Raw genomic sequence first — 129,455 nt, 5'->3', positions numbered from 1 at the left:
ATAACTAGACCATATGTATTACTACTGTATCTCTGATGCTCGAGTGGATATTCCAAATATCCTCCAGTATTGTTTCAGAGGAAAAGACATTCCTCACATTCCTGCACATACCACCGATACCCAACTACTCCACTGAGAATTGTCTTCAATTCATGTGTCTCACTTCCTATCTCATCCTCAACTTACCTTCTTTTCTAAGCATTCTGCAAATTTCAACTGCTTCAACAGCTTCTTCTGCTTGTTGCTGAAGCGATTGTCCTGTTCTGCACTTGTTCCCTAAAACACAGGAAATAAAGATTTTTTTTTTTAGTCTGCATGACATCCAGACATCTCCACGTGTTAGTTACCCCCATGTCTGCACTGGCCAGTGCACAGCGACACCAACCACACCACTCCACACAAACTCCTCAGAAGGAACACACTCTTTTTCCTCCGTCCAAGAACAAAAACATCGTATTGGTTTACAGTGACATGGATGAAAACTTTGGGTAAATTTCTGTAAAGCAAATCAGCCAACAGGGAGCCAGCAAGAGTACAAAGAAAACTATTTTATTGATCATGCCCTGTTAAAAGTTCACCGACTCGTTCCACTTTCATGAACAGAAACTATAGGTTAATTCATTTGGAACTGAAAGGCTTGAAAGTCCAGTTCTGGACAATTTATTTGCACAGAAGTAAACAGAACCACACATGAACAAGAGTATGTGCAGAACTGCATCCCAACACCAATGGCCTGATAATGATTCAAAAGAAACCCAGCATTCACATCTGAAGGGAAGTTTATTCAGGAAACCCACCTGACTGACGGAAAACATGAGAATTTAATACCATTTCCTACACACAGAAGGTGCTGAGAACCAGCAACAACACAAGCTGCTAAGAAGTAACAAAAGCTCAAATTCAAACGTAGCCCAACCACTTCATATGATCAGAAAACACCTTGAATTAGCAACATTAACAGCCTACAAAGCCATCAGATATTGTCAGGGAATTGAAACTATTAACATTGCCCTTTGCTGTTCTGGAATACAGGAATCTTAAAAGGCTGATTGTGACACCAGTGCCTACCAGGATTAAGTCTGTTTAAAACCCTTTATAACATTTGCCATTCACCGTGTGGTTTACACAAGACCAACAACAGCAACACTTGTCAGATTACTCAATAATTTAATGTTCTATATTTTTTTTTAATTCTGTCTTTCACAACACAGAAGCAAAATGGAAAGGAATAAAAATTTTCTTTGCCTGTTTATAACACACAGCAAGCAGTGATTTTTTTTCTTTTTTAAACAGCCACCTTTCACAGGCCACTATAATGAATACTAGATTTCTAATTCCGTGTTTTCAGTCCCAGTAATTCAGCTATCAATTAGAACTACTTGATTTGTAAACTTTTTAACTATTGCATTAGAGAGGACAAGTGTAGATCTAACATGTCATTTTTCTTCTCAGAGGAGTACATTAACACAAACCTGAATAAAGTGAAGGGTTATGTGTGCCCTCACGTAGTAAGAGCATTCTAGTTGCAGAAATGCAAAATAATTGGGCTGAAGAGGCAAATTAATCTTGAAAAACTTAACTGCATGTAAATTTAAGTACTCTCAGACACACAGGTTTTCAAAACTGTCACAGAACCTGAATAAAATAGGTTTGTTCCAACTAACATGAGAAAAGGCTGAAAATAAATACACCCCAGGTATGTTACGGTTCAATAGTCTCTGCAGAAAATACAGCACAGCTGTAATAAAAACTCAATAATTTAAAAAAAATTTAAAATACCTATTAAAAAACCTAGCATAACTTCTTTTTATTTTGAATATAGTTAATAGCCTCCGTGCCACAATTTACAAGTTTCTTTCCAAAAAAACAGGCAGTTTTATTTGCTTTGAATGTGGGCACCAAAGCGCATTTCCCTGCGAAAGCCGGTTCGCCTCCCGCCGGCCTTTCCTCCCGCACTTCCTCGCGTTCCAGGGCCGCCAGCACAGCGCAGACCCGGCGCGGCGGGACGTCCCTTCCCCCGCCGGGGACAGCGGCCCGGCCGCCCCGAGGCCCCGCGCAGGAACCGGCGCTCACAGGCCGCACCGGGCGCGGGGCCGGGTCGGGGGAGCGCGGCCCTCGGGGGCGGCGGCGGAGCCGCGGACACGCGTGTCACAGAGCGCGGCTCCCTCCGGCCAGCCCGGGCCTGGAGCAGCGAACCCCGTCCCGGCCGCTCCGCTCCCTCTCCCGCCCTCTCCCGGCGCCGCGGCCTGGCGGGTGGGCCGGGCCGCACCGGCCTCCTTCCCGCCGCCATTTTCTTCGCGGCGGCTCCTCACAGGAGCCTGCGCAGGGCGGGGGCGGGGAGAGGTGGGGGGGGGGGGGGCGCGGCGCCAGCGGCTTCGCCCGCGGCGACGGGGCCTACAGCGGCCCGGCTCGGCCGCGCGTTCCCCGCCGGGGCTGTCCCGCCGCCTCCTCCGCCCGCCCGGCCCGCCGGGGTCGGCACTTACGCGGAAGAACCCCGCGTCCATCTTGGCTCCTCCGCCTCCTCCTGGTCGCGGCGCGCTGCCGTCCCGGCGTGCACCGCGCGCCCGCAAGCCCCCTCGCACGCTCGCCGCGCTGGGGGAGGACGGGGGGGCGGAGCCGGACGCTCCGCAAAGCCTCTCCGGCGCTTGCCGATTGGTGGCGGCGCCCGGGGAGGGTCGGTGCGCGCGCGGGAGCCGGCCAATCAGGAAGCGCGGCGTTCCGCCGGGGCGAGGCGGGTGGTGGCGGTGGATCCTCCTCTCGCGAGACGTTGACGTTCGGCGCGGCGGCCGGATGCGCGCGCGGGGCGCAGGTCAGGTGACCTCGGCGGCGCGTGCGCGGCCGTTAACGGCCGTGAGCGGTCCCGCCATGGCGGCGGCGGCCCTGTCAGCCCCCTCAGCCCCCTGGGCGGGCACGGCGGCTCCTTCACAGAATCCCAGAATGTCAGGGGTTGGAAGGGACCTCGAAAGCTCATCCAGTGCAATCCCCCCGCCGGAGCAGGAACACCCAGCTGAGGTTACACAGGGAGGTGTCCAGGCGGGTTGGAATGTCTGCAGAGAAGGAGACTCCACAACCTCCCTGGGCAGCCTGGGCCAGGCTCCGGCACCCTCACCAGGAAGAAGTTTCTTCTCATCTTTAAGTGGAACTTCCTGTGTTCCAGTTTGCACCCATTGCCCCTTGTCCTATCATGGTTGTCACCCAGAAGAGCCTGGCTCCATCCTCCTGACACTCCCCCTTTCCATATTGATCACCATGAACGAGTCACCCCTCAGTCTCCTCTTCTCCAGCTCAGAGCCCCAGCTCCTCAGCCTTTCCTCACACGGGAGATGCTCCACTCCCTTCAGCATCTTCGTGGCTGTGCTGGACTCTCTCCAGCAGTTCCCTGTCCTTCTGGAACTGAGGGGCCCACAACTGGACACAATATTCCAGATGAGGTCTCCCCAGGGCAGAGCAGAGGGGCAGGAGAACCTCTCTGACCTACTGACCACCCCCTTCCAATCCCCCCCCAGGTCCCATTGCCCTTCCTGGCCACAAGGGCACAGTGCTGGCTCATGGTCACCCTGCTGTCCCCAGGACCCCCAGCTCCCTTTCCCCTACACTGCTCTCCAGCAGGTCATTCCCCAAATTATACTGGAATCTGGAGTTCAGTGGGGTTAATACAAATTGATCCAAAGTAACAGCCCTGGGGTTTTATCCGAAAGAAACTTGAATATCCTTTAAAAAGGAAACACTAGGTTCCTTTAAACAAAGTTATACTTAAAGCATAACAGCTGCTTCCTGCTTTATCAGCAATCATTGGTATCTGTCACATGTCAGAGACACGTGAGTTTACAGATGTTGTTTTGGGAAATAAATTCATTATGGGACTCGGGAAAAGACCCAAAGAACATTATTGGATTTTAACTGCTTAGACTTGCAATGATCATACCCCTGCATTTTGCACAGTGTTCAACTCGGCTACTGAATGTTTCTGGCACTGGGAAGGGAAGTGGGGGGGGAGGCTGCAGGTAGATTCGGAAATTTAGTAAAGTTGGCAACTAAACTTGGAATTACTTCATGGTTTTATCTGTTGAGAAATAGGAGTTGCAAGCTGGGAGGAGGACACTAGGTGGGGCTGCGTGCTCCCTCCTGAAATAACATGGTGACAGTTTCCCAAGGAGTGAAAGCGGCTGTGCAGTTTTGGAAACCAAGATTCGCCCAGCAGTCGAAATTCAAACATTTCACTCCTGTGCTGGCATCAGTGAAGTGCCAGTCAGAATAACGGATCCAACCTGTTGCAGCCATAAATTCTAGAGGCCTTTTAGAACCAAGAAAAAATAGTAATTCTTGCAAGACCCACTGCGGATAATTATTGAGTATGGCCTTAAAAACCATTTTTAGTGGTATTTCATTCTATGACCAAATGTTCTCGTTGTCACTGCTGAATACAGCCCCGATGGTGTTTTGTGAAGAAACTTTAACCAAAGAACAGAGTAAGGAACTGGAAAGGTCGCTCTTATCACATTGCTAAGCAAAAAGGCGCTCAGAGGCTCCGTGTTGCTGAGAGTTCAAGTCTGTGTTAACGTGCCACTTTGAATTAATTTGCAGAGCTTCATGGGTAATCTCTAATGAGTTTGTGTGAATCAGTTAATACATTACACTTATATTGCCTGTTCTCTCCAAAATCTGGGATTTCTTTAACAGACCAAATTGCAATATCCCCTTTCGCTTGTGGTTTTTTTTAACCAGTAGGTTCACCTGATGGCAAGTCTGCACGCAAAGGGGAACTTTTTTCCAAAACCAGGAGGTTTGAAAGTGGAAGCCGGGTGCCAGGACAGGGCAGGTTGAATCAGCTGCTATTGCTGGACAAGGACAGCGCAGGATTGTTCCTGGAAAACTGTTCAATCCACAGCAAATGACACAAGTGTTACAGTGGTAGTGCAGTGGAAATACCGTGATTTTTGTTTCTCAATAAGGTGATTTTGCTTGGTCAGCACAAGCTCTGGATTTTGCTGACAGGAGGCAGAATGGACCATGGGGGCCTCCCAGGCTGTGCCAACATACAGCAGATTTTACTGGTAAAACAGCACGCTTTGAATTTTTCAGATTGAGCAATGCCAGTGTGGCCAAGGCTGTAATTCTCCTGCCAACAACAGTAATTCTACTGATATAGAATTGCTTATAGAAGTATTGCTTGTTCTGCTTCAGTGAAGCAAAGTCAACTTCATTATTCTGAAATTCTGTAAACATAATTTGCTAGAAGTAGGTCTGGCTGGGTATGTTAAAAATAACAGTAAGATGGGGCTTATCTTTTCTAATGATCTTGATTTTGATACAGTGGGACATGCTCAGAAAACATCCTTAACTGTCCAGAGGTAGGAACAGGAAGCCAACTCCTTTACATTTTTAGAAAAAAATTAAATTGGCACCTGCAGTCCCTTCTGAATGATGACAGCAATCATTCCTGCCACAAAAAATAAGTTAGAGAACTAGGACAAGTAAAATATTTACAAGATTTAGAAACTTCACAAACAGCTGTCTTAATATTTAGTTTGGAATTCAAACCGTGCTCCAGTTTCATACAAAAAAAAAAAAAATCACGAAGTAATCGCATTTCGTTTCTGCACAAAACTACCAGTCAGGAAAAATATTCAAGAGATGTGTTCGCATCTTGGAAAACATATATCAACTTATCACCCCAGCCCCTCATTATTTTATGCTGAGAACTGGTCAGCTTTTCTTTGGCACTGCTGATTTAAGGCTCTGACTGTTGGTGACGTGTGACAGTATCAAGAAGAACAGCAAGTGAACTGCTATGGGACAAGATGCTTTAGAGCTGGAGGCTCTCTGTGATAATTCAGTTAGACACGAGTAATTTCTCTCTCTCCAGGTCCCCAAGAGGAGTTGAAATCCCTACTAACAGTTTTACTAAGCTCTACAAACAGGCTGGAGCCCTCTAATGGCCACAGCAACCTGGAGCAAACCCCTGGCAGTGGCTGCGTGCAAGGCACACAAAATAAAATAAATTACAACGGTACCGATTTGCTTCACACCCTGCCCTGCCGTTCAAGTGGGTGATTCCCTAAAATATAAGATGTTTGTGTCAAAGAATGTAGCTGTATTTCAGAGCCTCACCTACTTTATTTAAAACAGAGTTTGACTCCTCAATTTCTTCCTAATTCCATCTGTTCCATCAGCCAGTGTTTCAGGGCTGCTTTGATCCGCACGCTCGAGACAATCAGCCACTGAACATCTGACAATGCTGCTGTGTGTTTGCGCTCAGTGGGCTGTGAATATCCTCGGGAATTTCTTTGTTGCATTACTGTACACCCACACTTGCAAACCAACATCATTTCTGGTTACTTTCTAGAATAAAAAAATTCTAAAAATAGTTCGAGCCCAGTCTGTATTAGAGAACAAAGCATTTCAGGATGCGAGTTGTACAAAAGTAGCTGTATAAAGCTTTGCTTGCTTTATGCTGCCTTTCCATGCTTACTTTTTCAATTAAAGAGTTTCTCAGATTTTTTGTAAGACAAAATATTCTAATGTGACTCCAATAATGAACCTAAAGCCATTATTGACAGGAGAGTGAAAACCCTTAGACGCTGAGTTCATTTGGAAACAGACAGGTTACCAAGTTTATAGAAATATTGTAAAAATACTTGAAAATAAAAAGTAACTTTTGTCTAAACCCATACATATGTGGCATTAGAAACACAAAAGATGAGTAAAGATAAATACGATGTTGATACTTCCTGTACTATCCATCATGTATAAAATTACAAACCTGTTTCACATAAATGGTGACAAACCCGAGTTCAACCTGAGTTGTAGCTTGCGTGTCCAAATTTTTCTTCCTGTTTATCATCCGTCATTGCTGAACAGGAAAAGCTCAAACTCTCCGAGTAAGCAAAAGCTCCACGAAATAGGAGTGTGCACCTTTTCTTCCCACGAACGGGCTCGGCTGACTCGGTCTCTCCATACCCAGAGCTCCGTAAGACGGTCACTGCGTTTCTGATGATTCCTGTGCCTCCACCAGCTGATTCCAATCATATGAAAAGTATCCAGACCTTTTACTTTTCATCCCAAAGAGGATAAATTACAATCTATAGAGAAAACACCAGCTTGTTGCTGTTCCAAACGCAGCGTCACTTTGCTGAGAAGTCCCGGGTCCGTGTAAATAAGAATTTCATCTCTTTTCTCTCCCAGGGAGGACCAGTGTTCCCAGTTACCTGCTCTGCATGTGGATGTCTATCGGGATGAAAGTCACTGCAGGGTGCTGAGATGCGCTGGTGCTGCTCTGCCCTAACGCGGGTGGCATCGCTGGTTTGGTGGCTTTGGGTTCCAGCTCCCGCTTCACTCTCATGCGTCTGTAAAAGTAAAAATGAACATTTTGTTGTGGTGTCTCCCATGGTAAGTACTGGGAAGGTTCCTGCAGAAGCAGGTTACCTCAAACAGCTACTGAAAAGTCAATACAAGCCAGGATTTCATCCCAAGGATACCAAATGGCCAGTAAGTGCTTACAGAGTGTCTAAGTCTAACCCAATGCCCTGAAAAGAGAAATCCAGCTCCTCTCTGGCAGCCTCGGTGCGCACAGCATCTTTCCTATGTCAACAGGAATCCCAAAAAAGAGCTTCCCTCGAGCATCCTCAATCAATAACCTCTTTCTGCTTCCTAACAATTCAGTCACAGAACCCTGATGGTGAGATTCAGGACACTTCAATCAAGCACATTATAGTTTGGTTTCTCCCAGAAATTCTCAGCAGGAAATACTGAAATGTTCTGGTAGATGAGAGCACACATAACAGTGATTTTGGTTCATCTTGTCTTGCCTTAGTGAAGTCCAGAACTTGGCCACATACCTGTTATACGTTTTCAATATGAGCAGAACCACTGTAAATATAATAATCACTCCTACTACGATGGCAGCAACTATTGCTCCAGAACCTAATAGGGAAGCAGAAAGGGAAAAAAGTCTTATTTACAAAGTTGGCATTGTACTGTTTGAAGTTTGCTAAGTTCAAGGTCCATTTAAAAAAAAAAAAGCCACCACCCTGCTAATTTTCTTACTTTGATAGAGACTTTGTTCTCGAGATTTTGCAGTCACATTTACTGAGAACTGAGTATAATTGACCAGCGGTGCGGCTGTCGTCATCTTGAATCGGCTACGGAAGGAAAAAAAGAAGAGTGATTTTATAAGAGATTAACTAAAATTTGACAGTGATAATTAGGCACCTACCCATTAAAGACTCAGAGCCTACGAAGTGCAGGCTCACTGAACTGGGGTTCTTATCCCACAATGGAAAAAAATAAAATAGTGCAATGTGACTATGACGGGAAGTTGACGTGAGTTCGAACGGGCACCTCGCTCATCCCAGTGTCATCCCAGGCCTGTTCCTGGAACACGACAAGCCTGCAAGCGCACGGCTGAAAATACACCTGCTCTTGCAGTTTGTCAGGGTAAAATTGTAGCTCTAGAAAGAGCAGCCTGTATGTTTACTGATTTTATAAGTGTTTTCCAAACGTTTTCTAAATGTAACTTGCAACCTTAGCCATTAAAAGCCTCCTTCAGCCTGAGAAGGGTGTGGATACCACTTCAAACCAACCTCTGAGACCTTTTCAGCTCCCAGCTTCAGAGAGCTAATACCCTCAAACTATCCATCGAAAATTAAATTATTCTTCACCACTTGATACTGGAATTGAGTTTCCCGAATTTGAAAGGAGCCTCCCTCTCCTTCCCTTCCCTTCCCTCTTGTTGATGCTTTCCTAAAAGCTTCTGCCAAGGAGCATCTATCAAATAAAACACCTGTAGTGGTGGGGTCAAGTTTTGGGAGGCAAGGAGGATGCAGCTCTGACGGCTCTTGACAGGTTTTGGGGTTGTTTCCATGTTGTTTTGGGGTTGTTTCGGTGTCGTTTCAGGTTGTTTCGGTGTCGTTTCGGGGTGGGGAGGCCAGTAGCTGAGTCAACACCCGATGTGAAGTTGGGAGGCGCCACGAATGGATGTGTGAGGAATGAGAAACACCAGTAACGTCAGGAAGGGAAATCATCACAGTCTGCCTGGGTGTGAGGGTTCAGAACTGCAAGGTCAATTCATCAAATACTTGAGTTAAAAAGGTTGGGAGGTTTTTCTTTAAAAAAAAAAAAACAACAACAAAAATAACTCGGTCTCGAGTCTGTAACTGGGTCATTCTCCTCTGACTGAATGATTCCTTTGTTTAGCCAAGGCCAAGTTAATTCAGCAACGTGACCATCGACTGTAGTCGTAGATCTTTCCACGCTGAAAGAAACACTTTGCGTTTAGAGTTTGCCCAGGACTATTGTACAGCACGGCCGCGGAGGAACCCGTGAGAGGCACCAGCAGTGCCGGCCCTCCCGGCTTCCCCAGCCACCCGTCCCAAACCGCGTCGCTGGAGGTTTGACCACTGATGAGACCGAAGAGGCTGGGGAAAGCTGAGCAAGTGTTTTGGCTACAGACCTAATTCAGAAAAAGCCACGTCCAACTTTCACCTTGTTGCTCCTGACTAGGAGAGCACAAATTCCAGATTTACAGAAGTGTTTTTCTCCTCCTCTGGCTACTCAAATAAAAATCCCAAATACAGTAGGCCAAATATTTCAATATTAAGCCATGTAATATTCATACTTACTAACCTCCACCTGGTTCAAGCCACCTTGGTAATGGTGAGCTATTTCTGCATGAGTCACCTATAACCAAAGAATTTTTATGGTTGTCAGTGAAACCGCCTGTTTACAAGAAGGATTATTTTATCCCACAGGGTGTAGCAACCTCTGATGCAATTTGAAAAATGCATGATTTTTTTTTTGTTTCTGTATTGTGTAGCAAGTAAAGAGGTGCAAGGTGTGTGTGTGAGGTGAGGGTGGGAGGTGCCGACGCTGCAGGTGAAGCGGAGCGGTCTCGGCTCCATTCCTGCCCTCTGAATCACAGGGTCACTCCTGACCAAGCCTGTGCTGCCAAACTCAAAGACCCAGCAAAGCCCAGTGAAACCCGTGGGAACCGACCAGGGGGTATTACGGGCTGGACCCTCCTCTGTTTAGAAAAAAAAAAAAAAACAACATTTGGAAAATCAAGAGTGCTCCAGAAAAGCTGTATAACAGGGGAGAAGAAATGGACTTTGACACAGCAATCGCAGGACATTCTTTCTTCATGACACAGGGCAAGCACTTCCCCCTCTGCACACACACCTGCCTGGGGTTTCGAGAGCCACTAATTCACCCGCAGTTCTTGAGACTGGGGGTGGAGGCACACGCCGCTGGTTATTTTTGCATCCTTATATTATGGAGCTGGAAATGTTTCCATAAAGCCAAGCTTTGGGCACGTTTCCATGCAAAACACCTTTGCAGATACAGCCTGAAGGTTGGTTTTGGCGAGCGGCAGCAATGCCCCCATTTATACAACCTTCCTGCCTCCCCCTGTCCCCATTTCGAGCTGAATGGCCTCATTTCCAGCGGTTTGGGGATCAGAATTCATCTGCGGAGCGGCTCCTGCAGCACCTGGCAGTGACAGGAGAGGGGTGACGGGGAACAAGGGGGTTCGTTTGGGTTTTTTCAGGAGAACTGGATTTCGAGAACCAACTCCCTGCCAGGGCAGGCAGGTGCTGGTTAAGGAAGACACACAAATTCAGTGCTTTGCCACCCAGAAAAAGGTGGGGTTTGCATCAAGCTGCGTTGCAGGCTTTAAACGAGACACCAAGTCAGCTATTGTTCCTCCAGCAGTAATATATACTGGTTATGACCCAGAAGCTCAATTACGGAATTAATTCATCCTTTCAACTGCACTGCTGCACAGATTGTATTTTCATCTTACATTGTGGCCAAACACGGGCTGAAAAACTGGTAGTTTTCCCTCCTTACTTATCCAGGTCTAAAGAAAAGCACTGGCTCACCCTCCAGCATCATGAGCCACCCGAACCAGGAACATCACCGGGGGGGCTGAGACAAACTGTAATTTCAGAAAGTAATAAAAACACAATGTGCTCCAGTGAGACCTGAATGTGCCCGAATTTACCTTGCGAGGCTCTAAGAGGGAGGAAGGGGGTGGAAAAAACCCCCTGAGTTCAAACTGGCTCGCAGGAGCTGAGGCATAAACGTGGCCTTGGGCAAACAGCCGCGCTCTCTATGGAGCCTGTGTATTCGAACGTGTCCTGATGGCAGACCAGCACCTTTATATAAGCATTTGTCTCAGGTTCTGGCATGAGCTCTCCAGGTTTAGCTGTTGTTAAAACACATATTAAAAGCCTTTCATTTCCTTGCCAAGACAAAGTTACACAAAACTGCAGGCAACTCTGCTGTGCAGCAGCAGCACCAAGAAAAAAAAAAACAAACACCAAAACGAAACGGTAATTCTACCTGCATGGTTTATAACCTGAGAGGGGCTAAAAATCCTCGGCTCACACAGATGACAAGAACTGAGAAGTGAAGACAGGTCCCCAGCAAGGAACGCCGTTGTTTGGAAAGCCGTGCCTGGAAATACGAACCGGGCAGATTTTGGCGTTGACTTGCGCTGGTCGGCGTCTAAACCGGAGTATGAACTGCAGATTTCCCAATTCTCATTTTCTGCCTTAAAACATTAGGCCGTACACATTTCTCCTCTTCCTCTGCGCGAATGCACTAATTCATGGGAACGACGGAAACTCCACCGTGTTCAGCGAATTGCGTTCACATCATAAAAACACCCTCGATCCTTCAGGGTAGGACTGTCCCTGCAGACAAGCCAGGAGGTGGAAGCCAAACAAGCCAGAGGTTATTTTCCCACCGGTTACAGGCCAGGATCTAGGGCATGGTCGGATTAGAAGAGTTGCTTAGACACTTGTGAAATGTATGTCAGAACCAGGAATTGAACTTAAAATGGAAAAACCCCACGCAAGCCACCACCACACCAGTGATGTCCCAGCAGCTCAAAACTTGCGCTGCTCAAACGTCAGCTCCAGCCCGGTTACAGAACTATTCCGTGGTGTCTGTCGGGTTGAGCTCAGGTGCCTCTTGTTGAATTCTTTATTTTTTTTTTAACGCTCTAACTCCCCCTCTTTCACTGACAAATATCGTATATGTCACCTAGAGCTTTCCCCTAACTCTGGCTGGTTATCCAGGATTTCCCATCCTGGACCCAGGCACACTTCACTACTTTTTAAAGTTTCCAGGCAGACCTGTGGAAGTCAGGATGCATAAAACCCCCTTCCATTCAGAAACACTAAACAAAACGGAAATTTTAAACTAATACATCATCCAAAATAAAATGGCCTGTTTAATGTGCTGTGATTATACAGCAAGGCTCTTAAAAATATATTGATAATAAATCACTTGGTCCAACAGTTGCATTTGGAGGAGAGTGAGTTATTTCATTGTTTACATCTGAAGTGATACATCTAAGAGGAAATGGAACAACATTTTAAAATAAAACTACCGTTTAAATGCAATGCACAGATGATATATCAGATGTCAAGAGACCTGGGAGCAATTCTGCAGCTTATTCTTGAAAGGTTTTACTTTGTAATCGCCGCAGCAATGGGAGAAGAAAATCCACTTGTGCTCAAGCACTTTAAAAGCGGCGACTGTTGCAGAAGGTGCAAAGTATCGCAGGAGCCCCAAGCCCCCATGGGCTCCCCAAACGCGACACGGTCGGGAGCCTTTGCTTGCAATCTGGTGGCTTTGCCCACTGATAAGGTCCCGTGTATTGCTGGGAGCACTCAGGAGGGGGGCGCAGGAGGGGAGGATGTGTAATTAGCAGTTAAATATTACCCAGAAAAAAATGATTCAGAAAGAAGAAAAATGCCTCCAGGCACCTCTGTGAATCTCAAGGCAGGAGTGACTCATGGGAGAGGGCGAATGAGAGTCAAGGTGACAAATTTTAGAAAGCATCACTGTGAGCACTCAGATGGAAAGCAAGAAAATGAATCTGGGCTGAACCCTCCGTCAGGATCTGCATGTGTCACTGGCATCGTGTCACGCGTCCTTCAAATCACACCACCCAACGATTTGTCTCTGCTGTTCAAAGAAGTCCCAGCAAACTGCTCGTTGGTGACGAATTCCGTGGATCTGGACAAATAAACCACAGAAGAGCAGCTCGCTCTTGAGGCCGGTCGGCTGCTGTTCTTGCAGGGGAACGTCCGCCCTCCTTTGTGCGCGTAGTGCTCCAGAAAATGCGCCGTTGCTGCAGGACCCGCTCCAGCTGTTGAGCAGCACCTGCTCTGGGCAGACACCAGCACCCCGTGAGGTGTTCGGCACCGATGGATTCACCCCCTGCGCGCGGCAGCTGCTGGTCTGAGCCCACCGATACTCGCTGCATCACTCCCGGGCTTCTCCACCTCCTTTGTGTGCTGAATCCTGCCTGATTCACTCTTTTATTGCCATCAGTAAGAAGAAGAATTTAGTGTAACTAATAAAAGTCACGGTTTCGGTAGCAGCGGGCAGATAGGAGCAGGGCCGGACAGGAAACCCTCATGAATTACTGGCAACCAGGTGTCCTGTCCTGGGGACAAGGGGTTGAGGACTCAGCCTCTGCCTGTGCACAACGTGCTCCCCAGCGCTGCATCTTCTGCAATTCCAGCTGCTCAGCTACCAGCAAAACCCAAAGCTCAATACTGTTGTAAGAACCTCTACAAGTTTCACATCCTTAAGTTTTTTTCTGTATTAAAAAACGCAGAGAGAATTCTGTATGCAATATAGAAACGCCAACTCCTTCACTTCGCAACCAGCAGGACAAAGGAAGGCGGTCACAAGATTCCTTCAAGTACTGCACATGCCAGCTTGTTGGATTGATAAGGCACGTTCCCCTCTTCCAAGAACACCATGCAGACAAACACGTAGGCAGCGCGATACTTGACGCTTACACCTGATCCTCCATCAGAACGGCTCCAAGCTCTTGGCGAGCCCCCCGTGTCTGACCCGGCACCCCCAGCCCCCTGCCCGACAATAACTCACCCATCACTGCACTGCCTTTGTCTGCTGCTTTCTAATCACTAAATCAAACCCTCCTGCCCAAACACTCCATCCAGCACAATGTATCGCATCTGGGAAAATGGTTTACAAAATACTATGCTTGCTTTAGCAAGGGCTCCCTGGGGCATAAAGGACATTAACTACCATGAGAAACCAGAAACTGCAGTTCAAACCTATCAGCAACTTCAGCTTATTCCCAAATAATGGAAGCAGTATAGTTTTGTTCTGTGCTGGAGACACTTGGCGAACTGTAACACAATGCTCCAAGCTTTCTAGTTCTTGTTGGGTTAAATATTAGTCTGCCAGCCCTTTCTAACATGCTGCTAAGCAGATATAAAATTTTAAAAAAAGAAAAACCCAAACCACCAACAAAACCTTATTTATGTTGCTGCGGTTGAATAAGTCAGGATAAGAGATTTAGCCCATCCACAGTGATGAAAGGACGCTGCTACCGAGAGAATAACCTTCCAAGCAGACGCGCAAACTCCTGTCTGGGGAGGAAGCGATATGCCCGATCAGTTCCAGTCCCTGTACCTCGGAGGTTTCCAATTAATGAAAGAACTGCTAAAGCAGCCGATCAGCAGAAAATCGTCCGATGACATCTGCTCTGTATTTCTTTTTGGTTTAGAGCTACCGATAAAGAACCTGGCTGCACGTAGAAACATTGAGTATAACATACACAACCACTTGCACGCAAAGTGACCCCCCCTCAACGCCCATTTCCAGCCATTCCGCCGGCAGCAGAAAGTAACCTGCAGCAGCGAAGTCCCGTTTCCCCCGATTCCCGGCACAGATCCGAACATCCCGCCCTCCGCCAGCTCACCCGAGGCCGCTCCGCTCCGGGGCTGCGGGGCTGCGGGGCTGCGGGGCTCCGGGGCTGCGGAGCTCCGGGGCTCCGGGGCTGCGGGGCTGCGGGGCTGCGGGGCTGCGGGGCTCCGGGGCTGCGGGGCTGCGGGGCTGCGGGGCTGCGGGGCTGCGGTGCCACCCCCGCCCCGCGCTCCCCCCGCCGGGGCCGCCTCAGCCCCCGGGACCGCGGGGAGCGCGGGCGGTGCCGCTGCCGCTGCCGCTGCCGGTACCGGGGGGACCCAGCGCGGCCCCGCCGCTGCAGGTGGTTCCCCCGGGGCCGCCCAGCCCGGCCCGGCCCCCGGCGCCGCCTCCCCGGTCCGGGGGGGGCAGAGCCCCGGCTGGAACCCGCCGGCAGCGGCGGGGCTGCAGCGGGGGAGAGGAGGGGAAAGGTGCTCCCGGTGCACGGGTTTCTACACCGAACCCCCAGCTGAACCCCACCGCACAAAACCACGGAGCTTTTCTCACCGGAGTTTGAGATTTAAGAGTTTCAAGATCCAATTATTTAGCCTTTTTTTTTTTTTTTTTTTCTGTACCCACGTTAGTCACTTCCAGCTAAATCCAATCACACTAACCCCCTGTGCAGATATTGCAGCTCCTTAAAACCACAGATTGAAATCTCAGTTAACCATTACTCACCATTCATCTTTTCAAAGGGAATAAATTTAGTTTCATTGGTTTCTTTACAATTACTGCCTCATCCTGCATAAACAAGAAGGGACACGAGGCTCATTCTGGGAAGAGGGGCGGTATTCCAGCCGCAGACATCCCTGGGCTGGATCTCTCTCCAGAGTAGCAGGGGCTGCTTTCAACAGTGCACACTCAGAATTTGGAAGAGGTACAAACAGTTACCGGCAAGTTAATAATTAAAAATAACAGTCCTAACTCAATTTAAACAGTACAAGAAAGGAGACCCCAGCGGCTGTGGCTGTCAGGCAGCCCGCGCTGACGTGCAAACAGGAAAAAGTTCTGTAGATTCACCCACTTCGCTTCTTGTTGTCTGTGTGAATGGGTATGAAAAGCGGTGCATTGAGGAACATGTCAAGCTGTTCTTCAGACCCCGTTCTTCCCTCCACCATGAAACCAGAGCAGATCTTCTCAGTGTGGATCTGGTTGAAGACACAACTGGACCCTGAAGGATCCCAAAGCCAAGGAGCTGCTGGCCGATCCCCAGCCATGCCCCGAGCCCACCACTAAAACCTCCCCAGTCCCTCCTTCAGCCCAGCTCTTCTTTTCTGTTGAAACCCCCGACTTCTTCAGCGCTATTTTTCCAATAACTTGCTTATGAAAAACCGTAAATTACCTCACCTGTTCGCTCAACTACACAAGAGTACGATACTGTTAGAAAACTTATATATCAAACCAGAGCTAATATGAAATACAGTTAAAAAAACACGTGAATGGCACTGTGTTGGTTTTATTTTAAGTGTCTTTACACCGTGAAAGATGTCGGAATGCAAGTTGTTATACATTATACACAAAATACGCTGACAACACTGCTCGCTTGATTTGCCTTAGAAAACTGTTTCTGAAGGTTTTTCACTTATTCCTACTTACAGCAACTTCTACAATGCGCTGGAAATGAAACCGTTAACAAAATACAAACACCACAGAAAATCCAAACCAGACTTCTGGATTTTTTAAAACACACAAGCCTGATGGACAGTACAAGTTTGGTTTTGTTTTTTTAATAACATGGATCAGTGAGACAGAGAAGTCAGACTTTGAGTGAGTTTAATTCCTGAAGAGATAGATAAATATCATACCTGTGGAGGCAAGATGAAAAAAATCCATTTTCCTTCTATTTTAATATATATTATTCCTGCCTCTGAACAAGGACCTGCCTGCAGGATCCCATTTTGCAACTCAAAGCTGTTGGCAGGAAGGGATCACGAGCTGACACGATACGGAGATGAAAACGACCGTGCTCACGCAAATTCATGACCATTACTTTTTCTGTCCACCATCAAACAAGTGAAAACACTTTTGAAAATTCAATAAGCACGTCACGTAGAACTGAAACACACTAAAATGAATTTGAAAACGGCCAATTTCTGAATGATTTTTATATATATATGAACATCAGCAGCCTGGTTTGCTCACAAATAATTTTATTTTTTTAAATAGAAAAAAGATGAATCTGTCTAGACTAAAAAAGGTTGGTTATAAAATAGCATAAAAGCATAGAAGCATGTGTCATTATACCCAGGCATATTTCCCCCCTACTAAAACACTTAAATCACAAAATCAAAGATCCGTATTTCGAAAGATGCATCCTGGTCTCCAAAGTAGCTGATGCTTCATCAGTCAGACAGGACGCCACACAGAAAAAATCTGAATGAAAAACAGCAAACAAGGGCTGAAACTGCATAGAAACTAAGCCAGGCAACTGATTGTCTTAAAAAAATACAAAATAGACTGGAGAAGTTTAAGACCACGAGTTAAAAATTAACCCTAGATGTTTTATCTCCTAACATAATTGAGTCATAACGTAACAGTCACTGATTTGTGATGTAGGCCACCTCCAGGACTGTCAAGGAATAAACGTTACCGTATTTTCAGAAAGGATCAGAGACAACACATGAAATAGCTGAATCCCTATTTCCCTCTGCGTATTGTAATTCGCTCCTAATGAGGTGTGGTGCAAACCCCTGTACCCATCGTGTACCATCGCGGACAGCAGCAGCAGCACGAGTGTCGGCGACAGACTCAGCGTCCGTCTTCTCCGTGGTCTGTGGTTCTTCCTCCCGTATTCTTCTCTGTGTCGTTAGCAAAACTACTTGAATTTCATTCCTTACCTGTATTTGTACCTCATGTCAAATAAAAATCACATACTTGGCATTTCTGAGAAAAGAAAGATTAATCTTCACCTCAGAAGATTAGTAGCTGGGAAGGAATTTTAGCATATAGAGTACGGTTCGCTTGCATTTAACACTATATTAACTGGAAGTTGCTGTACCAGTACAGATCAGCTTTTAATTGCTATACAATGAACCTTCTTGAATCCAATTGCGACAGTAAGATATTATTTCAGCACTTGGTACACCACACTGTACAGTATAAGGAAAAGGGTAACACCTTAAACAAAACAAAACCAAACCCACAACCAGATCTCCTATTTTTCACTATTTCAAGTCAGGTGGATTTGCTACACTTGGGGGACTAGTCCCTAAAATTAAAGTGCTTTTCAGAGCATTGGCATCCAAAATCTTGAACATGAGAGACAACTACAAGTAAAATCTGTTGTCGCTATACATAACATATAGCAGCAGTACAGACATCAACACGTGTACTCATTAAGTGTCTGATTTTTGATACTACCTTGAGCATCACACGATTTAACAGTGCATCGTACTCCCGACCTCCAGTGTACAATCAAACGCTTTAGATTCATTCAGTATCGTTGCAGGTGGTTCTGGACGCCTTGTCTGCATGATCTTCTGTTTGGGATTTTTTATTTCATCTTCCTCTTCTGTCTCGCTTTCACAAACATGGACAACGACACTAGGAGTTGATTCTGTTCCTGCATGAAGCTCATACTTCTCCCCTGAAGGGCAGCAAACAAAATTCATGCTAAGAACATCCCCACAGAGAAGTGTTAGGCCACTTTATCTCACAACTCCTTAATATCTGCAGTAACACAACCAAATATTCATTTATTCGTATCTCATCTTTAATTTGCTCAACTTCCACATTTCACCAGACCCATTAAACGTTTTACAATATTCCCTGTTGTCTGTTACATTGTACTTTGATTCCAATCAATCTTTCTATTCAAGTAAGAATCGGCACATAAAAGAGGCTCAATTTCTCCTCACAGAAAGAAAGAGAAGTGGATAAATTCCCTTGATAACTATTTTTGAAGTTAAGTAACACAACAAAAGCAGGTAAATATTCCTACCTGGTCCCAACTTGGAGACGGCACAAAGCAAGTCGTAGTTTATCAGGGGAGTTGCGTCTTCGCTCTGTTTCCATCCGACCGGTGGAGAAGCAGGAGGTGAGATCAGGAACTGTTTAACGGGTTGTGGAGGCAGCAGGTAGGACTTGTCACCTATTTCACTGGACACCTGAACACAAAAAGCCAGGAGCTACTGAACAAGGTGACAAATATCAATTCTCTCAGGTATTTATCACAAATTAAACTCACGGGCAAAAGTGGGACAAAGAAGAACCAGGGACGCGTGCACAACGTCTTAGTGTTCCACAGTACCTGTGCAAAGTACAGCTTGAGCTTTTTCCCACCGAAGTCCGTTTCATGCAGCTCTATCCGCGCTCTGGCTGCTGCCTCTGGATTGCTGAAGTTTATCCTCACTCTTCTGAAGCTTTTGAACAACTGGAATGTAACTTGGTTATCGTAGACTGTGAAGAGTGCTTCAAATCTTTCCTAGAGATTAAATACAAAGATTCTCCAAACACAAAATGAACATTTTCACTCAATGAAAACACATTTTCCTTTCACTTTCCTAAATCCCAATGATTTCCTTAATCACTTTCTAAACCTGCACGTTCCAAACTTCTCTTGGTTACTTGCAAACCTCCATTCTGTGTAGTTCTGCTTTGTATTGCTACTTGAATCTGAATTTCAAGAGCACATGAATGTGCACAAGCCTCTGAAACTCTTAATACATAAACTGCCACCTAGCGACACTTATCAAAAGAGCAGATGTCAACAAAAATACTGGTACTTGCACGTGACACCCAAACATCTCCAAAAACACTATGCAAATCAGTTCATTTTTATATTAGATGAACTGAAGTACTGAGTGCTTAAGGACAATGTCAAAATTCTCAGGATGAATGCATAAGATTACTTTGGAAGAGATAAAAATCTATTATTACTAAACAACACTTGTTCCCCTCAAAAAAACCCTGAAACCATGTTTTATTGAATATGGAATTTTATCGTCAAGTTCTTTAAAAAACAACAACTGCATTGTTATGAAATTCAATCTCTTTTAATTTACTAGCTCTCTGATCTACAAGAAACCTAATTTGCAGATATTTTTTCCCTTGTGTAAATGTACTAGGAAATTTTACAGTGAATGAAAATTTACGCCAGGAAAAGTCAGATTAAAACCAACAAATTAGAATTATGTAAGCAATCTCTTTTCAATTTTATTTATTATGTTCTGATAATATTCAGTTATTCAGAGAGATCCGCATCTGCAAATAAGAGGAAAAGGAACACTTTTTCATTAAGAATTCTTTCCAATGACCATAGTTAATTTGTTTGATTCCAACAGACATTGATCTCTTAACAAAAATCCTGTTGAAGCCTTCATTCCTGTAAAAATAATTACAGGATGAAGGGATTTCATTTGAAACAGGACTGAAGAAGTTCTTCAGATATTGCCCGTGTTAGTTTTAAGAAAATATTTTTTTGGTGTAATTCTCTCCAATCTGCACAACGTCAAGGTCTTTGATAAATCAGAAAACCTGTTCTATCTTACCTTTTCTTCCTGTACCTCAAACACAGCTTCAGGAACACCGCAAGCAAAGAGTGAGGTAGGTAAGTCACTTAAATCCATCATCTCTTCCAAATCGTCTTCATTTTCTCCAAAAATCATCTGTTCTTCCTCCTCTTGGTCACTGCTGTAGAGGTCTGACTGGCTGTCGCTCCAGGACCTCATGGTATCTCTGAGCATCGTTCACCCAGCACAACTCTTCTTTGCGTTCCAGTTTCTAGGGTCTGCCATTCCGAAAAACAAAACCAGAACAGTGTCAAGATACCGCACCTTCTTGCTTTGTTCTTTAAGGCAAATAAGTTTACAAAAAGGAATAGAAATCAACACGAAACTTGTTCTCTTGTCCACGAAACAGAAGCGCTGTATCCCATTTCTGTAAATGGAATAAAGACACTGCTGTTCCAGCTACAAAAGGAAGATAAAGTCACTCAGTGAAGTAAATGAAATTTCTGTTCCCTTCACCCTGTAATGACAGCGATGGGATTATCAGTGCAACAGCCAAACTGCTCTGCCTCAGTTTCCTCTGCTCCAAAAGGGAAGGACTTCACTTCCCTCCTGGGAAAGGTGAGAAGTACCTGTCTACAATACAAATGTCTATGATACAAATGGAAACACACAAGTGCCAGTTATTTGTTACAACTGGCCAAAACTTACAGCAATTAACTGCCATAAACAATTCAAAATTATAAGCAAATTCACTGCGTAGACAATGGACAACACTCGTTAGGAAGCTATTTGATCACTCGCTCCCTCTTAGATTTTAGATTAAATGGCTTTACACAGCAGGACTAAAAGGATCCCTAGAACTAAAGCCACTTGGACAAGACCTTTTGCTAAGTCCTTTGTTCTCCTGAGAATTAATATCTGCTTATCATTTAAATACCAGGTGATAGGTACCTCTAAAACACTTAAAACCAAACTCTTCAACTTCATACAAAGCCTAAGATCTTCTGAAATTGTGGAAATGCAGCTTCATGGCTTTAGTTCTTCACCAGAGCACCAGTACAGACGGCGGTGCAGATTTGCATCGCCTGGACGTCGCTGAAATACAGGCAGCTCGTTTACTTTATCGCATCCTATCGCTTCGGAGGGCGATAATCAGCTCTCTCCCCGAAACCCCTGAAAACAGGGACTAAAAAGCGACACGGCAATTTCCATACGAGCGGCCAAATCTGCTCCGAGTTGATAAACTCGGGCTCAAGGCTGCGAACCCGCGGAGGACAGGTCTACCCACGGCCAGCCCGGCTGGGGGACCGACACCCCAGCTCAGTTAACAGCGCATGTGATAAACACGAGGGGGGAGGCAGGTGATGATTATTTAAAAAAAAATAACCCCAAACCTCTCTATCTGCCCTAACGAGCAACAGCCAAAGGAGAAAACAACTTCCCCGCAGCCGCGGAGGGCTCGGCCAGGCCTCGCCGCTCCCTCCCCGACCCTGCCGGGAGGCGGCGGCCGGCGCTCGGCGATGCTCAGCGACCGGGCACGGAGCCGGGCCGCCTCGGCTCGGGAAGGGGCTCCCGGCCAAGGGACGGCGGAGCAACAGATGGCCGGCGGCGGAGGGGAAGCGGGGGGCGCTCACCGTCTCCTCGGCGGGGATCCCCTCGGCGGCGATGAGGAGGAGTCGCCGCGCAGGGGGCGGCAGCGGGAGCGCGCACCGGCCGCCGTGCGGACCGAGCGGCTGCGGGAGAGGAGCGGCGGGAACGCGCCTGCGCGCCCCCCCGCGCCTCCGCATCGCCTGAGGGAGCTGCGGGAGGGTCGGTGACCCGGATGGACGGGGCGGGGGGCGACTCTGCGCATGCGCCAGTGCTGGTCCCGCGCTGAGGGGAGGCGGCCATGTCACCCCCGCGCTGTGAGGGGCTGAGGGGCAGCGGCCGTGTCAGCGTCAGGCTGTGAGGGGCTGAGGGGCAGCCGCTATGTCACCCAACGCTGTGAGGGGTTCTTGTCCCACTGAGGGGCAGCAGGCGTGTCACCCCCACGCCGTGAGGGGTTCTTGTCCCACTGAGGGGCAGCAGCCGTGTCACCCCCGTGCTGTGAGGGGCCGAGGGGCAGTGGCAGTGTCACCCTCAGGCTGTGAGGGGCTGAGGGGGATTCTTGTCCCCCCGCTGAGGGCAGCAGCTGTGTCAGTCTCAGGCTGTGAGGGGCTGAGGGGCAGCGGCCATGTCACCCCCGTGCTGTAAGGGGCTGAGGGGGGTCCCGCGCTGAGGGGCAGCGGCCGTGTCGCCCTCAGGCTGTGAGGGGCTGAGGGGGGTTCCCGTTCCCACGCTGAGGGGCAGCCGCTATGTCACCCAACGCTGTGAGGCGTTCTTGTCCCACTGAGGGGCAGCAGCCATGTCACCCCCATGCTGTGAGGGGTTCTTGTCCCACTGAGGGGCAGCAGCCGTGTCACCCCCACGCCGTGAGGGGCTGAGGGGGGATCCTGTCCCTCTGCTGAGGGGCAACGGCCGTGTCACCCCCACACTGTGAGGGGGTTCCCGTGCTGAGGGGCAGCGGTCGTGTCACCCCCACACTGTGAGGGGCTGAGGGGGGTTCTTGTCCCCCAGCTGAGGGCAGCAGCTGTGTCAGCCTCAGGCTGTGAGGGGCAGATGGGGGTTCCTGTTCCCGCCGCCTGCCTCGCCTCACGCAGCCGCCCCTCGGGCTCTGTGGCGGGTTTGGGTGTATTCAGCCCCCCATGGCGCCCAGGGGTCTCCACAGCAAAGAGCACGAAGCGCGTTGAGGAAACAATGGATCCTTGAAGTGATGGGCCTTGACCATAAGCCTCGAGGAAAGGCTTTGCTGGGTTCTCTGAGGGAATGACTGAGCTCAGGGAGATGAGAATTGATTAAAAAGCTGCAAATTTCTCCAGGAGCTGCCTCTGGAAAAGCAGTCAGTAGCTGCAGTGCTGGCAGAGCCGAGTGTGGAGGACAAAGGCTTCATCCGTGTTTTTAATTAATAGTCATGGAATGCCGTGTGAGACCTTAGCAGCTTGGGGTGTCCCAGCAGGATGCGCGAGTGAGCTTGAAGGCTGAAGCCAGGGAAGAAGAGATGGGACTGACTCCGGAGCACTGTACCCGTGCTTTGTGTGAGGGTTTCTGCCGCGAAAGACCCATGGACGCTCCTAAATGGCAGCCGAAGTTAAGCGGTTTTACTGTGGTGTTGGCCTCGGCTGGCGGACACGCAGTTGCCAGATGGGAACAGTGACAATTTGTGTCCCTCATCTCTTGGAATAAATCGTGGCTTAATCCAGCAATGCGATGATTTGAGACAGCAGTCAGCTGAACTGTGTGATAAATGAGCGCCAGTGTGCATTGACAGCTGAAGAAAGCACAAACCAACATCCTTTTTTTGGTTGTATTTGGTCTTCCGCAAAAAGCACGCAAAACTACTAAATAATTTACCTGACACAAATATTGAGTTCAACAGCTTTGTCCTCACTTGGAAAGCCAGAAGGCAGGATTTTGACAAATACCCATGTTTCTGTGATTTAAATGCTTTCTCCTAAAGTTTAGGTACAGAAGAAGGGCAGAAAGTAACACCAAGCTGTGTTCTTTACCAGGCTTGTAATTTGTCCACAGTGCAGACCTTTCCCTCGTAAGAAAACAGCATATAGCAGAATTCATCTTTAGAAAGGTAAGATCCATCTTACTTGTACAGATAAGGGATTCTGCAATTTAGATGCAGTGCAAATTTAGGCAGTAAGTGGTTAGTCTCAATTATATTAGCCTTGCCTTGCTGCAATCACATGCTTTATTAATTCAATAGCATGTTCTTCCTCCCTGGTCAGCAATATATTAGGTTTTAGTACTATAAACTCCCAACATTTGTGTCCTTTTCAGGAGCATTTTAAATGCTCTGTTTTGTAATAACACCTCTTTTGTAGCATGTATCTTTGTAATGATCCTGACACCTGGCTTGCTTGCCACCTCTATATTAGCACTTAAAGCAGTTGTCTCTGATATAACACACTAACCCTTAAATGATGTATGTTAACAAGTATTAGCACATTTATCAGAAACTCTGGGACTTAGGCATGCTGCTTCTACAAGCATTCAAAAAAAGCGTTAGCCAGTGTTTTAATACTCATCTCCAGGGACTTCTATGAAGTGCAGCTTTAACACCAAAGTGGATATGGCTGCTCTTTTTTTCCCTTTTCCCATCTCCATTTGTGGTTTGGGACCCCAAGAGATACATTTAATTAAGCATATCCTGAGGGTTATCTTCTGTTTATCCCCCTGGACTAAAACCCGTGTGGTGAGTGTTAATTAGGTTGGCAAGCATTCAATTAAGCTACATTGCCAGTATTCTAAATTTATGACTGTCTGTATTTCTTAATGGCATTGTTAGGAAACGTCCTTAAGCTGTTTTCTCCTGCAAACAAAGACAAGATATCCTGTATCAGAAGGATGGCATCTCCTACAGCGTAGTGTTCACAACTAGTCTGAAAGGTCTTCACTGTCTCAGAGAAGTGTGCGGTTGTCTCAGTTTCAGTATGGAGTTGGCAGCCATGCAAAAATCATGAGTCAGGCCACCAATAATATAATGCTTTTGGTTTTGTGATTTGGCTCACCTTCTGTCTGGGTCCCCTCCACTCCTTTAGGCTCTACTTGGATCAGATTTTCAAGCTCTTCTCTGAAATAATGAATGCTAAGATAGATTTTTTTTAAAGCCCTGTAAAACTACGATTTTAAATTAAATTGCATGATTCCTAAAGCTGACACCTAATACTTGGAGACTCATGTAAAACTGCAAGCATTATTAATGCTGCAGCCCTAAACAGTTGTAGCAATCTGCATTTCATATAGAAGTGTCCCGTTAGAAAAGACGGTCCTTTGAATGCCCGTAGTACTTAGTGTAGTAAACTAAATTCTGTCTTGTCTTCTCTCAAGATATTTATGGCCGAGTAAAGCTACACCAAGAGTATGGAGCAGGCCAGAATTCTATAGGTTTTACCACAGTCTTTTATTAAGTTTCATTTCCAATGGTCTCACCTAGAGGACAAATAGAATTAAATAGACATGCAACATTGCTTATAAAAAATTAAGCTGTTATCCTTATAGTCCAATACTGTAAAGCCTTATTTATCGACACATTTTAATGTGAACAAGAGACCATTGTAAGCAGATCATTTTGTACATTCAGCCAACACAGGAGCTGTATTCCACAGCATTAGGTTACATGTATGATATACACTGAGAACAAATGAAGTGCTCTGGTGCATCAAAAAGCCACACGGGGTGGAGGCAAGAGATGTCAGTTCACATTTGAAAAAGAAGTTAAGAGATGGAGAGTCAAGGAACTATTCTACCAGTTTAGTGAAGGAGACAGCAGTCAGTAGATTTTTGTGGACACTTTCAGCTCTTGATGCTGAAAAACGCCGCACATGTGGAAATCTAAGTGTACTCTGCTGTTTGCAGTGCCCTGCCTCTCGGGATCAGCCCTGGATAAACGGAACTTTTGACATACACGTGTTAAAGTGTGCTGTACACCCACAGATTCTTTTTCATGCTGCAAGAAGGACCAGAATGTGGCATGAGGCTCCTCTCCTTTAAACCTTCATGTGCTGTTTAGCTGTAAATGTTTGCTGCAATCCCAAGCATGCCTATTGTCACCTCAGACTAACAAATATTCTCTAAAAAGTATAGACTTGAGGGTACAAATTGCTTCATCTTTCAGCTTTTAAGCTCTGAACTAGAAGGGAGGTAAGGAGTTTATTTTAATCCTGAGCTATCCCCTCCAGCTGTTAGAGCACAAAGTCCTTCAGTCAAGTTTCAACAGATGTTAGGCTTTTAGGGGCCCTGTTCATGCCCTCTCAGCAGCAGAGACGGCAGCTGCAAGACTGTGCAGAAAATAAAATATTTCAGAAGCATGGGAAAAAGAGCAAGAAAAGGGGAAGTGCATAAAATACAAAAACCCACCACATTTTAAAATTCAAGTATTGAACACAGGCAGCAAGCGGGAGCGAGGTGCAGCATGGCCATCCTACTGCCGTGTGTACAGTGGCCAACACAGACCAGCAAAAATGCAACCCGTACATCATCAGTGCACTGAGCAGAGGCAAATAGCCCAAGGAACACCTCAGGCACTACTCGCGTGGCACAATGGAGCAATCTAAAATATTGTGATTTATGTGCTGAAGAAACGGACACCGCCCCCCTTGGAGTCCTTTGTCAGGAAGTTTCCAAAAATCAAGTCTCGCTGCAGGTAAAGGGAACTGTCATTATTAAGTAGAATTATTTAAACGCACAGACTCTGTAAATAAAGGTGGTTATATAAAGCTTTAGAGGAAGACTGTTGCCTTTAGAATCTTTGAAAGAAAAGGGCCAAAATGGCACAAAAATAGAAAAGCTCAGGTTCTGGCTGGAGGAAATGTCACTCAGAGCAGAAGATGCCCACATGCTGACAACCGAGGGCTCTCTGGCAGAGAGGAAGGTCAGGCCAGGAGTCAGCCAGTGCTCAGTCTGCCGGGCTGGGGACAATCTGGGCAGTTTACTGCACAAAAAATTACTGAATCAGGCCAGAGAGCAGCCCACAAAAGAGAAGGACAAGCATGGGCTCAGCACCAGAGTAGCTCTGTCCCCGTCCGGCAAAACACTCTGTCTCTCACGATGCCAAGTCCCGTGATTAGGAGAAAAACCTAACGAGCCATTTACTGGCTCCAAAGTTTGCACACCAGTCAACTGCAGTTTTTAAATAGCATTGAAAAAACTAAGAACTGAGAAAACTGCATTCTGTTACACATAATAGTACAAGTCAATAGCAAAACTTTTAGGTGCCTCTGATTATTTTGTACCACAGCAACATCTACAATAATGAAACACAGATAACATTGCCATGTAAGAAGTACAGTTTGGAGCTATGCATGGTTTAGCACAGCTTGTTTTAAAACGGTATGTTTCTGTGGTTTCAGAACTAATAGGTCAAAACAGCTACTGCCTCATTGATTAAAAGGGAAGTGATAAGAAAAACCAGCATTCTTGTACCCTTCCCATTCAGCCTCCCCTGTACTACTTGGGCTTGTATTGTTAATGAACAAAAGCTGCACATAAATTCACAAACAATTGATTACTAGGGATACAAAGCCAAAGGTAGTAAATCAGTGTCACTGCAACTCTAACAAGATTAATGTTCTGGCACTATTAGCCCATTAACATTGTTATCTTACTTAAGCACAAAAAGTATTGAGGGTAAAAGAAAAGCTGTTATTTCTTGAGGTTTCATAAGCTGTAGTGTCCAGGATGCCACTGATAAGATCTGAATTGTCAGACACGCCAAGTTGGTGAAGAAACTTCACATATAGGTACGCGTACAGCCACCAGGCATCTACTCTTCGCAGGGGGGAAGGTTCTAATTGTTCTAAGCTGCACAAAAATGCTAAAGCGATCTCAAGTATTTCCAGATTGAGTTAGTATTTATAGCTGGCAAGGCAAACATATGCAAAAGAACAGCTCTGTTGTCATATACAATAGCAAGAATCTGGAATAATTATATACAAGTCAGTGGAGTTCTTGAGAATTTTTGGTGGTGGGAACAGAAACTGACCATGAGTCAATTGAAAAAAAAAATGCAAAAAGCCACTGTCAAGTCCAAAATCCTCCCAAACCCCAGAATAACCACTTAAAAATGCACGGAACACAAGCACTATTCATTTCAAATAAAGTCTTCTAAGGTCCTGGAGACGCTCCACTATGCATACAGTCCAAGACACACCAAGTAGACTTAAAATTCTATTTCCCAGCAAAACAACGGCTTTTAGAGAAGATGATGATATCAAAGTGCCAGTGTAACTTGCATATGCCAGTAAATGATGTACTTTGTTCTTTACTCTTGACAAGTTTCCCCCCCCTTATGTCTATTCTCCCTTCATATCAGCTTCTAGCCATCTCTTAGAAGCTGGAAAGATAAATATCATGAGCACACAATACTCCATTATTCTTACAGTCCTCACCAAGTGCTGGACTGTGCACGCTTCTTAGGTCATTCACAACATCAGACTCGTATCTTTTTTTGCCTTTTTTTAAAAATAAAAAAATGGGGGGCACACCCCAGCCTACAACACCTAGACTGAGCTTTTTTTACTAAGGAAAATCAACATGTTTAAGACCACTAAATAAAGCTGGAAATCCTGCCTCAACCAGAAAAAAAAAAAGTCATAGAGAATTAGGACCTCATCAAGAACTAAAAAAAAATTCCCACCAGATACCAGTCACATTACTATTCCCACTTCTTCTTGTTTTCATACTTCACAGTGTTCCCTCTGCAGCATTTCATCCAACTGGAAGCTTCTGTTATGAAGCCAGAAAACTGGCAAGTAATCTTTGTTCTAAGCTGCCATATAATCCAGTGGTGCTGTAAAAACTATTCACATACCCTGTGCATATGTTCACCACTAGTCGGAGAATAATTGTACAGGAAGTGCCCAAGATTCATGTGTTGAAGGAATAAAGTAGCTTGCTTACTCTAACCAAATACGCTGCTCTGAAGACACAGTAAGTTGCAGTATTCATGCTTGAAAACAATTACATTTTATTGCCATGTTAAGGTAGTTTGGTGGTCACGCTGGAGACATGAGGATTTACAACTTTTCTGGAAATTAGTCACAGTCTTTATACATGAAGCTTAAATCCTGCCCTCCTGCCTCTGTGAGCAACTCCTGAAAACTTCTGTTTGGAGATAAACCCACTCCCAGCAGGACTAAAAATTGCACCGTCACTTCTCTTCTCACAGCTCTGCTATCTCATCGCTCTCGTACAGCCGTGAGGCTGCACTCACTACTTCACGCTTGCAGACAGCGGCCTTCAATGGAGAACTGGGATTTACTTCTTGCTAAGACGAATGCTTTCAGCTTCACAACTAGAGAGAGTTGTTTATTTCAATAATCAGCCTTGGACATTAAGTTTGAGACAAGCTTTAAACTACATAAAGGTTGGCTTTACACTTGCTTATATTTTTATGGGTAAATAAATAAAAGTCATACTTCTGAGGATTCAGATCAGTTCCTTAAAGGTCACTCACTCCTTTTTGCTGTGCTCCAGCACTCGGTAGGGTGGAGCAGAAACTCCTTTGGAACCGTGTTGCTCCTGCACGATCGGCAACGTAGCTGGAGTATAAATTTCTGGCATGTTGTCATTGTTCTCTAGGGCACCGTAGGAAAAAGAAGCTTTGAGGTCAGGCTGAACTGCAATCCCTTTGTCGTGCATGTTCTGCATGCCTGAAAAAAGCAAAGACAAAGATTAAACGCTTAGGAACAAACACACATTCTGCCTGCACTCTGTTACATCAGCAAATTATAAAGTCTCAGTGTTCGTGATATGTGGCTCATCAGTTCCTTGAGTGTTAAACAAATGAAGGAAAAACTAGAAAACACCAGTCACCTGATATATCTGGATACTTAACAGAGCCCAAAGCTGGAGCTTTCACTGTGAAGCCCAACACTTAAAAGAGAAAAAGTGATAAACAGCTGTATTTTTACTGTTACCTGGCATAGCATCCATTGAGATGTAAGGTTCAAATGGTACAGATTTCTTCTTATTCCTTGTGATCAGGAAGACACCTAGAAAGGCTATGAGGCACCTGAGAGAGAAGACAAAATCTACTGAGACAACTGTGAAAAGGGAGGGGAGGTAATTCTGCATGTTGCTTCTGCTGAGTGCCTGTCATGTGGCACCATAAAGAATTCAGAACTGGAAGCAAAAGAACTGTGAAGTCAGAATTACAGGGAACTGCCTCAGCTGAACAACCCTCTTCAACAGTAATGAAATCCACCTCACACTCAGAACAATTTCACCTTTATCAAAACGCTGGGAAAAGTTTTCACATTAATTAATTAACCTTGACTAACTAAAGGGGAAAGGAAGCATATCAAAATTTGGTGTTCTTTGATGAAATTCCAGGATTTAGCAGCCTGACCTTTGAAAGGTTTCCCATAAGTAAACACACCAACAACTGTTGATCTTGATTTTGACAGTATGTTGACAGAGAAAGGCGCAGCTCATTACTTTAATCTCCCAATTGTTTTTTTCTGTACTAATCTGAAAGACGTTTCAGAATGTCCCTTGATTACAGAGAGCTAATCACATCAAGACATTGTACTAGAACTAATTCCTGAGTTACACAGCAAATGTTTTACTGATTGTATCTGCATTGTGTGAGTGCCCATGCCCTAAGGAACAGAGCTCCAGTACAGTCAGTAAGGGATTTAGTATTTAATGGTGTACAATTATGGATAACCCTGTGCTATAGAATTCCTCTGGAGCATCCATCATCACTCACAGAAGATACTGAGCTCTCTGGGCCATTTTAGTCATAAGAAAAAAAAAATTTCTAGTTTTCTGTCAAGGAAATTTTAAATACTTACCCAAGTGCAAACATACATATATGGAGAACATCTTCACCGGTGAAGTCCAAGTAAAAAGTTGCTCCTTGAAAAGGAAATAATTCATGACATCTTTCTTCCCAGCTTACATGAGCAATTGGTGCTACCTCTTCAGCGCTAGTCCCTCCAGAAACCAAATTGTGTAAGATCCCTATTTTATAGTCAGCACCTTTGTTTGGTGGGTTTTTTTAAATGATCTTAAAATAGAGTAAGATGCCCTGATTTCTCCTTTAACACAATTTATTGACAAATCTTTTAGAATTTCATTACCAAAATAGTTGTCCAGATGACAAATCACATCGGATCTCTCTAACTACGAAAGGATATAAACTCCTGACCCCCAAAAATATATACAGCTCAAAATTACAAGATAAGAAGTGTCCTTGGTGTCTTGGATGTCAACAGGACACGTATTCTGGTTCCTACTCTTTACATTTCTAATTGAAGTAAAGTAAATGAGCTGATGAATGTGAGAGCAGCGTATGGCTTGGGACATGACAGAAAACAAACATTAGCCCAAGAGGCAGCCATACCCTCTCATGACATTGAAGAGCAGCATTAAAGGGCAATGTGTAATTTATGGGCGAAGCTGTTGCCCTTACAGACCTAGAAGAGCGTTACTATTTACACAGATCATATCCATCAGTGCCAAGCAGATGCACTTTCTCCAGTGTTGGGGTTTTGGGTTTTTTTGTTTATTTTTCCCCTCTGGTTTTGTTCATATGTCTAACTGAGGAGAACTGTGAGCCTTACAAAGGCTGTTGGTCAGGTTTGAAGCCTAAGGAGTTTAAAATGCTCATCTTTCATGCAGACAAAGCTTTGCCTAATGTGGGCAAGGGCTGAAATTGGAGGAAAGTGTTCAGAAAACAAAGTGCCTATGAGGCTGTGAGCAGCGGCATTCTAGATACAATGTAAACCAGACTATCAGGAAGAGAATCGTAACACCTTTGTACAGACGAAGCAAATACGTTTCTACGAAATCTGGATAGAATTACACAAGGAGAAATTTTAGCTGTGTATTCCAGTTGCACACCTGAGTGCATGCATCACCCTCTTCTACACACTAGCATGGGCTGAGTAATATGGTCTCAAAGATAAGTTCCCATGCACTTTAAACAAAGTGACAGAACTTAACAGAACATTTCAGCACAGTCTAGTGGGATAATTCACATTTTTGAAAGAAAAAAGAAACAAAGCCAGCTGCAGAAGAGAGATGACAGGAAAATACAAGTCATCATCTTGCTGAGTATTCATGTTCCTCATCTGTAAGTGAGGATTGTTTTCCAAAATCTTTTGCCCTTCTTTTGGAAAGGACCAACAGACTGTTTTGTGCCCTGGTACCTGCTGTGATTGCTGCCGTTGTGGACAGGATATAGCCGATGCTGGCGATCTGAGATGAGTCATACAGCTGTGAGGCTTGAGCTAAAAATCTGCAATACAAGACAAAAGGGGTTGATTTGGGAAGGATACTCAAATTGTATAGCAGTTATCATCAGCTAGTATAGGTCTCCTTTCTGGAAACACCTTTCGAAATTGATACATAAATTTAAGAGACTTTAGTCTCTTTCTCACTAAACGAACAGCGCACTAATTATTGCTCCACTGAAACAAGCACAATTATAGACAAAAAGAGCGAATGTCTTACGTTGCTTGAAAGATGGCCGTAGCAATCATGCACACCAACATGATATAAAATATAGGGTAGTCGAGTTGTAGGTTTCCTTGTATCGAGACAACAATCATGCCTGCGACAGCCTTCACTGTCACGACAGTCATGGAACCTGTGAACGTTTACCAAGACTCGGGTGAAGCACCGATCCACGCTCAGCGGGACAGAATGCTGCACTTCCACTCTATTCATGACATGCAGCTGCAGACAACACCAAGATCCACAAGAATTTGAACCCCCCTTTTGCCATGCCAAACAAGGGATGCAAGCTGCCTGTTTTATCCCCAACTCTCTCAGTTTTATTCCCAACAACTTCACCACAGTGACCTTCTATGAATCACTTTACCTCTCTGTATCATGGTTCTCTTGTCTACAGGACTGGGAACATTTACAGGTTTCATTTTTTTTTTTTAAGACAGTGCTGTGCAGTCACATGATGGAAGGATACAAATTTTCACTTCTGATGCTATATTGGAATTAATAAAGCTAAGGAAGTTTTCAAAACAAGAATCAGGAAGAGCCTACTTCCTTTCCTTTTCTTGAAAGCACTAGTCAGGGCCATTCAGAATTAGGAAAGTTGCTTTGTCTATGATTCACACAGCCTCTGAGACATCAGGTACTGAAATCCAGCCCCAAAGAGTTCAAAAAAAGAAGAAAAAAAGACACTGCGGTGACTAAAGTTGCATAAATAGCAAAAATTGAGGACTGCAACAGAGATGCAACAGCACAGCAGGCTGCGTCACTGCCTTGCTATTATTCACCCTTTTTAAAGTTTAATTGATCAGTTTCTTAAAAATAAACCAAAACAGATTAATGGGGAGAAAGGTACAAGCGAAATCCTGGCCTTTCCAAAGTCCCTGTAGGATCCCACTGCAGGCTACAAGAATATCAAAGGCATCATTCGACCCCATGCCCAGAGGATCTCCCAGTTTAAACAGGGACATACTGGCATGGCAGAGTATTTATCATTTATTTTACCACACAGAAAATGTTTCCACAGTCAAGAAGATTCTTGTAGGTCAGATCTTCTCTTTCATCTGCTGAATCAGCCTTTCTTACCCATCGAATAGATATCGTACCATGCTTTGCATGCACAGATTAAAATTAAGAACACTAATAAATAACCTGCACTTTCTGTATTTGGCAGATCATCCATCCTTCAAGGAAATAAGTCTTAATTGTTCAAAAGTAATTTGCAAAGATCCTAAACATCACTGCAAGGTATTAGCTTCGTCTAATTTGTAGTAACATTTCTGGAGTAGATTGGTGCATTTTATGACATTAATTAGGTCAATATAATTCCCTATATGCCATAAATGCTTCAGTTTACTGTAGTTTACTGTTATAGGCCAGAGTTAGATCTTACAAGTCCATATCAACTTACCCAGCAAAGCAACCAGCAGAAGAATAACTACAATGTAGTTTGCATTTTTCTCCTTGTAGAAATATAGCAGCAGGCAGAATATGATGATTTCCACAAGCTACAAAAGACAGAAATGAGAACATGAAAAAATGTGGGGTACGTGCGGTTGGCAGTAAATGGGATTCTGAGCCAGTCCAACATTAGAATTAGACAGTAGGGCAAATAAAAGGAAAATGAGGATCTCGCACAACTGTAGATCAAATTTAGCATGATCTTAGACTCTAATTAGATGTGATATTAAATAGCTTCTTGCAGAACAGGAAACATGGGACACTTTTTACATTCTATTCATGGTAAAACACCAGATCAAATAATCCTGACTGAATATTCACATCAGAGATCTCAGACTACTTTCCGTAATGAGGCTCTTTAAGTGATCCCTGCAGCACACATCTTATTTAATGATCAAACTCCATTAGAGATTTCACCAGATTTTCAATGAGAGATTGATGGCTGCAGAGAAAGTCAGTCTAGAAAAAGACCAGATGCAAGCACAGTATTTGGACACCTCTCGAGCAGTTGCTCTCAGCTGCCACGGGCTGAAGCTGACAGGTCAGGCAGAGAGCAGGCTAGCTTAGCACTTAAATACCTTTAACTGAAAAGTTTTAACAGAATAATTCAGAGAACAAATGGGAGGGTTCCAAATTGTGCATGCAGGTTGTCCACAGGCAATGTGGAACTGACACCAGGAAAAGCTGGCATAGGTTCATTAGCAAGTACAAGGAATATTGCTAGTAATGATAAGGAAAAATAATGCTTGAAATGAAACTTCTAGTCAGGCATAGAGCAGAAAACTGTCCCACATTTTATGGGCCATCTTACCATATACAACAGAAATGGCCAGCTCACTAAATGCCTAGTGATATTTTCTCCTGTCATCTTCTCATGACTATTAGGTCCAAATGTTATCAGCAGATAAGTTCCAACAATTGCCAAACCACAGCCTACAAAGGACAAAACATAGCGCCCTTCGGCAACCAAAGGACAAAACAAAAAGAGAGGACAAAGTTAGTGAGTTAGTGTGGATGCATGGTATTAATATTGCACATGCAGAGTGACCAGTAATAGCATCGTGCACATTCCTCTGAATGACTCATTCCCTTGCCCTTCACGTCCCACTTTCAAAATATTAAAACCAAAAAACCCTAGTCAATGTGTGTGCTCTGAGTTGAAGAAAAAAAGTTCATACCAGGTAGCATCTGCTAAACAAACGAGAGCTACAAGTTCTGTATCTGGGGCTTACCCTGCCTGGCACTGCCCACAGCTCATTTTCTGGGAAATGGAAGAAAGAATGTTCTGCAAACACTTGCACCTGGATGAAATTCAGCTGATTCAGTTGTGCCTACGCTGTTGCAGAGTCAAGGCCCTAAGCTGCAGCTTCAGCCCAGAGAACCATGATTCTCAAATCCTGCAAACACCATTTCCATGTATTTCTAATATCTGTGAGATTCAAATGATTTGGCACAAGCCAGAAAAAAAATATTTTTAACAAACAGTGGATGAGATGACACATTTCTTCAAGGAGAAATATAGCTAATGGAGATCTTGCTAATTATGATCCTTGAGAGGCCATGCTATGTCTTGAATGGCTTGTAAACAGAGAGAAAAAATGACAAGGAACTGTGCAACTTACTCAAAAAATCCTTAGGCTTCCATTTTTCTTTAATAAATATAATTCCTATGATTGCACTAGCTATAAAAAAAGGAGAGAGAAAACAGTGAGTTATGTATCACTCCAACGATCAGCAAATCTCACACTGGAACGCGCTCACACTTGCATGGCCGTCGTTTCTTTCCCCCTTACCTATAACAGACACTGCACTGAGGGGCACAATCAGTGAAAGAGGAGCAAAGGCGTAAGAGGAAAACACTCCCAGTTCTCCCAGCACCAGCAGAAACAGTCCACACCACCATGTCTTGGTTTTGAAGTAGGCTCGGGGGTCTTTGGAACCTGCCAGCCGGATGTGGCTGTATTTCTGGAAAAGAAAATAAAGACAAAGAAGCTTTGGCATGCTTGATGCTTTTTAATGCAAGATGCTTGAGGCAGGATGAATATTTGCGTCATGATACTCACCTGGAGGTTGAGTGCAATACTGGTAACGAGATGTCCAAAAATAGCTAGTAATGCACCAATCAAGTTCTCCTGCAAAAACAAAGTAAACACATAGGTATTAAATTTAGCCTCTGGGCCCTGAAGGAAGTTGGAGTTTTTTGCACAATAAGGAAGAGAGCAGACTTTTTTTAAACAGTTCCTAGATCACCTGTCAATAAAATCTCTGTTTATCTTCCCCCCTTTCTACTTGATCTAGGGCAATTTGGCTTAAGTTCCCTGTGGCCACGTTCCAAATCTGCGAAACTCAGGTGATAAGCCTTCCTTAACAGACACTTTCTACAAGAGACTTAAATTATCATGCATAGATTTGCATTCTTTGCAGTTTACAGAGGGGAAGAAGATAAAGCTGAACACAAGAACCTATGCACTCATTTTTCCCTTTGAAAAACTCTTTTCATGAGGACTTTTGCTGCCCTGGAATGCAGCAGACTATTGGTCAGGAACGTCTGCATTCTGGAGGTCACATCTTAAGAACTACTCTGCTCTTCTCCACTTATAACATCTGCTGGTTCAGTTGGTAATTTGGCCCATTTTAATGAGGCAGTCCAATTATCACAGATTTTATGCTGCTTTTTATATGAACCAGTTATTCCAAGATAATAGGCAACTAGTAGCAGCTCTTAGCAAGCTCCCAATCCCTTCTACATTAACATTCCCAGCTCAGCAATAATTCTCACGGTCTAAAGACAGAATTTGAAATTAAAAAAGGATGTAAAGCAGGCTGAGTCACAAAGGAAATGTACATTAGGAGTGAAGAGAAGAGCCTGAGGCTAAGCCAGGCCATTTAGCATTTGTGTTCTTCCAACAACTGTCTAAATCTCATTAGGTGTCATTAGCACTTTTCATTTCAGTGCTGGTCTCCAAGATACAGTCTAGTTTGATTCATTTGGGATAACCAAGCTCACATTCATATTCCTCCCTTAGCAGTAAATATACTATTCTTGATTTTCTCATACATAGTAAGACAAGACTTTAAGATTTCAAGTTCTTATCAGTGGAACAAAAATCTCTTTATCAGGATATACAAAAGCAAGATTCACCCAGGCAGCTTCACTCAAAACCACCTGAAAGATGTCACACAACAGATAGTAAAGCTGGCAGAAAAATGTCACTGTGCGATCACAGATGTAGCCACAGAGCTCAGCACAGTTTACTGGTTCAGCAACTGGCCTTCAGTTTAGAAGACGTAGAAGAGATGATGCCACAGGTGAAAAGCCCCTAAGTGCAGCACAGGTTCGGAACTGGCTTCTGGACTGTGCGAGCCTGCGAGCCAACGTCAGTCTGCTCAGCTTCTACAACATAGAGGACTGCATTCACAGCAAAGTTCCTTTTCCACTGAAGAAAAAGCCATTCTTACCGGGATTTTCTGAGCACATTCAAAAACAGGAATTCAGAGGAAATCTATTTGGGAACAGCTCCGTTCACAGTTGGACAATAAGGAGGAACTACAGCACCATGTCCCACCTCAGCTGCAGGCTCTCTGCCTGACCGCGGGCTGAGCCTCCTGAAATTCAGGCACCAGAACACCCAATCTCTATTACCAATGTATGGGTTAGTCTGAAAAGGCACCCAGCAGAATTTTTTGCACCCAACCACCTCTAAACATCCAGATGATCTTTTAACAGCCAGACATTCTTTCTTCACTTTGTCTAGCTCCTCAAGACACAGAATTTAATATAATACACTGCAGCCTCCAGGCATGCTGAGTACAAAGACAGTGCACTTTCTGCAAAAAAATTACCAAAATACAGTCGTATTATCAGCTTACTTGACTAATTAGGGCCTTCTAGGGATAGACTGGGGTAGAAATCTGACCTTGTAAGAAAAGGAGTCAGTGTGTGGCTGCACAGAAACCGCTGCTGTGGCCAACGGGAGTTGCTGAAGTTGCAGATTTGGACTGTTGCCTCCTTCCATTTTGGTTGATCGGAGTGTTTGCTTTTCAGCCTCTTTGATGCTGGAACTTGTTTTCAAAGAAGAGATTTGGACCCTGCTGGAACCGCCTTATCTGTAAGTTGGTACCACTTTTTCCCACCCATCCTGTTTTCTTGAACAAGCAACAATTAGTTCAGTGATGTACCAAAAAAATTCTCTGTAGCCTGTCTGCTGCTTTTGTTCTCCGAGCAGGCTACATCGAGATAGGGTAGGCACCGTGGGCAGAAAGTGTAGATAAGCTGATATTTCCAGCGAGTCAGTGCGGCAGCAATGTTGTGTTCTTCCAAGGTGACACTAAGAAAAAAAAGAAAAAAATATAGAGAATTAGGTCAAATGAACTCAATGGTCCAAAATCTGCAATGAAGGGGAGTTGTCAGAAAAGTCCCCAGAATCAAACTAACAGCTGCACGTATCAGCAGCAAAAGTAGCGTTTAAATGCCTTCTCACAAAGTCTGACATCAAGTCTCACACCCAGAAACTCACACAGACCTTGCTTTAAAAGAGCTCACAACCTTGCTTGGCCTCAAGGGTGCCAGGCTCAGCTGGCATTTAACATCAGGCCTCGCCATTTGGAAAGCTCTTATCAAAAAGCTTCTGAAGTCCTTCAAGCCCTGCTTTTAATTTCTCTGCTGCCTGCATACCTCTGTTTTTTGTTCAGGATGCAGCATTAGTCATGCCGTCCCCACGTGCCAGGGATGACAGTGCTGCTCTTCCTGCAAACAGAGGTCATGTCAGTGTAATTGCTGTGAGCAGAGTTTGGAGGCTACATTCCTTAGAGCCAGACTCATTACCAGTGTCTGGAAAGCATCGCACACAGCAAACCAGTCTGAAGTCCCTGCACGCCGCGATGGCTCCTTTCACCAACGGCCTCAAGGAGCATCAGCAACCCTGAGCAAGAGATGTTGGGAAGACCCCTTTGTAGAGAGGGGGATGCTGGTGTAGAGACATCGCAGGGGTGTGGTCCTCACAAGTGACATGTCCCCATTGCTCCACTCAAAGTCTTCCTGAAATGGCACAGGCTGAGCACCCCTTAGACCCTGGACAATTGGGCTGTGGTCACATCCTAAGGTAGCAGGACCCTTCCCACGCTCAGGCCCCGAAATGCAAGATCTCTTGGCCAACCTTGGCCTGTGACATTAACTCACAGGCTGCCTCAGTGCCTCCAGCGTGGGGAGGACAGGGCAGCATGACAGCCTAGCCATGAAAAAGCAAAAACACCCCGTAGTGAAGGGAAGTGGGGGACAAAGCTCCCCCTAGTCGTGAGGAAACCCTGCCGGGCAGAGCAGAGCCTGGCTGAGGGCAGGGGGCGCCCCCAGAACACCTTCCCTGGGTCAGGCCGCCCTGTCCCTTAGCCGGACCCCCGTGACGGTTTGTTCCCCACCAAAACCCTCCAGAAAACCCGCCACGCCGAGGGGCAGAGGCGGCCGCCCCCGCCGGCCCCGCGCACTCACCTGCTCCCTCAGGGAGCGCCCCGCGCCCCGCACTCCCGCCGCTCTGCCCCCATGGCCCGGGCCTTTGACCCCCAACTTCGGTTCCTGGCCGAGCGCCGCGTACCGTTCCTGCCCGGCCCCTCCGATTCGCCGCCAGAGCTGTCAATCCGGGGCCGGGCCCCGGCTGCCGGCGGGGATTGGCTGCCAGGCGTGGGTCGGGCCTGGCCCAGCCTATGGGCCGAGCCCGCCTGAGGCGCACGACTGAGGGGGCGGGCGGAAGGAAGGAGCAGCGTTCCGCCGCTCGTTCCGGGTGGGGCGGGGGCTGTGGCGGCAGCAACTTCAACCGGTGAGGTCCGACCCCCTTCGGCACGGCCTGGCCCCGCCGCCTGCCTCGTGTGCGCGGCTGCTGCCCGCCCTGAGCGCCAAGGCTCCGGTTCGCGCCCCGCCCGCCGCCAGTGCCGCCCTAATACGCATGCGCAACGAAGCTTCTCCGAGCCCCGCCCTTAACCTACCGCGCATGCCCAACTGCGCGCAGAGCGGCTCTGAGAGTTCGCCCGTGATTGGGTACCTGCCGGAGGGCCCAAAGTAACAGGCGCACTGATTGGAGGAGAGCTGGGTCAGCCGTTGTCGCGGCAACCAGGTGTACGCGTTACCTCAGCAGCCGCTGCCGCCGAGGGTCGGAGGGCGCCGAGACTCACGGGCAGGTACGGGCAGGTACGGGCAGGTACCGGCAGGTACAGGCCGGTACAGGCCGCCCGACCTGGGCGAGGGGGGGTCACCCCCGGCGCGCAGCGCGCTGCCTCACCCGGTCAGGAACCCGCCATTCCCAGCGTGCAGCGCGCTGCCTCACGGGGCGGGCTGACGGCGATCCCAGCATGCACGGCCCTGTCTCCTCAATGGCGGCTGCTCAGGGGGCGGCGCCGCGTCCCTCCCGCCTCCCCTCTCAGCCCTTCTCGCCCCTGCACGATCATCCTGTACACAGGCAGCAGGACTGCAACAGCTCAGTGAATGGAGAAGCCAAGGGTTATGGCTGACCCGTTATAGCTGTGTAGAAAACCAACCCAGACTTTCTAGCCTCTGTCCTTTTGCTGGACGTTAGTATCTCTGACTGATTTAGGAAACAGAATGGTGGCGCTACACAGAGGCATTGCGTTTGATGTGCAGTAGCTCTAACACAGGTGCCTGCCTTTCCGCAAACACTCATGGGTGTTCTGGAGCACGATGTACAACCAGCAGAAAAGCACCTCTTGGTGCCCTGGAGCAAACAGGAGCAGGACTTGAAAACAATCACTTCACAGCTGAAGAAGGAAAAGCCCAAGCACACAAAGGTTTTTCCTTCCAAGCACGGTGAGGGTTCATTAATGCAACCGAGCAATAGGAAGTGGCATCCAGAACACTTCATATCCACAGCCACTGGCAAGTGTTTCAGATGCAAAATTGCTCTTCCTGGGTACAAACCAGCACAAGGGACTAAGAAATGCCATCAAACCATAACCCTCGAGAGCTTCTTGGGTGGCATTAGGCAGCTCCACGTCTGAGCTGGGCAGGAGCCAGGAAACTCAGCATCGTTCCTCAGATTTTCAGTTTTGGGAGGGTCAACCCCGTGCTGTGAGTTGTTCGGGTGCCTGACTCAGAACATGAGGACAACCTGCAAAAGTGATTTAACAGCGCTGAGTCACCCTTCAAGCCCATTCATCAACAGTAATGCTTCAAAGTGCTTTTTTTCCCCCTTTGCTTTTTAAGTAAAACAGGGAAATTGAATGCAGAAATGTCTGCTGATTTCTTGCCTTGAATACTGCATTAATGTTAGATTTGCCTTTAACTTACACATCCTATTTAAATGAAAGGTGGTGCTGTAGTTATATGTTTCCTGCATCTCCATATTCAGAATTTTATCATTGTCTATTCTTTTTAGGTTTCAAGATTTCCTCCAGTCCTTATAAACAGCATAGGAAAGAAATCTCAAACTCAGAAAAAAAGGGATTTAATTCTCAAAGAGATTTCAGTATAACCAAGTGAATAACAAAAATGTTTGAAGTTCATGTTTTTGTTTTGAATTTCTTTGCAACTCATACTGATCCTGTTTTGTAACAAGAATAACAGTGAAGTTTAGATCAAGGTTGTTAAAATAACTTTGTAATCACAACTGAAAACAGGATGAGAAAAATGGTAAAGTGACATTATTGGTTTAAACTTCAAAATCACTCCACATACAGGCCCCTCGCCTCTACCATCTCCCTGGTCCCATTTCCAATCTTCTTGAGCTTCCCAGGACACATACATATATATTGCATTTCTTGTGAAATTCAGGAACAAATTCAAAGAAATTAGTGAAATTAATGCTTGTGTAGTGTTTGCACACTTCTATCTTTTCCTATTCTTCACCCTTACCCTTCCCTGATGTGTAGGAATTACACTGGTACTTCTGTTCTCTGGCCAGCAGAGGGAAGTAGAAAGATATTTTAAAACCCGCTTTGCGCAGCCTAAGCTCTGCCGGGCTCCTTTTCAAGTCCAGCCAACACTCAGAGGTGCCAAGGGCCTCCTGGGCTTTCTGGATCCAGCTTTCAAGCTGCTTCCTCAGCTGGTGGAAGGAGGATGCCCGTGGCCCCTGCTGACAGTCTCCTGCTGTCTGGTGACTACGTGGTAACCCTAGAACTCTGAAAATTAAGTATATTAAGAATTTCTGAAACTTTGTGAACCGGGTATGTAAAGTAGGTAAATCAAGGAAGTATTTGGCATCTTCCCTCTTTCTTCTTCTGCCTTTGGCATCTTCTCTTTCTTCTCCTTCCTTTGATCTCTTCCTCCTCGCTTGTGTCTCCCATCTCAGTGATATCAGGAGTGTATTATCTCAGGATTGAATAACAGCAATCAAGGACGTAAAGGACAAAAGATGAGGGGAAAATGATCAAGGTAGAGAAGTTGCTTAAATAACCTTCTGTAGGCGCCATCAGTCTGTCTGGTCAGCTTCCAGGAGTTCCAGGTGACCTGATGCTAAGTTCTGACTAAAAGAGAAGAGGCAGAGTCTTCAGGTAGCTTCACAAAGCACTCCCTTCCCTTTGAGAATTTCCTCCTTGAAGGGCACAGTGGGCAGGAAGCCAAACCACAAGCTACACAAGGGCTTGGCTGATTCTTTCTTGAGCTTTATCCCTAGAGAAAAGTTACTGCACCAGGGAGGGGAGGGAAAGCATTCGATCCATTAACACTAGACTGTGGGGGGGCTGCCGACTTAGTTTCCTCCACCAAAAGCACTTGACTCCGTCCTCTCCAGCACAAGCCATTTTGGAACACATTCCTTTAGCAGAGTAGTCAGGGATAAATGCCAGTACCTGAAGTTTATCCACTTGCAATTTAGGTAATGTAAAGAGCTTATTTGCTTCTTACTGCCTGACCTAGAATACCTAACAGGTGAGTTGACCCACTTTTGTAACTCTGGCAATTTACCATTGTCTTCACACATCCCTTTGGGTATCAGAACACTGGAGTTAGCAAGGTATTTCTGACAGACTCACCTTGCAGCTCGGCACCCCTTTAAATTACCAGAACACGATTCACAGCATTTAAAGGGGACCAAGCTGTGCAGTCACTTTAGCAGGAGGCAGATTTCCACGGGCGTGTAGATGTCTAATCTCCAATTACTTTCAACAACACCGAGGTGATGATGGGCATGCCAAACCCGAGCTGGATGCACTGCATGGAGAAAGGCTCTGTAGCTGTTTTCCCCGACACGTGCTCTCCTGGAAGGCGTTAATCAAGAACGTGCTGCCAGAGTGGTAACTCCTGTTGTAGGGCAGGGCTGAGCATGGGACTCCATCCAAACCTCAGCAGGCTGGTCAGCGGGAGCAGCCGAGCCTGGGCAACATCAGGGAATGGAGCTTGCAGATGCAGTTTTTTATCAGCTGCTTTGGAAACCTGCTGCAATTTTAATAGCCAGTTCTGGCAAATGGGACCAATCTTGCTTTCCTCAGCACAACCCTCTTGTCCACGGAGCACAGGGTGGAGAACCTCAAGCATGTGGCAGGGTTTCTACATGGTATGGCCATGTGGAGATGCAAGCTGAAGACCAGAGCAGTGCAGTGTCTGTGCTTCTTCTAGTTCTGGGGGTTGATAAAAACCAGCCAGCTCAGGTTCCTGCTCCGTGTGGACAAATCCTCAGACCACAGCTTCAGAAATCTCCTCCTAGAAGTTGGGCATCCTTGGAGAATCACACAGGGGCTAAACTAAAACAAAGTGTAAGTCAGAGCAGCTCTGCTGAAATTTCTGGAGTTGCATCACATACCGCAGCTTTTGGTTTGTCCTGGAGCATTTTCTTACAAAGAAAAACAGGTGGAAAAGATTATTTGTGAGCAAATTCACAAGGATTACGTGTGCAGGTAACAAGAACTGGAGACCTGGGATCTGATTCCTTGCAGTGCTCTTCCAGTTTTAATGAAAGTGGCACATATTTGGGTTTTATTATTTTTAGCACTGTAGGGGCACTATTACACTTGTCCATGCATCTAGGAAAGAAACAGCTCAGCTGCAGTGGAAAAACAGACTGGTGAAGCGATTTGCCCATGATCTCACTGTAAATCAACAGCATCTTCTCCGGCAGACAACACTGCCTGCCCACTCCCATTTATTATTCTCCTCAGTCTACTCTTTTGCAAGACCAAGTAGAGCAAGAGCCTCCGTTCTTCTCCTCGCCATTTCTGGTTCTTTCCTAAGGGAGAGCGAGGTGTTCCAGATAGCTTGAAATATATGTGAGATAATTAGGAAAAATGAAATGGTGAGTTTTCCCATATCATATAAAGCAGAAGAATATCACCATAAACTTAAAAACCAATATATTTAAACATGAAAGGAGGAAGTAATCGTACAAACACTGTTCATCCTCTATTTGTAAAGTGGGATGGTAATTTACCAGGAAAGCTGTTTGGAGCAACAGATACACAAATTTAATAAAGCAAAAGTAGTTCCTTTGTGGAACTCAGCCATGAGGGCCAGTAAGATCAATTGTAACAGGGGTTTAAAAGTTGTTTAGATACATATGAACACATATGGACTGTACGGACCATTGCTCTGCTCCAGCATCACTGTTCTCAGAGTTATTCCGGAAATAATTGATATGTTTTGGTCTATGCTCAGGAAGATGAAGAGCAAGGATGTACTGGAGACAGGAGCTGTCCTGTTGGCATCGGGGTGAGCCTGTGCTTGTGCCTCACTATGTTTGCCCTGGGAGACAGGTATTATAATAACTATTACACCTTGGTCAACAGGGGTGCTGTTTAACTAGAATGAAACTCCAGGCGCAGGATTCGATAGTGTCACTCACCAGTCCGTCACTGACTTTGCTGCCAAAAGACCCCAGAGCATCTAGTGAGTTTTCATCCCAGAAATCCGACCTGCGTTCGTTGGTTATACGGAACTCCTGCCGAGGAGCTCAAGGGAGGTGAATGTTACACCTTGAACAGGTTCTGGGTTTTGAGGTTCAGCCTCAGAGCTGAGACTCAGGTCTGCGTACATACACCCGCTGTACCTGCCTGTGCCCTTCCACTCGCCGTGGAGCTGCACCAGTTTGCACCAGCTGAGGACCCAGCCTTTGGGTTCAGTTCCTGAACCTCCTGCTGATTCACTCAGCCTTGTATAAGTCACTTAACTGTTCTGGGCCTGCTGCTCCCCACCCACCCCACGGTGACCATGCTTCGCTGGGGTGTTGTAAGCTTTAATCCACAGGAATTCAGAGCGTGTTCTGAGATACAGAAGATATTAACAGAACATAAAGTGTTATTAACAGTTATCAGATAGTTCATAATAATATACACACTGCTAATGGACTTTCCTGTCCATTCAATGGTGTCTTGCTATAGCTGTGATTACTTTTGGATTGTTTTGTTATTCTTTTGGGAGAGTTTTTGTCTTTTTCTGCACAGCAATTCTGCATTGCAACCGTTTCCTAGTGACCTGTCCGCTTTTCAACTGCACTTCAATGCAAGATACACCCACTGTGCGGAGAGGCAGAGCACAGTGACTCTTTGTAATATTTGATGACTTTGCACAGCTGTTGAAGACAGAATGAAGACGACACCATTTAATAAGCTTAATAAGTTGCCACTCATCAACTGAGACATCTTAACTGGCTGCGTGCATGTTCTTGAAGCAATTCGTGCTTTTATAAAGTAATTTGATATAGTTTAAACATCAGCAAAGGTGTTTTAAACAAACATGTCTTACCTCACGATTTGGGTGTGCAAAGAGCACACGTACAGAGTTACCGAGGCTCAGCTGACATGAGGTAATCGTGTTCGCTCACACAACCTATACGCTAAGACTGAACTTTCTTATAATGACTCACTCCAACTGAGTATCTGCCCCAGCATGTTCTGAGTTGATTACACTAGTTTGCAGGCCATAATTATTTTCTATATCATACTATAATGGATTCACATCATATTATTTTTAACATTGTAAGAATTTGCTTCTGGGAACGGCCTTCTTGAATTAATCACTGACTCATGATTTACTGTAGGAGATAATATCTAACCTACAAGAAGCAGAACAGGAAACTATCTATTTAAAAGATGGCAGTGTCTGATAATTTATGGCTATAGACAAAGAGACATCTGAAAAGAAAAGGCCAGATCCTGCAGTTTTTACATGGTCACTCCTCTAAGGCAAAGCGAAACTTTTGTCTAGTAACTGGAGGATCAGCTTTTGAGGCAGTGAGAGCTGAAAGATCACTAATATTAGAGAACAAAAAGGAGTGAGAAATAAGAAAACATTGTCCCAAGCTGTCCTCAAAGCTCTGGGACCAAAACTGATATTAAAATAAAGCCAGTTAAACATTGTGGCTATTGTAGGCATTTCACTAGTTGAATATAGAAAACATATGAAAAAAAAAAACAACCAGGGAAAAAGCATCAGTATTTTTGTGTTTGAATCTTACGTGAGTTTCTTGCTGCCTCCTCACTCTTCTGCACAGAGTCTTCTACTTACATCAATGAATCAGCCTTAACTGTTAGATGTTTTCTCTAGCTATTGCCTGGTTAGAAAAAGTCCATTTCAGCTGCCAACAATCGGGAGACTTAAACACACAAAGTCGTATTTTCTGCAAGACTTTCAAGTCCTCAGCATCTCTGTAAATGCAGCCTTACCATGCTGGGCAGTCACAAGGAGATCTACCTACACTGGGTGAGTGCTCCCAGATTTTGGCCCTAATGCTGCCGACAGCTGTATCATTAGAACCACTCACAATGGAGACAACTGGATTTTAAATGTGGGTTTTCCTTTGTTGGTAATTACCCACAGGTAAAGTCAATTCAAAGGCTTTGACAAGCCCTTTTTCTGAAACAGACCTCTATGGATTTCTGCAAGCAAAGCAGCAATGTTTCTGGCCAGGCACTGTTTGTGTCCAAAACCACAAGAGGATTAAATTGGAAAAATTTGGAAAATGGCCTTCTCTGTGTGCATGAGCTGTGAGCTGGGAAGAAAGATGTTGCTGGTGATTTTAGTTCTGATTCTGCATGGTGCAAAGCACCATTGCACACAAATTCAGGTCACTCAGACCTTCTTAAGGCACGTTAGTTGCAAGCAGGCGTCAGGACACTAGTGAGTCTCCCAAGAGCTGTGGGTAGGTCCTTTTGAACCTCTGCTGAGACAACCATCTGGAAACCATCCTCACAGTTTTGAGTAGCCATAAGGACTCATTAGAACGCCCCACAACTCAGTGTAAATGCTAGAGGCTTCAGGAGAAGCCACATTAGTGCATAATGTACCAAGATCCACAGTACTCCATCTGCAAAAGATGTCTGCTCCTGGCCCAGTGCCTGGTGAGGTTTGAGACCCGGAGTGCGAGGGCACGTAGCTTTGTAGCTTATCTTACAAGTTATACCACATGTGAGTTCTCCTCCTGTTTGATTTTTTTTAAATTGCTAATATCTCCATTTGTTCCTATGGCTCAGGACAAAGTTTAGTGTTGCCTTATCAGTGTCCCTCGAAATGAGCTCTGCCCAGGACAGCACGTTTTAAATCCAGAAGTGATTTCCTCACGCAGTCCTGTTATACCGGTTCTTTTTTCCTTCTGTTACGTTCACTGACTGATGCACTCTCTTTCCTCAGTGCCGCTGTTGCAGCCTTGTTTGGTATTTACATCCTTTTCCTGTTTGGTAGGTCACTACAACATCACCGATTCCCTCATCGAGGTGCCTCCCAAGGGTATAACATCTTCCTTCAAGTCAAAAACCATCCACCTAACAAGGCTGGAGAGATTTACTCCAGAGCCTGCAGCTCATCAGCCACACAAACCTTCCAGGGAAGCAAAGCAAGCTCCTTTCGGGTAGGTCCAGCCTGGCAGATGTGGGACAGTGATCCTGCAGTGTCCCCACTATGTCACCTGGTCTGATGGGGCCAGTTATTGCCACAGGGTCACAGGAACTGGCTCAGGGGTGAAGTGTCCCAGGGCATTGCCTTGGAGTGGAGTGTGGGTTGGTAACACCCTGGAGCAGCGTATTAGAGGTACCTTTATCAGATGATCCCTCAGATGTTTACAAACAGTAATTAAATACTGCACCACCCTTATGATGGAGGGGTAATTTCTTATCCGCATTGCGCAGAGCAAGAAGCCAGAGCACATATGACCTGGAAAAAGATCCTTCACGTCCCAGGAAGAGGTTTTATGCATTAGGCTGCGCTTCTTTTTGCATTGCCAGTGCCTAAACTCAGCCCCAGAGGAACATGCTGGGCACAGAGAGCCAAATCTGGGAACCGCTGGGCAGGAATGGTGGGGGATGCTCGTGGCTGTGCAGCAGCTCAAGGAACCTGATGGGTAAAACATTGACATCTCCTCAGCCCCAGCTAAAGCTGGGAATTAGAGCTGGAAAGTGGCTTGTAAAAGTCTCAAGTACTTAATTCAAGCCACAACTGCTATCCCCTTGTATTCCATCCTACCGCTTGTTTCTAAGAGATTAAAAGGCATGAAAGGAAACTCCCTTCTTCCTCCTCCCCCTTGGTATCCTTATGAGAAGACAAATAAATCTGCCTATCAGCAAATTGTCCAAGTAGATTTATTGTCACTATGCACTGATGTTGCCTGGCCTAAGATTAAAATCAACAATAAATTCCTGACCATGCAAAAGAATGAGTACACGAGAGAGCCCTTGGCTCTCCTTACCCAACAGGTGTATCTTTACTACATCTCTCAGCAGTTGTATCTCATAACAGGTGTTTTGCAAAAAGAGTGGGAAGTCGTAGGCTGGGAGGGAAGCAATGCCAAGTGGCATTTGATAAGGACAGAGGGCTGGAGGAAAGGGCAAATTAAATATGAGAAGATCACCAGTCTATATTATCAAAAAACACAAAAACACTCCACACCCAAGTGCTGGGCTTAGAGGAGAGAACTCCCAGCTGGAGTTGTTTGGCACGGCTGTCTTGGGCTGTCCTGGTCTCAGCACTATTGTGCTCTGGAGTAGCTGAGCAGTCGATCTCTGCAGAGGCTGGACCACAAGTCTTGGTATTTTACCATAAACAAAGGGGCTGCCTATGGCATCGCAACTGGACCCTTTTTTCCCCACATCACTTCCCAAAGATTTTGGCTTAGGAGGTTAAAGCGTCCACCTCCCCAGGGCACTTAACAGAAACCACAGCTTTTATTTCTAGACATAAAACCTCATCAGTTTGGGATGAGTTCCTCAAATCTCTGTTTCTTCCTGACAGACAGAAATTCTGCTTGACTCTCTGCTCCAGCCATCCCACCGAGTAAAGACCCTCCTTCACCTGGACTTCGCACAGGGCATGTAGGACCTTTTGCGAGTGGGGCACAGTAGGTTTATGATGAGCACCAAGTATCTAAATTCTTATAAAATCGGAGCACGGTGCTTCCTGACACCTTTAGATGGTCTAATATGGCTGAATGGTCTCCAAAGGGCCACACAGCAGTGATGTGGCAGAAGCAGCGCTGGAGTCCCGACTGCCAGCTCTTTATTTAGCTCATTTATCCATAGTTTACAATATTGTTTTTAAGGCAAGATTGAGAAAAGCGTGTTTGCAATGTAAAGGCCATTAAAGCATCACTGACTGTCAGTGCGTTTGACAAACAGGTTCTGTGAGTTCTGGTGCATGTGTAAAACTATCACATCATTCTGGCTGTTGAGACAACAGACGTTTCACCTGCAATATGTTTCTGTTTGATTGGAAAAGAGAAGCACTTGCAGGGAGAGAGGAGAATTAAAAAAAAAATGCCTTGTACAGGAGAACAAGCCTCCATGCCCTGGCTGAGAGCAGCATTACAGAGCATCCCAGCACCGTCTCCTTGGCTTTATACCTCTGGCTGCCCCGTTCTCTGCAGGATTCACTGCAGTTCTGTCCTGCAGAGCTGGTCCTGCGCTGGAGGCAGAGCTGAGCTCAGTTCAGCCTGGGTGGATCATGTCCCTCAGTGCCCACTGGCTAATTGTTGCTAGGCACAAGTAACATTATTTTTTCAGTTAGTCACACTCCTATTTCTTGCCCTGTTTATTTCTTCTAAGGTTCTTAAGTCCTTCTGGGAGGTGACTGAAGGGCTGGAGAAGCAGACAATAGCAATATTGCAATAATTTCTAGCATTTGAGCTTACCCAGCTGCAGATTTTGTACCAGCAAGAAAACACGCTGGTGCCATCGGTCTCTCCAGAGCCCTTGCGGCAGCACAAATGGAGTAATGGGCTTTTCAGGAGCCGCAGCCGGATCATATCCCAGACTTGTAACGTACTGCGGCAACACGCAGCTCCCCGAGAGCTGTTGTGCTGACTAAGCCGGGACAAGATCCCCAGCCAAGGTAAATCACTCTCAGTTCAAGGAACAGAGCTGGGCTAGTTTATTCATGCTGAAGATCTGGCCCAGAATTGTTAAGGAGGGTTACCAAAATTAATTAAAGAGGAAGCAAATGAGCTAGAAACAGCTTCTGCAGATAGCAGAGAAATGCCATCTTTCATTTTCATCAGTCTTTTATGCCAATTATATTAGAAACTCGTGCAATACATGTCAGTGCATAGAAGGGACAAGGGGACACCATCATCACAGACAGAGCCATCCATGTAGTCTTTGCTCTGTTACTAGAAAAAAACCTCACATCTCTTCTCCAGCCTGAAAAGATGGGAAGAAAATTCCATTGGATCAGAACTCGCAGTCATGAGATCAGAGGTGACTTTCCTCTGTCTCTGATCCTCTCCGATATCCAACGCAGCACCAGGGCATCTCAAACACAACGTGTGGGTGTCCCAACAAAACACAGGATGCTGTTGCTCCCTGTACAGCGATGGAGAACCACACCACACACTGAGATCCTCAGCTGCTTGGTTGATGATGCAAGGAATGAATAAGCATGAATAAAGACATAGAAACTGGGTGTTATTTGTAGAAGAGAGGAGCGGAGCCCTCCACCCAGCACCGGGGATACCAGAGCTCTTGCACAACTCAGCTCACATGCTGCCATGGTTTGAATGCATTTCTCTTTTTTTAATACATCTCTGTCATTGCAGGCGCTTGTTCGCCCAAAGCACCCGGGAAATGTTCTGGCACCTACAGCTGCGGTGGGAAGTGGCTCCCAGCGCTGTGAGCAGCAGAACCTGGACACCAGAGCAGGGTCCTCAAACAGGACTTGTGCAAAGCACGCACTAAATCATGGCGAGCAGCCCTGTCCTCAGCCCACTGCGGCTGATGGCTCAGCAGCTAATTAGTGGTGCTTCGTAGTGTATATCAGAAGATGATAATTAGCTAAAGTTGATCGAAAGCTTTCAGTTGTGTAGATGTTGAATGATTACGACAATTAATGCAAAGTGCAAAAAAACTCCTCTTGGTGCTTTCAGCTGATAAACGAAATAGAAAATGGGGACTGAGCACGCCCACAGATGTTACCCAGGCAGCGCGTCCTTCCTACCAGGGTAGAAATAGATAGAAGGGCAACGCAGGCAAATCCTGCACCTCTGCTGCTCACTGGCTCAGAGAACAGACATGGGTTTGCTGCACGGCGTCAGGCGCAGCCGAACCAGGATGCCCACGCAGAGCACGTGTCACCTCCCCGGTGCAGGGGTGCCTGTGCCCACACCCTCCGCAACCCACCGGGACGTTTTACAAGCTCATTGACTTGAGCGTTTCTGACTGGAGTCAGCACAAACCAGCTGCTGACCGTCCCGAGCAGACGCTGCTCCAGAGGAAGCTGCTCGCGTTTGTCAGCACGAGCCCTTTTGCAAAAACACAAGTGGGCTCATACTTTCACATGACCTTTGTTCACTCTGAGGTGAATCGCCTTCATCACTCGTATCTCAATCTTCAAAAGGAACTGGTGGGCTCCGGGCAAAGAGTCAAGAATGCTCTCACGTATTTGGGAGCTCTGCTTTACGCAACCTCTACAGCAACTCGCCTTTGCTGGAAGGGATGAGCGATACTGAGCCAGTCAGCAAAACACCCACCCTCGGCAGGGCTGGCAGGGGGCGGCGACTGCGTCTGCTCGTACGCTGGTGTGAATCAACCAGCGTTTCCCTGCACACAGCGGAGTTACCATGATTTAAATAAAACCTGACAAAGCCGAGATCACCCAGAACCTGCACAGAAAATGTACCTTGTTCTCTGCCTCCGTCCCATGAACAGAAAGCCAGGGAAAGTCATTTGCATCCAGCAGATGCGCACAGCTCCAGCCAGGGCAGTCCTCACCCTACAAAACTTCAGATGGGTTTGTAGCCAGTGTGAAAGGGACCACTGTAAAATCCAGCAAAATCCATCCCTGTTCTGCTGGGAACCTCAAGTTACCAGTGACATGACTTTGGCTATTGTAAATTAGGAGTAACACTACCAGAATCAGTGGAGTTAGACTAGTGTAACTGGGAATCTGATGGGTGTGTTTACACAGGTAGGAAGTTACCCCAGAAATCAGATTTTTAGAGCTGCTGAGGGATGAGGGGTCACCAAGAGCCTCTAACATCACATGCACAAAAAAATCCCCACAGTTACCTGCAGCCCTCCCAAACCCGCACCGCACCCGCCTGCTGCTTCAGGGTGATGCAGGGATCTGCAGATTTCACAGCCACCAGCGCCAAGCATTGAGCGATTGCTGGTGTGCCTGGTTTTAACTGGAGCTGACATTCTGCGACAGCAAGACAGAGGGCACGGCCTCACAGAACTAACAGTGAATCAGAGAAATCCTGCTGAGGAAGGAGTTTATGATATGAAGGAGTGCAGAGTGCTGGGAGAGATCTTCAAACGCTGATAAGCCTTCAAACTTATCTGAGCCTCATCTCAGGGGCCCTCGTCATCGTGATAACAACACTTAAGTAATCCAAAACTCACCAGCCTGATGCGTTTCAACATTTCAAAACCCCCTTCCCAGCGGGAGCAGAGCTGCTCTCTTCCCCAGCCATGGGACTCAGATGCATCTCTCCAACATGGACAGGAAAAGAAGAGGACAAAGAAGGAAGAGCAGCAAAATTCCCAGTTTTCACTGGTCAGAGGATTAATAACAGGGATGCGCCCAGAACTGCTCAGTAACCTCCATTTGTCTGCAGTGAACGGCACCGAACCAGGAGGGAGAGCCCAGCGTGCAGGAGGGGAGGGTTTCGGAGTCCGGGCGCTGATCTGCGCACGGGGGGAAGCAGCAGGTCCAGACATGAGCAGATCTGCACCATTTTGGTGCCTCTTGCCCCTTTATGGAGATGGTTCAGACAGACAAACTCCTCGTGCTGTCAAACAGCACGTGGTGCAAAACCAACCTCGAGTCCTTTCTGCGCCCCTGAGGTCACCTCCTCCCTTCCCAGCTCCAACCTCCAGAGCTGGGTGCAAACAGTTCACTTTCCGTCTTTCAACCTTTATTACTACAGAATATCCAAAACAACAAAACCAACAACACAGTTACAAAAGGAGTTCACGGAGAAATGTGAAGCAGCCTGTGTTTGAAATGCTCTGTGTCACCGTACTGTGTCAAATATAAAACAATGCATATTTATACACATATAAAATATAAAAGGAACAATACATCAGAAATGTATAAACAAGGGCTATGGAGGCCTTCGTGGTATTTACAACGAGTGAGGGGGGCACGGGAGCGGGCAGTGTCCGATCCGCGGCGAGGTTTAAATGCCGCTGTGAAAGTCCCTGCGGGCAGAGCGAGGCGCAGAGCTGCGCTCAGCCCTGCTGGAAATGGTTTGAAGGTTCTGCATGACTGGTGCTTGGGAGGACGCCAAGGCCCGGGGTTGGATCCGTCACGGGCCAAGCAGCGAGCAGAGGCGGCTCCTGCCCCTGCCCAGGCTCTGACAGCCATGTCAGCGCAGCTTCGCGTTCCCAGCTGTGAAACAGAAGGTCAGGCCCATCGCCAGAAGGGAATAAAATAAAATAAAAAATAATAATAATAAACTCAACGGAGAGAAGTTCCACGTTCACATCGGTAACAGATCTTCCAAGCAGTCTCCGGCCCGGCACCGGGAGGCCCAGGCCCTCCCCAGCGGCAGTGATTTCAAGTAAAGGCAAGAAGTCAAGGCACTAGGCTGAGCTCTGTTGGGTCAAGCTTGCCGGCTTTGAGAGAAGTCCCAGTAAGTGCTGCCTGCGGCTCTTTATAGCTCCTTGAGGATGATCTGGAACTTGTCCTCTGCTTCCACCATGTCCAGGAGAAAGGCCATGTGGTTGCTGTAGTGCTGGATGATGTTGTTGTCCATGTTCACCAGGATCCTATGGGAGAGGGAGAAGCGCCAGGTCAGATGCAGCACATGGAAAGGTTTGCAGAGCAGCTCGGTCGGGAGGGCCGGACCTCCCTGCACGCTCGGGATTCCCAGTTGTGAACTGGGAACACCAGCACTGACAAAGCCTCGTGGCAGGGGGGTGGCCCTCTCTCAAATGTCTCTGTACAAAATTGCCATTAAGAATTGCCGTTACTGCCCTGTTAACGATCAGCGTCGTGTTATCGCGGCCGGGAGCCCCAGCCCTGGGCAGGGACAGGACGGCACTGCAGTGTCCACCTTCCCCAGCTGGAGGAGCTCAGCCATGATCAATTAATTAAAGCCTCAAGACAACACAAAAGAACATCCTGCAGAGCTTTTTCGCAATTCTGCCCTCGACATGCCTAGGCCCAGTGTTTGCTACACAGGCAAATTAATCTGGATTACGGCAGGGTGTGAATTTAGAGCAGGATTGCTCACTCCTCACTCGGGTACGTTTAGGGGTGCGTTATTCTGAACAAGCTGAGGCCGCTCTGGGAGTAGATGGAAGTGGTTTGGACGAGGACGCTTTGCTCCTGCCCAGCACCAGCTCCCGTGCAGATGAGCCCTGAGCGGTGCCCGCGAGCCCGTTCTGGAGGAACACACACAGGCAGGCTGAGCCGGGGGCATGAGGGCACAACTCCAACCCCGCTGCAGATCCCACAGCTGCTCTGACCTGGAATCAGTTACACAGAGACAAGGGGAGAAGGAAACGCTTAAACAGCCAATTTAAACCCGAGGCTGCAGCTCTGTGCCAGGCAAGAGCCCCTCGTTACTGTAATGGAAGTAACGGGGCAGCTTTGCATCGCCCCACTGCGCTCCCATAAATCAGATAGGAAATTTGTCACTGTTTTGGAGGAAACAAAGAGAACAAATTATCCCTCTTTGCAGAAAGCACATCCCCTCCAGGTTCCTGCTGGGGTCATTAATGGGGCAACGGCATTAATTGTGCAATGCTGCACAAGCCAAGATTAAAAACAAGAAAAGGCCGAGGACCTAACAAAACTCAATTTAACAGGCATGAACACGGGGCCCTGGTGTCCCTGTGGGGAACACCTCAGAGGTCACTGCAGCCACAGCAGGTTGCAGCAACTGGTTCCTGCCCATTTGGTCACAGCTCGTCACAGCCCTGGCCCATTGTCCCCACACTTGAGAGGTGAAGGTGGCAGCTCTGTCCTGGTGCCCGCTCTGTTCTGGTGTCCAGGGCTCTTCCCAGTGAATCACAAACCTTCACGGCTGCATCTCACCCCCTGGCACCGACCGGGAGCGGTGCTGGGGCTGCCCAGGTCCCCAAGCCCAGCATCCCTGGGAGTCTGGCGTGTCCCCAGAGAGACAGCAGGGACACACAGGGGTGGGTTGTCACCAAAACCCTTGCGACAGGGCTATCCCAGCGCAGGAAGGCAGAGATGCCACCCGTGCCTCTTGCTGCCGTGCTTCCAGCTGATTTCTCAACACAAAGGACTCAAGGGAGTGTTGATGAGGAACCTCAGCACTGCGTTGTTTTTCTAGACCAAACCTCACCAAGATACAAAATTACTTCATATTGCTCTTGAGTCAGCCCGAGACTGAGTTCATGTGGGTGAGCTCATCCCGCTGAGCTGACACTGACAGCAGGTCAGCCTGCGGTAAACCCAGGTAGGACCACGGAGCTTCACGGCGTTACACCAGGGGAAGGTCTGACCCTCAAGCTGTAATTACTGAGAAAGGATTGTTTACGGTGGAGCAATAGGATAAAATTATTCAAAGGAAAATTAAATCTGGGGGAGCAGGAAACAGTGTCCGGCCCTGACATCCAGTAGACTAGAGAAAATCTTGTATGTCCCCCACGCTTCAGCAATAACCTGTGGCACCAGCCACGTCCAGCTTTCATTAAATCAGGTGTCAAATTTATTTTCTTTTTAATCTAATTTCCAGGTGTTGCCTTTTCATTAGATGCCTCTTTGCTCCTCCATTTTGGGGAAGAGATAGAAAAGACATCTGCCTCTTTTCCCTCCCAATCATTATTAAACAAGGTTCACTACTTATCAGATCAAGCGGTGAACAAAATCAAAGCAAAGCAAAGCAGAGGTGGCCTCTCCCCTGCAGTGCTGCCATTTCCCGGTCCACTTGCAAACACATCCATGCTCGGATCTCTCTTGCCATGCGGATGCCCACGCTGAGCTGGTTCAGAGTAGAGCTGTTGGCTGGTGACCGGCGGTGGCCACATCAGAAGCCACCACCACAGCTGACACACCTGAGTTTTGGCTCAGCCCTGAAGCTGTAGCAACAAACTGACCCCCCTGACCGTCCTTTGCAGTTGTTCTTCTCGTGAGGCTGCCAGTGTTGCTCTTTGGGGTGAAAATTCCCATTTCTGGGGGTCGTGGGTGAGCAGTACGTGATGGCACTGAGGGCCCCAAGTTCAGGAACAGGCAGAAGAGCCTCCTGACCAATTTGGATACCTCACTAGGACCCATCCATCATCTTAAACTTAGGACCACATCTAAAAATGCCTCCAGGCCTCACTTGCTCCGCTCCCCTTGAAGCAAACAGGCCAAGTCTCATGGGGATCAGGTTCTGGTGACACCAAATGAGTTGGAAGTTCTATCCATAGAGCTGGAGGACTTTCTCATCTCCCTGTCACCACAACACCAATGCAGAAGTAGAGCTTTGGACTAACCCTCAGCTCCCAAGGCCTCTGTTCACCTGTTGTTCCTTCTGTGGGGGCCGTGCTGGTGACAGTGGTGGGTCTGCAGAACGTGGGACCTGTCCCCAGCCTGGCTCTTCTGCCCGTCTGTCCCCGCACTCCAGCTCTGGGCCAGCGCCAGCAGCAACCATGAGTCCACGTCCCAGGCACTCACTGCTGCTCGCAGAGCCCAATTACATCTCGCTCCTCTGCGAGAAAAGCTCTGGACTTAGCTCTATGAAAATAAGCTTGGGAGTTTCTGAGTCATTCCTGTTCCATCAGCTGAAGGGAGAACTCGCTGCCAGAGATGGGGACAACCCAGAGGGAATTCTTAGTCCAGAAAACATTTCTGAAAGCGGCACTTTGCCCCACATCAAGACCATTGCCCTCCGCAGAAGACTCAGCGGCTGGTCCTCAGGCAAACCAGCACTGTTCCCTCTCAGCCATGGGGGAGATCCACGCAGATCTCACACACACCGCGCTGGAATCACTCGAGAAGCCATTTCACATTCACTGCAGACGTCCCTGTCTCTTTCTGAGCCCGGGACGGTGGTTTGGAGAAGCAAACATTTGTACCTCTCCGATGGCACTGAGATAAGTTCTCCATAACCTCTGCCTTTCAGACTGAGAGACAAAGAATCACCCATTAAACTGCCCAAACAATTCCTCCTTCATCCAACTTCCTTTCCTTGGGAGACTTTACACTCCAAACAAATCTAATACAAACGAGCATTATCCCAAATCTTTAAAGCCCAGAAAGATTCAAGTTTTATATGCTCCAAATAGCACAGATTCCCATGGCTTTAGTTTTTACTATCTTGTTAAAACGCTCCTTCAGCCTATGGCAGGGTACCGAGGGGAACAGGGTTTCAGAGGCACAGCAGAACAGCAGATGAGAGATTAACTTACCCTCTTTTGCATTTTTTGTAGACTTTATAAATGCTTTCTTCGGGAAGCCCATATTTTTCTGAAATCTGTGAGAGAAAACATGGCAATTCTTTGTACTTGTAAAATGAAATTCCTATGATAAAAATCAAAGATAACACGGAGCCAGGGGTATTAAGCAGCAAAGGATTCCCCCTCCCTTTTACTCAAGAAAAAAGGGCTGAAGCAACATTCTGACCAGGACAACTGGAACATATGCATGTCCTGCAACCTGCGGCTTGGCCCTGGTTCTCTTTCTGGCGGCCAGGCTGGGAACCTTAGGGAATAATCTTCATTTTCTCTCATTCTCTGACCTGTTTGGGGGCTGATGCTTCAACCCGCTGGGCACCGAGAGCCTGAGCTTCTGCTTTGCTGATGCATCCAAAGGTGAGAGAAACTACAGAAAGTGTGTTTGACTGTGGATGCATCTGACTGCAGCTGAGGTTTGAGCTGATCTGCAGAGCTCTCCTAGGCAGGTACAGGTACAGTCTTAGGATGACAGTTTTGTAGCTTTTTCACAAGCATTTTCTGTACATTTTTTGACTCTTTGTGGCGAGGGATGGGGGGAGGGAGAAGATGGCAAAGAATCCTCTGCGCTGACATTTTTCAAACCCTCTATTTTTAAAAGTTTGTAAAACCAACAGAGCTTAAAGTGCAGCCATAAAGCCACCCCAAATCTGGGAGGTTTATTGTTTGTTTCCTTCCCAGCGATCTCCCAGGAGAGGGGAGTTATCAGAGATGCTGCTGATAATCATCACAGAAATATGTCTGTGCGCTTCTCAAACACCACACAGGGAATTCCAGCGCGAGGCCAGAATTGCTTCAGATTGCACATACACAGCCTTGAGAATGGAAAGGGTGTTTTACAGTGGAAAATATGAATATGTTGTCACAAGAGGAGACTTATGATCTGAACAAAGCATCTTGCCATAAGGTGTGTTCTTCCCGCTGCAGCACTAACACGCAGCCCGCGCCAGGAGCTGCGGGGAGAATTCACCTGCTACTCACAATTTCCATTTCCATTCTCAAGAGAAAGCAGACGGGAGATCTAAACAGTCTTATATCCAGCTTCTTATACACCAAATCCCGTTGCCCTTTTCTCTGCAGTTTGTTCACGTGCCACAGGTTTTGGTAACACTTACAGCTGTCCTGAGGCCCTGGAGATCTGGTGTCTTCAACATGAGAGCATCGAACACCTCCTCCGACTCCCTCCGCACGTACAACAAGACTGCAAGAGAGAAAGCGCAGCGCTGAGTCGGGGCCCCTTACAGTGTGTTCTCAGTGCTGTGGCCTCATGTAATTCAAGGTCTGAGGTTAATTGAATCAAAGGAGATGCTACATTCCAGAAGAGTTCCCATCCCAGGGGTTACCTCTCTGCGGATCTTCTTCCTTGGTTTGCTTTGGAGGAATTGGGTCAAACTCGTCTGTGAAGGAGGCACCGCTCCGCTTCACGGGCAGCCTGAGCGAAATGGATACAATCCTCTCAGAGGACAGAATGACAGCAGCAAACAAAACAATTCCAGCAATTGAACTTCTGATGGAACAACCAATTATGCTAACGAACATCCAGCAATTAAATACCGGGTTTGTGATCATGGCAGCAGTCTCTACCAGAGCTGCAGGTTCCTGGCCAATGCACACAGGGACCGCAGTGAGCGCGGGCAGCGCATTTGGTGTCAATTCACACACCAAAGCCTTCTGCACCTTCTTGTCATTGTTTCGCTGTTGGTATCACTAGACAACGGATCAAGCCCAGGGTAAACACTGGTTCTCCCCACTCTAGACACAATACAAGTGTGATTTCAACTTAATTCGGGTTTATTTTACAGTAGTATATGCCTCTGGTTACTTGAACCCTTCAGTAATAGTTCTGTGATCTTTTTTTCCTCTCTTTCAAACAATCAGAACAGCAGGACAGCCACAGACTGCACTCATGTTGGAGTGGCTCAGTGACAGGGAAAGAAACATGTCTGTTTCTGCATCCCCCGAGTCCGTTCTAGGCCTGAGTTTAACACATATTTTGACTCTCGAAGGCATGAGGGAGACCCTGCGCTGTGCTATTTTGCACCTGTGGATATCCACTGCCTGCAGATATCACACAAATGACATACCCAAAGAAACAGAGCAGCTGATGGATGGGAAATACAAACCGCTGGATCCTTACCTGTTTGCAGAGTTGGGAACGGCAGGAGGGAGCACCTGGAATGGAAACATGGATCTTTTAGTTTGCACAGTATCGTTGTGTGCCAGTGAAACTGGGGGAAGTTGACATGGGCACATTTAAACATGATTTCCCTCCTCCCAGCCTGTCACTTTTCCTACACAATTAACCCCAAATGTCTGTATGTGTTTCTTAGATTAAATGAATCCTGATATAAAGAACCTATCTCAATTCTCCTCCTCTGCCTAGAAGAGACCTGCACACATGCCTAGCTAGAGCGGGTCAAGTCTCATAACCTGCTTGGGATCAAGGACCAGGGTTCTCAGTGAGTTCTCGGGGTGTAAACCAGATTCTTCTAGTCCCCAGGTTTGACACTGATGCGTCAGCACAGCAGCCTCTGCACCAGGACGTCACAGCACTGTCACAGTGGCTGTTTTCCCCCTTATTGACAAATTGAGACAGTTGTTTTTTGAGACAACACTGATGAGCCCTGAAGGACGCTGGGTCGAGGTTTCCTCAGGCTCGAGGGGCAGAGGACAAGTGAGATGTTCCCCACACACAGGGACTGATATGGTCACATTTTTCTACAGTTTACTTTCTGCTGATATTTTTGCTACTGCTCTAGTCCTCTGTGGAAGCTGCAGATGACACCTGTAAACCACAGGGATATCTGGCTGGAAGGAACCCGGAAAGGTTATCATGCCCATCACTGTTGCATGACGAGGCCACTCCTCACAGCTATGTCTTCACGTTCACCACATTTCCACAGGAGAATTGTGGTTTGGTTTTTTTTTACATAACACAAGTTGTGTCTGGAGGACCGATCAGTTTGGAAATGACGGGGCTGACAGATGAAGGTAAGAGGTTGGTTGTTTTTTGAAGGGACTCACCGTGCCACACCTCTGCAGGTTTGAAAAGTGGACGTTGGGGATGAACAGGACCGGCTGGGTCTCGAGGTCGGTCTCTGGCCTCAGGAACGTGATTTCATTCCCTCTGAAGCCAGAGAGCAAACAGCCTTTCAGACCTACGGATGGAAAGTCCAGTTCATCTCAGTTCGGTTGGCAGTTTAAGAGGCAACTACACACAGAGAGGGGAAAGCGTCTGCCCAAGGTTTCCCAACAGAAATATTAGTAAAAAGACAGAACTCTGCAGAATCAGGTCTTGAGGGCTTGTCCTGTGCTGTGTCCTCGAGGGATGGCTCCCTGCCGGGACCCCAACGCAATCCAGGCAGGTTGGTTATTAATGAAAGGCTTTGAGAGTCCTGGTAGGAGACCAGAGAAGGACCTGCCTGACAAGCTGCTGCTGAACGGTTCTGATTTCATCAGGCTTGGAAATACCCGGGGCCAGATCTTGTGGAAGTTAACGGACGAACCTCCACGGATTTCAACACGCTTGGGATCAGGTAACAAACACCAGCACTGACCATTGTTATTGGAGTCCAGGCATTTTCCTTTCCTTCTGAACTGTTTCCTTTCATCGTCCCGCATTTTCCTCTCTGCTCCCTGTGGGGAAAATAAGGGAAAAATTAGGACATGGGTGGGCAAGAGAGGGGTTTACTGGCCACCTCTGGGAGGTAAACTCATAGAGGTAAAGGCAGCCTTTATTCAAACATGCTCATCTCAGAGACCTTCTACAGGCCACCCAGAACATTCTGATACTTATAAATTTAAACAAAAATGTTTTTAAAAATGAAAAATGCAGAAAAAGAGCTTTGAGAAATTTTTCCGTGGGAAGATACCTGAGGCTAGGGAAGAACCCTTAAGGAGATTCTCATCTCTTCTGCTATTTAAAAACTTGTCAAAACCAAGAGTTTATTATGAGGCACAATGGCATGTAGGGCTGATTGGGCAAAAACTCTCTAACGATTCAGTTCTCCAAAGGCCTCAGCAGTGCGGACACATCCCCGCTGTCCTGTCTCACTCAGCCAAGGGACGTAACCATCTCTGCTCCTCAGCCATGACCTCTTGGCTGTTCCAGACCCTCACAACCTTTCTGTTTGCTGGAGTCACTGGCCACCAGTTTAAAATTCCCCCCGGACAACCTGGTGGAAAAGCAATGCTCTACCTTATCGCAGAAGATCTTGATCTGGCAGACGGCGCGGTGCACCAGCTGGCTGCTCCCGTTGCCATAGTCATAGGTGTCGATCTGGAGGTTAAGCGGGACGCCTTTCACTCCCTTCTGGGAGGAGAAGTCGGTGCTCAGACAATTCACCCCAATAAACACCTGCAAACAGGAGCAGATTGATACGGCTTGTTAGTGCTGAAACATTATTCTCAAACAGCAATGAGAGCCGTGGGTAGGAATAAAAGCAGCTACCGAGACATCCTTCCAAAACTCCCAGTGCCAGCCAAGCACCTGAGCGCTGGGTTTCCCACCTGAGTGCAGCCACCCGTCTTTCCCAACCACGGGCTCCCTGCACCTCTGCAGCTCTTTATTTAATCTGTCCGCTCCCATCAGCTCGGGTAAGCTCAGACCAGATGCAAAGGCTGCCTGGGGATGTTCCTGCTGCTATTTCTGATCTTTCATTTGAATGAGGGACCCTCAGACAGCAACGCCCTGGAGGAAGGGAGGGGGCTGGAGTACGGCTTCAGGAATTGCAAATCATCGCTGCTGGTTAAATAAATATTCATCACATACTGGTCTCCTTTAACGCTAGGATGGAGTTGCCTCCAGTGGGAACTTTTGAAGAAAAGCTGAGCATAGATATAATCCACATTGTATTTCCAAATTACCAACTCATTTGTGTGACCTTGAAATTTCCCCTGGACTCTGGGGACAGATTTGCAGCAGGAGAAGCTCCCACAGCTCCCTCAGCAGGGCTTTGGCTGAGGATTTCAGCCCCGAAACCTAACGTCAGGTCTAGTCAGTGCCTACATAGAGAGAAGAAAACCACTTAACTGTGGTGTGAAGTTTAATTGCAAGAAGAGAAGTAACAGGTGCTCCAGACGACCCAAATACCTGACCCCTCCTGTCGCACTCCCAGCCCTCGCAGCCTCTGAAGTCTCACCCTGACCTGCCCCGGGCCAGCGCAGGTACCGAGTTTCTGCTAAGAGTTAAATCCAGTTTTGCTGAGGTGCCCCTGAGGGCTTGCCACATACCTGACATATTTCCATTTCTGACAACTTTGCCTTGAAGACATTTGTTAATGTCTTGGGTTGTAAAAGACCAAGGTCGCCTTTGGGCTAAAAGAAGGGCTTTTTGAGATCTCAAAGCAAACCAGAGTTTTCCCAAGAACCAGCTTCAGAGAGATGGGTATTTATACTTTTCTTTTTTTCTTAGTTACTTCATCTTTTTTTACATCTTCCTTTCAATCCACACCAGATACAAAGTGTTAATGACAGACTCTGAAGACATGCAGAAGAGACAGCAGAACTAGAAAGATATTGCTAAAAGCTTTACATTTAAGGTCAAAAGGGATCTCGTGACCTGCCTGGCTCCCTTCCACATCACACAGAAGGGTGGTCAGTCATTTCTGCATCCAAATGCTGCCTTGAAAGGAGGGTCTTTGTTCCCTAAGCTGTGGTTTATTTAAATAGGCTTCACCTACATGTGAGCAGAGCCCCGATCGAGGCTGCTGCTGCGAAAGGCTTTCTTCAGAGTTATCCATCAGCACTAAAACAACATCTCTGAGCCCGTCTCGGGTGTACCCAGAGGTGTTTATTAGCTAATGGCAATGCTTAAACACACAGAGGAGCACGGTGTCCTTCCTCGCTGTCCTGCCAGACAAACACTACCTGGGGCCGCTGGAATGGAATTGTTTGGACTGGAAACTCTCCCTGTTTTTCAGCGGAGAAGTGGGGGGTGCCTGGGCCAGCAGAAAGGAGGCTCCAGTTTAGCTGCAGACCAAACCTCCCCATTTCCCTTCCACAAGCAATTTGTACCTTTGCTTCTTCATGGACGTTCCACACGAAGGACAGCGCGTTGTAGGCCAGCTCCTCAATGTTCTGCACTGTGTTGAAGTTTTCTTTACAGTCAGCTGAAACGCAACGGAGAAGCAGTTTACACTCTGGCTGCAAACCTGGTTACATTCCCTGGGCTTTCCACTCCCCAGAGTCTGCCCCTCGCTGACTCCAAGGCTAAAGAAGTTTTGTGATTTATCAGAGGCCACTCTTGATAGTGCTGGGCAAACCTCAGTGTGCGCACGTAAGGGACAGAAGTGACTCAAGGATGGCTGGTGACTGCGATTTGAGTAGCGATGTGCAAAGACAATGTAGATTGCTTCTTAATTCAAACAACTGTGTGTCTCGGCCTGGTGCTCAGTGAGGTGCTGAGCTGGACGGACAAAACCTCCGTCTGGCCTGGCAGAACGTGCTGTAAAGCCTGTGTGGTTGTGGTGGAGATGGACAAGCAGTACCCAAAGGCATTCCTGGGCTCCAAGAGGCAATAAGTTGCATCTGTAAGAGCCCAAACAGTTCAACGGTTTGTGTCTCTCTGACTGAGGCTCTTCTTTGATGCAACTTGGGCTCCTAGCGCATGTCTCTACACTTGGCAAACACCATCTCACACCCCAAAATCCCCTCAGCCAGAGAGGATCTGAAGCCAGCAGATCTGCTGCTCCTCCCGCTTTCCCCCAGGCCAGGTTCTGGAGCTTCAGCTGTGTTATTGGGTACTGGAAATGCAGTGAAATGGTGCTGGAAGTCACCAACCCCACCTGGCCATCACCCTCACAAAGCCCCGCTCATACCGACATCAATGACTCTCTGCTTGGCTGTGGGCTGGCGGGAGTGCCAGTGCTTCCAGAACTTGAGCTGCTCCGTCGGGACCTTTTCGTTGTCAAAAACAATCATCACAACGCTCTGCAACACAGCAAGGATACCCTGTATCAGTGCACACAACAGGATGATGCCTGGTGCCCTCACTGCCGTTTTCATCCAGTGCATCCATGAACGGCCAAGGGCAGCTTAGTGTCACCATTTTATTGCTGGGGAAACTGAGGCAGGCAAGGCGAGGGCCTTGAACAGTCATGCAGGCAGCGACAGAGCCAGGAGCAAAACCAAGCTGCTCCGTACACCCCTAATTTCCACTGACTGCAAGGCAAACAAGGATCCTGTGCTGGGGAGTGTTTGCAGTGCTGCCGCAAGTATTCAGCTGGGACAGCCTAAATACTCTTTCTCTAGACATTCTGAGTTTCAGGAGTCCTCCAAGTCTCAAGATGCTCCAAGTCTAGCCCCTAAACACCACTCAGGACTGGAGGACAAGGTTTCTTTGCTAGGAATTGCAGCTCAGCTTAGTCTTGGGTGGCTCTGAGGCCTGGCCACACAACCCAGGAAGGAGACGGGGAACCTGTCTCCAGCTCAGAAGTCTTCCCACCGCGGCCCCCAGCTAGGATTCAGCTAGAGAGGCCTTTTGTGCATCCCTGACCTCACTGTGAAAGGTTTCACCCATCAGGGAAGATGAAGGCTGTAGCTGTGCATCAGAGGATTAGCTTGCTACGAGTGAATCCATCCCATTCATCGCTTTAAGCCAACATGAGCCACAAAGCCATTACTCTTCGTGTTCAGCTCTGTTCCCAGGCCAGGACAATTGCTGGATGTCTGATTACAGCATGTGTCAGCAAAATTGTCAGCTTGTCTCTTACCTTCACTTTATTTGAGGACAAGTGTAAACATTTGCTGTCTCCAGCTGTCCGCAGCGTGATGGGGTAGAACTGTCCTTTGTTGAGGTAGGCCATGGGAGAGTCCCCAGATTTGATGTGAATGGCTTTGGGTGACCCCAGCGTGTATTCAAAGTCACTTGCATGGAACAAAGAGAGAACGATGAATAAGCACACGCTGCTGTTTCACTCCAAAAGCAAAACAAGGAGACTTGCAAGTCTCCATCCTTACAGGTGACAGACACAGGAGTCCCTCACACGCCCCACAGCTGTGGCCTCCCAGCACACATTGATCCTGCCCAGCACCCCGGGGAGCAGCACTGCCCAGATATCCTCATTTTACCCTTTGGTTTTGGCTTAAAAAAACGCCTGTACCTTATTGTAACCGGTATTTTTCTGTGGATGGCTACAGAGCCATTGCACAATCCAAAGCCTGAACCAAACCAAACAAAAACAGGTACCTGTGATAAGACTTTTAAAACATCCTAAACTCAGACTCCTGTCTCCAAATTCACACCTGTAGCTGGCCGACCCACACAGACTGTGTCCTAATGGGTCCTGGAGAAACAGGAGGATCTGCAGGACACTGACATCCGCTTGTTTACCTAGGTGCTTAAAAACGGACTGAAAACCCCAGCTTGTTGAACTCTCAGCCTGGTGGGCAGAAACTTTAGTCTTTACAGAAAAGATTTGTAATGTTGCACAGAGGAAGGTGTCACTGTCAACCAGCAAATTTAAAAGAAGAGCCTCATTTACAAGAAGCCCCTGCTCTTGGGCATTCCCCAGCACCTCTGAACATTCAAACCATAAGGTTACAGCTCAAGGTAGTTTCTTCTGTGAGGAATCTGCGCAAGCCACCACCTGTACACAAGCCTTCACACAGACCCTTCAAGTGCCTTGAAGATCATCATATTCATATCTAGTCACCAACCCATCTCTTTTTTCCTGTTCCACCTCCTCTGTGATGCCATCTCTAAAGATCAGCTTGGCAGCTCCTCTTATCTGGAGCCAGGAGAGCCAGAGAACTTCAGCGTACAAACAAAGAGCAAAGAGCCTCTCGCTCACGAACGCGAGCTGCTGTCTGTGTGAAAATCCCCACGTCTGACAGCTGAGTCACGGATCAGGTGACTGGGGAGGCAAATAAAAAGTGGGAGGTGGAATAATGTTACCTACTCGGAGGTTTGATGCGGTATCTAGAGCAGGAAAGCTCTAGATGAGAGAGGGTGGAAAGGAGGAGGAAATCTCTCTCATCTTTTAGGAATGATGAGAGGTGCGGTGGCACCTTCTAAAACCAACGTTGACTAAACCCAAAGTGAGAACCTAAAGCTTATCACCCTCATCAACTGTCATCCTCATTTTCTTTGTCATTTACCCTATTCCAAGCAGCTCGTGGAAGGTGTAACCACCTGGATCTATCTGTAGGTTGACTCTTTTTCAGCAAAACATTTCAAACCCTAATCCCTGCTTCCTACTACAAATGCTCTGTGTCTGAAAGGTCATGGAAACTTGTTCCTAAGACAACGGGGACACAACTTGTCTCCACAAAAGCAGGAGATCTTAAGTTTGCAATGACCATTGTCAAGACCGGTGTTGGGTGAGGAAAGGGACACAGATGTTCCTCAGCCAAGGGCACTGGAAACCCAGAGACCACGGACCGGCAGTTACCTCTTAACACCGTCTGTAGTGTAACTCTCAGGGCAAGGAGGCTCTGGCTGGGGTTTGAGGATCTCGCTGAAGAGCAGCGACTGTAGACAAACAGAAACAAACCAGTCAGAAGTAGAATCTTTCATTGCTTTGTTCATCCACCTTCTCCCAGACATTACAACAGAGGCCACAGATAAAACACGGACCCTCATTTCAAAGCCATTATTCTACTTCCAAAACCAACGTAAAAACCCCAACGATTCCATGGGAATGGCATCAAGCTTCTAATGCAAAAGCAAAGCTCCGGCTGACTCCAGCACGAGCAAACCCCAAACTAGAGGCGTCCCCACACAGCACCCCTGGGGCTGCACCCAACAGCGCTGACCTCCTGGGGATCCTCTTTGAAGGTGCTGTCCGGCTGCCACCTCTGCTGCGGCGGGGCCACGGGGATGGTCTCGAAGAGGGAATTCAATGAGTTGGTGTCGTACACGTCCCCTGGAGGGACCATGTAGTTGTCTGGGGTGGCATCCAGCTTGCTGGTGCCCGGTGGAAGCATGGCTGGCTTGTGAGGAGCAGAGACGCCGTCCAGACTTAAGCCGTTCTTCTTCTGTGGCTCGCAATATTCTTGGGTCATGGAAACGTTTTCGGACAAAAGCTTCATGAGATGGGCTGAGCCATCAAAAGCTGCGATCTCTGGGTCGTACTCCATTCCGTGGCAGTGCCTGGCGGAGAGAGGGTCATGTCTCAAACCAGGGTGGAGGGTGGACAAGCCCAGTGAGTTGCCACAGCAAGAAGCAAGTGCCTTGATGTGCTGCTGGGAAGGAAACTGCACACCTGGCTGCCAGGTGACCTCTCCTGTGCGATGCGGGAGATCTGAGAGGCCCGTGGGTGATCTCCACCTGCACACACCTCTCAGTGCAATCAGCAAGAGCCGAGGTGCTGGGCAGATTGCGGACGATCACACGGAACAAGAGGATACGGCTTAGACGTGCTTTGGGGCTGCGGATCCAGGGCCAACATCCATTATTTCTTTATTTTGGCTACTAAACGCTCAGAGCAGCAGGGACAATAAGAAAGATAACTGCTACATGGTCTTTCCATCTTAGTCTTTTTAAGGCTCCTTGACACTGAAAGCTGATTTTTTTAAAAATGTCTTTTTTTTTTTTTTTTTTAATATGGAAAGCTGATTCTTGTACAAATTCAAAAACTCCAGGAGCTTAGGAAGCAAAACTCCCAGAGGACACGAGATCAGTGAAAAACTGACAGGGCTGCAGCGATGGAAGAAAGGTGTATGGCCCAGACTTCAGAGCAGAAAATACTAAGTACAGGAGCTATCGAGCGATAAAGACACGGACAAAAACGCACTCGTCTCACTCAGGGAAATCAGCCCTTGGTGCAACATCCCAAGAGCTCATCCCTCCTGCAGCGGTGACTCTGCGACCCTGCGGAGCGCACCAGGTACGTGCTGAAATTTCCGTAGTTAATAAAAAATAGCAGTGGCCTTTCAGAGAGGAGAAAGCAGCTCAACTCAGCTTACTGGTGAAGAAGGAAGGAAGCATCGTTCAAGAGGCTTATTCTGTCAAGTAGGGAAAAAACAGACAACCAGAAAAGGCTGCCAAAGTACAAACCACCCAGGAAGGGGAACTGAACTCATAGTGGCAAATGAGCCATTAATTTCATAGTTAATTATCTGAAAACCTCAAAGGACAAATGGGAATCGCTGGAAGAGAACCTTGGGAGACTGGGAGCGAGTGGAACAGAAATCCTTGTCAGTCTAGTGAATGCAAGAGGACTTGGTCATTCCCTTTTGGTGCCAACGCTTAATTCCTTTCCAGTGTCACAAAGTAGGAAATAAAGAGAAATTCTTCAGTTGCTGCGAATCAGTGCAACTCCTCTGAACACAGCTAGACAGCTCCTCAGTTGTGTAAATGGGTGTAGCTCAATTTATACCTGCTTGGGATCTGGCCTAAAGAATTTTAATGTGTGTCTCAGGGTTAATAACCTCCACTGTTGTTGGTAATAACACTGTGCTTTGATGTTATTTTATGCAAGCTAAGAGACCCATCATGCATGCAAGCAGCTGCAGGAGAATCAGACAGCTAGAGAAAGCAAAAACTGAAGCGAACCTCTTTCCTAGTTCATTCCGTCCCATCACACCAGAGGGAAGAATCCTCTTCTCCTTCGGGACCTAGAACAAGGCAGAACAAAGAGTTTGTTTATCGTTAGATTTTATTAATGGAAAACAGAGGCAAAATTAGCCTTGTCTGTATAGCGAGTGAAGTCTTCCAGATAAAACACCGGGCGAATAATAAACACTGGGTGAGGATACAGAGACCTGAGCTCTCTTGCTGGTTCTGCCATGGATTCCCAAGGTAACCTAAGGCAAACCACATCATTTTGTTCTGGGAAAGACTTTCAAAAACACTCAAGTAAATGGGAACATCAGTCCTGTTGGTTTCAATTAGGGCTAAATCATATCCGTATTTCTTGAAGCCCCATCCTATAGCAACACCGAAAAAATAAAGATAGCACCTAGCTATTCCAGCTCCACGTCCCTCAAAGCATTCCTGTTCCTTATATGAAAGTTGTTGGGTAAAAAAAACCCCACCAGGCTGAGACTCAAGACACCCAGGTTCAGTTTTTCACCCTGTTCTGGGTTCCTTCTACACTATAATGGTGTTTTGTGCCTCAGTTTCCCATCTGCGCACTGGGGATAATAGTGGTGCTTTATGCCACTGTTATGAGCTTCATGGTATAAAAAACCCAGAGAGCACAGGCGATGGGGACCCTCCGGAGGTGGCCGAGCACATATTGCACCTTCACGCTTCTCCTCGAGGACAAACCCCCCCGAGACACCCAGCCCCAAGGGAACATACCATGTAGTAGTCGTAGAGGAGGCTGAGGGCGGCCACGCTGTCGTCATCTCCGTTCACCCTCATCATGGCTTTGGTGGCTGCGGTCAAGGGGTTCTCCAGGTAGGTTTTCCACGCTTCATCTTCATTGGTGTAGGGGAATTTCTGGAAGTTCATGGTGTCATTCTTCATCAGACGCACGGATCTAAAACTGAGCCAGACAGAGGAGATGGAATGAAGGATCCTCGTCTCCCACAGTAATTCCGTGAAGGGTTTCCCAAGGGCACTGCTGGCAAAGAGAAGGGATGCTTCCCTGGTCCCTAACTCCCAGAGTCTTTGGAATTACCAATTTTTCTGCCTGTAGCTATGGACAAAATGAGGCCAGAGTCTGTCTGGTGGGGCCATGCAGTGTGACAGCTGTACCTCTGCTTCCCTCCTCCTGCCTGGGGATGCAAACCACCAAAAAATCATCTGCAATGGCGAGGACACGCTGCCGACCAGGCAGATCCTGCACCGTCAGGGTGCGATGCCGGTCAGTAACTTCAATGTAACATGATCGGGAGAGTTTGCAAAATTTTTCCTTGAATTTGGAGCTAAAGGCCAGCGCAGCCCACAAATGTAAGTGATCACTCAGTGTCCAGAGAACTCAATCTACTCAGGTGAAATCAAACCGTGTCATTTTTCTGTGCTGTAGCTCACGGTTACCCAATTTAGTCCCACTCTTAACTTGGTTATTTTCAATCCTTTGTATGTGATTTTACTTAGAGGGAAGTAGAGAGGCAGATCACAACACCCTCCCTTCCACTAACAAGAATTCCTGACAAAGGTGAGGCCCATGGGACTACGTGAGCTGAGAAGCAACATACCAAAATAACGCCCTGCCTGTCCTCTCTTCTGGCACTTTCTCCAGGTCTCTCCATCTTCTGTTAATAAACTGTCAGACACTTAATTACCCAAACATTGGTCATCTTTCCTTTTCCTCCACCAAATCCTACCAGCAGCCAGCAAAGGAGCAGGGGATGAATCAGTGGCCACGCTCCTGCCACGTCCTTCGGCCACGTGGGGATGGTGTCACCACAGCAGCTCATCATAAAACACAAGCTTTGTGGACAAAAATTAATTTTTCATCAAAATGGAAACTTCCTAGAAGGGCAGGTTGTTTTTTTATTAGTGGAAGAAGTTTAAAAAATAGATAAGAAGAAAGATTTCTTTAAATCTCCAAAGTTGCCTAGAGCAGAACTCTTTTTTTTTTTTTTAATGGAAAGGCAAAGAATATCTCCAGGAGTTTAGATAATGAATGCTACATTTTAATGACTTTTTTTGTAAAGAATATATAGTTTCCATTAAGCTACTCTGCATATGTTTATTGTAAGTGCTGTGCTAGACTTTTAAGTGAATCACTCAGAGAACAGTAAGGAATCTGGCGTCTTGGAAACTCCCAGTTATTGCTGGATTTCGGACAGGGTGGAAGATGCTGGTCCCCCCTCCCTGGCAGCTCAGCCGAGACAGCTTCACCCCGCAGAGGTACCGATCTCCCCCAGCAAGGAGCAAAGACATAAACCCTGCAGGGATGGTTTTGCTGATGCTGCCGGATCAACCTCAAGAGCTCCTTGGCTGAGCAGAGCAGCAGCCCCATAACAGCACAGTCTGTCCCAGAGCAGCATCATGGCCACCAAAAGCTGCCTTTGCTGTCCTCGTCACCTTTTTATTAAATAATAGGGTGCTTCCACACAGAGTCCCTGAGCCGAGGTTGGTTCGGAGAGCAGGTGCCTCCACGTTATGGTTCCGGTCACCACCAGCTCCATCACACGCCGGTAAAACAGAGATGCTGAGCTCGCTCCTCTTCTCCCTTGCACGTCGGGATGATGCGCTAACACCGGTTCCACCCCGCGCGTGAAACTTCACCAGGTGTTTGGAGAGTTTCGTTGTCTTTAGCGTTTCTCACGCAGCCCTCCCTTCGGTGCGCCGCTGTCTCCAAGGCGAGCAATCGGCATGACTCAGATTTCGCCGCTGTCGACTTGGCGATGGGCTGTTCAGTCCTGTCCGGACAGGAATCCTCACCCGTTCTCAATCCGATCTTCTCAAGGAAGAATAGGCAGCAACAGAGCTCGCTCTCAGGGTGAGACTCAGCTCCTATCACTTGTAATCAACATAGATAAACACATCACGGCAAGATGTAGCAACAAAGCATTCAGGAGCTTTAAAAAGCACAGATATTGCAAGGAAAAATGCTTTGGAGCTTTCTTCTCCCTCAGCTGAAGCACGACTGTTCTGCCTGCCTTGTCACTTTGGCACGGCACAACCACTGCACGCACGAGCAGCTGATGTTTTTTAGCGTTTTATCACCCGGTCTGCAAAATGTGGGCAAAGGGAGCTTGAGGGGGGAGCTTGACATCTCCAGCACTTGCAGCTGTGTCCAGTTTATGAAGAATACAGTTTGCACTGGTCCCAGTGAGCTTGCACCGATTCACCCGGCTGAGGACTTGGACAAAGGCGACATGATGGGGATTGCACATTTATTCCGTCTTGTTTCTTTTGCAGAGTTTATATGATCCCTAATAGTCACTGAAATATATTGGAGTGGAACCAGGTGCATCGCCTCAGACACAGCTCCGCAGGTAGGGCAGCTCTGCAGGTGGACGCAAGGCAGACTCCATCCCGTCGTACTCTTCCAAGAGCTCTGCTCTGCTCCTATTCCAGAAGAACAGGGCTAACCCATAGCTGAAGAAAGAGGGTGATTTGGGGAAAACAGCAGATATGATGACATGTTTTGAGGCACCTTTTTGACATCAGATGCATTTCAGTTCATGCAGCTACAGCACACCGGCGTGTTTGCTTCTACAGCCGCCTTCCAGCTCCGCGTTAGCAATCTCTGTGAAGTGGAGGTGCAGGAAAGAGACACCCAAATCCAGATCCAAACACACGTGAACTTCACTTTCAGCACCCCCTGCGGTGCCCTTTCCATGTGGCTCTGCCGTGTTTGTCCTCTGCAAACTCTCCGCTTTCTGTTTGGCAAAACAAATGTTCCTTTTCCAGGCAGCCGCCTCGGTGCGGCGGCTCAAAGCAAGGATGGGTTGGTGAAACACAAACACATGGGACCAGCCGTTGCCATCCTGGTGTGCCCAGACCCACCTCACTGGAGCCTCGGGGTCTTGTGCAAAGCAGCGCACGATTTTGGGAAGGGAGCAGTCTATTTGTTTCCAAACAGTTTAGAATTTGACGCAAGGTGATACCGACCCCCTTTCCCTGCTCCATCCCACCCCATCTCTGTTTCCCCTATTTATCTGCCCTATCTAGTCTAACAGTGGCCTCCTGATGATGAATAAACACTCCGGGCTACGCTGAAACAGGAGAAGATGCCCAAAGGGTCTAGGTGGGGAGATCAGCCAAGCAGGAAAGAAATGCTTGTATTCCTGTGGCCTTTTGTTGGGTTTCAGTGGGTGGTTTTGCCGGCCTTTAAGCTTTGTGTTGCTCGTCTTTGTTCTCTCCCCTATAACTGATTAAGCCTCCAACCTAAATATTAGCCAGGCCAGATGCTGATGGCTACAGAGAAACATCACATTGTCAGAGGAGCAGAGAATCCCTGGCAACGCACAGCAGGAATTCAAAGGCACAGAACAGAGACCCGTGGGACCTCGGAGACACCCCAGGCAGTTAACAGGGTTTCATTAGCTCTGGCTTTGTGCATCACACTCACCTCCCTGCTGAAATAACCCTGATGCTCCCCAAAAGCTTCTTATCAGTGATATGGGGAAGGATCAACTCTACATCGGAGAGAGCAGGGCTGAGAAAGGGCAGGATTTACCGTGGTGGCTTCTGGGGTAGAGATCTGAAACCAGGCCCCTTTGCCAAGGAAGAACAGCATCCCACAGAGTGGCTTCGTTCCGAAATCCAAACTCCTCAGCTAAATTCTGATTTCACCCTATCTTTGCAAGTTTAACAAATAAGCACATGCGAAGTCAGCGTACTGTCACAGGCCTGTTGGCAGAGTCAGGGCAAAATCCCGACAAAGACAGAACCAGGGAAAAAAATGCACAAAAAGAAACATAACACACGGACTAATAATGAAAAATGTTGCCTAGATGCCAAGTGCAATACAGTGTCGATCCACAGGTGTCAAAGGAGAGCACTAATCTCACGGACCCTGACCTGCACCATCTACCGGACTGAAATATTTTCTCTGGCAGCTGGATAACAATGTGACCTCTGCCCCTGGATTTCTTTGGGGGCATTTGAGCAGCGGGACCTGCCGCAGGGCAGCACGGTTGCATTAACTCAGCACCGTGTTTCCCTGCTGTCCCTCAGCCCCGTTTCACCCACAGACAGCGCATGATCCTCTTGTTTTCCTGGAAGCACATGCCTGGATGGCACGACCACGAGACAAGCGAACCCCTCGCCCACAACCGGAGACCCTGCACACAACCGGGCATCTCCCCATGTTTAATAAGTGCTGAGCAGAAGTGTGCAGTGGCTGCGATGGAGAGAAAAGGGACCACCACGAGCATCTCTGAGACATGGCTCCAGTTTCCCAAAAGGCTCTCAGCGTCCTCAGCGCCCGTGTGTGCCCGTGGTGCTCAGCTTTATTATCGTGGGAGGAGAAACTGAGGCATGGGGGTTGACATTAAAATGACTTCTCCAAGGCTGCTCAGTGAAGATGGGAGAACAGAACCAGAGCTGAACCTCCGCTGCAAACCTCGCCAGCACGGTGCTGGCTCCTGCCTTTCCAGCCTGAAGGGCTCCCGGAGTGGGATCAGTGCTGAGTGACGACTGGGGGACACCAGCTGGTATTGTGTTTTACCCGATAACATCACCCTTGAGGTATCCACCCACACAATCATATTGCACAAATGATTCCTGCTTCAGTGCCTTCTCTGCCTAACATAACAAATTACAGCACTGAATTAGTTTGCGGCTCAGGAATTACGGCTGATTTTTTCCAGCAGCAGTTTATGAGGTCAGACGCTTCAGTTTTGAGGTGTCCTGAGTTTGAGGGTGATCTGACTCCAGAGGCAGGACACAAAAACCGGGCCCTTAACCAAGCCCCTGACTGAGCATCACCTGGCACTGCTGAAATCTTGGTCTAAAATGCTACTCGCTTTCTTATTTTCAGTGTAGACAGATAAGGAAACCTTATGCACACATGTATTCTAGAACACAAGCCTTCATCTCCACCAACACATAATACACACGCACACTGCATTGAAGCTCCCAGTGTTTCAAATACTATGAGAAGTATTACACACGGTGAGAAGAGCTTCGTAACGCGGAGGGTTTGGGCGCTTTCAGTGACCTTTTTTGTTTTCAGTATTTATGGATTTTTCCTCCCAGCTTCCACATCCAGATACCTAGCTACTAGCTGTCTTATTTTTTAATTCTTATATATTCGCTGACACCTAAAGCTGTTGCTTAAAAAAAAATTTAAAAAAAATCAGTTTTACAAGACTTGGATTAAAAAAAAACCAACAATGGCAGCAATAAAGGGATATGTAATCTTTTGTGACAAACAACTGCTCTTCAGGGAATCTGGTTTTAATCTAGCAATCAATCATTATGGGTTATTTGTACAGTAGCAGGGCCCAGAGGCCCTGACTGAGAACAGAGACCAGTTTTAGTTGAGTTTCTATGTCAAACAAATACAATTCATCCCGCTCCAGTATAACCCTATTAACCAACGCATTTTGGAGAGCGAGCATCACAGCTCCGACAGCAAAGACAGCATGATGAGAAGAAACAAAACCATGACAGAGCAGGTGGGTGGCAGCCGGGAGCCCAGTCCCTTGGTAGGGGACACTGGCTCTTTTCCCCCAAACGTTGTGGTTCCGAACACTCTGGGGACACGGATGGTTGGGATCAGAGCTGCCCTCGCCCATCCCGCAACCACAGCAACAAAACACCCAAAGGAAGAACAACAAACAAGCTGGCACATTTTCTTATCTTCCAAGCCTTTGAAACTTGGGAGTCCCAGCCAGAATATAATCATATGCTACATAATCAGTTCCACTGATTAACGTATTTTTCAGCTGTTGCCTTTATCATCCCCGAGCACACACGGTTTGGGGATCCGATCAGGGCCCATCAACTGAAGCGCTTGCAGGTGCAATGTGAGTGCAAGCGCATTTTCGGATGAATACTTCGCAACGATGAACAATTCAAGCACCAGACTGACAAAGCACAAGTAGATCTTCACCAGTGTGACTGTCTTTATTCTACAAATTTCTCTGGAATTATACCGATGTACCAATCAGTTGAAATCACTTGAAAAGTTGAAATCAGTTGAAAATGTGACCCAAACCATCAAAGCAGAGATATATGTAAATGTTGATTTATCTCTGCTTTGAGTCTAGAGTTTATTCAGAGGGTTTTTACTCCTTTGTTGTGAGTTGCATAGCAGTTATTTGATTATTGTTTCTTTAATTTACAAATCTCTCTTTCTCTTTACATAACTTAAAAAACAAAAAATAAACCCCACGTCTCCCTTGAAAGCGTACCTTGCTTCACCATGGTTATCCCTTGTGTGCTTTACTGCCAGGATTTTATAAAAGGGCTTTAACTTTTCATTCACCAGGAGCATAACTCAAGTTTTAATAACACACCTTATGCATGACAAAAATTTGCTTCTGGCGATCATGGTTTCGACCACAAAACCACAACTGGGAGTAACTCCTGGTTAACTCTTTCAAGCCCACGCATTGCAGAGTTAGACATAAGTTCAATTAGGAAGACTATGGAAATTATCAGTTAGAATATTTTATAACAGGCAAAATATCTCATTCTCTCATGCCACGCTAGCCTCTTTCCATCCTTTCTGTGAAATTAAAGTGGTGAAGGGAGAGGAGAGATTATTCTCCCTGTCGTTTTGGGTGACAGCTCCCTTAAAACCAGCCACATCTGGGCACACGTTCGCAGCTCAGATCATCCTCCCTGTGCTTGGCTTGTCCTGGGGGTTGTGTACAGAACACAGACACACAGACACACAGACAAGCGCTGCTGCCCTTATCAGATCCCCCAAGCGCCGCTCTGAGAGCCCTTTCCTTACGCTGAGCTTTACAAAGCTACACCCTGTGTGACTCTGGGTGAGTAACCAGAGGTTAACAGCTCCTGCAGCAGCCCCTTTGCCCAGAGGTTGGGTTTTAGCAGCTCTTCAGGAGGTTCCTCCCCTCTGTGACACCTTTTCCCTTCTCAGGAAACCCAAAAGCTGTCTGAAGTTTCAGCCTTTGGTACTGTGAAGTTCCCGGCTGCCTTATCTCCTCTCACTGCTCCCTGTCAGCCCCGGGGGAACAATCGGCTGAGGTTCCCCAGGCCCATCGTGCTCCTACACAGTTTCTCCAGGAGCTGCTCCCGTTCCTGCTCCTCGACAAGGCACCAGCACCCTGGAGCTGTCACAGCCCCTCTCTGCACTCCCCGGGGAGTTTTTTTCCCCAGCTAATGCACCAAAGTGAAATTTTCAGAGAGATCTGCGTCCCTGGGTTCAATCCACGGAGGGTCACGGAGCCTCCTCCCCGGGGTGGGAAGGAACCAGAGCCCCTGAGATCTGTCCCAGATGCAGAGCAGACGCCAACCTCCCTCCATGCTTTGATCCTTGTCTTGGAGATCAGAATCACAAAAGGGATCCTGCCCCCATCAATTCCCCTTTCTCATGTGCAAGGCACAGGGGTTAACAGCCCGTTAGGACAGAAGAGTCAAGCAACCATGTAATTCATCAGGTAACATAATGCCCCAGTCCTTAATTAGTAATACATCAATCTAATTCTGCAGTGCACTGTGTACACACACAAACACTCCGGAGCATTTTGAGAGTAAACTACACGGCACAACCCTTACATTTAAAAAGCATCAAGTAAAAATTACCCAAAGAGCTCAGAAAGGGAAAATTTAAGTCACTGATTCTTAATCAATCCAAGCGTATAGATCCCAGTATTTACATAAAATAATAATTAGTGCTGCATCTTTTCAGGGTTCTTCATTATTAAGAGATTAGCTGTCACAACACCTCTGTAGGCTTGTAAACACATACAGGGATGTGCTTTTCTTTCTAAACAGACCTTCTGAAGCACCATCTCTGCACACAGATGTATATATGGACATATACCTCTTGATATATTTTATCATACACATTTATTTCATATGTACCTAGATAGGTTTTTACGACTGGACTGACAGCAGCATTCACCAACACGGTTGAATGTTCCTCCAGCCTTTACTACACCGTGTCATCTCAATATGACACTTGTTTGCTTTAATTCCAGCGGTGCGAGGCATGGAATGCTGTGCAAATCCACACCAGCAGGAGCCAAAGTCCAAAAGATTTTGGAGGACTCAAGGCCAGAAGCAAGAGTTATACAGGATCAACAAAACGTCAGGTGCTTTTTTTTGTTTGTTTGTTTTAAAAAAACCCAAAAAATCAATCATAATTACTTGATAGAATCATAGTGTTAATCCATTTGCTTAAAAGCAAACAAACAAAAAACCCCCCACAAAACCAACAACAAAAAAGCAAGCCATACAACAACCCCCATCCCCCAAAAACCAGAAACTCATCCAAAATGAGTAAATACTTGGAAGGTATTTTCTAACAAAAAAAACCCCCAACCACAGAATCACCGTAGCCTATGTTAGACTTTGTTGGATAGAAGCAGAACAGGCTTGTCTCTAGACAGAAACCCTATGTGCCACATTTTAGTCTGGGGAAAAGAAAAAAAAAAAAAAAGAAAAAAGAAAGGATCCTGATTTTAAATAACTCTTAAATAATAACAATTTAAAAAGTGATTCCTCCTAAAAGCAGCAACAGGTCAATGAGAAACAGAAAGTCTGAAAAACGCTCCCATCAGTTGTTCTACTTCCACTTGCAAACAGCTGGACAGGGAATTAACCCAAGGATTCTAATTCAGATCTAAAGCACCTAAACAAGCCTCAGAAGAAACACTCAACCTTCACAGAGTGGGTAAATAGAAAAAAAAAAACCCTCTACTTACTCAAGTTCATTCGACATATTTCCCCAATCCTTGCAGCCGGTAAATTCGGGTGACTTCTCTCTTCTAGTACCTGCTCAAGACAGACATTGCCTGTGAAGTGTTTGATTTATGTTGAGGTTTTGCGCGCAGGTATTTTGCTGACAGGCCGGTGAGCCGGCGCGGGGATTGGCTGCCCGGACAGGTGCCCTGGGACAGGTACACCCAGACAGGTGCAGCCCGTAACCCTCTGCCTGCCGGGAGGGAGCGCAGAGCCAGGGTGGGTGGGGAAGGAGGGAAAAGCCCCGGGGGGAAGAAAGATAGGATAAAGGAGTGGAATCGGTTCTTCATCTCGGGGATAATTAGTTTCAGTTTGGTGGACGTGTTCCATATAGCGCGGTGCCAAATAGCTGTCATTTTTATGAATCCGGGGGTTGATCTGTCCTTTGCTGTTTCTTTATATATAAATATACAGACAAAAATACATACACGTATCTAAAGGAATAAACTAGAGAAGAAGAAAAGCCTCTTAGTTTCCTCTCCTTCCTAAATGGTAATTTTACTGGCAGGCTAACGCTTTCTTTCCTTTTCTCACCTTTCAGCTGCTCACTCCAGAAAGTCTCCATAGATGTTCTGTTTTGGTTTTTTTTTAAATTTTCTCTTAGAAAAGTAACTTTGAACTCCCTAACTTTAGAGGCCAAGACATGCAGCAAACATACTGGCTGCAGTACATAATCTCTGCAGTTTATAATCTCTGCATTACAGGGGACACGTAAGGAAAGCAGGTCTGTGGGGTAACCTTTTCCGTACCGTTCACGCACGCTGTCCTGCCTTCCGCAGCGCAGACCGGAGCGTCGCTCCAGCAGGAAGCCGAGACACACGCCGTTTGGGAACCGGCTGCAGAAATACCACCAAGGCAAGAGCTCTGGAGCAACCCACCTGTAAACGGGGAAAAGATTTATGCAATAGAACAAAACTCATCACGGATTCACGCGCTCCTGTTGGATGGTTTCTGTCATCCGTGTTGCAATGAGGAGGCAAAGGATGGGCTCCGTGGGTGACTCACGTTGACTGGATTTGGAAGGCAGGAGAGGATTTTATGAGGCAAGTTGGTGCAAGCCTTAAAACAAAGGGAAAAAGAAAAGCTTCCACCACTCGTTCTCACCCCCTACCGCTGTCTCACTCGCTGAATCTGTCCCACTCAGCGCCCTGCATCAGCAGGTGAATCCGAAAAAGCTTCTGAGTCTTCTTCACATAACAGTAAGTCCAGCTGTCCTGACCTGGTGACAAATGGCCTTCCCGGCCCACTTGGGCAGGCGCAAGGCATGTCTGCACAGGCGGATGTGAAGACAGAGAGTATGAATTTGGGCACAACACCCTTCAAACACATCTCTACAGCTCCTGGCTCAGAGCAGGGCCAGCTCGGAGCGCGGGACGATGAATGCCCGCGGTGTATCTGCGCCGGCTGATAAGGACATGCTGGGCTGAGCTTTGGCTGAGCCAGGCAGCAGCTATCACCCTCCTCCTGTGCGAACTCCCGCCTGCCAGGGAACGGACAAAGTCTGTTTTCAGGGAATGAAAACTCCAGGAGCAACACAAGCTCCATTGGGGACCGCTGGAGAGCAGCAGCTGCCAGGACCTTGCATGGCAGGGGACAGCGATACCCAGACATCAGCTGAATCAATGCATAGCAGAGACCATGCAGCATGAGGTACAAAAAAAGAAAAGAACACTTATGTCCTATCCAGCCAAGGAAAGCACTAATCTTATGCAATGGTGGCACTAGTTGATCAATATTCCGGTTATATCTCTAAATTAAGGAAACTTGCCCCAGTTCATGACAACCAGAGTCATAGTGCTGGGCACTTGTCCTTTACCCGGATCCAGGCAGAGAGGATTTCACTGACTCTGGGTAGCGCAAGGAGCAGCAACATCCCCTTAGGGGATTTCCAAGTTTCTTCTAACCTTTCAGTGAGGCTTACCAGATTCCAGCAACGAAAGTGAAGGAGGAGAAAACACTGAGCCAGAGCACGCAGTGGAACGGCAGGCGCGGGATCCTGACCTCCACGGGAAAAAGCCTGCGCCAAAAAAAAGAGAGAGAGAAACATGTCCGGCAAAGCTGAGCCGTGAGGGGCTTTGCCTTAGTGAAATGTGCCCCGAGGTGCCACTGTGGCCAGGCCAAATCCACCTCTGCATGGAAATGTTCGGGTTTTCAGACCTGGCCTGTTGCAGAACAGCAGGGATGACATTGTCTGCTGCTCTGTGGTAGGGGACAGGAGGAAAACAAAGCCACCAGAGCCTTCTGGCTGCCTGGAGCTAAGCTCTGTAACCAGCTTGCTGCTGACAGAGCTTTGTTTTTGACTTTGGGGGTTTAAGGCCACCCCTGCTGCACTTTTAGCTCAGGTGCCACAGCTTGGGTGCAGGTGGGGACAGCCAGGGCCAGGCTGGGCTTCCCAGGCCCTCGGTGCTGCTGCGACGTGCCCTGTCGTGCTTCCGTGTGTCTGGAACCCGCCTGGGAAGCCACCAGGTCCCTTGGGAAGATGGGAAGGACTGGCAGAAAGGCCAAAAACACATTCTCCTTTGAACCAATTCACAGGGACTCCAAAAGGACAGCTATGACTGCCTCTCTTAGTTTTACTAATCCTGTTTTTAAAGCCTTAGGCTGATCCAGGGCCTTGCCTTTTTCCTGCTAGGATCTCATTGCGATGGCGGAATGAGAGACTTCGCCGGGTAGGAAGACGCGTACTCGTTCTCACACACTGTCTTATTTCTTATGCAACGAGCTCTGTGCCCACCCGCAGCGCCCAGAAGCTCTCCCAGCCTCTGGGAATCAGGGCGCCTCAGTAAAATCCCTCACAGCAAAAACTGGCCCCTTTGTGTCACTCTTTGGGGGCCCGTACACATATCTGTCTTCTTTGCAGTGACACCAGCTCGAGTTTGCTCTCTCCGATACCTTCTCAAGGCCAGATGAAAACGTTACTGGCTCCCTATCACCCATCATCCCGCGGACGGGGCCCTCGCGGCCTCCCTTGAGTCACCTTCACGCCATTGCCAGTTCAAGGGGGATCAGGACCCCCTAGTCCGGTGGGATGTGTCCCCATGGGACGGGGGGGACACATGGCAAAGCCTGGACACCGCGCTGCGGCCAGCCCCGCCAGACGGGACCGCCCCTGCCCTGCCTCTTCCATTCTCTTGGGCACCTCGTCTGTTTTGTGATAATGTGTGTTTTATGGTGCCTGAGAGGCCTCCAGGCCTGGACGCCTAGACAGTCCCTTTGACTATGATTTCGGTATTCTTAATTATTATTTTCTCTCTTTTTTTTTTTTTTCCATTTATACTCCACCCTCCCAAGAGTATCTGGTGAGGGGGTGGGTTAGAAGAAAGAGACCAAGAGATACATTCTCCATGCACAAAACCCTCCCACTTCCCTTCCACTCCCCTGTTAAATATACCTTGGAACAAAAGCCCTTTATGGTGCTCTAAAAATAAAGCATGCAGCAGTCAAGACAAACTGCAAAGTTTAAAAGAGAGGGCCAAATTTTGCTCACAGCTACACCCTCTCTAAGGCAACAGGGTTGCACTTCTGTTTGGATTGTTAAACCCTCTTTAAACATCCAGGGGCAGACTGTGATTAGCTGCATTTCGTTAGCGAGAGATCATCAGCTCCGGGATTGAGGACGATGTCGCTGGCCAGGTCTCAGGTGCTGCTGCGGTGCCACCTCGACGTTCCTGCTTCTCCCTCCGCCACCGATTCACGGTGTGACCTCAGATTTCACGTTCCCTGTTCCCAGTCTGGCTTCTTTTCTGGAGAACTTGTGAGAAACTTCAAAGCAAGGGCTTTAATCCCTTTAGGATACACGGCTTTTCCCACTGACAGCTGTCAAACATCCTTTCCAGTTGTCCTGTGATGTGCCAGGAATTTCAGCTGCCTTTGACCAAAGGTTATTAAAACACTTCAGCAATTAATACGCAGTAAGAGGAAGCAGCCTGCAGCGGGTTAAAGTGAGCTGTTCTCCAAAGGGAGATGTGGCTGCTTCAGGTGCTTTTCCAGCAAAAAATACAGCTTGTGCCATCGAAGTTTGTAGAAACCTTTGATATCCAGAGCAGACGCTTTCCCAGTGAGATTCCCTCTGCCTTTTCCTTGGGAAGAAAGAACAAAAAGCTGAACAGGAACTTGGGCTGCAAGTCTTCGGCAGGAGTGCCCTTTCGCTCTGTTTGTACAACGCATAGCACAGCAGAGGCTACAAAAGTCACTCTAGAGCACTATTGTCACAGTAATAACGAGGGGAAAAAATAATTTGGCCTTCTGAAGCAAATGAGAGAAACAAACCCCTCACTGACCCTTTCCCAGAACACCTCTACCTGCAGGGTATGTGGGGAGCTGGCTGGCTCTGCTGGATCCCGCTACCACTAAACAACATGACCCGATGCTTAAATGTCTTTTTAATAGAGTCAGGCCAGTTTGTTATTATCTGTTGTAGCCCACGGGGCTATAGGAAAATTCTTGTTGTCTTTATCTAGTTCTACCAGTTTTCACACAGTAACAAGTTTGGGTTGTAAACAACTGACCCAACTGACAGACTTCAGGGCAGCCACCTCCGGTTTAAACAAACAAACACGACCCACCGTCCCAGCCAGCTTCTCCTGCTGGAAGAAGCTTCACTTGTTCTGTGTGTGCTCTGAGCTGAGCCTGTCCCGTGCTCTCGCTCTGGAGCTGGTTTTAGCTGATACCTGTCGATCTAAACCCAGCTAGAAGGGGCCCACATGCTGATTTAGTCTGCGCAGGGAGGGAGCTGGCTGGAGATGTCGCAAGGATGTTCTCCATTTCAGCCAGATTTGCTGCCCAGACAGCAAATGTGATGTTCAGCTACAAATATGTACAGGGAAGGAGTCGGGGGAAGGTTTTACAGAGGAAAACTGGGTCCTCTTCAAAAGAGATTTCAGACTGGCTCCACGTAAACTCTGTCTTCAAACCCCCGCACTCAGTGATTCCTCACTGAGAGAAACTTATTTTTAAACATGAAAACAGTGTTTAAAATGGAGCAGATGCAAAACATCAGGTATTGCTCCCAACCATTTTCCCCAGTGCTGCAGCCTGATCAAAGCTGCCTCCCTTCGGGAAGTTATCTGATGTCAGCCGGTGACGCTACAGCAGAGATGAGGTTGGTCTCAGATACCTCAGTTGACTCCGTTCATCATTAATCAGCCCTTCATGAGCAGAGATATGGAAATGTCACTGGCAGAGGTGTCCCAAGCTGCTCAGAATAAATTACCTTTATCAGCCGGCGGGCTGGATCCCAGCGGCAGAGATCGGGCTCAGATTCAGACTCCAGCTGAAGTACAACGAGTGTTTGGATCCCGGTGTTTGCTCCGTTCAGGCAGCTGCAGAGATGCCAGTTCTGATTTAAATCTAAGCACAGCACAGAAATTGGAGCTCATTCAGTAAACCCTAAGCAGCAAATAACAAAGGAAATATTCTGAATGAGTATCAGTCTGTCCTGGTGGACTATAATGAATCTGCTCAGGGAGCCCTGAAAGACACCTTTACATGACAACGTAGTTTCTGTAGCTAATTAGAAAAGCTCAGGCCAGAGATACTTATCTGTGTGTAACATCTGGAATTCATAACATCTCAGGTTTGCCAGCTTTCATGGTTTCATCACAAATCTGCTGATACTTGCTGTTGTTATTAGTTTATTTAGTTGCCTTTTTAAAGTCTGACTTCCTATAATCATATGATCGTGTGAAAGTTTTCTCGACATAAAAATCTGTCCTTCATGATTGTTGCAAAACGCCTGAAAACACAATCCTTGTAGGCTCAGGAATGAAGAGACAGAAATGAAAATAACTCCCTCACACACCCCACAAAGTTAAGCAATTTTAAAGCCAACCCTACATCTACCAGGGACCTGGCTTGTGGTTTCTACGCCAGTCCTGTGTTTGGCAGGACCACGGCTCATGACATGTTAGTGCTAAGGCTGGTCACTATTGGAATCATCAAAGTACTCTGCAAAATTTTAATTGTTTCTCACTTCTGTTCTACACCTGTCATTACTCATCGGAATCAGTCATGGGATGGTGGTACCCGGGGTGTTTTGGGGTGGCTGGAGCTGGCACACGGCAGCAGTCGTCCTGCCTTTCTCTGTCTCAGCACTTTGGCAGGAGCCGACTTTCCCACAACACCTGGAGCAGACAGCTGCTGGACCTGATTATTTATAGAGAAGAGGAAGAAGTTGGCTCCACCATCTTGATTTGACTCTAAAATTGTCCCCAGAGTTGGGATTCCGTGCTTAGATCCAAGGCCTGACGCGGAGACACCTTCCACTCCCGAAGCATTCAAATGAAAAGGCAAACGCAGAGGGAGGGGAGAAGCGGGGAGGCTGGGCAGGGGCCGGGTACATCAACTGTGGGAACTGAATCTCATTTCCACCGAGAAAACTGGAAACCCCTGCCAAAGGCCCCGCGTGAGTCACCGAACCACGGCTGATATGTGCAGGGAACGCAGTGCAAACTTCTGAACAGCCTCATGTGGGAGAAGCAGCCAGTACTTGGGGCTCTAGTTCTCAGCTCTTGACAGGTGGGGAGGGATTTCCCCTGGAAAATGTCCTGCGAACAGGCTCAGTGTTGGCCCTGCTCCCTCCCCAGGGGCTCCAGCTTTGTCATGCTAACACACAGCCATCAAAGGGAAAAGGAGAGCCCCCTTCCGCATTTTGCGGAGCCCACGGCGCGTTGGATGCTGCAGCAAACCCCAAAGCTGGCAGTGCTGAAGCCTCCTGTAAAAATTACACAGAAAGGGGAAACTGGAGCTTTTGGGCTTTATCTTCTGGTGCAAGCACAGCTCAGGGGAGCTGCTGCAGGATGGCATCGGTGGCTGGAAGCACGGGCGATGTCGGTGGCTCTGGCTCCTCTTTGGTGCTGCACATCCCTGCTGTGACAGCCAGCACAGCGTCACGGCAGCAAAAGCTTTACCACGGACCTTCCGAGTCGGCTCCAGCACCCCCTGAGCTCCAGAGTCCTCCAGCCAGCCCTGGCTGAAGCCAGGAGCTGGACGCAGATAATCATATCAGGGTATCAGGGCTTCACCTGCCAGAGCCCAAACCCCATCTCTTGCCGATACCTTTGTCAAAGAGACCGAAAGCTGGAAGGAACCCGGGCTCCGCTCGGATCTCTCCGGTTCAGAGCTACCTGGAGGAGCCCAGAAACTCCAACAGCATCATCTCTCCTAAACACCCTTCCCATGGCTCTGAAGTCTAGAAGAGAGAGAAAGAAACCCAGATATCCATCTGCTCCACCCTCTGGTAGTGGGCAAGCTCCCTCTGCTTCTTGGCTGGCACCTGTCTATCATATTTGATACCAAATAAAGGCCCACTTAATTCTGACTCACTCTACCTGCTCATATTGCTTACTCCTTCCGGCCAGGCCATAATCCAACATCTACGGTGAAAAATCTTGCCATCTTAAATGAAACCTAAATTCTAATCATATCAGTGTATTGCCTTCTCAGGTAACGAATCTAACCAAACCTTGTAAGAACTTAATAGATTGTTCCCAGATTGTCCAGCATCTAGGTCAAGCATATAAATCCACCAGCCTTCCCACACAGCAAATCCAGTAGATACGTTTACTTTTCATCAGCCTCTGTAGGGCTGGAACTCCCTTCTCGGGGCAGGTTATTGGTGGGGGGTTCACTGCAAGATACCAGTTATCCCGTGGAGTGGAAAAATATCAGGTAGTTTTGCAACATTTCAAGAGATGCACCAAGAACATCTTGGGTGGCAGTCAGCACATCAGGGCTGCCGGCCCTTAGGGGCTTGGGGATTTTTCTTCCTCGTAGAAAATGCCTCCTGCCAGAAGCACATACCGATTACAAAACAAACTGGTGCTTTAGCTTTTTTTTAAAAAAAATCAATCCATCTCCTTCTACTTCAAGATTTGAGAATCAGTGTCCCTTCTAAGCTGATGGTTTCATATTTTCCCCACAAATACTATACGGCACCCAAACACCAGGCACCGATGGCTGAGTTGGCCTCTTGAGTGGCAAACCTGATTTACCTGCAAACCTCCGAGCAGCAACGACCTCGCTGTTGATATTCAGGGAGGATCTGTTGCCACAGCTTGTCTCCAAGGCGCTGGAATGGAAAGCAGGAGACCAAAGCGCTGCTGGCTGCACATCGGTGAGCCAGAGCTTCGCCTCTCCCAACCTTTGTGCCCGTTCCAGTCAGGGGCCTGTTTGGGCACTGGGACCGATGCCACCCCCGGGGCTCTCATGGGATTTGCAGCCGTGATCCTACTGCGAGTAATTTTATGCGAGTCTTCAGGAAATTTGCCTACCCTGAGTGTCTCGTCACCCACGTAAACCACTAGTGGAGATGTGACTTATAGCAATGCATTTTTAACCCAGTTTGAAACAAGATCAAACAAATTACACTGCATCAGCATGAACCGTGTCTCTACTGGAGCCAGAACCAGCACTTGTGGCCAAACCCCAAGTACAGGTGAGTCCTGAAAAGACACAAAAAGGAAACTATGATTTCATCTGAACCTCAGGATTTATATCCTTGACAGTGAGACTTGATTCCTGTGGGCTCCTACACTAGCTTTAGGATTAATCACTGCCAGTGAAATCAGTTTGTGCTGCTCTGATTTTCAGCAGAGGATTAAATCATTTTAGGATGAACTAGAAAGCTCCAACCTGAGTCAGACCCAAGCGCAGCCAAGGTTCAGAACTCACTGCAGAGGCAAAGCTGACGACTGGGTTCAGCTGAAGGATGTCAGATGGTAAGAGAAAGCCTTGGTATAAGAATTTAAACATATTTTACCCATTCTTAAAGAAAAGGTCAGTCAAACGAGACATGAGGCTCCCACCTGGCCTATCTGCCTCTCCGTTTGGGTTCTTGCACTTGCAGGTGCTCAGCAGGTTGGCAGGGATGGGTTTACTCCTTGTCTTAGGTCTGCACTGCCTTTCCACGCTGGCTGACGGGATCGATTACACCAAGTGCCAACCGGGGCAGCGCGAGGCCGTCTGAGCCTTCCCAAGGGAGATTCAGGATTGTTCTTTTCTTCCACGCAAGGAAAAACTGCCTTTTGTGGTGCAAGCTGGCATGGCCAGGGTATTTGGAGAGTCTCCCCCTCGACCCAAGGCTGACTTTTGGCTGACATTTCTGCAGAGCCCATCCCTGCACTATCAGATCCTTTCCCCCTGTGATCTCCCATGTCCTGACGACCCCAGGCAGCTCCCCTGGCTAACAGGAACCCAGATCGAATTCTGGCCGTTCGCTGCCTGAGGTCGAGCTGTAAAACGAACAATCCAAAATTACCCCGAAAGGCAGATGTACTAATTAGAGAAACCTTGGGTGGCAGTTCTGAGCACGATGCTTTTAATAACTGCAGGGATGTTGAGAAGCAAATAAATTATATGATGAAAGTTTACCAGGCAGCAGAGCTCAGATATGTAATAAGTAAGACTGGCACCAAGGCTGAAATTTTGCCCCCTGGGCTTGGCATTTTGTCTGATTGCCTTTCCAGATGAGAAGGTATCTGGAGCTTCCGGTCCTGCCGACTGCTTGGCAGAAAAGTTATTTCTCAACAACAAGCTGGGGAATCATCCTGGGAAGGCTGGAATTAGAGAGCCGGCACTCACTGGCACTCAGGTTCCTGACCAAGGTTTCTCTCCCAAATTTTGGACTTAACGTGGTCCTCACCCAGCACACACTGACGCTGAGCTTTTCTCCCACAACCCCACCTTTGTGGCTTGACCAACAGCCCTAATAAATCTTGCAAATGAGGGTCCCCAATTACAGGAGGTTTATGGCCCCCGGGTAGTTCACTCAGTCCCACGGGTCATCGCGGCTTTCCTCCCGGGTGGACCTTGTGGAAAGCAAACTCCCCCACACACCTGCACCCCACTTCAGATGCCTGCACCAGCAGACACCATTGCTCCCAGTGACAAGGAGCAAGGCAGGCTGGAAACGTCTGCCCGTCCCTAACCCTTGGCTGCCCGAGACAGGAGGACACCGGCGTCTGACTCACACCAGAGGAGCCTCCATTCGCTCACAGGCTGCTACACGTCCCAAACAAGCCACACACAGTTATTTTCAATGGCAATTAAAACACCAGCTCTTGTTTCAAGGGCTGGACAGTGAAATTGCAGGAAGAGCTGCCCTGACCCAGCAACCATTATGTCAATGAATGCACTGGACTGAGAGATGCTGACGCTCATCTCGGCTCCAATTCACTTTTAATTCTCCTGGCCTGAAACCCCGCAGGAATAATATGGGGAGCTTGGAGCCATTGCATGGGGATTTGGGAGCACCTGTTTTAGGAATAATCAGCCCAGCAGGAGGAAAGTTTCTCTTGGTTAAGTCTCCGAGTATTTACATTTTTGCCTCTTCTCAGCGTGATAATGGTGCACTTTGTCAATCTTGCACAAAACCTCGCTGGGCTCTTTGACTGGTTTGCCCTGACTCCTGCATGGCTCTATTATGATTTTTCAAAAGACCTCCCGTAAGGGTTAAATGACCTCACATTAGTGCTAATTTGGGGCTAGCTTTCCTATTCAGCACATAACAAAGCAATTGGTGTTTACCCAAGTCCCATAAAGTGACAGAGACCACACACAACCTCAGCGTGCTCAGCCTGGACAGACGGAACTCCACCCCAGCTCTTCCTTAAGTATTGCCATTTTGTAGGAGAGAGAGAGGAAAAAACAGGAGAGGCTGATAGAAGATCGCCACCCAGCCTGAATTAAGCAGCCAACAGTCAACCTGAAGCAGCTCCATTGCTGTCGCCAGCGAGACGCTGCCATCCCTTCCGTTCCCCTGCGTGACCTAATTGCAACCTGCTGAGTCACAGACCCACAGAACACGGGGCTGTCTCATTCCTCAGCTGCTTTTCTCCTCCACAGGCTCCTTGTGAATCTAACTCATATTAATTTGATGGCAGTAAATCACCCTGCGCAGCTAATAAATTAAATGCCTCGTTGTCCCCGCTCCTGGGAACGGAGAGGTTGGGTGGAAGGAGAGTGGCGCACGGGCTGGCTGAGCAGCGACGGCTGCGTGACCATTGCCACAAAGGGAACGGCCCGTCCCGTCCCCATCCCATCCACCTCTCCATGATTAATGATGGTGTAAAGTAGGGCAGGCTGAAAATAACAACAAACCATGATAGATGTTCTAGACACAGATCTTCAGCTACAGCGAAATCGGTGTCATGACTGGAGCCGAGTGGCAGATTTTATGCCAGCTGTGCTTGTGCTGCCGTGAGGCAACGAGACCCAGCAACACCGGCCAAGGGTTCATCCAGTGCATCGTTCCGCTTCATCAGAGGCTGATCTGAAGCACAAGAGCCTTTATTTAGCCATATACTTGCCCCCTTCCCCTTGCAATTAAATAAGGTCAAAAAAAAAAAAGAGGGAACACAAACATGTTATTGGCCGAGCGAGTAAACATTTCAGGTTCTGTTGCAATCGTTAATGATAGTACAAGGGGTGTGTGAACTTCCTGCACACCGTCCTGCAGTTCATTCTGAATTCACCAATGCAATTAGGGTGCCTTTTATGCAAGAGCTGAAATTCGCCTAGATTGATTTAACGAGTATAATTTCCTCTTTGGAACTGCTGGAAATTAATCATCACTTCTCCAAGCTCCATCTGGAATTCACCCCGTCAGCATCCGCACAGCTCTGGTGCTGACTACACTCCTGTTGACTTTGTGCAAGTATTTCCTATACTTAGAATGGGAAATATCTCAAATATGCAGCAAAGTCAACTATCCCAGCACAGAGCGCACTGATTTCTTTCTCTAGTGCCAACCATCACACAGACAACAAACCCAATTCTCTTCTTGCTCATACCAGTTTTCACTGAGGCAACTGCACCAACTTAATTGGATTGATCCTAATTTGCAGCAAGTGAAAGTAGCACAAGAAACTGAGAGAATATTTTAAAGAGGAACAAAATAAATACACCTAGCCAGTTACATCTCTAAGAAGCTGCATTTGCACATTAAAATATCAATTTGTGCATGCAAATCAGGTAAGTAGCCACCTAATTCCCTATTTTCATGGCCAGCTGCCCAATTTGGGTGCACAGCTGAGAGCCGAGAGCAGCGAACGCCTCTGGGAACGTGCCAGTGACAGAATTGTCTGGACTCCAAGAAATCTGTTCTTTCTTGCCCATTTCAAACTCACCGAAAATCTATAAATGCAGTCATCAAAGAAAAAACAAGGACAACTTCACAGCACATGGGGACAGTGCTTAAGCGACTAGCAGCTAAAAGAATAGAATGCTCTAGAAAGAAAACTGTTTTGTTTATTAAAACAATTAACGCAGCTTAAAAGGAAGAGCAGCGAAGTAGGTGTGAATGAACTGCCCTTCTCAACACTAAGGTGTGGCTGCTCCAGAGGTTTTCCCAGCATTTGGATGTCTTTTGATGTAAACCACAGAAACTAAACTATATGAATTAAAATCAGAGCTCCTTAAAATTCACTAGTTCCAGGATTATTCTTGGGAGCTGACCCATCCCTAGAATACCCCACAGGTGTACAGTCACAAAGGAACTCACATGAAAGTTGGAGCAAGTCTTTGTTGGCTTCTTCCACCCCGGTATTGACCCATTTCTAGCCATCAGTAGTTTTCAACATTTGTTGGACAAGACTCTCTACAAATTTTCCATTCTTCTCTACATAATCTGTTTAAACCAACTGACAATGAGCTTGTTTTTCTCAGTCGCCATCTGCAGACCCACTAGAAGTCATGCAAATCCCCTAGGAGTCTGTGGTGAAAAAAAATTGATCCCCAGCCCTTTATTGCTTCTCCAGCACGTATCATACCCTTTCCTCAGCCTCTTGCGAAGGGCCAGGACTTAGTCCAGCGTATTTTTTCTCTGGACAATAACAGCCTTGCCACAGAAAGCTGCATATGGGAAGTACTCTACAGGGACCATCTGATTAAAGATTACAGCATGGGAGATGTACCAACTCATTTGATTCTGTCTATTGATAACTGGGGAAAACAGACTCAAAGCTGAAGTGTCTTACCCCAAAAGTGCAGCATGACACAGTAGCAGAGCCAAGATAACAACAAGCACTACTGATTCCTGCCACACTGCTTTCAGATTTTGTTTGGGACTAGGAAAAAAAACCTCCTAAAATCTTCCTTCTGCTAAGTTTCTGCCTCTCTTTGAAGCAAGGACAGCTGGAAATCAAACAAAAACATCTCCTCTCAGAAGACCTCCATCCAGTTTTGCAAATAAACAGATAAGCAGCCACCCAGTGGGGGAAGAAGATAATAACTAGCTGGGCTCCGAGATGCAGAAAGGTGTGTGAAAAAAGAAAGGCATTTCAAGGACGACAAGATGGATGTGCAGGAGATGGAATTACAGACAATCCTAATAAGGGAAAGGAGAGTTTGAACTTCCTGTGAAAAAGAAAAACCACAAACAAACATGGGAGATTCTCAGAGTCCCAGAGAAAGGAGCAGGGAGAGGAGAGGCGGGGTAAAACTGCACCGAGTAGGAAACTGCCCCAGAAAACTTGGAGCTTTAAAAGTCTTCCCTTTTATCTAGAGAGCTCTGGGGTAAGAATGGAGCAAGGCGGAGTAATAAGCATAGGTACTAATTGCATGGAGCATCTCCATGGAGTTTTAGATTAAAGACTCCAGCACCTCGGGGGGTGAAGGAATCCGTTGATCTTGGAGACACGATGTGGGGCAGGCAGCTGCAGCCTTTGTTACTAACCCGCCTCCCTTCCCCATCTGATCATGTAAATGAGAGCTACAAATGCTGCAGTTTACAGCATGCGCCATCTGAGCTGGGATCTCTGGAGAGACAGGAATGGATTTATTTACATGTTCTGAGTTATCTCTGCAAGAGATCTAACAGGGGCCCCTTCACATCTGGAGAGTCCTGATGAAAGTAACAACATCATACCCAGGTATTTCTGTTTGTGCTTGTGGCACTGAAGACAAAAAGGCCAGATTCTCCACCTGGTTTACATCCCCTTAGCACTCGCAATTGTTATAGTCCACTCCTACAAAGCATGGCACGCCCTTGACATTGAAAATGTGTTTTTCAGGGGAAGAACCAGGGCCAGATTCAGTCTGATTTACCAGCTGTGCTTCAGCTTGGCCTCAGATCTTCCCCAGACGCCAGCCGAGCGTGGCTGATGGTCCCGACTTCACTTGCGAAGCCACACGGCAGCGATAACTTCTTCGAGAGGGATGTCCTTGCCACGGCAGAGGGTTGGGATGGTGGCAGAGTGGAGGTTAGGCCAGATTAGTCCTATCCTGGCACTCCAAATTACGGTGAAGCCCTCCCCATATCCCCACCACCAGGGCCTCGGGGAAAATGACTTCATCCGAGTGTGGGTGAACCTGTGCTTGGCAGCAAGGACCAGCCCGGGTAACTGATCCTGCTCAGAGCCAAGAGGAAAGCAGGCAGGACAGCAACCCCTTCACGCTCCTTTGCCAGCAGGAAGAGGGAAACAATAAGAAGTGAAGCCTCAGGTGTTGGAGGAGCAGAAACAGTTTTTCTCCACAGACACCAGGCCCGCTTGGCGTAACACCCGCTGCTCCGTGCCCGCGCTGCTGTTCCCAGGGAGACCCAAGCAGAGGAAAAGCAGCCACAGCCCTCGGATGCAGCAGCTGTTGGGCTCTGTGCCCAAAATGTTTAAGTACCTTCTCTTGCCGCGGGATGAGGGAAGCCCAGGACGGCGGAATTCACCATTCTTCACATGCTCCCGTGCCTCCCGCCTGGCTGACACGATGTCTGCATCGCTGAGATATTTTGGTTTTGGAGAGTAGATGCTCATATGTTAATAGTCCTCTTTCCTGTCAGGAAAGGAAGCAAACTCAGTCAGTCCCTCACTGCTATTGCCAGAAAGGGAGTAGGGAAAAAAAAAAAAAAGGGGAGAAAAAAGCATAAAATAAAGCAGGCCATGAATCGGACTCTGGAGGTATTTGTAAGAGGTGTGTAATTGCCATCCTCCCGTTATCGGCCCGAGCTCACGCGGGCCCCGCAATCACCCGCAGCTGGGATCCCCGCGGAGCCGCTGCCTTCGCGCACCCAGCGCCTTTAATTAGTGTCGAGCCCCTTCCCACCCAGTGCTGCCCTGCAGACCCCGCACTCTGTACGGGAATTCAAGTGGTTATTGCTGAGGGCCGCAGCTTTGTCGTGAAGCCGTGACGAGAGCTGCGCAGCAGTTATAGTCCCCGCCGCTATTAAATCTAGAATCTCAGGAGACAGATGGGAACCAAATCTTCGGATTCCTAGATCTCTGGATCTCTTCTTTCTCTATAGCATCCTGTTGCCTTCCCTTTCGTGTAGGTTGCTCCAGAAAAATACCTACTACAGGACAGCTTGTGCCATTCCTGGCCACGTCTGCTACAGTGTCAGTGCTGGCTTAGAGGACACACCAGGTTGTGTGGAAGCAACTCGTGCTTTCCATTTTTACCAGAGTAGCCACTCTTGGACATCTCTGCAGACATGTGGGGAAAAGTGGGTTCTGAAATGAAAGGGCAGCACACGGTGGGCTCCTCAAAGGAAAGAGCTGTGTCCAGTGCTCAGCAGAGCAAAGGAATTCGCAGCTGCAGGAAAGCGACCGAGACAAACAATGTTGACTGGGTTTCAAACTTGAGTTGGAACATTTTATGACTGCAAATAACACCGGCAGTCGTATAACCCAAGGGAAAAAAAATAGGGGTAATGAAACCTCCTGCTTCAGGGCATGAGCTGGTGGCCTCTAGGGACAAGGGAGGAATTTTTCCTGCCATTCACAGCATTGCTCAAGCAGCTGGGGGCATTCTGCGGGGGTTTCACCATCCACGGAAATATCAGACATCGACTGCTGATGGTGAAAAAAAGATACCGCACTGGAGAAGCCACGGCTTGATTTGGTGAGGACATCTGATAAATAAGCCGGGCAGCAGCACAGCCATGAAATGAAAGGGACATCGGGTGTGAGTCCAACCCTGGGGTCCGAACACATCAACAGGGATTCTCTCCAAGGACCTGAGACAAACACATCATACACAAAGGAAAAACGAAAAACGCAGGCCAAAGCACGGTGTTCGGACTCTGAGCTGGGGCAGACTGCCAGCAGATTTCATCGGGACACACTTTTTGGTTTATTCTAAAAAAATGGCTAAGAATGAGCCCATAAATGATTCTGGAAGAACTCCTTCAGTAACCTCTTTCCTGCCTAGTACTTCAGCTTTCAAAATTTACCTATGGAGGAAGTTTTCCTGCCTCGGTTTTCCTGTCTGCTTCAAGTGAATTATCATGTCCAGACAGAATCTCATTTTTACAAGGTCTGGGGCATTGCTACGCACACGTGTGCATGTGTGCTCGCTGGAGATACCTGCAAGGAATCTATTCCTCGGTGGAAAAATGACGGTCTGTGCAGTCCTGACGCGGCACAAACCTGAGCTTCCAGGAAATCTTATTCTCAGACCTAAGCTGGCTCAGAGCCACTCTGTCATATTATTCCCAGCGCCCACATTGTAATGAGATTAAAATGCCAGACATGAGGACTTAAGAGTTGAGCAAACGGGCACAACAGCATCTTCTGCCCCATGACACTTCCAGTAGCCCCAAAGATGCTCGGAATCGAGGGATTAGGTGGTTTGTAGGTCCGAAGTTTGGCAGATTTCCCTGCAGGGCCCCCGGCCGTTTGCTCTGTGGGTCATCATTCCTGTCAGGCTTGTTCAGAGTGTCTCTGCCTTTCCTCTCGGTGGATTAAAGGGTGGTTGAGGGGTTATTTTTCTCCTGCTTTGTTGCTTGGAGATGAGGCTGCAGAGGAGAATGAATTACACCAGATAAATACATTAAACTGTCACTCTGGGAATTAACTGGAAACCTCTGGCCCTCTAGGAGAACAGTATAAATGGCAAGAGAAGAAAGTGCCACAGAAGGCATCTCTACTGGCATTCCCATGGACGGATCACCACGGATGTAATGTTTCTTCCCGTAATTAATTTCAGTGTATTATTAATTGTAATAACCATCAATTTCTAATGAATACACCGGGCCTCACCAAAATCCTGGCACTTAGTTGTCACAATTAAAGTAACTGTCGTATCCCCTGATCAGCGGGCTCAGTCCTTCCATCTCCTCCCACTCAGATCAGAGCCCAAAGCACCTCATGGCCAGGAAAAAAGGGCAGGTGATGGCAGCATTATCCCAGAACTCAGGGTCTCTGCCGCAGATTTTCTACAGGACTTTGAGGAAAACTCTCTTTACCTCCATCTCATCCAGTGGTAACATCAGTCCTCTACTGCACTCGTTTATTTGGAGGTAAGCGTGTTAAAAATGCAGGGATGATTCAGATATTTAGGTAATAGGACTCACAACAAACTGCTCAGAAAAAAACCAACATCCTTGGGAATTCTGCTAGAAACATCTCCAAAAAAAGACCCAACTCAGGTTCTAGGTGTTGAGGTAGTTTAAGTCGGTACAATTTACATGTCATATCTGGAGACAATTACACGATGTAAGAGCTTAATCCAGACTCAGAGCGACAGCAACATGAGCGTTTGTCATTTCCTCTGCACAGCTTCACCAGTTAGGAACACAACACCGATTGCTACATGTGCCATTAACCTCGCACCTCACATCACAAGCACACTATAATCAAACAGAAAGAAACAAGTATTAATTACAGCACGAATATCTTAGTCACTATCCTGATCAAAACAAAATCCAAGAATTTTATCATTAAACATCTAATGAGAAGCAATAAAACTATGTGGATATAGTGATGGCACATGCTATCGCAGCTGCATCCGCTTTGGGACAGGGACTGAATCAGGAGCTGGTCCAGCACCCAGCACAGGGGTCCTGGGATTGCAGACACTACAACAGCAATCAAGTTTCCCATTAAGACACACGCACCTTATTATCAAGCGGTAATAGTTACCACTGCTGTAGCAAAATGCTCAATGGCAAGTCAGTAAATGTCTCGATTAATTGTCTTCTTCCCTTTCACCATATTCCTTATAAGAAGGTGTTCTGAGAAGTGCATCAAGAGCCAAAACAGTTAAAACGATCCAATAATTTTGAGGTCAGAGCTAAGGAGATGAAATCCTGGCTTTGTGAAGCTGAGCGGAGAACCCTCAATGGTACCAGGATTTCCCTTGTGTTTAGTCAAGGTGAGATTTGCAGCAAGGGGCATTTTCCCTCCCCGCTCCTGCTGACGGATTTCACGGCGCGCTTAAGCAAGGCAAAGATTCGTAGTGAGAGGCTTTATCATTTATAAACCAGCTGCTACAGCCGAAAAACCAGAGACACCTTTGGGCACTCAAACACGCAACTAGATCTGACTCAAAAGCAACAAATTTCGAGCTACGTTCAGACCAAAAAATTGTCTCTGAGTCCAAGGAAAAAATGCTGATCAGTCAGACAAACTGAAAGAAAAAAGTGATTAATATTTGTGCCAAGTTTTTGCTTGTTAGCACAAGTTCATGTGATGTTAGTGAGGCTCGTGGGCTTCTAGGCTGAAACAACTTGGTATTTGGTTGGGTCAGGGATGGACAGATGAGGTTCATGATTGCTTGTGCCTGGCCATGTAAATACAGCCTGAGATGTGAGCAGTTATTTACTTAGTCATTTCCGTGCTCTGACACGACCGGGGTTTACAAACCATGTCAGCAGGTACTGTGTTAGCACCTTGCAATGTTTTTATAATGAAAAGATTTGGTTCTGGACTATGACCCAACGAAATGGTTCAGAACAACAGGTGAATCTCTGCATCTCTCGCTGTTGTAACCTCCATCCTCCCCTCCGAGTCTCCTCCCCTGTGTTTACCGCAATTCCTCTGTTGCATTAGATTTAAGATCCTGCGAGCGGGGCCCCATCCAGCCTTTGTTCACCCTGCGAGACATAAACAACTATTTGCATTCAGGGGGAGACTTATTGACCCAGGACTCAGAGTGAGGGGATCAAGATTAAAACCATTTACATACATGTAAATTTTTTGCCATTCACTGTGCAAAAATATCCTGTCTCTGAGATACAGGAAAATATGGTTCTGAGTCAGAATTGATGCTATCTTTCCAGTTAAGATTAGAGTCTAAATTGTGCAATCCAGCTTAACTCACAGTATCAGTTGCTATGCAAAAGATAATGTTTCATACAGAGGTGTGGCCTTTCCGATGATTGCAACAAACATAGACCACAGCTGGCCTGTCACTTAGATCCAACACAATAGGAAAGCGCAGCCAATTTTTCAGGTTTTACTCTGAAAGAAACTGATTATTCCTCAGAAGATGCAGACTGACCTCAAATCATGGTGAAATTAATGGGATCGAAAGCTTTTGAATGCCTGCGAAGAAACGGTCCCTAAAGACAAAACCAGAAAAGGTGAAAGCACTTAAAAAAAAAAAGAAAAAAGAAAAAAAGCAAAAAAGCTTTTTTTCCCACAGGAAACTTCCATCACCATTGTATTTTCCCTAAGGACATTTCTGTATCTGTCACTAAAAATTACCGCTGTCAGCAGTAATGCATCAGCACAAACCGGAGGGCTGGGCTTTGGTGGTCTGAAAAGGGATATAAACCACAGTTGTTTTTAACCACCAACTCACCTTAGCTCCAGTGAACTTATTCATTATGCAATAAATCCAATTTTGTCTGGAGGAAAAATGGTGTTGGGAAGAAAAATTGTGTGTTGTTTTCACAAGCGCATGCCTGCTGCCTAATCAGGGCTAAGAGAGACATTTCACTCACGTAAGGCTGAGCAGCTGCCAAAACCAAGGTAGGAGAAAGGTCCGTGGTGGGGAAACAACCGCAGATGAAAGCCAAACCCCTTCAAACCCCTGAAACGGCAAAACCATCTTCTGTCCAAGCCCCTAAACAAATGCCTTACAATTTCAGTGGCAAAAGGAGCAAGCCTACAACAGATTTCCTCCATAATGTGAAATAACACCCTAGAAAATGACACCGCCAAGAAAAAGCTAATGAAAAGGTCCGCTGGGAACAGTTTTGCCCTCCAGATAACTTGTCCCTCCTGATCCTAATGAATTCACTTGCAATTCTGACATGCTGTCATTACAGTGGCACTCAACGCCCCAGAAATCTCAGTGCAAGGTGCTGTTCAAAGAGATGGTCTTTGTCCCAAGGAACATGACGTAACTCTTAAAAAGGCAATAAGAGAGGCTGCTAATTATTCATTGTTTGCACAGGGAATAAAAAATGGTTTATATGGAGCTAACGTATGGGTAAGTGTAAGTATTATTAGTAGTAATTATAGTAACTGCCTCTATGATCCTCCTCTGTTATATCTGAGGCAGACTTCATTTCATAAGTACAGGTTTGTCTGCTAAAAACCCTCTTTCACAACAGAGAGCCCATTGCGAGGCGATGGCTGATTCCACAGATCTGGCCCCTCTGCTGGAGCACGGAGCGGGATCCTTTGGGCTCAGGCTAGAGGAAAGCTGCAACACACTGGTGCTACGATTTTTCTTCTCAACGATGTTTACCAAGGGCTTTGCACGGAGAGATTTCATGCCAGAAATGTGTGGGCTGTCAAATCATCCAAGGAAAGGGACAGTGGAAAGGGACCCTCTGCTTTTTGTGCAGCTAAAATGCCATCTTGCTTCAAACCAGCATTCGAAAGGGGAGCGGAGATGTGAGGAAAGGTGGCTCTGCCTCAATGGCTGTTGCTGGGCGAGGGCAGGATTAAATGGGATGAAGAGGGTGTGGACTGGAGATAGGGAAGGGGATCTGTCCTGATGCAAATGCACCTTTGTGTAATGTCACAGCCCAGATTGGAGCTCACGCTGCGGCCGTGTCCACCCCGGCGCAGGTTCCCCACTGTCCCCTGCCCCTGAGGGTTTTCTTGCCGTCCGTAAAGGCAGAAAAACCACAGGTGCGTTTTAATCCCTGTTGAGCAAATGCGATGGTAAAAGCGCCCTGCGCGGGACGCGCTCATCGCCAAACCCACGCAGGCGCGCAGGGCGGGTCTGTTTGGCTCTTCGGGGCCCCAGAAACCAACAAACAGCAGCGGGGAGAGAACTTACCGCGGCCGTATCCTCGTCACGCCCACGCTGCCATGAGTGGCCTTTTTCTGCCTAATGAAGTGAGGATTAATTAGAGGAGGTAATGGGCTTCTACGGACGGACGGCGTTGTCAAGCGCTGCTTATTGCTGTTTGTTGATTCAGCCAGGTATTTTGCAATCCCTCACGTTGTTTTGCAGCGACTACAGGAAACAGGGAAAAAAGACACTCAGCTTTACCAAGCTGAAGGCAGCTATGCAAAGCCTTTAGAAATGATGGTTGATGCTGGATAATTCTGAGCAATAGCAAACATACCATCAGTACTCAAACAGTCCCATTTATCTCCAGAAGACAGCTAATCTATAACACATGGGATGGGAAACAACAACAAGTAAAGATTTTCTATTTTTGTTCAAAAAGAGGAGGAAAATTCAAAGGGAGTTTGATACTTATTTTAAACAAGAAATTATTTTCCCTTTCAATTTTCTTACTGACACCCTGTTTATGTAATGGGGGAAACGCTGCTCAGAGAGGGTGTGGTGACTTGCCTGAAAACAGAACGGGGAAGAAAACCCAATGGTTTTTGGTTTTCTCCTTGACCCATGCAGGAGACAGTGCACCCCAGAGCACGACTTTTCTTTGCCCTTTGCCACGTCCAAGCTTTTGTACCCATCAAAACACAGCGTGTAACGGTACCAGCCCTTAAGTAATGGTCAGTGGCCACGTGAGGCATCGGCCAAGCAGCCTGTGCTGTTCCATGCTCTCTGGACAATTCTGCTTTGGGCTGGGCCATAAACTAAAAGAAAAAAAGGGTCTGCAAAAGCTTTCCCTGCAGAACCACTTGGCAAAGGACCAAGTTACTCTGCCGGGGTTGAAATAGCTCTTATCTCCCTGGCCAACCCGCCTGGGTGTCAGCAGTTAGTGCTTCTGTCGCGTAACTCGGCCCAGAGAGTATGAACAAACATGAGCAGGTTTAAACTGCCACATTTCTGTATTTGGGTTAAGCAGAGATCAGGGCAGAGATCCAATGTTGTCTTCATGTGTATGAACCCACCACAAAAAAATAATTAAAGCACTGAATCCTGATTTTTCTCCTTAGTTCCTTTCAAGAAAGGTTCAAGCTTCACCCTTGAGGCTCCTTTAAAAACTCCCCCTGGATTTTCTTTGCCTGCCCAGCAGGACAGGTGACACATTCGATTTCATTTTATTTCCTCAAGACGTGGCATTTTTGTTGGCTCATGTAAAGGAAAGGTTTCTCATGCCTTTCTGAAGATCCTCACATGCATGAACACCCCACGGATCAGACAAAGCTTTTGCCCTTCCCAAGAGAGACATTTTGAAGAAAATGCCCTATGAGGGGGACACAAGGCTTCCTAAGCAGTTATTGTGGAAAGGGCAGAAATTCTGGCCCGTTTACTACAAGATCCCGTGGGACCTCTGTCAAAAAGAAGAGCAGGGTGTGAGCAGCTGTGTCCCGTCCCACAGGGACACAGCTGGTGGCAGCGGTACCAGTGTGGTGACATCCCAGCTCAGACAGTGCCCGAGTCAGCCGGGACAGCGGCTGTTCCTAAAGGACAGGGCTGGGAAACCCCTGCCTGCCCTAAGGAACCAGGAAAAACGATTTCCACTCACAACAGATGCAACGGCAGCTCCTGCATGCCTTCAAACAGGCTGAGCAGGGCTCCCAAAACATTGCTCCACTCTCTCCACGGGACATAGAGGCCAGAGGAACTGTCCGTTTTCTTTCACGGTGAAGGAGGCTTTGCTGTTTTGAGGTGTTTCCTAATGGTGTCACCAACAGCCTCCCCTGCTCGGTGCTTCCTCATGCCTCTCCGGTGTAGCTCAAGGCTCTGAAAACGCTGGAGGTCTAGAGGAGTCCTCTCGGATTGATGCTGGAACTCTTAGAGCTTGTCCACATGGTGGAAATTCAGGGAAATCAACTTGAGTTCATGAACGGTAGTGACTTAGGGCAGTAAAATGGCAATGAACTCGCCTGCAGATGCTGCAGTTTAGAATCAAAGAGCCTTCACCGAGTCAGCTGATCTGAACTCACTTTCAATTAAATTACAGTAAATCCAAAGAGGGCCCCTTTAATTCTAACTGAGTCCGTATGGACTTCACTGGACCGAAGGCAACGCCTGTACTGGTGTTCCTCAAGCCTGGTTATAAAGATTACGTGTTACCGCACCTGCCTCGCCTGGTAGTTAAACACTAGACACAGCCTGCACCTTCCTGCAAAGAAAAATCTGTATAAGAAATGTATATTTTTAATGCAAACACATTCTTCAGAGCACAAAGGCAGCTGGTAAAGACATTTCCTCATTGCTGGGTGCCCGTGCCCAACTGCCATTAGCACTAAAGAGAAGGAACAAGAGCCTGGGAAGACCCGTCCTCCTGGGTGGAGGTTTATCAGAGTGTCGGGTCATCAGAGGAGATTTTAGGGTGATTCTCAGGGATTAAGACCTCCCATTTCAAATCACTGACACTTGACATTTCCAGTTCAGCTGCAAACTTGTAAAATCACTGCAGAAAGTGACACCAGGACACGTTAGTACCCAAAGAACCAGAAATATGTGCAAGTCCCCTCTCAGTGCCCATGCTCCCAGTTAATTGAACTCTTGAGCGATTTTTTTGTCTCCGACCATTCCCAAATTGGTTTCTTACAACATCAAAACTGACTACTGACTTTCTTTCAACTTATCTGATAGAGTTAAAAGCAAACACCCTGGCAATGCCACTGCATCACAAGAGAGGCTTTGATCATCTAAAACTGCCAACGCACCTTGAAGCGTGTTAAACATCCATGACTTGGCTGATTGCATCTGCCTGTTCCCATTAAATGTACCTGCACGGGAGCCACCTGCAGTGAGGGGACAGCAGGAGGGACAAACAACATGTGGATTGGGTTACTGGATATTCCTTGAGGTTTTTCATAGGAGGAACTTTCAGCACTTTGTGTTTAGCTTGTCACCCAGCTCAGGTAAGCACAGGCCGGGTGATAGGGCATTGCTGAACGAGCTTTTGGCAGGAACTGACCTTTCCACTGTGGTTGTGAGTGGAGAAACCTTCCAGCAGGAAAAAACCTTCCAGAGAGCTCACGGGCTTGGGGTGCTATGTAAAGTCAAGGGATGAGGTTCAGCTCCTTGGACAGCACATGCTACCAGCTCGTGATCCAGCTGGACACTGCGACACTGGGGACTCATCCCTCCCACCCCGCATCAGTGCAAAGTCCCTCCCAGTTGAAAACAGCTCTAATGCTGCTTGGCTCAAGAACCAGAGAACAGATTTTAGACTCGGCTTTTACAGACTCAGATTAGGGGAGCAGATAGAGACAAATGCTGGAGAGGAAGACAAACTGCTGATGAAATGCTATGGCACTTTGACATGAGCTATGTGAGGAGATCTCAGAAACCTCCTTTTTGGTTAAAAAAAAAAAAAAAGTAACCCATTTCCATTAGCCTTTTATTTCCTGCTAATGGTTCAGGACTCTTCTGGAGCATGAAACACCAAGGGCACCTCATCCCCTGCCCTCCAGGAATGTGATTCTGGCTTTATAGGTTATCTGGGGTGGGGTGGAGGAGGAAGCAGGGGAGAGAACGATGGGGTGCTGTGCAGATGATTCTCATTAATTTTGGAAGGAGTTATAAAAAGTAAGCTTGAAAGTCTATCCTAAATATAAGGATTCAGCTGATTGAGAACTCATCTGCTTCTATCTCTCGGGTAATCGTGAATACACTTCTGCTGTGTCACTTCAAAGGCTCAGCACAGCTGGGAGAGTTTTCATCAAAGCTTCTGCATGTCTGGGGGAGGTTTCCCCCCCCATGAATATACATCACTGGAGGCTCCTTCTCCCAACTGTTCCCATGCCTCTCTCTGATTGATCCTCATTTCATTCAGATGAGCTCTTCCTCTCTGGATGGCTAAAGGGCAAGAGACAGCTCTCTCCAAAGCTTTCCCACTCGCCTGGATGCTCTCCGAAGATTTTCCTCTCATCAGAGTGGGGGAGGGAGGGAGATGTTCAGACAAGAGATTGAGCCTTTAAATTAACTTCTTGTCATCTGAGGGCTGGGCCTGATAGTAGTGGGGGTGGGAAGCACATTCTCCCAGTATCGGGACTCTGGCCAGATCCTCATCTGGTGTAAATGTGTGCCAGTGGACTGATCTCAGCAGTCATGCCATCCAAACTGCAAGCCCTAAAACATCTCCACTCTCTGCCAGGCATCACCCCCTGTGTCTGTCCTGCAGAGAACGTGAGCTCCCCAGACAAGGAACACTTGCTAAAATTGCTCAATTCCCCTCTTTTTCAGTGGGGAGGGAGGGCCGGGCCGCTCGGTGGAATTTCAAACACTCAGCCACCCTCAGCCGGGTTGGGATTTCACAAGAGCCCAGACCCTGTGCGCACCCAGCACGTGCAAAGCGCCAGTGGAAATCTGGGCCCCTCTCCTTTCGGATGGGAGCTCAGCCCTCCTGGAAATTCTGGGCTGGGTGCCACTGGGTTACAGCACGTCTCCTGGCTGCTGGCCAGAACCTGAACCTCAGCTCAGCTCTCCTACCCTCCACCCTCTAATTGCATATTCCCGAGGGCCAAAATGACCCCAGCGATTGGCAGGTCAGGACACTGCCAAAGCGACTGGATGTACACTCTCTTAAACCACTGGTGTGTATGGTGTGTGAATGATAACGTGTTGCTGATGATGATTTAAAAAAAAATGTTATGAATCTCCGACGCAGTGACCCACGGAAAAGCGACGGCCGTGGAGATTATCAATGTTTCTGCTGGTCCAGTGAGATGTTCCCCTGCTCCAGTGAGACCCCTCAGCAGACGGGGACCCTCTCGCAGAGCAGCAGAGCTGCAAAGCCACCGCCGGTCACCCACCAGCAAGTGCCACGAGTTCGTGTCCTTACAGCCTCCTGTGCATCCTCAGCTCAGAGCCCCACAAAGCCACACCTTGGTCCCCAAGGACGTGTCACCCTCAAGGGGACTGTTCCAATACCATAATGTCTGTTGGCACCTATAAATCCTGTCCTCCGTGCTCCGTTGCAGGCTGCCACCCTTCCCTTTGGAGCAGGAACCCCTTGGGAGATGCATTCAAAGCTGGGTCAGTTGTGGGGGTGCTGCCTGGGACTGGGAACGGCTCTTCCCCCCGCCAGACGATGGGGTTTTCCCGCACCAGTCCCTTGAATGGTTAATTAGACCTTGAATGGTTTATCACTTCTTTCACTGGGGTGTGTGGCTGGATTTACTTCGACACAAGCCCCTTTCTGAATTGCAAGTTGGCAACAATAAAAGGGAGAAGTCTTTAATTAGTTATCTGGCTAATTAACTTTTACGGCACTGTATAGCTTTGGCATCCAAATACTGCAATGCAAAACATCGCAAACATTCAAACAAAGCCTACCCACCCCACCAGGAAGCTGCTGGCACTAGCGGTTGTGGGGGAACAGCATCTCGCAGCCTTGGCCGGGGAGCGTGGAAACGCACCTCAAGCTGTTCCGTGCTCCCCAGCCTCCCTCACGTCCACTCCTGCAGATAACTCGCCTTCTGCTGCTGAAGATGTTCAAATTACGGATACGTGGCTTCCCCACACCGTGCTCCTCCTTCCCAGCACATGCATTCACTCTACCACTGGGAGAAATACATGCAAGATAAAATTTACTCTTGCTTGAAAGGGTTATGTAGAAATCCCTGCCACGCAGGGGAGAGTTTCCCAGTCAGGGCCAGGGTACCAGCATCCCACAGGCCTCAAAAGCTCTCACATCAGGCAGGGTGATGTCGTACCACACAGTATGGAAACGCTCTCGAAGAGGGATAAGCGCTGGAGCCTGTGGGATGACCCCCGAAAGCACAGTTTGGCTCACAGAGTACAACAGACAGGTTGCTGGAATTAAGTCTCTCTCTCTGTTGGAACATGCAGGGTCCCCACCGCTTTTCCCACGCTGATCAGTGAGAGCTGGGGGTTTCGGGAGGCACGGTGCCCCCGGGACGTTCCCGTGTTGTTATATCTGCACCTTGTGGGCTAGCACATGTTTTACTCTGTGTGCACTGGAGTTTCGCCGTTACTGCGTGTCCAGGCAAGCTCCCTAACTGCTTTCAGCATGAATAAAAAGGCACTGTAAAGGGGAAGGGACAGGTTTCAGGAAAAGCAAGAGAAGCGGCACAAAACAGGCCATCAGCTCGAGTGTCCCGGCTGATCAGCACCATCCCACACCTCTGTCCCACCGCCCGGGACAGCACGGAGGGAAGGGAGAGTCTGTCTGATCTCAGGCTGGGATCCAAACTATGTCTACTTTGTTGTCATCTGGACTTTAACTGAGATCTATTTGACTGTTGTATTTAATTTATTTGTGGTAGAAAATGATTCTGCTTGCTGGCAGTCCCAACTCAACCCACTAAAACCAGGGGCGACACTTTGGCCCTGTCCTGCACCGGTCCGTGGAGGATCCAGGGCATCAGCTGAACTGCCAGCTGACAGAATCGGTGCCTTTCCATAACGCTTCCAGTAACGTTACGCAGCCAGCTGCCCAGGGAGGGTTGCTATGGGAGGATTTCGGTAAAGCAGCGCTGTGTTTGCACACCACGGCGTTGCACACAAAAAGCAGGTCACAGGGAAGGTAAAAATGAAGTCAGCTTGGAGCTGCAGCATGAGTAACCACTGCTACGACAGGGGCAAGGCCTTCTCAGCATCCTGTAAACACGCACGGAAGAGACAACTCTCCACATTCGTTTGCTGTGAGCAAGTGAATCTGTTGGAAAGATTTCACTCCGTGAGCAAAGGGCTTGTGCCCTTTTCAGTAGGGGCTTCTCTTTGCTGAGGGAAGAAAAAAACCTCTGCAGATAAAGCAGTGAGGGGTGGCGCAGGATGGACGAGGTGGTCAGGAGAGGGGAGCAGATGAGCAGAAGGTTGTCCCCTCCTGGTACAGACGTGTCTTAGCAGTTCTACCCGAACCAGAGGACCTAAATCTAGAAGGGATGGGGATGCCTGTGAAGCCACTAACCCTGGCCTGGTCTGAGCTCCCATGCTGTGCCAGGCCAGGCAGCAGCGCAGCCTCCTCCGGCAGCCCCACCGGGACAGCCAGCCCGCCCGACTGCAACATTAACGGTAACGAGGCTTACGAGGGAGGAGAGTCCTCTGACCTGTGACTACACGCTGCTTGTGCAGCTCCGGAACAGCTGTGAAATGCTACGCTCTCCTTAGGCAGCTCCTAAAGCCCTGACTAACCACTCTTAATCCCTGTCAGAGTACAATGGTCTGATGAAACTCTGACACAGGTACAACCCTGAACACAAAGGTTGGCGTACAGGGCCCAGGCATCTTTACGGGATTACTGTGTTCTCCTTTAAATCACGACTCTGTATCAGGAGCTGTATCAGCTCCAGTTGCTGCGTGCAGGCGAAGCCCTGAGCTCCTTGAAAAACCCTGCCCCAGAAGAAAAAATAAAGGACATGAAATGATTCATAGCACTTGTATGGGGAACATTCTACGTTTTCATTTTTGCTTTTGCTTTTCATTTTAAGTCTTTTCAGACTCAGTTTGAAAAACAAATCAAGCACATTCTTTTCTCTTCCTCCTGGTGACAGGTTGCCCAGATGCCTGTCTGGGTCAAGGGGACACTGCTGCATTTTATTTTACCATCTGGCATCACCCACCTCTGTAGACTTTTTAACCTCTTAATTCCCAATAGCATTTTGTTCTTTTTTCATCCCATCATTTCCCCATATTCAGTCTCCTAAATATTCCAGAATAATTTCCATCAAATCCAAACACTCAGCAGCCTGTACATCAGGCTCATTTCTAAGCACAAAGAGGAAAATATTTCCCCTCCTGAGCTGCAGAAGATCAAGTGCCTCTAGCACGAGGTCAGAGCTAAGCCTTCAACAAAAAGATCCTCCAGGGACAGGCAAGAAGGTTCAAATTCACCAAACTAGTTCACTAAAGGAGGATCAGGCTTCCTGCGACAGAAACTCGGTGTTTGCTGTCACAGGCTGTCACTTTGACAAACCTCCTCCCCTCGGAGCCCGTGCCTTGCACCCTCTGCCAAAGCCAGGCCTGCAGCCGCTCGCGGGGCGGTGGCTGTTTCCACACTCCGCGTTCCTGGATGGTACAAATGCTGTTGTCACACAACTCGTCCTACAGACCTACATAAGGCAGGGAGAAAGGAGGGAGAGTTGGGCAGAAGAACTGCCAGAATATCAGTGATGTCCAAGGGAGTGATCCCTGCACCTCAGGTTCAAACTTGTCCCCTCAGTGTGAGAAACTCGGGACAGGGGAGGAAGTTTCCGAAACTGGTGACTTGAGTTGTTCACAATTTTTCTGTCCCTCCCCTAAGCGCAGGTTTCCTTGAAGAACAGCACGTTCTCCCCAAAACTCAAAGGTGGTTTCCTGGGAAAGCTTTGGAACTGGGTGAAGTCTCCCTTTCAGTTTCAGATGATGTTTTTTGTTTAGTTTGGGGCTACTGAGTATTTTCTCTTCAGACACTGCCATACTCATTCAATTTCCCAAACAGGTGGTGAAAAATGTTGAAGGAAAAATCCCTCTCCTGCCCTTGGGGTTTTACTTTGCCCAGCTCTGAAGACAGGCCCAGATCGCACACGTTTGCCACCACAGTTACATCAGCTCCACCACCTCCAGAAATGAAGACGTTAAGCCAAGAAAAGCAATTTCACACTGGTGGAGACTGCGCCTCTGCTAGGAAGCTCTGCCTGTAGCCTCCTAAGCCTAAAGACTTTATTTTCCGACTCCCGAGCTTTGGGCTCACGTCTCTAAACTGCTGCGGGAAAGTCAGTAATTTTTTCTGTGCTTCAGTCCCCATGTGCACAATACCTGTGTACACGGCCGTGTTGGGAGGGATACGGGGCTACGTTCTGGAGGAGCGGTGAGGGATGTTACGTGGGGTGCGGGCGCCTTGGGAGCTGTGAGCAGGACGCTCAGCTGGGGGAGCAGCACAGAGAGCAGGTGTCACCAGAACCAGCAGCAGCATCACACCCTGAGCGAAGCAGAGGAGTTAATTAAATGGCAGGAAAGGAAAAGATTTAAAGAGCTGAGTCGGAATGACTAAAGGTCTTAGTCACTCATTTACCAAGATCTCAGGCAAAATAATTTAAAAATAATTTTTATCTAGATCACGTTCCTCTAAGAAATTTCTCAAATCATCCAGTGAGAAGCCCTGGGAAACGTCGCTCTCATTCCCCAAGATTTTCAGTGTCCAGCGTGTTTGTGACAACTGCCATCTCTCCCCGCCTGCAATGTTCTCCTAGGCTGGGCAGCCTCACCCAGCGCAGGACTATGATCGCTGCTACAAAATTATTTTTGTTCTGCAGAAATTGAAAATCTACCTCCCAAAAAATGCTGAGTTGGAATTCTCCAGTGTTCCAATAGGAACATTCTCCAAAAACACCTTGTTTCATTAAGGGACAAAAAAGCTCTTCACATTTCAGAACGAAACAAAAATCAACTGCAGAAGACTCCATGTGGAGGCTATTTCCAAAGGCTACTTCACATTTTAGGAAACACTGAAAACGTTCAGCCAATCCTTCACACAGTATGGTGGTGATAGAAATGTAAGAGCGCATCGGAAATGTTAAGCACGCTGCACTTACGATCAGTGATTTTGTTTCCCATTGTGCCATTCAGCCCAAAAATGTCATGTATTTTTTAATACATGGGGTTTTGCTCGGTGATCTGTGGTTGTCCCACGCTCGCAGCACACACAGCTCTGCCAGAACAGCTGCGTGGGTGGGTAAGAGCAACAGGAGGAGCTGGGATGACAGTACTTTCCATGGCCTGTTGCCTCCAAAGGTTTGATGAAATCAAACCAGAGCCCAACGTGTGCCCTCCTCACGAGATGAAGGCTGTGTTTCCTGCACTGCCCCTCCTCAAGAAAGGAAGGTATCAGTCAGTCTGACTCAAGAAAGGTTGCGGGGTTTGCCCTTGCGGTCTGAATCACCTGTTGCACGCAGAGAAGCAAGAGGTGGCAAATCGAGAGAGTTCGTGAGCATCATCGCTGTTACAGCCGTATGCGAAGGGCCACCTACAGATGAGGCATCCCACTAAGGAGGGACAACCCCGTCCCGAAGCGTTTGTGCTCCATGTGAGTAAAACAGTGGGAGGACATGGGCAGGGCGGTGTGATTTCCTCAGTGATGGAGAGACACCAGTGGCGTTATCGAACTGGGTCCTCTGCTGCAGCAAACGCCTCTGCCTGCAAACATAAAGTCATCGCAGGCCAAGAGCCCCCGACCGCAGGCTCCCGGCGCAGGTAATGAGTCTCTCTCCTGCCGGCACCCATCCCTCACCCGCCTGGGCACCCAACACGGGGGACAAAGGCCAGAGGGACAGGAGAGCAAAATGTCACTGTGTATGATGCCAGGTCCGTGCCCAAAAGTAGAGGATGCTGTTGGAAATACTCACACCAGCCGCTGCGTGGGAGGGTGCGAGGAGATGCAGAGGGCGGGAGGAGTTTTAGTGAAGCTTGCCAGGTTTTTCAATAGGTCTAGATGAGAGCCTGTCGCTGGAGGAACACGGGGATTTTGTTTGACGGGCAGCGACACCTCGTGGCGCCGGCCTCCCCCCTCCAACCCCGCCCCAGTTTGCTGCCAACAGTTCACTGTTTTTTCCTGGGACGGGTTCTCAGTCCCCTGCTAAAATCGGGGGGAGTTTCACCACAGAATCCAGTGCAGCCCAGATTTCAGGGCAGATGTTTCACGGGAAACGATGATGATGGTAAGATTCACCCCTTGCAAACGCTTCCTAAAAATCACACGTCATTGTTAAGAGAAGCTGCCTGTGGGCTCTTAGCAAGACCTTAATTAGACTGGCCTTAGAATTGCTTCCTATTTTGTTCAGGTTGCTACAGGAAGCATAAGAGCTGTGTGTTGGTACCAGCTCTGCGGTTTTGATGCTAAATGGGAACAGACCAACGACCCGCCAGACCTGTAGCTTTGTTTTTTTCCTTATAAAGGATCATAGTTCTTTTTGTATGAGAAAAAGAAACTTCATAGAAATTAAAGAGAGGGAGCAAAATAGCCAAGGAACAAGAAAAGTACTGCTGACAGAAGCCCATGGTAAGAAGAAATGGAGATTTTTGGAGAAAGTTGTCATTGAAGAAACTTGTAACTGTGTCTCCTCCTACAGCTTGAATCGTACCATGTTCAGGTAAACGAGGCATTTGGTATCTTCCTGGCAAATGTACAAGCTTTGCCAGCACAAACCTCAGCTCCATCAGCTCTTCTCCCACTCAGTACCCAGAACGTGACAGTTGCAGGTAGAGCGAAGGGCTGTCTGCTGGGCTTGGTGAGTTTTCCACCTGGGGAAGACCCAGAAATTCCCCTTTTCTCTATGCCGGTGTTATCTTTGTGTGGTAACCTCGTTGACCCATTTCCTTTCCTCTTGGCACAGGCCTGGCAGCGATTGTGATGGGACGGGCAGGAGAGCAGCTGTGCCAACTACACAGCACGACTGATCGTGCTGGTTTTTCCCCGTTTCTGTGCACAGGATGCGGTGACACAGCTATTCCAGGCACATACATCTGGGCACATGGTGGCGCAGCTCACGGCTGAACCAGGATGTTTCCTGCTGTGTTTCTGACACACACACAACAAAACCGCGGTCTCCATGACTCCGCTTTGCTTTAGGAAGGTGTGTGAGGCCATAACATACAGCAGGAACCCTGGAACTGAGCTTTGCTCCAGGAGAGCTCTGGAGTTAAAAGGTACCATGTGATGAAAACAGAAATACCTCGAGTTTCAGAGCTGTAAATGTCAAGGCCAACAGCCAACGTGCCCATCGATGCGGCAGCGCAGGGGCCAAGAACCATCCGTGTGTTGGCACAGTCCTGGCAACTGGTTCTGATCTTGGCTGATATTTTTAGGTGGGTAATAAATAATCAAAAAGTAGTAGCTATGATATAAGGAAATCGCAGCACTGGCACTCAGTAAAAGCACAGGATTTATCACCAGGATCCAGGTCCTTTCATTTGCTCACACCGTGTACAGGGCAGATCCCTCTCTCATTCTGCACTTTACTTCCCCCATCTGTAAAGTGGGGCAATTCCTTAACTTCTGAAAAACATTCTTAACCTGGTAACATAAATGAAAAGAAAATCCTTGGTCTCTTGTAAATAGAAGGCTATCATAATATCACATACTCCTGATTGACTACTGTTTTTTATTATTGCTAGGTTTTTATTAGATAGCTCATGCAGTAAAACCTTATTTGATTCCTATTACTATTTCACAGCCACACAGGTAAATTCCAAAGGTCAATTTTTGAGCGAGGTGCCTCTCAAGATAAGGCTCGCACTGTTTTAGTGTGTTCCTTTTGCATGTGGCCTGGGACAGAGAGAAATTACATTACATTGGAGGGCGCAGTGCTGCAACCTTTAGGACATTTTTGCTTTCATCAAGAGCACTCGCTCTCCCATCTGCTCCTTCCCCCATCCAATGTGCAGCGCTTTATTTGGGCTGTACCAGGAAGTGAGACCGTGTGCGTGTGCGCAGCTCAGGAACTGCACGCTCCTCCGTAATTCATACAACTTAATGCGAAAACAACCCAACATGACGAAAAGGTAGCAAGAAAAGAAACATATTACAAGTGGAAAAGTTGTGCTTCGGCATGTGTACCTGGAGAGTGGGAGTCCTGACGGCACTGTGCTTCCTGCAGCCGGCCACAGGTACAGTAAAGCTGTCTCTGTCACTTTTCATTTTGCTGTGGTATGTGGCTTTGCCTGTAGGAGGAAAAGACACACATAGGTAAATTTTAAGCAGTTTAAATGGGAACGATTCGCATAAAGTGATATATTCCACTGCAAAGAAGTGGCAATTTCAAATGTCTATAGAATGTGTGCTGTTGAAGGCTGGCAATGTACGTATTTACCCACCAGAAACAGTAAGTGCCAGGAAAAGCTGCATGCTGCACTGTGGTGGGATCTGACTCTGCAGAACTGGGGTGGGATCAGTAGGGGGAGGTGGGAGCGCAGGGAGACGGGCTGTGAAATCCAGTGAAAACACAAAGGAAGCCACAACACTTGCTGGAAAGGATGGTTCACACAAGTGTAGGTCCGAACTAAAAGCTGTTTACATGAAGATGTTTTACAAGAGATGAGGAAAACATGCAACATCACAGACATACCTGCTTCCATAGCTAATTTCCAGCCTTAGATGAACTGAGCTGCTCCGCCCCAAATTTGGAAACCTATTTCCTATCTCCAAAGATATTTTCAATCATTCACGTGATTTTTCCCTTTCAATTAGGTCGTATTCAACTCCCTCCTCCTCAAGATGTTACTCTACTGTCAAAAGATTTTGACCTGATTTTGACATGGGCGCCGGGAGAAGGTTCCCCACCAGATGTGACGTACACTGTGAGGTACGAAAGGTAAGTGCTGGATTGCAAGTGTGGCACAGGGCAAACATCTGGGCATGTATATTAATCCAGGTCATTATCACTAAAACCAAACTCTGAGCAAGATTCGGTACCCATCCTCCAAAACACTTCCTTCTCTTGCTCCATAAATTCTAATAAAACAGTGTGTTTAATATTACGGTGTTCTTGTTTCTCCTTTTAGCCAGGACCTCATGGACAAATGGATAAAGGTTCCTCATTGCAAAAACATTCGCCGTACCTCTTGCAATCTGACTTGTGTGCTTCCCAACCTCTTCGTTAAAGCGCGGGCTCGAGTAAAAGCTGTTTCTGGACGGCTCCAGTCGCCGTGGGTAGAATCGCAGTTCAAGGAATACCATCTGGATGGTGAGTGTCTGGTGGGTTACAGCAGTGTTGGCACGAGCAAACGAGCAGATCACACACCAAGGAAACAGTAACGAGCGGCTTTATGAACGACAGGGATCTGAGTGAGCGCAAACAACAATAAGCCGTGATTATTTGAAAATAAATTTTGTAGCAAGTGTCAGAATTTGTTCATCAGTGCTCTAGGTGAGCAAAGTGGCTTCAAGCTTTCCACATTCCAGTGGGGGTATGTTAGACAAAAATGAGGTATTTCTTTGCCTTCCTCCTTCCTTCACGTCTCTCACAAGATAACAGAACACAGAAAAGCAGAACTTCTGTGAAGCTACGGGACAAACAAGCACTATTCTTATGTCTGGTCACTTAATTACAGTGGAACTGGCTCCCCCCGTGCTAAATGTGAACATCAAGGAGAACTTCATCCGCGTGAACGCCTCCTTCCCTTTGGCCGCCTGCGTGGAGAGTTTCTCCTGGACGTATGACCTGAACCTTTGGGAAGCCGGATCTGAAGACAAGGTCGGTAAAAGCGGCACTTCTTAGATGAAACGGGGGAATTAAAACCCCGTTAAACGGGGGCTTAAAATTTCTGGGCAGGGAGGGATGAGATCCAGGGTCTGGAGAAAATGAAATGACCAAACTGGAGTTAAACCAAAGCCAGAGCATCCTTATTTTATTGGTAGTTCCCTTTCCTGTTCTATTCCTGTTTTTATCAGGAAGATGTGATGGGGAGGTTACGGTATAGTCAGTACAATAAGGCAATACCTGAGGTTTCAAACAACCTGTTTGGGTACAGTTAACAGCGTCTGTGGTAGCACAGAGCACGGCACCAGCTGGAAATCCCAGCCCAGAATCCAGACACCCTCAGAGGTTCTTGCTACAAACAGCAGCAAGACACGAAGAGCCTCTCCATGCACCTTCCAGCCACCACAGCCACACGGTGATGAAAATTATGAGCTAAAAAGGCGGAGAAACAACCCAAATAATGCAAGAATCATCCTCCCAACCCTCTGTTCTTTTTGTTTCTAAACAGAAGACATACGAAAGAAAATTTAGGACGGAGACGGTGGCTATTGACACCACTGCGCTGAGAGGCAACTACTGCTTGAGTGCCAGATCTTCCTACGAAAGCATTGAATTCAAGCACAGCCCATTCTCTCAACCAGTGTGTGTACTGTTAAACCACAAAGGTATGGGAGAAAAGGATGTGGTGAGACATCGAATGGGATTAGGGCAAGTCAAAGATTTCCACCAAAATTGGCTTTTCAACCAAAAAAAAGGGCTTCCTGTTTAATGGACTGGTTGGATTTTGTAGTGAAAGTTTCTGCCTTCTGTAGAAACATTTTTATTAAAAAATCCAACCTTGATATACATTCTGAAAATCTGGAAATACTGTACTTGGGTTATGCTTACAATAAAATGTTGGTAATATTCAAATTTATCCTGAAAATTATATTAATAAGGCCTCATTTTCTACCTGCTCCAAGTAAAGCACTGGCTGGTATCAACATTAATTTCTGTCTGTGACTCTGACTTAGCATCTGACCTCAGGCAAGTCTGCTGTCCTTTCTCTGCATTTGTAAAATAAGGATCTGGAGCCTAACGTTTCCCAAGGTTTCTGAAAGAGAAGCTGAGTATAAAAGCCCTTTATTAGTACAAAATATACTCCCAACAGGAGATGATTTTTGCCTTTTTCTTTTTCAGCCATGGAATGGAGGTTCCCGTTTCCTGCCATGATCCCTGTGTTTGTCCTCATGGTGTTTCTCACAAGCGCCTTCATCGTCTGCTGGCTGAAACAAGATGCGGAGCAGAAGATGATGCCTCACGCTCTGGTACAGCCCAAACGCTGCGTCCCCTCCTGACCCGGTCTTGCTGATTTTCAGAGGGTAACTGGGGTGGAATGGGGCAGTTCTGCGCTTCTCAGTTCTGCATCCACAAGTCCCACGATAAATCAGCTTTCATTCCGGCATGTCCTATAGCCAAACCTTTCTTTAAAAAGCATCAGGAACTCACTGATCTGTGGCTTGTTTCTCTTCCTTGGTAGGATTTCTCTCATTTAAAAGCTGCTGGAGCAGCCTTTCACTGTGAGCCCAGCGAAAAGGAATTCTTCACGGACTACCTTATCTGCACAGAGCAGCCAGTGTCCCAAAGGAAGACAAACAAAACTTCAGCAAGAAACAACCCACCATGGATGGCTTCTTTCCTCTCATCATCATCGTCATCATCATCAGAGGAGGAGGAGGAAGAGGACAGCAGTACTTTCATCCCATACACCGAAATGCCTCGGTTTCCAAAGAGACACCTCAACTGTGAACCATCCAGAACAGCTCAGGAGGAAACTGGCTCGGACTCAGGATCTGGAGGTCTCTCTGTGGACAGTGAGTCTGTGCTTGACCTGAACACCTTGGGCTTCTCCTTCTTTCCAATGAGGAAGAATGAGGTGGACACCTCTGGATCCCAAGGAATGGAGACGGCGTCCCTTTCTCGCAGCTCCTCTTTGGGAAGAATATCCCTCACTGATGTGAGATTCCCAGGTCCCAGGGAACACGGACAGCAGGACACAGACAGGGTCGAACGCCTGGAAATGACCCCTCTTCAGACAGCGGCGGAGGGGACCTGTGCCAAACCTCCAGCCAAGGGGCACTACCTGCACAGGAATGCTCATCGTTTCACCAGGTGTTACCAGAAATCCATACTGGATCCGCAGGTCCAGATTGGAGAGATATCGCAGCTCAGGGAGGATCCCAGCACCCAGCAGCTTATTTCCTTTCAGACATCACAACTGGCAGAAGATGAAGGGATCGCAAGCGACTGTGATAGTGATAATTCTACAGACGGGACACCTCCCGCACCCACGGTGCTAAGCGACGCATTTGAAACCTCAAATATGAAAGAAAAATACGATCAAAAGTTTAAATTCAAAGGCTACGAGCACGCACATTACCTGGGGAGGAGCTAGAGTGCCCTAGTTCTGTGCTGTGCCTGGAAAACGCTAGAGAGCTCCAGATATCCACACTAGGATACCAAAACAAGGACAAATAACTGATAGTGGTGCTTTTTGTATTTATCTACCTGGACAGTTTTTCCACTGATGTCTGGCCTATCAAGGTATAGGGCTTTCGGGACATAAAAGGTGTATTTTTACTGCTAAGTAACTAAGGCATGTTCACCGTCCCTCTGCACAGGGGCAGCTGTGATAAGGTGTTACGGTTCGGGTATGAGACACGCAATTCAAATGCGGCCAAGGGTGAGACACACGGTGACGCCACCGGTGTCACCCAGCAAACACACAGCGCCCTGTGTCCACCCAGGACATGAGAACAAAGTCACTTTTCCATGCGAGTTATGAAAGGCAAACCCACTTCTGAAACAGCAAAACCGCAACCCGGACCCGTGTGAAACCATCGGCTGGGTTCCGAAAACGTGAGCGTTGTGCCTGCCTGCTGGTTTTGAGCCAGCATGAACCGCTAACGTTACATTTGCTTCTCTGAAGCTACAAAACTGCGCCCCTGCTTGACGGGAAGTGCCGCACAGAGACATTTAACAACCTTCGCTTTTGCGGGATGAAAAGATCTCAACCCACAGAGATCACCTTCTGTGATAAATGTGTGGCGTGTCTGCTTATTTATTTATTTTTGGTTTTATACAAGTGTACTTATTGAAGCTGAATTTCTCCCTGCTGTGCAGAATGTTTGAGAGCTGCTTTATGCAGACGCAATAATATTTTCATATATAACTCCATGTGTGTGTGTTTTTAGGTTTCCCAGAACCAGAAAGGGTGACTGCAGCTCATCCTGAAAAACATTACATTTTAAAACATGGGCTTCCCATTCCTGATGCTTTGGTTTGAGTGCAATCCTATGAGACTTCCCAGCTAGGTCACTCTCTGGGGCCCTGAAAGACCAGGACTATGACCATCTCTGAGCAAAGAATGAAACCAGAAGTCCTGCAGCGAAAGGCACAGGAGACAAATCCTCCCTTGACTGGGCAATACTGACCTTTTCAGTGTATTTTTAATTTGCGCTCTTCACATCTCATAGAAACATAGCCTCACATTTTATTCCAGTAAAAAGGCACGCAGAAAAGCAAAGTGTCAAATTAAAGAGGCAGACACACAACAGAGAGTTGTCTCAGATGAGGGGAGGATGTAGATGGAGGGTATTAAAGCTGACGCCTTCAGAGACTCAGAAGAACAATATTAGGAAGAGGCAGGGGGTGAGAGGAGGGGTTGGGAATTGCTTCGAAAGAGGAAAGCAAGACGGACTCATCAACGTCCTGAATTAAAGTAAAGAGGGGAGGTGGGAGAAAAGATTCATCAACTAGAATTTTCCTTTTTTTTTTTCTACCTGTTCTCTGCAAAGCGTCCTTAGGTACATCCTGCAGTTTAATCCCTCCCGTTCATTTAGAAAGACACAGATCATCCAAATACAATCGCCACCCATTTTTTTGTGCAATCCAGGAAAACCCCCCAGGCTTTGAGTTACAGGAAGCTCAGAAGTTGCGCAACCTCTACGAAATTATTTTGACATGTCACAGCTCTGCGAACAGGGCCTGGGATCAGTTCTTTGTATTGTCCGGCTTTTCTTGGGCTGGGAGCTGGAGGAGAGGTGAGCTGTGCTGCTGGGGCTGCGTCCCGCTCCTCCTCGTTCTTTCACCAACGCCTGAGACCTGCTTTTCAGTGCAAAAGTGTCAGGGACGGCCAGAGGTTTAGGGCAGATATTTCTGTTAGAAGCATTTCTGGGGCTAAAGCGATAATGGTTCTCGGAAGGACAGTCCAGTTGGGTTTGCTCTGGTGGAACCTCGGCTTTATGCAATGGTCCAGTTAGTCCTCAGCAAACCTGAGGACTGAGGGCAGGTCTTCCCCAGTTTGTGCAGTTGTGGCCATGGGGAAGGAATGGGCTGGAGAAATCAGCCGGAGGAATCAGCCAGAGAAATCACCCAGCCTGTGCCAGGGAACAGCTGTACCACAACAATCCAAAAGCAGGGGCTAAGGGAGTTTCCTAAGCCTCAAATGCAGGTTGTGCAGGTGAAGTTTTCCCCGCTTAGGACATCTTGGGTAAAATGAGCAGCATGCAGCTGTGCCAGCTCTTCAGGGGTTATACACATCTGGTGGTTCTAAATCTGCATCTCCTGGAAACAAGCAATTATTTTTCACTTTTGACCAAAGAAGGAAATGCCTCTCACTCTTTTGTGAAAAGCCTGCAAATTAACTTAACAGCCTAAAAAACTAAGAACGCTACGCAACAGGAACTGTATCTTTTTCTTGGTTAGATTTCATACGAACTCCCAGTTCTTACCATGTGGCATTCGCAGTACCCAGAACAGAGCCTTATATTGTCGGCAGCCACAAAAATAAACTGTAGGTCTCCAGCAGCCTCTGCGAAAAGCCACGGGGCAGCACGTGCTCCTGCTCAGAGCTACGCGAAGCCATTTGGCTCCCATACATGCCCAGTGTGAACGACACAAGAGCTTAAGAACTAGTGACTTGTCTGACTTTCATTTAAGAAAATATTCCACAGTATTTCTTAAGAAAATGGATGTCTTGCTTGCAGTGGTTATAAAGCCAAGTAGATGCACAGCCACAAGTCTGAATTTCTAGAGTTTTAACGAGTCAAAGTTACCCGACCAGAAAAGCAAGCGCTAAAACTGAGAAAGCTCGGTGAGGGCTTTTGGGCAGGAAGTTTTTTATCGGCAAAATGGTGTTTGGCGCTCTTTCAAAACCTGGGGATTTTCTCAGGCTCTGGCTCACGCACCTTTGTCTGGGCAGGTGTGCAGGCTCCGCAGGGAGAGGTGCAATTGGAGTTACTTTCATGTTCTCTCTCACACATGCGCGCAGATCTGTAGCTGGTGATCTCAGAGCCCAACGCAGGCGGGACAGGAGCTCTGCAGCCTGTTACTGGGTAACAAATGCAACCTGGCCTCACAAACAAGAGCTTAGCTCCTGTAAAAGGTGATTCACCTGCATGCAGGATCGACCGCCTGCTCTCCCAGCCCAGCTCGCGTAGTTATTCATGAAGCAATTTCTGATCATCTTGGCTGTATTTTCAGTGGTCGGTAAGTGCTGATTTCTCCTTCTCTGTCACTGGTCGTGGTTGTTTCTGTTTGATCCTGTAGTGCGGAAGGTAATTCAGTTGTATTTATTGAAAGACCTGGAGAATGAGCTCTTGTCTGAGGGTGTTCAAAAGTTCTCTGTGTCGCTCTCTCCTTTCAATATTTTCAAAGTACTGCTGGTGTGCTCAGTGCTTTAAGGATTAGTATGGAAAAGAAAAGACTTCAAACCGTTTGCCCCTGGTGTGTTACAACCCAGATCCTACAGGAGTAAAGGATACTCATTGGCTTCAGGGGGCTTTCCATCAGCCCCCTGTGTCTTAAGCGGAGACACAAATGAATACAAGAACAGCCCTGATTTTAAAAGAGGTACAAACAAATAATGTGTCCCTAAAATCCATTTAATCCAACTCCAGATGCAGCAAATTCACTCCTGGGTGAAACTTGTTATGTTTTCAAATGCCAGCTTTTCAGCAAGCAACCTTATTCATCTGCTTTTGTATCCGTGATCTTATTTTGTAGGGAAGGCGCCTTCAGAAAATTCTGTAACAGAGGGACTTTCACACTGTGAAATATCCTGGTTTTCCCTGCCCACACTTGACTGGGTTTACGTTACGCTGCTTTGCATAACTCTGTTTTAGTATGGATAGATGTGGGAAGACAAGAGGGTTCCTACTTCTGATATGATCAGAGTATTGGTGACTCAGTTTTCACGGTGCCCAGACAGGGAAACCCACCCGCTTTGTACCGACTGCTGCGTTTGTGCCACACCAGGAAGATTGTGCCCAGCCAAGTGTTGAGCTGCAGATGAGGTCAGGACAAAATTTGGACCAGACTTCAGCCCATTTCTGTGTTGCTTTCCTGCCAAAATGCCACACACAACAAGCTTGAGCGCCGGATCTATGTCTTTACGCCTAATCCTCCCCCTGTACAGCACACTAGTTGGAACTGCTGACGCTCGGTTCTCCTCCTTGGAGGCAGCTGGAGGGAAAGCTCAGGGCGAAGATCTGGGAACTGATGTGGTTTAGTCCCTGATCTTGGCCAAGTCACCCCCTTTCTGGTCCTCAGTTTTCCCATCTGTAAAACTGTCCTGCTTGCATTTCCTTATCACATCATTTGTTCATGTCGTGGACTCACTGAGTTTGAGTGTATACTTACAAGCACCATAATGGGACTATTCATTTTCAGCAGGTGCAGGCTGAATCTCATGCAAGTTCAAGGTGTTTACCAATACTGCAAACCAAGAGTTGAGTAATGTATAAATTATCTACCTTTGAGGGCATGTCTATAATTTGAATTTACAGAGCTTATCGATTCTGAAGGTTACTCCCCAAGTTAGAATGTCTTGCCAATCAGCCTTGAGAAACTTTTGCCCTGTGTATTCTCATGACAGCGGAGAGCCCAAAGTCTCTAGGAGATTGTTCTGCAGCGCCTGCTCCGAATGTTTGCTGCAGGTGGACTGGGTGCTGTTCTGCTCTGAGAGGCAGCTCAGACAGGTGACATTTGTCAGGGCCAAGCAGTATTTCTGCGTCCCAAGGCCGGACGCCGTGCTCTGCAGGAAGAGGCACAGGGGCCAGCGAGCAGGGAGCGCAGCTGTTTGTTCTCACCCGGGCACACCCAGAGCAGAGTCCGGGCATCAGCTCTTTGCATGTCGCCCTGCACCGGCAGGCTCCATCCGATAAAAAAAGGAGCAGGAGAGGTGAAGGGCAGTCACATCTTCAGCGATGTGAACTGATTGCAGAATGTGACTTCCCTGAGTATGGGCAGAAAGCAGAGACATTCTGTTCTATGATTCTATGATTCATAGATATGAATCTAGCCCTGAAAACCAGTTGTTTTCCAGCCATTTAACTGCTCTAAAAGACACCTGGTAAGGAACTCAAAGATTCTCCTTCTGACTCTGAGTTTCTGAAGTCTTTCTGTAAAAGTATCTGACTTACATTTCTTCGGGATGAGTCAACAATCTGCAAGCTGTACACAATGATGTGTGCGTGGTTTGAATTCCTGTTCTGTCCAAGCCTCTGCCTTGCAGCCCATCTCTAGCAAACTGGAACTGGGACGCCTGATATTGCTGTTCACTGAAAGGCCGAGCAGCATTGGACTCATATTCATCCCGGGGCTGAGATGCCAGAATATACATTTTAATACCAGTTTCTTTGCTCCTCTAGGCATTGTGACTGCAGAGAGGTCAGCATGTCTGAAACGTGCAGCATTTTCTTCTACAAACTTTGAGAACATCCTGACATGGGAAACTGAAGCAGACATTCCCCCTGGCGCTGTATTTGATGTCCAGTATAAACAGTATGTGAAGTTTGCTTCTGTTTGGAGTTCTGTTGTTCCCAGGGCCACTGTTCGCAGAGAAAGAAGGGCCAAGAAAGAAAAGTAGATTTTGCTGTTTCTGTTGCTTTTTCTACTGTTATGGAAATGCTTCTGCTTAGACAAGAACTCGGTGAAGGACAGGATTAAACTGGTGCTCAGTTAAGCAAATACTTTCACACCTTGGGTTGCCAGCTTTACTCCATTACTGAGCTACCCTTTGCCTTCAGCAACTTCCTTCTCTCTATTCTGCAGTTTCCTCATCTGTAAATACAGGTAAGAGTGATTGCCTTCCTCTGGTTCAGTCACTAGAGCTGCAAGAAATCAAACTAATGCTACACAATAGCTCTGTGGCCTTCGGGTAAGTCTGCAAACTGCAGTGAACTTGTGTGCAACCATTCAGAGTCAGAGCTGAGCAAAGAACCCCGGCTATTACACTCCCTGCCACCTGCTAATTGCAATAATGCTTTTAAAATCTACTAAGAGTTGGCAAAACGGCCTGTTTGGATCATTTTGGAGAAGGGTGGTATTGCATCTGTTCTACCAAACAGACTAAAAGGTTGGGTTTTTTTTTTTGTCCTAAGGTATGGAGAAAAATCCTGGCTTAACAAGCAGGAGTGCCAGAGTATCACGCAGCGTTTCTGCAACCTCACCCGTGAAACGGAAAACTTCACGGAGCATTACTACGCCAGGGTGAGGGCCAGGGGTGACGGCTGCTCCTCCAGCTGGGTGCGCTCAGAAAGATTTGAACCCAGAAAAGAGAGTACGTATGGCTGCTGAAATCCGTCAGATCCTGCTCGCTGGGGATTCGTTCCAGCTCTCACTGATGTTTAGGACAGTATTTCTTCGAAATTGCAAGCAGTATTGCAAGACTCCGGTCTGGACAGGAATGGGGGTGAAGGCCTGAAGATGGGCAAGGGACATGCTGGGCAGCTTGAGGACAGTCAGTAACACAGTCACAGAAGCCATGAAATGCAAACTCCTGAAAATGAGGATAAGCAGCCAGGCCAATGGATATTTAATGTTCCCAACCCCTCAGTGAGCTCTCATGCAAATACACAACATGGCCTTTGCCAATTCTCTCAACAGCTCTGTGACTAAAATTTTCCCACTGCACATTTGTCAATAATTCAAGGTGTAAATTTTCCCCCTGCACATTTGTCAGTATTTCAAGGTGGAAATTTTCCCCTTGCACAGTTGTCAATATTTCAAGGTGGAAATTTTCCCCCTGCACATTTGTGAGTATTTCAAGGTGGCTGTGTGCATAAGATGTGTATAAGATGACCTGGTAAAGTATCAACTTTAATCTTAACAGCTCACGCTTCCTGTTCTGTCTTTTCCAGCTGTTATTGGAGCACCAGCAGTGGAGTATATTCCTTATGTACGGTCCATAAAGATCCTTATCCAGCCCCCCTACACCCCCCTGAGAGGTGAGGATGACCACCAGCTAACTGTAGAGGACATTTGTAGCAAATTTGGGGCTGTTGATTATCACTTAACAATATTCAACCGAAGGACACAGCAAAAGGTAAAGCACAACCTCAGGCCCGCTGACTTTTGTGAGTCACACTTTGCATAAGATGGAGAAGGACACCAGAGCTTATAAGTGACGGATGAGATTTCTGAGGTACAAGAGAAAGTTTCGGAGTCTTTGACTCTCAGTAGATGAGAGGAACTTTAAGAATTCCTCTAAAATTATGGAAAAGAAACTGGAGTTTCCCAGGGAAATGTATAAATAGCAAAATGTTAAACTGCTGGTGACTAAAAAAAAGAATGACTTAATTAGCTCAAGTCTTAAGGAAATGAAATGCAAAAATTAAATATAGTAATAGTAGAAAGCAAATTGTATCTTTAGAATTCCATACATGAAGAATTCTTATAGTCCTGTAACACCTTATTAGTAAATAAAATTTTATGCTGAATTTTGCAATCTAATTTGAAGAAACTGTATGCATGTAATCTTTCTAAAATACAGAATTTGCCTTTATTTGAAATAGTGGACAAAGAATGAGCACAACAAAGAATTTGAAGTTTCCAACTTGGACCCAGACACGGAATACAATGGCACAGTGTACATAAACCTCCTCCAGAGAAGCAGCAAAGCCCAAGTGTTCTGGGTTAAAACGCTGGCAGGTGAGGCTGTTCACTCTGCTCATTTACCAGTCTGGGATACTGGCTACACAAGAGACTGATTTTCAGCTGGTATAAACCAACACAGTCTTGCTAAAGATATCAAAGCAACACCGACTTTCCTAATTTAAAAATCTAGTCAAATGAGACTAGACCTATAACATAATTTACCTAATCCCACACAGTTTTTCTGGTCCAACTCTCTGAAGCTCCATTTTCCACTTGTTCTCTTCCCCACTAACCAGACAAGACGTGGCTTCTCTACTGCTTCGTGGCGCTCGCGTTCTGTGCCGGGCTGGTGTTTGCTGCAATTAGCTATGGGATCTATAAGTACGTCAAGCAACACAGTGCGCAGCCTATGTCTTTGGTAAGTGCTCCTAAACCTCTGCAGCAAATCTTTAAAAGGCTTGGAATTATGTGCGTGCACCTAAAAAGCATTGCTAATTGAGGGGGATGAGTGAGGAGACGAGCACAGTGTCGGCAATCGCTGCAGACCACTGGCAGTTTACATCTGGTCATCCTGTCACAGGTAGAGAAAATTTGTTACAGGGAGTTGTAAAATAAGACAGCAAAGATAGCTGAAGATTTGAAGAATCTTGGTTATTCTATTAAAGGAAATAAACTGGGTGTATTGTCCCTAGAGGAGAGCAGAGCTCTACACAGCTCCCAAAATCACAGATTTTTATTCCCAATTTTTAAGTGACCCACTGGCAATTTAATTTACATATTTTAGGATTGCACAGTTGCCCTGATGTATAATGAGAGACATCTGTATTCCTTTGAAGAGTCATTGCCCAGGAAAAGCAAAAAAAAGTTCTTTTGTCAACAGACCAGATCCCTGTTGGTCATTACTGACTTTTACTGATATTTCTCCAAAGAAAATTTTAAAGAACTTAAAGCAAACCTTCAAAGTCACAGCTTGTCATTATTAATTCACATTTGTCTATCTACTTCCACAGGACTTCAGAGGGATTTCATCGTTCCAGCCTCTTACGCTGACAGTGGAACATATTATAAAGCCCATTAATTTAACCAGACCTTCCCTTCTCATCCCTGACGTGCAGTTACCACAGATCAGCCAATACTTGGACAGAGCGTTGGAGCCACGGTGGACTTTCCGTCCGCCAGAAGCTGCCCATGAGCAGCACAGGGATGTGCCCACGCTCCAGCTTTCCACCCAGCCACCCTGCTTGGCAAGCACAGCTCCGGCGGGTTACGCTCCTCAAATCGTTGAGCAAAATGTTCCCGTTGCCCCGTCCAGCAAAATGCTGCCCCTAACCTACGGGGTGTGCATCAAAGGCACAGATCATGTCGACAAGAAGAATTTGCAGCCAAAACAAACGCTAAAGGAAGTTTCTCCTGATAGTTTTGGTGGTGGAAAGCTCATAATGGAGATGCTGGGTGAGAACTGCAGCCACTGGAATTATAAAGAACAGAGGCCAAACTTGGCATCATGGAGCAGCAGTGACACAAAAGAGTCTGGTCTCTTACAGGGGAGCCCGGAGCAAACGCAGCAACTGCTGCTGCGGACTGACGGGGTGGAAGGTAAAGCGTATGTAACACAGCTGGCACCGCCTGTGCTGGAACACGGAGGATGCTACAGAAAACAGACAGCAGAACTGCCGCTCTTACTGTCTGCGGACACAGAGCGTGTTGCAGAGGAGGAATCGCTGTCGCCTCCGCCAGCAGCCCTGCTCCTCTCAGTCCGTATCGGTAACAACCTCCCTGGGGAGAACAACACAGAGCGCTGGATGTTGCCAGATTCATTCTCACATTCTGCAAATCCGTTGCTGTTTCCAGAGACTCAAGAAACAGAAATGTTAACAGCAGCACAGGGGCTAAGCTGCACAAAACTGAGTAACGTTGTGTCCCAAGACACTGTCTCAGAGCGGGACATCGGCACTCCTCTCACCATGCTGTTCAAAGACCTGGACTTAAAAGTACTGTGGGATCAGGAGGAAAACACAGAATTTTATTAGGATGACTTAATGATATTAAAATCCAGATTAGGTTTGTTTGCATGAAACAGTAGCCTACCTGGCAAACACTGCGATGCAAATAAACCCAGCGAATCTTGGGTGGATGAAGAGTCGTTCTATCGCGGAGACGGGTACCTTCCCTGATAGTTACCTCTTGGTATACTTTGCACTTAAATAATAGGCCTTTATTTCTTGCATATTCTTCAGATTTATTACGAACTAGACTACTTCAAAAGCTAAGATTCAAGTTCAAATTCCAGATTCAGTTTTCTGAAAATTCAGCAAAATTCACAACAGCAACTGTATTTGCTCTTTACCAACACCAAAGATCCAGGTCCAAGGTATGTCCATCCTTTAAAGAAATTCAGGTGCAGATGCATGCAAACCTAAAAGAATTAATTGTATCAGGGTACGGTAAAATAATTAAATATATATTGGTGTTCTACCCTTGGGTATATGATTCATGCAAAACAACAGTCTACTCCCATGCAATGGACTTTGCCTTTAGAACAGTCATCGAAACTGTGCTAACAGCTCCTGCTGCAGCAATTCTGTGAACCCACATGTGCCCTGTCCTGTGCTCTTTAATGCCTGTAGAAAGATAAAGCCTTGCAATGAACCAAACCCAACGTCAACCGAGAGCCAAACTCCTTTAGCACTGCACCTTCACCAAAAGCAAGCTAAATGGTAGTTATTTGGAGGACAGAGGAGGCAATTATTTTTCATTAAGACAAAAGCACAGTTCAGCCTGCTGCATTCCACTGGTGTGGTGAAAAAGTGCGAGTGTCTGATGTCATCAGTTTTAGAGAACTGAAACCAGTTCTAGGAATAAGCGAGGCTTTGAATGGTATGGGGAAGTACTTGCTTGAGGAGCAGTGCCAGGGAAAGGCCGACCAGAAGCAAAACTCAGCTGTTCTCACCATGAGCACACTCAGGTGTTTGTTTTCTCAGCCCAGGGAAGCTGAGGCTAAAGGCTGAATTCCACTTGCTTTAGTGTGATTTTGCAAATAAACCGTAGCCTTGTGGAGTCGGGGCGTCTGAAGATTCAACCCAGGATTAAAGGAATAGTCTGAGAAACTTTAGAGGCAAAGGTTCAGCTCTAGCTCCACCATCACAAAGCAGTATGGCCATGTCGTATGAAAGCGAAAGGCTGAAATGGCAGCTGTGGTGAAGAGGTGCCACGGCACCGGGGTGAAAGGCGTGTGCACGGGCTGGGCAGCACCCAGAAGGACGTTTCCACTGTGCTGGCTTTACTTCATGCCATTCAGTATCAAAGGTTTGGTGGAATGTCGTTGGAGCCGTTTCGTGTACTCTGTGTCCAACTATACCATCCAAACCAACACACACACAAACGCTGCAGGTAGAGGGGTCACAGCAGCCCAGCTGTGCTGTTTCCAAGGGGTGCGAGACCCCCCAGGTAACACTCTGCCCCACTAATTCCCCCTGGGGAGGCTGCTTTTCAACCCAGTAATACCAATTACCTTATTCAGAGTTGCCTGTGGGCTGCATATCTTGTGTCAACAACATTCCCAGTGCTACTACTCAGGGAATAATCAAATGCCACAATGTCAACATTTTGGCTCATGTTGTGAAACATAACCCTCAGGCCAGGGTCAGTATGGGCAGCGTAGTGTGGAAGGGAAAGGGGCCTTAGGGGAGCATTGAAGATGCTGCTAAAAAACACATTTCCTATTTGAAAGCCTTTTAAATCCCTCTGCAGACCCCCTGCCACAGCGTCTGATCACGTCCAGCCCTTAATAAATCTGTCGTCTTGGTGCCCCAGGAGCAGAGATAGGAACTGAGATGCAGAAAGCCTGGGACCAGATTTTTAGAATGTACGTAGGTCCCTAAAGAGGCAAAGTGTCCCACAGCTGGGATGTCGATCTCTTCTTCAGGAACTTTGAATAAACTGAAAGCCCCATTGCCTCTGACTACACTCCAAAGCTGCGTGCGGCAGGAATGATGTGAAAGGCTCACAACCCAGTTATTGCCCCATCCTGTCCTTGTCTGTTCTACCCCTGACAGCAGGAACTGGAATGAACGGGGAACACAGTCAAGGGAGACACTGTGAGCCACGTCCTTAGCGGCTGATTGACAGCAATATTCTCAGCTTCCTGCTCTCATCATGGCTAAGTCAATATTTATCTTTGAGGCCTTGGTATACTAAACTGGAGGAGATCGGTTCTTGTCTCATGAGTCACCTCTCAAATTTAACAGGGAGATCATCCTTTCTAAAGCTATTTCTCTTTGGAAAAGCTTGAAAAGAGATGTTGATGCGACGGAGCTTTGTTGTAGCTGTGCAAGGAAAGTGTTCATCCATCCCCCACCACCATGTGCCGACCCTACTGCCTTCCGCTTCATTGCTTTTGGTAATCGAATTGATAGCTTTGCTTGTTTCAAAATGCATCCCAGCAAACAGCTACAGTAGGATCTAATTATCTCCTTCTTGTCCTGTGTAAGCACAGAAACAGCAGGATTTCAACACTGTTTCAAAGGTCCTCCCATGCAAGCCATCTGTATCTAACAACAAACCATCCCTCATTATCTTGACTTTTCCAGATAACGGTTTTGATAGCTCTAGATAATGACAACTACAAGAGCCTTGCCACAGAGCCCGTGCTCATTCGCGGGCAGATGTCACGCCGACAACAGGTGAGCATTGCAGTTCCAGTTGTCACTGGGATATCGGCGGAGCAGGTGGCGGCTGTAACCCTATAGTGCCATATTCCTCTTTGTCTTCTCGGCTAAATCTGGGAGCTGTCACTTGGCCGCTCCCCACGGCAGCAGCCCCACGAACACATTGCTGCAGACTGAGGCTCACATTCCGCCTCGTTACTTGCTCGCTATTTTTTTCGGCGTTGAAAGCTGCCCTGTTTGAAGACTATAAAGGATCGCCGCTGATTTTTTAACAAGTCCTTTGAGGAAAACCTCGCTCAAGGAACAAATGAAAAGCTCCAGATTCTGGAGACAGAATGAAGCAGAGCTGAGGGGCGGCTCTGAAAGTATTAGAGACCCTGATAAACCAGACTTTGTATCTTAGCTCTGGCATCACGTTGGCGTAGCAGTGTCGCTGTAGTGATGGGAGGTACGATGCAGCAGAACTGCAGCAGCTGGGTCGCAGTGCTGGGCAGTGGCCTTACACTTGCTGCTTCAGAGGATTTCAAATGTCCACGTGTATCTTCTTTCTCCTCAGACTGAGATAATGTGAGCTGAGAGACACGATTATAAGATATTTTTGGAAGAAAAAGGCAACAAAGGTGGACAGCATCCATATGAGGAGAGCATAAGTTAAGACTCATCTCCTTAAAACTTACAACAGAAGGTTGATAAGAAGATGAATTAAATTATCAATGTTAAGCAGAATAGATGATAATTACTCATTACTTCTCACAATACAAAATTCAGGAAAGCAGTCAGGTTGTCATGCAATTGTTCAAAACCCATGAAAGAAAACTGTTCCTTCACTTTGGCAGCTCAGCTTATACCAAAACGTACTCAGTACCTGTTTACTGCTGCTGGTGCACTGACTCCTCAACTAATAAAATGTAGCTGGAAAACATCTGGCTCACAAACTGGTACTGCAGCCTCAGAGCTTCGCTACTTTCAAACCTTTGTTCCTCCTTCTGACACCACAAAAAAT

The 129,455-nt window shown here is 47.2% G+C and overlaps 8 protein-coding genes across 16 annotated transcripts in view; 3 read left to right on the top strand and 5 right to left on the bottom strand.

The window, feature by feature from the left end:
* SRRM1 (serine and arginine repetitive matrix 1) overlaps window positions 1–2,632 on the bottom strand; it is a 16,138-nt gene extending 13,506 nt beyond the window's left edge. For all 5 annotated transcript variants that reach the window (XM_065650482.1, XM_065650483.1, XM_065650486.1 and 2 more), the window contains exons 1-2: window positions 2,484–2,632; window positions 187–276 (exon numbers count right to left, since the gene is read on the bottom strand). In XM_065650482.1, the coding sequence (XP_065506554.1) occupies window positions 187–276; window positions 2,484–2,504 (111 nt within the window). In that variant the 5' untranslated portion in view covers window positions 2,505–2,632. The remainder of the gene's footprint in view (window positions 1–186; window positions 277–2,483) is intronic.
* Window positions 2,633–7,204: 4,572 nt separating this feature from the next.
* On the bottom strand, window positions 7,205–8,131 carry NCMAP (non-compact myelin associated protein). The gene is made up of 3 exons (XM_065650773.1): window positions 8,047–8,131; window positions 7,839–7,923; window positions 7,205–7,346 (listed from the first exon to the last, which is right to left on the bottom strand). The coding sequence occupies exons 1-3, from the start codon at window positions 8,129–8,131 to the stop codon at window positions 7,205–7,207; spliced, it is 312 nt and encodes a 103-aa protein (XP_065506845.1).
* Window positions 8,132–16,173: 8,042 nt separating this feature from the next.
* Window positions 16,174–21,930, bottom strand: RCAN3 (RCAN family member 3). The gene is made up of 5 exons (XM_065650568.1): window positions 21,818–21,930; window positions 20,223–20,461; window positions 18,983–19,156; window positions 18,674–18,839; window positions 16,174–18,319 (listed from the first exon to the last, which is right to left on the bottom strand). The coding sequence occupies exons 2-5, from the start codon at window positions 20,415–20,417 to the stop codon at window positions 18,111–18,113; spliced, it is 744 nt and encodes a 247-aa protein (XP_065506640.1). The 5' UTR covers window positions 20,418–20,461; window positions 21,818–21,930; the 3' UTR covers window positions 16,174–18,110.
* Window positions 21,931–25,191: 3,261 nt separating this feature from the next.
* On the bottom strand, window positions 25,192–39,966 carry NIPAL3 (NIPA like domain containing 3). Of its 5 annotated transcripts, none has more exons than XM_065650682.1 (12): window positions 39,666–39,966; window positions 37,607–38,017; window positions 35,753–35,821; window positions 35,483–35,654; window positions 35,312–35,371; window positions 34,501–34,646; window positions 33,640–33,736; window positions 32,232–32,367; window positions 31,928–32,016; window positions 30,569–30,632; window positions 29,690–29,784; window positions 25,192–29,422 (listed from the first exon to the last, which is right to left on the bottom strand). In XM_065650682.1, exons 2-12 carry the CDS (start codon window positions 37,703–37,705, stop codon window positions 29,223–29,225), a joined length of 1,227 nt encoding a protein of 408 aa, XP_065506754.1. In that variant the 5' UTR covers window positions 37,706–38,017; window positions 39,666–39,966; the 3' UTR covers window positions 25,192–29,222. The 5 variants fall into 5 exon arrangements, with proteins under 5 accessions (XP_065506754.1, XP_065506758.1, XP_065506756.1 ...); XM_065650686.1 differs by having other exon boundaries at window positions 34,501–34,622; XM_065650684.1 differs by having other exon boundaries at window positions 39,722–39,966.
* On the top strand, window positions 39,226–49,220 carry LOC135997612 (O(6)-methylguanine-induced apoptosis 2-like). Its single transcript, XM_065650318.1, is given in 12 exon segments — window positions 39,226–39,363; window positions 39,488–39,717; window positions 39,815–39,867; window positions 41,069–41,140; window positions 41,143–41,168; window positions 44,426–44,508; window positions 46,278–46,320; window positions 46,483–46,561; window positions 46,564–46,593; window positions 47,299–47,464; window positions 48,841–48,864; window positions 48,866–49,220. Coding segments are annotated over 12 exon segments (1,029 nt in total). The 3' UTR covers window positions 48,951–49,220.
* A 3,738-nt stretch (window positions 49,221–52,958) lies between these two features.
* Window positions 52,959–113,330, bottom strand: GRHL3 (grainyhead like transcription factor 3). The gene is made up of 22 exons (XM_065650498.1): window positions 113,227–113,330; window positions 112,226–112,329; window positions 99,631–99,810; window positions 93,295–93,447; window positions 80,606–80,701; window positions 79,434–79,562; window positions 78,648–78,717; window positions 69,700–69,886; window positions 68,950–69,011; window positions 67,209–67,545; window positions 66,845–66,924; window positions 65,165–65,318; window positions 64,271–64,382; window positions 63,468–63,562; window positions 61,651–61,809; window positions 61,010–61,088; window positions 60,477–60,610; window positions 59,590–59,624; window positions 58,796–58,884; window positions 58,568–58,653; window positions 57,411–57,475; window positions 52,959–53,813 (listed from the first exon to the last, which is right to left on the bottom strand). The coding sequence occupies exons 4-22, from the start codon at window positions 93,341–93,343 to the stop codon at window positions 53,699–53,701; spliced, it is 2,133 nt and encodes a 710-aa protein (XP_065506570.1). The 5' UTR covers window positions 93,344–93,447; window positions 99,631–99,810; window positions 112,226–112,329; window positions 113,227–113,330; the 3' UTR covers window positions 52,959–53,698.
* On the top strand, window positions 112,149–116,301 carry IFNLR1 (interferon lambda receptor 1). The gene is made up of 7 exons (XM_065650500.1): window positions 112,149–112,275; window positions 112,856–112,979; window positions 113,170–113,351; window positions 113,719–113,861; window positions 114,376–114,532; window positions 115,047–115,174; window positions 115,387–116,301. Exons 1-7 carry the CDS (start codon window positions 112,218–112,220, stop codon window positions 116,299–116,301), a joined length of 1,707 nt encoding a protein of 568 aa, XP_065506572.1. The 5' UTR covers window positions 112,149–112,217.
* Window positions 116,302–119,353: 3,052 nt separating this feature from the next.
* On the top strand, window positions 119,354–125,815 carry IL22RA1 (interleukin 22 receptor subunit alpha 1). Its single transcript, XM_065650499.1, has 7 exons — window positions 119,354–119,396; window positions 121,559–121,691; window positions 122,291–122,469; window positions 123,050–123,234; window positions 123,704–123,839; window positions 124,082–124,203; window positions 124,796–125,815. Exons 1-7 carry the CDS (start codon window positions 119,354–119,356, stop codon window positions 125,813–125,815), a joined length of 1,818 nt encoding a protein of 605 aa, XP_065506571.1.
* Window positions 125,816–129,455: the final 3,640 nt, after the last annotated feature.

Source organism: Caloenas nicobarica, chromosome 23 (genome assembly GCF_036013445.1).
Source record: "Caloenas nicobarica isolate bCalNic1 chromosome 23, bCalNic1.hap1, whole genome shotgun sequence".
In the NCBI taxonomy this organism is placed as follows: Eukaryota; Metazoa; Chordata; class Aves; order Columbiformes; family Columbidae; genus Caloenas; species Caloenas nicobarica.
Note: the sequence above shows the minus strand (reverse complement) of the source record. Positions and strands in the feature narration are given on the sequence as shown.

Excerpts from the sequence above, each read along its gene's own strand:
- NCMAP (XM_065650773.1), bottom strand. The coding sequence starts at position 8,131 with ATGACGACAGCCGCACCGCTGGTCAATTATACTCAGTTCTCAGTAAAT. Across the intron at positions 7,924-8,046 it reads AGAACAAAGTCTCTATCAAA|GTTCTGGAGCAATAGTTGCT; the intron begins GTAAGAAAATTA and ends CTTCCCTATTAG. Across the intron at positions 7,347-7,838 it reads ATATTGAAAACGTATAACAG|ACGCATGAGAGTGAAGCGGG; the intron begins GTATGTGGCCAA and ends TTACTTTTACAG.
- RCAN3 (XM_065650568.1), bottom strand. The coding sequence starts at position 20,417 with ATGCTCAGAGATACCATGAGGTCCTGGAGCGACAGCCAGTCAGACCTC. Across the intron at positions 19,157-20,222 it reads TTGAGGTACAGGAAGAAAAG|GAAAGATTTGAAGCACTCTT; the intron begins GTAAGATAGAAC and ends TTTAATCTCTAG. Across the intron at positions 18,840-18,982 it reads TCAAGCTGTACTTTGCACAG|GTGTCCAGTGAAATAGGTGA; the intron begins GTACTGTGGAAC and ends TTTTGTGTTCAG.
- NIPAL3 (XM_065650682.1), bottom strand. The coding sequence starts at position 37,705 with ATGGAAGGAGGCAACAGTCCAAATCTGCAACTTCAGCAACTCCCGTTG. Across the intron at positions 32,368-33,639 it reads TCTGCTGGTTGCTTTGCTGG|GTTCCATGACTGTCGTGACA; the intron begins GTAAGTTGATAT and ends AAACGTTCACAG. Across the intron at positions 30,633-31,927 it reads AACGGCAGCAATCACAGCAG|GAGCAACTTTTTACTTGGAC; the intron begins GTACCAGGGCAC and ends TTCCTTTTCAAG.
- GRHL3 (XM_065650498.1), bottom strand. The coding sequence starts at position 93,343 with ATGGTGAATTCCGCCGTCCTGGGCTTCCCTCATCCCGCGGCAAGAGAA. Across the intron at positions 67,546-68,949 it reads CGGAATGAACTAGGAAAGAG|GCACTGCCACGGAATGGAGT; the intron begins GTTCGCTTCAGT and ends TCTCTCCGCCAG. Across the intron at positions 65,319-66,844 it reads ACTACAGACGGTGTTAAGAG|TGACTTTGAATACACGCTGG; the intron begins GTAACTGCCGGT and ends GTTCCATGCAAG.
- IFNLR1 (XM_065650500.1), top strand. The coding sequence starts at position 112,218 with ATGTGTACCTGGAGAGTGGGAGTCCTGACGGCACTGTGCTTCCTGCAG. Across the intron at positions 113,862-114,375 it reads AAGCCGGATCTGAAGACAAG|AAGACATACGAAAGAAAATT; the intron begins GTCGGTAAAAGC and ends GTTTCTAAACAG. Across the intron at positions 114,533-115,046 it reads TGTACTGTTAAACCACAAAG|CCATGGAATGGAGGTTCCCG; the intron begins GTATGGGAGAAA and ends TTTCTTTTTCAG.
- IL22RA1 (XM_065650499.1), top strand. The coding sequence starts at position 119,354 with ATGAAGCAATTTCTGATCATCTTGGCTGTATTTTCAGTGGTCG. Across the intron at positions 119,397-121,558 it reads GGCTGTATTTTCAGTGGTCG|GCATTGTGACTGCAGAGAGG; the intron begins GTAAGTGCTGAT and ends TTGCTCCTCTAG. Across the intron at positions 123,235-123,703 it reads ACCGAAGGACACAGCAAAAG|TGGACAAAGAATGAGCACAA; the intron begins GTAAAGCACAAC and ends TATTTGAAATAG.